The 139,356-nt window shown below is 53.9% G+C and overlaps 4 protein-coding genes across 6 annotated transcripts; 1 reads left to right on the top strand and 3 right to left on the bottom strand.

Moving 5' to 3' along the window:
• Positions 1-6,679: 6,679 nt before the first annotated feature.
• Positions 6,680-23,462, top strand: NID2 (nidogen 2). Its single transcript, XM_061997868.1, has 22 exons — positions 6,680-6,868; positions 7,531-7,839; positions 10,883-11,115; positions 11,381-11,733; positions 12,309-12,458; positions 12,536-12,781; positions 13,451-13,651; positions 13,820-14,038; positions 15,112-15,255; positions 15,603-15,731; positions 15,821-15,964; positions 16,040-16,159; positions 16,248-16,484; positions 17,069-17,305; positions 17,466-17,687; positions 17,849-18,018; positions 18,784-18,913; positions 19,455-19,626; positions 20,157-20,314; positions 21,691-21,814; positions 22,500-22,612; positions 22,703-23,462. The coding sequence occupies exons 1-22, from the start codon at positions 6,680-6,682 to the stop codon at positions 22,711-22,713; spliced, it is 4,011 nt and encodes a 1,336-aa protein (XP_061853852.1). The 3' UTR covers positions 22,714-23,462.
• Positions 23,463-23,649: 187 nt separating this feature from the next.
• On the bottom strand, positions 23,650-38,293 carry RTRAF (RNA transcription, translation and transport factor). Its single transcript, XM_061997869.1, has 8 exons — positions 38,125-38,293; positions 35,990-36,114; positions 34,422-34,521; positions 32,236-32,322; positions 31,105-31,193; positions 28,168-28,236; positions 24,634-24,682; positions 23,650-24,014 (listed from the first exon to the last, which is right to left on the bottom strand). Exons 1-8 carry the CDS (start codon positions 38,183-38,185, stop codon positions 23,860-23,862), a joined length of 735 nt encoding a protein of 244 aa, XP_061853853.1. The 5' UTR covers positions 38,186-38,293; the 3' UTR covers positions 23,650-23,859.
• Positions 38,294-45,635: 7,342 nt separating this feature from the next.
• Positions 45,636-69,433, bottom strand: GNG2 (G protein subunit gamma 2). Its single transcript, XM_061998146.1, has 4 exons — positions 69,237-69,433; positions 48,668-48,734; positions 47,540-47,652; positions 45,636-45,971 (listed from the first exon to the last, which is right to left on the bottom strand). The coding sequence occupies exons 3-4, from the start codon at positions 47,624-47,626 to the stop codon at positions 45,843-45,845; spliced, it is 216 nt and encodes a 71-aa protein (XP_061854130.1). The 5' UTR covers positions 47,627-47,652; positions 48,668-48,734; positions 69,237-69,433; the 3' UTR covers positions 45,636-45,842.
• Positions 69,434-75,678: 6,245 nt separating this feature from the next.
• On the bottom strand, positions 75,679-97,948 carry FRMD6 (FERM domain containing 6). Of its 3 annotated transcripts, none has more exons than XM_061998477.1 (14): positions 97,835-97,948; positions 88,875-89,050; positions 88,084-88,174; positions 87,348-87,490; positions 86,605-86,681; positions 85,869-86,055; positions 83,660-83,815; positions 82,330-82,395; positions 82,177-82,245; positions 81,305-81,479; positions 80,017-80,352; positions 79,771-79,896; positions 78,675-78,766; positions 75,679-78,556 (listed from the first exon to the last, which is right to left on the bottom strand). In XM_061998477.1, the coding sequence occupies exons 2-14, from the start codon at positions 88,971-88,973 to the stop codon at positions 78,272-78,274; spliced, it is 1,902 nt and encodes a 633-aa protein (XP_061854461.1). In that variant the 5' UTR covers positions 88,974-89,050; positions 97,835-97,948; the 3' UTR covers positions 75,679-78,271. The 3 variants fall into 3 exon arrangements, with proteins under 3 accessions (XP_061854461.1, XP_061854462.1, XP_061854463.1); XM_061998478.1 differs by having other exon boundaries at positions 87,375-87,490; XM_061998479.1 differs by having other exon boundaries at positions 87,411-87,490.
• Positions 97,949-139,356: the final 41,408 nt, after the last annotated feature.

Raw genomic sequence — 139,356 nt, 5'->3', positions numbered from 1 at the left:
CACAGACCTGCTCTGAGTCACCGGGTGACCCAGGCGAGAGAAGCCCCTGTGATGGTTTCCAGCTGTGTTACTGCAGCGTTGCTCGCTCCAGAAGAGCCCCAGCAGAGGGCAAACCTTCTGAGAGCTGCGGGCAGCGGCCGGGGGATGGGGCGGGCAGCGGCTTGGAGGGGAGCGGCCGCCGCCTCCTGCCGCGTTCCGGGGAGCTGTCGGCATCGCCGCACCCTGCCGGAGGGAGGAGAACGAGGGGCAGAAAGCGAGCAGCTGCGGGCTGGGAAGGCGTTGGGCAAGGAGGGTCGGTGGAGCAATGTTTCCCCAATTGCACAAGCGTCGGCAGCGCAGGGCAGGGTTTGCCCCGCCGGAGAGTGACCGGAACGAGCGAGGAAAGTGGTTTGAGGTGGATGGGTGGGTCACGGGGCCCCACGCAGCCCCGAGGCCGTGCCTCGGGCAGGGGGAGGGAGCTGGCGGCAGCATCGGTGAGAATTTGGGGAGGGGGTTATGGGAGAGGAGTCCTGGAACCAGAAGGGAGGGTGAAATGGGCTGAAGCGGGGAGAAGGGATGGGGTGTACTGGAGAAGGAAGGAACGAACAAACTAGTGGAGGGAATTACTGCAGGTGGGTGCTGAATGAGGCTGGGAGGGGGAGGGTCCTCTGTGGTACAAGCCCAGGTGTGACTTTGGGACCAGGACACCATTCCCCTGGGAGCTGTATCCACAGATCAGCTATTCTGCAGCTGCAGGTCCCTCTGTACAGCATCCCGTGGAGAGCTGTATGAGAGACATGGCTCCTCCATGTGTGTCTGAGCCTCATGTTCCAATTCAGCGTGGAGCCTCCAGGCCAGAGATAAGCCCCCCACCTGGGCTTCTCCATCAGAGCACCCCAGCAATGGGAAGGGACCCACATCCTGGGTAAAAAGGGTCCTATGCTGGGGAGAAAGCACCCAGCAAGCTCAAGCCATGTAAGAGAGCTCTGGGCAAGGTTAGACTCACTGCAGCCCACCCCTTCATATGGGGAAACACACTGGGAGGTTTTGAAGCTCACTTTAAGGGGAGATGGATTCTGAAATGAAAAGAGGAAATGAAAACAGAAGGGAAAAGTAAAATAAAGGACTCAAAGCAGTTTGCTTGCTGCTTTAGGCTGGTGATGCTTCCATGTGAGAGCTTACATCCCTCTGAAACCCAGTGTGTCTGCAGAGCTCTCCTGTGGATGTACAGCCTGTCCTGAGGAATGGGAGAAAGCGGCTCCCAAATGTGCTGCCCATGTGTCTCCCCCTTTCCCATTGAATTTCAGACCAGCCCAAGCACTCTGTCCCTATTTAGACAGATCATTTTGTCCTAAAATCCCTATTGAGCCTGAAACGCCTCTGGGTCTTCATCAGTCTTCAATTTAAATAACCAATCCCATTGCTTCCAGTTCAAGCTGGCCCATGTGCTGCCAGGGGCTGGGGTGACCTGGGACTGCTGGGCACTCAGTTTTGGTCACCAGTTTGATCACAGGAGATTGAAGAGACACATGTTGAGGGCAAATAACCTCTGCACCCAGCTAGGAGAGGCTCCAGGGACAAAGGCTGAGCCAGGAAAATGTCCCTGAACGCATATTTGTTCAGAGAGGCTGTCAGGGAGAGACAAAGGCAGGAAGGAGATAAATGCAGCAAACGAGGCTAATTGCTGGGATTAGTCACCCCAGAGCATTTGGGTGCTCCAGGGGTCAGGGCTGGAGGCCAGAGGAGGTCAGGCGAGGAGAGAGGAGCTGGAAAGAAGTTTTTGGGAGAGCCTTGAGTTTGTTAGAGCCATGGGAAGGGCTGTTTGGGTGAAGAGCAAGGAGTGAGCAGGGCTTGCACCCCATCTCTGACAGTGCTCCCAGGGCATTCCCTGCCCACCCCACTCCCCTGGGACTCCCTGCCCACCCTGCCTGGGGTGGGTAAATCCCAGGAGCATCTAATCCATGCAGCAAATAAAGCCTAAATTCTGCAGAGGAGTCTTGTGTATAAACACACAGGGAGGTGTCACAAAGCTGCATCAGCTCAGTCCAGTGTGTGTCAGGGGCCCTGGGATGGGGACCTGCTGAGGGAGGTGAAGGGGAGGGGGAAATCTGTGTCTGCTGTGTCTCATGCTGTGGGGAAAAACATGAGCCCCCCCCCCCCCCCCCCGAAACACAGGGCACAGGGCTGATTTTAGCTTTGCTGTGAGCACCCTCTCTCTCTTTCACTCCAGTGGATGCTCCCAGCATGTATGGAAGACAAACCCATCTGGGCTGCTCTCCCTGGCAGATGAAATCCCCTCTGCCAGGGAGTTTGCTGGAGCCCAGACCAAATAAGGAACTAGTGGTTAATCCTGGGGGAACGGTGCTGAGGCATCAGTCAGTGTCGGGCGGGGGGCTCGCAGGGCTCAGCACACTCATCCGGCAGCTGCACCACCAAAACCAGCTTGGCAGCAATATTTAAAGAGAGGAAGGAAGGAAGGAAGGAGAGCCCCAGAGGGGGGAAAAAAAAATCCATTTTATGCCTTAAAATGGATTCTAAAACCTGGAGCAATCCTTAGGGCATGGTTTCCAGATGCCTTAGGAAGCTTTCCCTTTCCATGTGGGACTGGTGGTTCCATCCTGTGAATCTCTGGGTCCATGCGGTGCTGGGACATCTGAGCTCTGCTACTTCTCCAGCTGGGAGGACTCAGCACTTGCTACCCTGCCTTTTAGTTTAGTGCCTTAATTTTTTTCTCTCCTCTCCTCTCCATGTATTGATTCAGCTCTGACTGACTCACCCAGAGCCAAGAAACCATCCTCTTTGCAAAACCCTTGGCTTTCCATATTTTGGATCCAGTTCTGATCCAGCACCACATCTTTCCACCTCTCCATAAGAACAACCTTTCTCCCAGAACACTGGTTCATGCCCTGAGCAGAAAGACCCATGCTGGATCACAGCTGGAGCATGTGGGATGTGGAGATCACCTGCAGAGTGGGTGGGCACCCCTCAGGTGCCGTGGCTAGGACACAAAGCTTGGGTGCAGGTGAGAGGCTTGGGATCACTGAGTGTCTGGTGGGTGCTCTTGCTGCTCGAGGCTGGTGACCTCCAGACTCACCTGAGCAAGATGTGCATCCTTGACAGTGAACCTGAGTAAGTTCTGCTATATCTCCTGGACTGGACTCACTGGGGAAGAGTGTCCCCTGTGCATGGGAACGAGGAGGGGGTGAGTCACGAGGCGAAGCTGGTTCAAAGAAGCAAGACCAAAAATCAACCAGAACCATTCCCAAAAATGGCAATGTGGAGAGCTGGGTGCTGAGCTGGTGGGAATCTACCCTTCTGCCACTGCTTCCCTCCTGTCAGCACCCAGCAGGATGCTCCTGGGAAGGGAAAGAGCCATGGGGGCGGGGAGAGGCGAGGGGGGCAGAGAAAGCAAACCCATGGACAGGGCGACCACCTCACCATGGCCTGAGGGGAAGCAGAGCTGCCCAACAGGATGGACATGGCAGCCCAGAGATTCCCCTTTTTGCCCCTGGCACAATGCAGAGGTTGTTCCTGTCACTGGCAAGCTGGGCTCACCTCAGCTGTGCACTCCTCATAGATTTTCAGGTGGCTGGTAAGTGTTGAGCTCAAATCCAAGGCTGTGCCCACCTTCTCAGGCAAGGGGGCAGCTAACAGGCTCTCTCTTCTATCTGGTTTTACAGACCCTGGGAGATGCTACTGTCAGATTTGGCTGAAATTATCCAGCAGATTGCAGTTATTAAGGAAGGGGAAACCCCATAAATACCTCTTTTTCTTAAGACACAATGCCAAGAAACTTGTACATGCTGACCTGGGGAGCTCGGGTGGGCACAATCCCTTCCCTGCCAGAGCCCTTTCCTCCCAGACCCTGAGGGATATTTAAGGCACCAGTTTGTTGCCCTCCCTGCCAAGTAGCTTGAACTCAAGCAGGATTGTTTTCTAATAAGCAGGAGGATAAATCCTCCAAGGACATTATGACAGTGACTCACTAACCCAGCTGGCACTGGGACACTGCTGACTGATGCCCCACAGCACCCTGCTCCTGCCTGCCACCCCACAGCATCCAATGGCCCCAGTGCAGCCTGCAAGCTCTTGCTTTTCTGCTGCAGCCTCCAGCCCTGCTCTGGTCACTGGGAATCAAGTTTCCTTTCCTGAGATGCACATTTCCTGCTACTTCCTTTTTCTCCATCGGCTGCCAGCCCCCAGGGAAGAGGCTGCCGGCATTTCCTGCCCAAAACTGTCCCCATGCCAGGGATTCTCCTGCCCTTCCCCACTGGGAGCCCAGGATGAAGGAAAGCCTTCAGCAGGGCAGGGAGTTGCCACCCCCATCTTTCAGGAGCAGGTAGGGGGGTTTCCTGGCAGATGGTGCTTTGTTCTGCTTTGCCTGGTCTATCAAGTGTCTATGGTGAAGGGGGCATCTGGGTATGGCAGGAGTCCGCCCCCAGCCCCATCCTGCAGAGAATTCTCCACCTCCTCCAAGCTTCAGCACATCTGTTTCTGCACAAAACGTCACCAAGCAAATGGTTATTGATTGTTTTTTATGCCCCAGCTATAGGAAGGGCTAACCTCCCAGCCACCAGCTCTGCTAAGGACACATGGAAACGATTACAGGAATCAATCCCCACAAGCAGCTCCTTTCCTGGCAAATGGTGTAGGCAAACATACCCTGTCCCTGTCCCCATCTCAATCCCCACCCATATCCTCAGCTCCATCTTCATCTTCACTTCCTCCCCTGTCCCCATACCTGTCCCCATGCCTGAGTCCATCCCCATCCTTGTGCCTGGTGAGGCTTGTAGCCCCTCCTGGAGCCTCAGGGATGCCCATGCCAGCAGGACTCTGCTCCCAAGGCCAGGCCAGCACTTCAGCTCTTCCCAGCTGCCACTTTTTTTTTTTTCACTGCCTGGTTCCAGTTTTGCTGAGGAGGTGGTAAAACACATATTTTAGCATCTTAAAGACTGTGTAAAAAGCCTGGCAACTGCCCTTTCCATGTGGCAGAGCCCACAGGGCCCCCTTTGCCCAGGCACAGGACAGCATTTCCTCATGGTGTGGGGAATTTGGGGGGGGTGTGTGGCAGCTCCTCCCTTGAAAATCCAAGTTTTTCTACTCCTTAAAAATATATATTGGAAGGTAAGTGTCTGTGAAACACTTTGTGAGAGCAGCCACAGCAGCTTGCTCATTGTCCCCACGAATTTCTCTCTCACAAGCAGCAGTTTTGTAACTAACATTTCCATCCCATTGGGGATGGCTAGATTTGTATTTTCAATAGCCTCCCCAACATCCCAGCACTCCTCCCCCCTTCCCTGCCCCCTCTGCCCATCACCCCCTCCCAGTTGCCACCAAATGGCACCTTTCCCCACGGGAGGGCCGTCCCAGCTGGGGGCAGAGGGGCTGATTTCCCCGGAGAGCCCTGGAGGTATTTCAGCTTCCACAAAAAGCCACTTTTCCTTCTTTTGGCATGGGGAACTCCTCGAAGGCTATAGTCCATGTCGAGTTGGCCTGAGCTGCACTCATAGCCCTCATGGTTTTCTGTGGCCAGGAGAGACTTGTCCCTCATGGTCTGGAGCTGGGCAGCTGCTCACAGCCTGTCTGGATGTAGCCCCTGCTCCCTGGGACAGCTGGGCTTCCAAACCAGCTTCTCCTCCTCCTCTGGGCCCAGCAAGGGTGGGAGCTGTTTTTTGGGATCCAGCAGCTTGCACACTGCCCAGGATGGAGGGGACAGGGGCCACGATGACAAATCATTGCCACGGGGATGGGCAGAGGGCGTCCAGCTGCTTCCCCCTGTGAGAATTCCTGTCAGGAATGCCACGAATGTGTCCCTGATTTATTTCTGTCCCCAGCCTTTGGGGTTTGACACTTCTCTCCTTGTTATCTGGGGCATGTGTATGTTTTGGGACAGATGGGATACTAACACCAGCCCGGAGCCAGGGAAGTGGGAAGCACTCCAGGAAAGAGCAGAGCTCTTGGCTGCTCCCAGCCTGGATGTCCAGGAGCACTCAGTGACTCTGGCTGCCTCGATCTGGGGGTGTCCTTCCATCCCAGCACTCCAAATCAAAGCCAGGGAACCCCCTTGGCTGCCCAAATTCGAAGCCTTAACCCCTTCAGACCTCTCTGGGCTGAGCTGATGGAAGATGGGTCTGAGAAAGGATTAACAGCGGTGACCCAGGCGTGCGAGCCCGCGCCTTGCTGACGACGTGCCAGCTGAGCTGCACGACACATTCTGGCCGGGTGGCTGTTCCAGTCCCCCCCACCCCCGCTCTCCCGATCCCCCGCGGATCAGGAATCCCGTTTCTGCCCTCCTCAAGGGAGCGGGATCTGAGGGAGCGAGCGTGGAGAGGCGGGGGCCCGGCTCCGGGGGCAGTGCAGCGGCGGGAGGACGCGATGCGGGACCCCCCCGGGATGCCACCGTGGTACCCAGCCCGGAGGGGGCGGGGGGAGGTGGAGGGGGGTTGGTGTTGGAGCCCGGGGCGGTTTTGGGGTAAGAGGCGATTGGTCGGGGCCGTGTTCGGGGGAATCCAATGGCGGTGCCGCCCCTGCTCTGTCCCCGCCTCCCCCCCGCCCCGCGTCCCGCCCCGCCGGCTCCGGTTCCCTCCGCCGGGTCCGTCCCGTCGGGTCCGCTCCGCCCGTTCGCACCGTCGGGTCCGTCCGGCGGCGTCCCGGGCAGAAGGGCGGCAGGGCCGGGGGTGTCCCGGGGGGGCGTCCCGGGATGCGGGCGGTGGCGGCGGTGCTGGCGGCCGTGCTGGCGGCGGGGGCTGCCCTGCCCCGCCCGGGACTGCTGCCGCACGGACCGGCCCGCGGCGATGCCCGGCTGCGACCCGGCGACGACGAGAGCTCGCCCGGGGTGCCGCTCCGCCGAGCCCTGCGCCTCTACGGCCGCGCCGCCCGCCGCCTCTACGTGAGTCCCGGCTGGCCCCGGGCCCCTCCCCGGCCCCCCGCCGCTCTGCCTCCCGGACCCGCTTCCTCCTCTCTATCATTCCCCCCGTCCCTCCGTCGGCCCCTCCGTCCCTCCTTCCATCCCTTCACCTTTCCTTCCGTCCCTGCTCCATCTTCCCACACTGCTCCTCTCCATCCCTCTGTCCCACCATACCTCCCTCCTATCTTTTGCCCCCTCCATCTTTCCGTCCTTCCTCCCGCTCACCCCCTTCCTCCCCAGCCGTTCCCCTTGACACCCACCTCCCTATACTCCTTCACCTCATTCCTGCCTCTCCAGACGTGTCTTTGCCACCTCCACCCCTGCACCACCGCACGTGTCTTTTCCCCATCCCTACCTTTTCCCCATCTACTGTCCCCCTCTGCCCCGTTCCTGCTGGCTCCTGCCCGTGCTCCCTGGCTGCAGAGGAACAAGAGGGCTTTCTCCATTGCAGCTGCAGCTGCAGCTGGGACGGCCCCTGAGCTGCAGCTCTCTGTGGGACAGAGTAGCCGAGGTCTTTGTTTTCTCCCTGGCCGGATGGGGCCACGCGGCCCCAGCCCAGCGTCCCACCCCGCTGTGAGCGGGGACACACGGGTGGCAGAGGCACCTCTGCAGCTCCTGAGCACCCCGCGCCACTCTCCCTGCAGGTGGGGACCAACGGGGTCATCTCCACCCAGGATTTCCCCAGGGAGACGCAGTACGTGGATGACGATTTCCCCACAGACTTCCCCGTCATCGCTCCCTTCCTGGCTGACCTCGACACCTCTGGAGACAGAGGGAACATCTACTACCGGCACGATGCCTCTCCGGATGTGCTGGCCCGGGCTGCGGGCTACATCCAGGCTGGGTTTCCCCACGCAGCCGGCTCCTTTGTGCCCACGGATGCGTTCCTTGCCACCTGGGAGGATGTGGGCGCCTACCAGGAGCTCTCACGGGACACTGAGCCCTCCAAGAAGGTGAGGCTGATGGGCCGAGGTTGGACACCCATCCTGTGTGTCATGGGAGGATGAGTCTTCCTCGTGTAGCACCCAAAATGCTCAGTCTCTTCTTTTTGGGCAGCTGGATGGTGGGTTGAGCCTTGGATGGGCGTTGGAGATGATGTGGAGCTGCTCTCGTGAGAGCTGTGGTGGTGGCTGGTCTGTTGGCTTTGCTTTTGGGCAGGAGCGATTTAGAGGTTGCCTTCTGTTAGAGCTGCTCAGGTTCTTCCCTGCTTTTCAGGCAGAGCTTTCCACTGCCAGTGACTCTGGATTTGCAGGGCAGAGTTGGTCTAGGGGAAGTGGGCTGGGGAAAGCCGTGGCCCAGGTCACCCCACTGGGCTCCAGACCTTCAGCTGGTGGCTTGGGCTGCTCCTTCCTTCTGCCCTCACGCTGATTAATGTTGCCGGTGAGTTTCCACCATGGGCTGATTTTGTGTCTGGAAAACAAGCTCGTAGGTGGTCCACTGGGTCAAGGAGGTGACCTGTGCTCTCCAGCCGCAGGCTGATAAAGCTCCTGCGTGGGTGGACTCACAGCACTGCCCTTCTCCAAAAGCACTGAGTGTGCTGCTGGGGCAGGAGCCATCACGTTGGGCTGCTGACGCGCTGAGGAGGTGACAGTGACGCTCAGCTGGCAGGACGGGCTTCTTGAGATGAAAGATGAAGAGCTGCAAGAGGAAAACTGCCAGGATGAATACCCAGAGCTGTGGGAGGGGTGGGATGGGCTGAACCCAAAGCCCCTCAGCAGCCACCGGGTCCCCGTGGCCATCAGGAACTGTCCTCCCGTGCCAGGGCCTTTGGGTAGCGGGTTGCTGAGAGCAGTGGCCAAGCAGGGGAACAAACCGAGGTTTGGAAGGAAGCAAGGCACATTTTTTCCTCTCATTTAAAACTTGGGGAAGGCAGCTGAAGAGATGCCATCAGGGGCCTCGCAGCGACCTCGCAGCTTCCTCTTGTCCTCTCTTCCCAGTTGTGGTTTTTTTATTCCTTCTAAGAGAAGTTGGATCGGGTTTTCAAATGAAACCAGTCTTGCTTGGAAAGGAGCAGCTCCAGGGAGAGCTTCATACAAGACACACTGAAATGCACTTTGTGCCTCTGCTTTGCTGAACTCCCCCTAAGCCAAAACTGCCAAAAAACTCCCCAAATACCACTTTTTTCCCCCTTTTTTCTGACCGAATAGGTCGTTTATTGCACCATCGCCCTCCTGCTGCTCAGACCGGGCTTGACCTCGAAGCCTCTACCCCCACCCCCACCTTGGAAAGTCACCGCTCATCCTGTTTGAGCCTCGGAAGCAGAAAGCTGTGTTGGGGCCGGGGGGAGAAGGGAGAGCCTCGCCCGTCCCTTGCCCGGCTGGGAGCTCTAGCAGCACTCTGTCCCTTCAGGCTCCTCGGGGACGCGCTCCCGGGTCCCTGCAGTGATGCTTTCCAGGGCTGTGGAGCTGGGAGAGGACTGATCCCGCTTCCGCCGGAGGAAAAAAAAAGCGCTCTTTGGGCTGGAATTTGCCCTTTGCAGCCGGGGCTGCCCCCTCCTCCCCCGCCTCGCCTCCCCAGTGCCAGCACGTCGGTGGCACCCACCGCATCCCCCCTCGCCGCCCACCGCAGGGCAAACGGGTCCTGCAGCTGCCACCGCGACTTGGCTGCGTGGGGGAGGAATCCAGCCCCGGGACAGGGGGAGGTTATGCTCCCCCCCGCCCCCCCTCAGCTTTTTGGCCGCCTTTGCACGGGGTCTCTGAATGCCCGAGTGTGCAACGCGGACAACAAGGCTCTTTATATGCCCGGGAACGCCTGCGATGCCCCGGGGGCCCTGCGCCCCGAAGCTGGGGCTGCTGCCGTGGGGTCCGGGAGGGCTGGGCAGGGGGGCAGCGGGGGGGAGCCCCCCACTCCCTGCCACGCTGCGGGCCGGCCGCTGCTCGTTCCCCAGCACGCAGCTGCTTGCTGGTTCTTTCTCCTTTATAGCTGGACCTATGTGCGGGGCGTGGGGGCTGCTGGCCCCAAATGCTACAAGCCTTGCGTTGGCCGCCTTTGGAGTGACCGCCGTGTGTGTGGAAGGAGGGGGATTCTCCAGTGGCTTGTAAGGGTTGTACGCGCTCTGCAGCCTCCCCCTCCCAGGCACAGCCTGGCTCGGGGCTGGCGTGGCCCCAAGGCTCGAGGGGCTGGCACGGCAGGCAGCCGGCGTGCCTATAGCGGGATGTATGGGTGTGGGGAAAGCGGGAGGGAGCACATGCATGTTTTTTCCTGAGGAAACTAAGCTAAAATTGTTCTCTAGGGGGGTGGAAAGCAGGAGCGGGGGGCGGGTTTTCCTCCCCTGCAGATGGGATGGAGCGGAGCTGCTGCTGTCAGGGGCAGGACGGGAAGAGGGGGATGGGAGCGAGGGGTTCCCAAGCTGCAGTATACCAACCCAGTGCATGGGTTACATGGCATGGGATGCTCCTGGACATGGCACAGGGCCATCTCCTCTCTGTGTGACTGCTCCAAGGGACACCCCTGCAGCGATGTGGCTAAGAGTGAGTGGCCTGGCCGTGTCATGGGCTCTCCAGTAATGGTCAGTCTCTTCTCCCCAGTAGTGAATGATAAGAGGAAATGGGCTCAAGTTGCCCGAGGGGAGGTTTAGATTGGAGCCGAGGAAGAACTTTTTCCCTGAGAGGGCTGTCAGCCCCTGTGCCAGGCTGCCCAGGGAGGTGGGGGAGTCCCCATCCCTGGAGCTATTGCAAAGCCGTGGAGCTGAGGTGCGGAGGGCCATGGGTTAGTGGTGGGCTGGGGAGGGCTTGGACTCCAGGAGCTTAAAGGGCTTTTCCAACTGAAATGGTTCTATGCAGAACCGCTTCATGTTGCACTGGGGGTTGACCATACCTGAGTAGCCGTTGCTCCTGCTCTTCCCCTGGAAGTGGCTGCAGGCAGATGAAAGGCTCTTTGGGCTGCTTGCGTGCACTGTGGTGTGTGTGGGGGTGTCTGTCATCTCCCTTTCCCCGTCTCACCCCTCCTCTGGAGTTCTGCCCCTTCATAACATCCATCCTGCTCTCCCTTTGGCAGCTCAACACCTTCCAGGTGGTCATAGCCTATGATGATGAGGACACCTACGCCATCTTCCTCTACCCTGAGGGTGGCCTCCAGTTCCTGGGGACACGGCCCAAGGAGTCCTACAATGTCCAGCTGGAGTTGCCGGCCAGGGTGGGCTTCAGCCAGGGGGATGGTGATGACCCGAAGAGGGATGGGCTTTTCCACAGCCTGGCCAGCAGTGAGCAGGCTCTGAGGCGCCTGGAGAGGTGTGTGGTGCTGGGGGGCTATGCAGGTGGGCCAGAAGAGCAGGGTCACCTTCACTGACCCTTCCCCACTTTCCCCCAGAGCCCTTTAAAGGCTGGAAGGAGGAGGGGAGCAAGCTGGGGGTGATGGACTGTGCCGGGGGGGCTCAGCCCAATGTGCACAGGAGCTGTTTGGTTTTTGTGGCTCTGTGTTCGGGCTGGTGTGGAGTGGGGTCGGTACCTTTGGGGTTGGCGGTGTTGGATGTGCGTTTGTGCTGCTGTCCTGCAGGGAGAGCAACGCGGGCGTACCCGGAGTGTGGGTCTTCCACGTGGGCAGCACATCCCCCCTAGAGCACGTGGAGCCAGGGGGCAGACCTGTCCCCAGCACACTGCAGAGCCCCCAACACCATGCTCGCGCCAATCCCGTGGCCATGGAGCATCTGGCCCGGCCCGGCTCGGAGGCTGTGGCACCACATCCCGAGCGTGGTCCCCGCGCCCCGGCGCTGCCCGTGGCCCCAGAGTTGGAGCGGGGGCACCCCGATGATGGCAGCACCCAGCAGAGCTACTCGGTCAACCCTTCTTCCTACAGCTCTGGGCATCACGGTGTGGGTGTGGAGGAGGACGTGCATTTTAACCCCGACGGTGAGTGGCTGCAGCCTCTCCGATGACTGGAATGAGATGTCTTGTGGCAGGTGGTTCCCTAAAAAAGGCCTCTTTGCTGCAAGCTCATCTCTCCCTGAGCTGCCGAGCTGGAGCTACTGTGGGCTGGCATTGCTCCTGCAGATCTGCTGCCCTTCCAGCTCCTTTGCTCCCAGCCAACTCCTGCTGCCAAAGGGCTACCAGAGCCCTCTGTCACTGCCTGCCCATGCCCACCGGGTTTGCCAAAGCTCTGCCTCGCGGCCACACAAGCGACAGGTTCTGGTGTGGGGACAGGGCTGGGCCTGCTGCCCCCACCGCTGCCAAACCAGGGAGAGGGAAAAAAGCCCCATCCCCTGCTGGCTGTCTCCCAAAAATATACAGCAACTTGATCTCTGGGCCTCTGTCAGATCTGCCTGAACTCAGGCAACAGATTTCCACCCCGCAGCCTCCCCTGCGCACCCCGGGCGGCTGCCTTGGGAACCTCTGCTGCCAGCTGGCCCGGCTCCCGGCAGTGGTTTTGGTGCCCACTTGCCATGAGGAGTGGCTTGGCCACCGTGTCCCCAACCCTTTTCCCTCAGTGTTCACCTACAGCGCAGCCAGCAAGGAGACCTGTGCCCGGCACCATGGGCACTGCTCCCAGCACGCCTTCTGCACCGACTACGCCACCGGCATCTGCTGTCACTGCCGGGCCACCTACTACGGCAACGGGCGGCAGTGCCTGCCCGAAGGTACGCGGGGCGGGCGGCAGGGACGGGCACGCCGCGCCTGGGCGGCCGCTGCCAGGGGTGCCCGTCTCGCTGCCCAGGGGCCGTGCATCGCCTCAACGGGAAGGTGAGCGGGAGCCTGACGGTGGGACGGACGCCCGTCCGCTTCCAGGACGTCGACCTGCACGCCTACATCGTGGGCAGCGACGGCCGAGCCTACACGGCCATCAGCGGGGTGCCGCAGCCCGCGGCACGCGCCCTGCTGCCCCTCCTGCCCATCGGTGGGCTCTTCGCTTGGCTCTTCGCCCTGGAGGAGCCTGGCTCAGAGAATGGCTTCAGCATCACTGGTGAGTTGCTCCCTAGGACACGGCTCCAGGTGGAGTGGCCCTGGGAGGTGTGGGTTGGGGTTAAGGGCAGCTCCAGGGCTCCTCTGATCAGCCCTCTGCATTCAGTGGCCATTGCCTCCCAGCTGCAAGCCCCCACAGGCATCCTGGAGGAGTGGGGAAGGATGCTTTGGGGATGTATTCTTATGAAGATAAGGAATTGTTTGAGGTATCTTACGAGGAAAGGCTGTGAGGCTTGGAGCTGTTCAGCCTGGCGAAGAGAAGGCTGAGGGGAGGCCTCATCAACACTCACAAGTACCTAAAGAGTGGGCGTCGGGAGGATGGGGGGGACACTTTTCTCTGTAGTGTCCAGGGACAGGACAAGGGGTGATGAACATAAGTTGGAACACAAAAAGTTCCACTGGAACAGGAGGAGAAACTCCTTTGTTGTTGATGTGAGGGAGCCCTGGCCCAGGCTGCCCAGGGAGGGTGTGGAGGCTCCTTCTCAGGAGGTTTCCAAACCCACCTGGACACGTTGCTGTGCCCCCTGATGGAGGGGAACCTGCTTTAGCAGGGGGTTGGGCTGGATGAGCCCTGCAGGGTCCTTCCCACCCACACTGTTTTGAGATTCTGGGATTCTATGATCCTTAAATATCCCGTATCCAAATGCCACCGGTTCCCTTTTCCTGCCAGGTGCCGAGTTCACCCAGAGCCTGGAGGTGACTTTCTACCCTGGGGACGAAACAGTCTACGTCACTCAGACAGCCGAGGGCCTGGGGCCAGACAATTACTTAAGCCTTAAGACCCACATCCAAGGACAGGTGCCGTTTCTCCCGGACAACGTCACTGTGCACATCGCTCCCTACAAGGAGCTCTACCACTACTCCAGCTCAGGTAGGAGCTGGTTGCTCAGCCCCAGCTTTGGTTTCTCACACACCATCCCTGCATGCACAGAGCAGCCCCAACCAACTCCATCCCTGCCACGGTTCCCAATATCCAAGAGACACCCATGCTGAAGCTGGTTCTCCCCCGTACTGGGGAATTTCTGTCACTGTCCGGCAGCCGTGATGTCCTCTGCTCACCGGGAGTACGTCCTGGCTGCGGGAACCGCCAACCAGACCCTGTCCTACCGCCTGCGCCAGAACATCAGCTTCGCGGGCTGCCCGCACACCCGCCTGCCCGCCCGGCAGCGCCTGAGCGTGGCACGAGCCTTCGCCCTCTACGACGGCCACGAGCACGTCCTGCGCTACGCCCTCGCCTCCCGCATCGGCCCAGCACCCGGTGAGCTCCAGCCCCACCACAGGGTGCCCACCATAGAATCACAGAATCACTGTGGTTGGAAAAGCCCTTTGAGCTCATGGAGCCCAACCCCTCCCCTCACCCTGCCCAGCCCACCACTAACCCATGGCCCTCAGCACCTCAGCTCCACGGCTGTGCAATAGCTCCAGGGATGGGGACTCCACCACAGGATGATCAGGGAAGGTGTGGAGTCTCCTTCTCAGGAGGTTTCCAAGCCCAACTGGATGTGTTCCTAAATGAGCTGGTCGAGGGAAACCTGCTTTAGCAGGGAGTTGGGCTGGAGGAGCTCTGCAAGGCCCTTCCAACACCCACCATGCTGGGATTCTGGGATTCTGTGAAAAGACTATTAAGATCACTGAGTTCAACCATTCCCATGGCTACCACTAAACCATGTTCCTCAGCCCCAGAGCTAGAGTTTTGGAATCCCTCCAGGGACGGGGACTCCCCCATCTCCATGGGCAGTCTAGGACAGGGCTGGACAGCCCTTTTGGGGGAAAAAAATGTACCCCATCTCCAATCTAAATGTCCCCTGGTGCAACTTGAGATCGTTTCCTCTTGTCACCTGTGACTTGGGAGCAGAGACTGACCCCCTGCCAGCCACAAACTCCTGTCAAGGAGTTCCAGAGAGTGCTCCTGTCTCCCCTCAGCCTCCTCTTCTCCAGGCTGAACACCCCCATTCCCTCAGCTGCTCCCCACCACACTTGTGCTCCAGCCCCTTCCCCAGCTCCGCTGCCCGGCTCTGGACACGCTGCAGCCCCTCAGTGTCCCTCTGGCAGTGAGGGGCCCAACCCTGAACACAGCACTCGAGCTGCAGCCTCTCCAGGGCCCAGCACAGGGGCACAATCCCTGCCCTGGTCCTGCTGCCACCCCGGTGCTGATGGAAGCCAGGATGCCCTTTTCCTTCTTGGCCACCTGGGCACACTGCTGGCTCATGTTCAGCTGCTGTCAATTAACACTCCCAGCTCCCTTTCCCCAGAAGTGGGAGGGGTCATTCCTTCCTTTCTGTCTCTCCCAGGCCTTTCCTCCCCCCTCTCTAACAGTGCTCTTGCCCGCAGACCATGCTGAGAACCCCACGGTGAACCCATGCCATGATGGCACACATGCATGTGGGGCACCAGCACGCTGTCAGCCCGGCCCGGGCAGGGACTACACGTGTGAGTGTGCAGCTGGCTACCGTGGGGATGGCCGGCGCTGCCAAGGTGAGTGGGGCTGTGAGTGCATGTGGGGAGGGCAGGAATGATGCACCCTGTGCCACACGCGGGACTTTGGTGGCCACAGCTGTTTAGGGGGCTGGGACATGCCACAGCATTGTAGCACCCGTGGTTTCGAGCTCCCAGGGCTGCACCAAGCATATGGGTGAATCATGGGAGGAAACCCCCGTGCTGGGGACACCTAGGGAAGCTGCTCCAGGAGCACTGTGGGGATGGAGGAAGCAGCAGATATGGGGCAGGATATCCACCCCGCCCCCAAGGTCAGGAGCAGCTAGACCCCAACAATGGGGGTGTCCCACCACTGCCCAGTTCCCAGTGTCTTCCCCTTCCTCTAGACGTGGACGAGTGCGTGGAGGCCCCGGGCCAGTGCGACCCCTTCGCTGTGTGCCTCAACGTGCCAGGCAGCTACTTGTGCGAGTGCCACGGCGGGTACCGGCTGGCGGAGGACGGGCGGACGTGTGTGCGTAAGTGCCAGCCCCGCGCTTCGGGGCCCCACCGCCCCTGAGCCCCACAGAGCTCGCCCCAGCCACCCCTCACTCCCCTGTCCCCACAGCTGTGGCACCGGCGACCGACCCGTGTGAGGACGGCAGCCACCCCTGTGCACCAGGGGACCGGGCCCGCTGCCTGCCCGGCGCTGGCGGCCGCCCCACCTGCGAGTGCCTCCCGGGCTACGCCGGCGACGGCATCCACTGCTCCGGTACGGGCCGCGGGAGGGACGGCGGGGTGCCCCCGGGTGTCCTGCCCCAATGACCCCCGTCCTCCCCATGCACAGACGTGGACGAGTGTGCCGAAAACCTGTGTCACCCGGCCGCTACCTGCTACAACACACCGGGCTCCTTCTCCTGCCAGTGCCAACCTGGCTACGAAGGCGACGGCTTCCAGTGCACGCACGGTAAGGTTGCCCAGCTCACTGCTGCGCCCGCTGTGCCTGAGGCCTTCCTCCATCCTCACCCTGTTGTTGCTTTGACTCTCCTGGGAAGGGAACACGCAGCGGCTGACGCCCTGCCAGCACGAGCGGCTGTACCCACGGGAGGTGCCGCCGGGACCCTCGCCCGTGGGCGATGGGCACGTGCCCCAGTGTGACGAGGAGGGCCGGTATCGGCCGCTGCAGTGCCACGGCAGCAGCGGGTACTGCTGGTGCGTGGATGCTGCGGGGCAGGAGATCGCTGGCAGCCGCACGGCGCCGGGCAGCACGCCGCCTCGCTGCGGGAGCCCAGGTCAGTGCCACCCCCACGGTGTTTGAGGGGCTGAGGGAAGGCGGCTCGGGTCCTTTGGCACCTCTTTGGCATCCAATGGGATCGGCAGGTAGCCAGGAGGTGCCTTGGCTGGCTGCATGGAGTGTGCTGGGTGGCAGAGGGGGTTGGAGACCTGCCTGTCTGTGCCCATCCTGCACAGCTGCAGCACCATGGCCCTGGGCGCCAGCAGAATGGGGGCAGTGGGGCTGCAGCAAGTGGAAGGGGACCCTCTGCCCAACCACCTGGCTGGGGACTTCCCTGCCGTGATGGCCTCACTGGATGGCTGCTGGTTGGCCAAATCATGGGGTTCCTGGGTTTTTGGGGTGCCCTGGCCTGTGGCAATGGCACCTCCTGTATCATCCTGCAATGTAGGGGACAGCCACGGGGTGCTGAGGGGGCTGGAGAGGGGCTGCCTGGCCCAAGAAGGGAGGGCAAGAGGTGCTGGCAGCGCATCACCCAGCACCCGCAGCAGTGGGCGTAGTGGGGCCAAAGATGGGTGCCAGGCAGGTCCAGGGGAACTTTGTGGCACCCCCTGAGCCCGAGGCGGGGGCCTTTGGTGCCTGCAGAGTCCATCCAGCAGCTGACCCCCTGCGAACACGAGCGGCTGTACCCACGGGAGGTGCCGCCGGGACCCTCGCCCGTGGGCGACAGGCACGTGCCCCAGTGTGACGAGGAGGGCCGGTACCGGCCGCTGCAGTGCCACGGCAGCAGCGGGTACTGCTGGTGCGTGGATGCCGCGGGCCAGGAGATCGCTGGCAGCCGCACGGCGCCGGGCAGCACGCCGCCTCGCTGCGGGAACACAGGTCAGTGCCCGGGGAGCATGGGGTGCCGGCCCTCCCTGCAGCACCTTCTGCATGGAGGGGCACCCAGCAAGCAGTGAGGGGACCCAGGGCTCCAGCAAAGCCTCGGGTTCCCCAAGCTGGCCCATGACAGAGGGGCTGACCATTCCCGTGTCCGTGGCAGAGCCGACAGAGCGGCCGCGCAGCATGTGCGAGCGCTGGCGGCAGAGCTTGCTGGAGCACTACGGGGGCAGCCCCCGTCCCGACCAGTACGTGCCACAGTGCGATGCCGGGGGGGACTTCACCCCGCTGCAGTGCCACGGGGACAGCGGGTACTGCTGGTGCGTGGACCAGAGCGGCAGGGAGATCCAGGGCACGCGCTCCGAGCCTGGCACCACCCCACCATGTAAGAGCTTGGCACTCTGAGTGCCCCCCAGCTTCATGCAGCACGTGCTCCTGGCGCTGCACCCTGCTCCTGCTTGGGTGCAGAGCTGTGGGGGTGATGCTCCCTGAGCCATCCCTCCCCTCATGGGCCCTCTGCCCCCCTGCACCCCATTTCTGTGCCAGGTCTCCCCAGTGTCGCACCGCCCAGCGTCCGGCCCTCGCCCCGGCCCGATGTGTCCCCACCGGCCACGGGGACCTTTCTGCTCTACGCCCAGGGCCAGCAGATCGGTTACCTGCCGCTCAACGGCACGCGGCTGCAGAAGGAGGAAGCCAAGACCCTGCTCTCTCTCCATGTACAGTACCTCTGGGGCTGTGGGACCACGGGAGCGGACTGGGGGCAGGCTGGGGCTGCAGCTCTGTGTTTTGCAGCTCCCTGGGCCGCTCTTGTCTGAGCCGGGATGGTTTGAGGGGTTAGATTTTGGTTTGTGGGGGGTGCTGGTTGGTGCTGGGGTGGAAGAGGAGCGCTATCACTGCTCTCTCCAGCTCTCAAGGACAGGTCATAGCCTGGGGTTGCCTGTAAAGAGAAGAATCAGGTGCTTGCTGAGCTTCCCTGGCCATTGGTCATGGCCCCTGTGGACTGCAAAACTTGCCTTTTCCCTCCCTCAGTCTCCTCTTGGAGCATGACCATGTGCATCTCCATCCAGGTCAGATCAAGGTAGAGGAGTACTAAAAGCTGGGCCACAACCCTCACTTGTGTCCCAGAGAACTGACATACCTTGCCAGGTATTCCTGTGCCCAATCCTGAAAGTCTGTCTTTGCTGTTGAAGCAATCTCTCCTGGAGCCAAGGGGTTTTCAGCCCATCTGGATGTGGCTGTGTGCCTGCAATGGCTGGCCAAAAAACCACTGCTGCAGGGTTCAGCCGAGGGGTGCGACGGGAGCCCACTGTTGTTGGGTTTTGCCAGGGAAGAAGCATTTGAGCCTCATTCCCCGTTGCTGCACCTTACAGAGTGCTCCAGACAGGTCTCAATGCCAGCTGGTGGGATAAGGATGCTCATTGAGCCTCTGGGCTGTGACCCTGGCAGGATTTCACTCTGTGTGCTTCCCCCAACGCTGTCAGGGCTCCATCGTGGTTGGGATTGACTATGACTGCCGGGAGAGGACAATCTATTGGACTGATGTGGCTGGCCGGACCATCAGCCGGGCGAGTCTGGAGGCAGGTGCTGAGCCAGAGACCGTGATCAACTCAGGTGTGTGCCCTTCTGCCCAAAAGTCTAACAAGGGGCTGAGGCTGAGGGAGCTGGGGTTGTTCAGCCTGGAGAAGACCAGGCTGAGGGGAGACATGAGCACTCCCTGCAAGTCCTTGACAGGAGGCTGTGGTGAGGTGGGGGTCGGTCTCTGCTCTCAAGCTACAGGTGACAGGACAAGAGGAAACAGCCTCGTCTTGCTCCAGGGGAGCTTTAGATTGGAGATTAGGGAAAACTTATTCCCCAAAAGTGTTGGAAAAGGCTGCCCAGGGCAATAGTGGATTCCCTAACAGCAGCTGTGTAGCTGTGGCGCTAAGGGATGTGGATTAGCGGTGGCCGTGATGGTGCTCAGGGAACAGTTGATGATCTTAAAGATCTTTTCCAACCTCAAAGATCCTGGGATGCTAAAACCACATCAGCCTGTGCCCATCACAGTGGCTCTAGGGCTGTCCTGCTTTGGCGTCCTCCATCCATGCTCACATCCCTTGGCTGTGGGGGAGGCGGGTCCTGGAGCAGGCACTGACCGCGTCCCTCCCCCTGGCAGGGCTCATCAGCCCCGAGGGGCTGGCAGTGGACCACCTGCGCAGAGCCATGTTCTGGACCGACAGTGGGCTGGATAAGATCGAGAGGGCCCGGCTGGACGGCTCCGAGCGACGGGTGCTCTTCGACACCGAGCTCGTCAACCCCCGCGCCATCGCGGTGGACCCCGTCCGAGGGTGAGCAGAACGCTTCCAGAGGGGTTTGCATTCAGGGCTGTGAGAGGTGCAGGAGCTTGAGGAGGGTGCTGAGGGCGCATGCTCACCCTGGGAGCAGCTGTCTGATGTTGCACACTCCGTAGGAGAGTTTGGCTCTGTTCCCGTCCTCCTCTTTTATCGAATAGCTCGGCGTTTGGCTAAAGCTGCAGGTTCAGTGTCAGGCTGGCCCTTGTTTCTGAAAGCTTTGAAACACGCCTGGCATTTGAAAACACAAGCTGTGCCTCTGAGGTGCTGTTGTGATACAAAAAGTGCTCCTCCTAAGGCTCGCCCTCATCTAGGAGCTGCAGTTTGGGTTGTAAATACGTTTGACTTCTCTCTGGTTTTCTTTCGGGGACTGGAAATCAAATAAGGACTTATTTCTGGCACGGTCAAAAGGAAAACCAGGCCTCTCTCCTGCCAAGAGCCAGGAATGAAGAGAAAGCCTATAAGCTCCTACCATTCCTGACCCTTTTGTGTGTCCTGCTTGTTCATTGTTGTAATTATTTCCCAAGCAACCTCTACTGGACGGACTGGAATCGTGAAGCACCCAAAATTGAAACTTCTACTGTCAATGGAGCCAACAGGAGGGTGCTGGTGAACAAGGACATCGGCCTGCCCAACGGCCTGACCTTCGACCCCTTCTCCAAACTGCTCTGTTGGGCAGATGCAGGTGACCTCCCTGAGGATTGCTCAGACTACCACACACTGAGCCTCGAGGACAAAAATCAGCTTTAGCTCTAGCTTATTGCTATACCTGTGGGCTCTCTGATCCCTTCCACTGTCCTGCCCCAAAGGACTTGTGATGGGGTTGAGGGACTTGCAGCATGAGTTGCCTCTACAGATGGCGAAAGCCAGTGGGATGAGGTTCAACAAGGCCAAGTGCCTGGTCCTGCCCTTGAGCCACACCAACCCCAGGCAACACTCCAGGCTGGGGCAGAGGGGCTGGAAAGCTGCCCGGAGGGAAAGGACGTGGGGGAGGTTGATGACAACAGCTGAACACGAGCCAGCAGCGTGCCCAGGTGGCCAAGGGCATCCTGGCTTGTGGCAGCACTGGTGTGGCAGCAGGAGCAGGGCAGGGATTGTGCCCCTGTGCTGGGCCCTGGTGAGGCTGCAGCTCGAGGGCTGTGTTCAGTGTTGGGCGCCTCACTGCCAGAGGGACACTGAGGGGCTGCAGCGTGTCCAGAGCCGGGCAGCGGAGCTGGGGAAGGGGCTGGAGCACAAGTGTGATGGGGAGCAGCTGAGGGAATGGGGGTGTTCAGCCTGGAGGAGGCTGAGAGGAGACATGAGCACTCTCTGCAACTACCTGCCAGGAGGTTGTGGCTGGGAGGGGTGGGTCAATCTCTGCTCCCAAGTACAAGTTATTAGACAAGAGCAAATGGTCTTAAGTTGCACCTGGGGAGGTTTATATTGAAGATTGGAAACAATTTCTTCTTCTTCAACAAAAGGGTTGTCCATCCTTGACAGAGGCTCCCCAAAGCAGTGGTGGAGTTCCCATCCCTGGAGGGATTCCAAAGCCATGTAGCTGTGGGGCCGAAGGACATGGGATTTGATGATCTTACGTTGTCTTTTCACAGAACCATAGAATCCTAGAATGGTGGGGATGGGAAGGGCCCTGCAGAGCTCATCCAGCCCAATCCCCTGCTAAAGCAGGTTCCCCTCCATCAGGGGGCACAGCAACGTGTCCAGGTGGGTTTGGAAACCTCCTGAGAAGGAGCCTCCACACCCTCCCTGGGCAACCTGGGCCAGGGCTCCCTCACCTCAACAACAAAGGAGTTTCTCCTCCTGTGCCAGTGGCACTTTCTGTGTTCCAGCTTGTGCCAATTACCCACTGGCCACCCCAGAAAAAACCCTGTCCCCATCCTCTCAACACCCACCTTTTTGTGTTGATGAGGTCCTCCCTCACTCTTCTCTTTTCCAACCTCAACAGTTCTGGGATTCTGTGATTCTACACCCTTAGGCTGAGCAGCTGTTTCAAAAGTTAGTGAATTCAACACATTTGGTGGGGTTTTTTTTTTGTGGCCCTGTAACTGTCTTATGTTTGAAAAGGAACAAAGCACCTGGAGTGCACATTCCCTGATGGCACAGGCCGGCACCTCATCCAGAACAACCTCAACTACCCCTTCAGCATCATCAGCTACGCCAACCACTTCTACCACACGGACTGGAGGCGGTAAGGAGGAAAACCTGCTCCCTCCCGTGGCTGGGAGAGCTGAGCTAACTCAGGGGGGCTTTGAGCCAGAGAGGGGAAAAACAAGTGCTGTCCCCAGGCAGCTCCCTGGTTCTCAGCCCTGGCTCTTGCCAGAGCCATCCCTTGGGGCTTTTGCAGTGCCATGGTCAGCAACATCCACTTGTAAATCTCAGCCCAGAAGAGTTGTTTATAAACAACCCCAGCTTCCTGGGAGGGGCTGAAATAGTGGTTGGGTTTTTTTTTTTTACACAGAACTTGACACAAGTTTCCAAATCTACATTGCCAAAGGAAAGATTCTGTCCCCTGTCAGTCCCTCTCCCCACCAGCCAAAGCCCTCGGTGTCAAGAGCTTGCCTCTGTTCTCTCTCCAGCGGGAAGCTCTCAAACCTTCAGTCATAGGAGATGACAACAAACACTGAAGTGCTTGCAGCACTTGGAGGAGGCTCTGAGGAGATAAACTCTCCTTGGAAGGCTGTCTCTGTGACTCTGCCTCACCAGAGACATGCACTTCAACTAGCTGGATGAAGATTTTATGAGGCAAATGTCTTTCCACTTGTTCTGTGGGTGTTCAATGCCTCTGTTCTTAAATGTAGCTAGATGGGGGAGAAAAAAAAAAGCCCTCCACATGTCATAGATGAGTAAAACACTTCTGCCTCTTTTCTCTCCAGGGATGGTGTGATAGCTGTTGATAAAGAGACAGGCTCCTTCACTGATGAGTACCTGCCTGAGCAGCGATCCCACCTCTATGGAATAACTGCAGTTTATCCCTACTGCCCCGGAGGTAAAACACAGCAAATCCCACTCCCCCTCTTTATGCTCTTACCACCAGTGACCTGCTTGAGGTGCTAAAGATCCCCATTTCTCTCTGCAGCAAGGAAATAGCAACTGCTCCTTAGAGAAACAACAATCTTTGTACCCAAAAAGAACTTCAGACCCAGAAAACTGTCACTGCATACAACTAAGGGGGAAAACCCTTCCTCAAGCCCCATGAAGCCACCTACTTCCCTGCAAAAGATTACCAAGTGTTTTTTGAAGTTATACCTCAAGTCTTTACTACTGTATTTTTTATTTTAAGGTGAAAAACAATGATCTGTTACCAAAAAAAACCAAAAAGCATGGTCCTGTGAACCCACAGCCCCTGTGCCAACTCCTGCCTATGCAAGCCAATGTAAAATGCAGCCTTCTCAGGCAAATGTTTTATTTTGTTGGAAGGAGAAGGGATTAGTTTTTAAATGGTTTTGACAACCTGACCAAAAAACACAACCCCAATACGAGTCTGTGCCTCTGGGGAGCTGTGGATGCAGTATCTTGCTGGGTCTAAATAATGTCCAGCCCTGGAGACAGAGCCCGTGTGCTCGCAGAACAGTGATGGGATAGGGCAAAGGCATTGGAAGTGCTTCCAGGAGACAACTCTCTGTTTTCACCACTGCCTCAATGCATGTCTTTTAGTATTTATATTAGAAGAATATGCTAGAATTGATCTGTTTGTGCTTGTTGGTTCTCCTAAGTGCCTTCAGAGACCTACCCCACTGTAGACCAATACATGTTCAGAAAAATGCCATTTACCTTGTAACGCTTCACTTTTGTCTAGGTTACTTCAATAACTGAATAAAACAGTTGGTTTAAGTTTTCCCCTTTGGATTCAGTTTGTAAATATTTCAGCTGTAAGAGGCAAGAGGGTAGAGAAGCAGCAAGGCAACTAGGAGTGAGAGGTCCAGAGCGAGAGGAGTCGGCAGAGCCTTTATGTAACGCTCCCAAAACACAACACAAAAAGCAACCTCGTGTTTGCCAAGGCAGAGCTCATCAGAACAATCTGTCTGTTTTCCCCAACTGCATTTATTTAAAGAAAAAAACAAACAAAAAACCAAACCCAAGACGATCATTCATTAGAAGTCAGAATTCAATTTCCTGGTTTTGCTTTCCCAACGGTAAAATAACACCATTGCAAACTGCATGCTGGAGTTGTAGGAGTTCCTAATTGTACTAACTACACCAGAGCCTAAAAGCTTTTTTTTTTTTTTCCTCTGCTCATCTCCCCACTTTCCCCAGTCTGTGGTCAGTCTTGGGATCAGCAATGATGGCCTGAACTGCTACAATGGCCTCGTTGATTTTTGTTTGCAGCTCCCGCAGCTCCTCTATGTGCAGCAGGCGGAGGATTTGGGCAGCTTCATTGAGAACAGCATCTGGGTGAGATGCAGAAAGACAATTCACATCAGACAGGAAAGTCTTAAGAGAAGCTTAAGCCAAGCTAACACTTCATTCCTGCTTACAGGTTTCACCTTTGAAACAGGAAACAACTTTCCCTGCTGTGAGAGAGGGGAAGGGCTGCTCTGCAAAACCTTCTGGGTCAGCAGCAAGCATTCCCAGCAGCGATTGTGGTGTATGTGAGGCAAAAGAAAAGCCAGAGCAGCGGTGTCCCAGGTCACCTGGCTGTTGCCGACCAAATCATCTAGCAGGGGCGTTAGATTTTAGGTAAAAGATGCAGCTCCCCCCGCAGGGAAACAGCACCGATGTCCTCTGCTGGTAGATGCAAGAGTTACAAGACAGCAAGGAGCCATTAAAAGCTGGTATTTTAAACATTAAGTCTGAAACAACAATATTCCAGAGCCAAGATTTATGCTTTTCTGTTCCAAACCAAAACACTCAGGAGCGCTCGTAAATAACAGGCTGGGAGGGAGCAATTCTTTCCACTACAGCCTTTTTCTACTGTAGGCACTAACTACATATTTGACAGTAATATGCTTTGTCAAAGGCAAACATCAGTGTTTCCAAGTAAGAAGAAGAAGAGAGAGGACTGCTTACCTCCTGTGTCAAAACCAAGAATGTGCTTTTCTAAAGCAACAGGCAAACCCTGCAGGGAAAAAGAAAAAAAGGCACATTGAAATATCATTAGAAATGTCATTTTGCACATGTGGGAAAATATAGTACTACAGCAGGTAACTCTGGAGGAGAGAACACTTGAGTTTTGCTTATACAGACAAGTGTGACAGCTCTGCAAAGTCACCAAGCTTGATGACACACGAGTGCCTTTGCATCCTCCAACAGCAAACCCAGAATATTAATAAAGAAAAATCTTCATGCTTAATAATCCTTCTACTTGTCAAGCACACACACTGCCCACATTCAATCCTTAAAAGGCCAACAACCAGCGCTGCCAGAACACCCAATCCAGCAGCATCGATTCCCCAGACAAGCAAAAAGCCTGCACCAACTCAGCTTTCCTCAAAACCATCGCCTTTAAACCCCTGCCAGTTTCTCAGAGCACTGGCTGGTTTGAGAGTGGGAACAATTCTCTGTAATCAAGTTTCTTAAGCACTCAACTTGCAAACCTCTATCCATTCCCAGAAGTGTTTCCTCGAGTGGTAAGGTTAGGAAGAAAGCTGAACGTTGGGTTTTCTAAACACTCCCTCGTTATTAGGGCAGGACATGGAAAAGTTTTATTAGTGGCCATTTATAAGCAGTGCTCTCTCCTTCACCCTCCCCAGCTGTGGAGGAGCAGTCATGCTAAACAACCACTCACCATCTTTCAAAATGCACATAAAATTAGATTTAAACCGTGCAAAGCTCAGGATTTGCTTTTGTGACCTCAGTAACCGTTCTCAAAGTGCGCCTTGTGCGATAAACATTCAAGTTCAATACCATCAGTTTCTACAACTGTGGAGCTGTAAACAGTGAGTGTTTCTTTTAGAGGCTTTTAGATAGGTGTAAAAAAAACCAACCCAACATTCTGATTTGATCAAAAGAATGCAAACTAAATCCAAACTGCTGTCTGAAACTGAACTCTGAGACCTCATTTTCAACCAGTGGCTCTTTGCCGTGGCCTTCAGGGTCAACTGGACGTTCAACTGCTGTCTTAAAAATGTATCTTTGTTGTTAAAATGTAACCAGCCCGTTAAGAATGCCACTTCAAACAATGCCAGACTTTGTAGAAACACTTTTTAACCAATCAGGTATATTCTTGAGGCTGCCAAGAGCATGTTGCCACGTTCCTGGAGCCGCAGATTCCACACAGATGACTTCCTGCCAATGCAGGGGCCAATGCAGCCACCTTCCAACCCCAGTGGCCACGGAGGCACCTTCAGAGGTGGTGTTTTGAGCCCTCCTGCTAGCACAGCATTCCCTACCCTACCTTCCCCCCACACCCCATACATTAAGCTCCTTTTTGGGTGGTGGAAGGCGTCTCTGCCAGCAACACCTGCCTCTGCCAGGCCCTGGGCTGCACAGGCACAGATCTACAGCTACAACAAAAGCACACGCTCTTTTGCACAGCAGCTTCAAAGAGGGAGAGAAATGAAGAGCACTTCAACTCTGTACCTACAGAGACTACTTATTTCACAGCCTCATTCCTCAAGAATTAACAGGTGTTGCACAAACCCCTTGTGATGGGCCTGACCATGGCAGAAGCATCAGCAGTAAAATCACATTTCCTTGGAGTGCGAGGAGAAAAAAAAAGAGTGTTTCCACATTTCAGAGGAGGGGAAAACATGCCCACTTTGTGATGCTCTCAGATATGCCCAAGGAGTATCCTTACAGTGATCCTGAAGGGCATTTGTGGTACCTGATCCTATCCAGGATGCACTCAACAGGCAAGGAAAACCCAGGGCAGCCTACGAGTCTGTCAGTGTAAATCTGACTCCTGTCTAGACACCGAGTACATTGAATTGCCAAAACACAACCTACAAAGAAGCGCCACGTCTTATCTTGAAAGCCACACCTTGACAACCCAAGGATAAATCTCATTTTATTTGGTACATCTAAACCACAAGTACACCAGCATAAGCTTGCTCAGCACAGTCCTCATCCAGATCCTTCACTCAGAGAACACTTCTGTATCTATTTTATCTTTTCCTCACTCTGTCTTGATGTGGCCATGAAGGCAGCTCACGACATTTCCTGTATTAAGTCATGTGCCATGCAGCAGTGGGCCATTTGCAATTTGCTTCCAGGGACAAAACCTGACATACAGAGTGTTACTGGCTAGTATTTTGCCCACTAACAAGCCAGACAAAAGTCATCAGCAGAGGCTTGTTTTTCCTCTCCTCCTATCCTGCAGCCCAGCTATCCTCTCTGCCTTTAAGGTATTTTCTTCATTCATCTGGTACATTAAGATGTTGAGGATCACTGCTGGCACACATAAAGCTGGTTTTCCTGCCTCTAACTCCCTTTTTTGCACCTCACTTGAAATTTAGCACTCCCAGTGACACATACCACATATATTTCAACCTAGGCAACGCTCTGAAGACCTAACAAACATGGATAATTCTTTGTCAGGAAATAAATTCATTGTTCCTCTAAGAAGTTAGTGCTGCCAAACAGACAGAAAATCCCATCCTGATCCCTGCATCTCAGCTGTGCAGCTACATAAAACCACCAACTAAAAGCAGCTTGATATGAATGTTAGTTACAGAACCCAAATTGAATCCAGCAGTCTCAGTTGCTTTCATCTTTTCCTGCTCTTTTAACGGTTTTATGGATACACAAGACCAAAATTTTGATTTACTGTTCCAACACTTCTGGTGATGGCTGTGCTGCTACTCAAGAGCACCTGCAGCTGCCAGTGTTGTGGCAATAAATAAAGCATTGTCTGTTCAGAGCAGCTGGCAGAAAAGATGAAGGGACTTGTGCTCTTTGAGCAGCTACAGTTGCTTTAGCACAGACACTTCCAAACAAACACCTGGAGGGTAAGAGAGGCTGCTGCCCAGGAGCCAGGGCCGGCAGCTGCTGCTGTGCCAAACACCAAAGAAAGGAGCTGGGATGTTTAAGAAATGACAGTGTGAAAAGCCAGTCACTCCCTGGAACATCTCATGAACAGACAGCTCATGGTTAGAAAAGAACTGTGCAAAATCTGAGGCTGAAGTGGAGAACTTTCCTTTGCCACCTCTTTTAGGGGAAGGGAAGAGTTGGATGTGCAACACCCCATTCCTCAAACACAGATGAGGTGTATGTACAAAGCAAAACACTCCACTCATGGAATGTTTCAACACTACCCATTCCAAGGCAGGGCCAGGCCATACATCTCTTCTCATAGCATGGGCTTCCTGAGCTGCACAAGGAGGGTAATCCTCTAGCAAATAACTCAGGGGAACAGCTGTTTATAGGATACATCATACAGGTGCACAGATTCGTTTCCAACAAAAAGAGCTTTGTATGCTCTCCATAATCCTCTGTGTCTTCCAGACTCAGGATGGGAAAGACGAATCAAGTTTCCACCAGCCTCCCGAGCGAAGTGTTTAAACAGATTTAAACCAATTTGCCTGAGGTGGCAGATATTCACACCTCACATTTCTACCTGACATGGAACAACTGCCACGAGGCTCGTGCAGGGCAAATACCAACCTCCTTGGACTGAGTGGCCTTGGCTATGGCGTCCTGCGTCAGTCGCTCTTGGACCAAGATGCGAATTGCCTAGGAAACAAAACACATTGAAAGGGAACAGCAATTCATTTTCAGCTATTCCAAGGGAAAAGGTTATAACCTCAAACCCAGAGTTCTGTGGAAGACCTTTTGGAAAGCTCCATCAGGCCTTAAACCTTTTCAGGTAGCATTACTCTTTGCAAGCAGTGCCTTATGCAGATGTAGGCTCTTTGGCTGCAGGAAGGCAGCTTAACCAGAAGAGATAAGAACATTACGCTACTGATTTCAGCCACTACTAGGCCAAAAATGGCAGAATTCTAGCTTGTGACTTTTAGCTTGGACAAAAAGAGGCTGAGGGGACACCTTTTGGTTCTCTGCAACTCCCTGACAGGAGGTTGTGACCGCCGACAGGGGGTGTCAGCCTCTGCTCCCAAGCTACAAGTGACAGGATGAGAGGAAACAGCCTCAAGTTGCACCAGAGGAGGTCTAGATTGGAGGTGAGGGAACATTTCTTCCCCAAAAGTGTTGTCAAGTCCTGGCCCAGGCTGCCCAGGGAGGTAGTGGAGTCCCTAGCCCTGGAGGGACTCCAAAGCCATGGAGCTGGGGGCTGAGGGTCATGGGTTAGCAGCGGGCTTGGCCATGCTGGGGGAATGGTTGGACTTCAATATCTTAAAAGGTCTTTCCCAATCTCCATGGCTCTGATTCCAGAACAAGCTGACTGCAACTCCAAAGCAGCAGCACCATTTTGTTTTTCTGAGATGGCACACCTTTAATGCTGCAGCAATACAGCTTCTCCAGGAAAGAAACCCTGCTGTCACCATCTTTTAGTAGGTGCTGAACCATCTTCCACATGCAGAGAAACCTGGAGCAAGGCTACCCACCCAGGTTTTAACAACATCAAGGGTAGAAAGGAATTATTTTTAGACACAGGAAGAACAGCCTTGATTTTAACAGTCCTGCTGTTCATCTGTTTTTACTGGCTCCAGTACATAGCATGAAATCTTATCAGAGCTATCAGTTACTGGTACCTGCAGCTGTAAATGCCTCCAAAAATAACTGCAGGAATATCAGGCAGGCAGACTTCCACCAGAACAAACTGGATCTGTCAAACACATTCCTCAGACATTCCCTGATGAGCAGCCAAACATGACAGCAGCAGTCTTACTGCTTCGTGCCTCTTCCCCAAGATTTCTGCTGGTTTGAGTCATGATTAAAGTTGAAGTGATACTAAAAAGTTGCCAGTGAATACTTCTAGAAATCTCTCTAACTGAAGGGAGAAGCCTGGACAAGAGAGATTTGATGACTTTAAATTCCATCAGTGGAACCAGACCTTGTATGAGAAAGCATTTGGAGTGCCTTTTGCATTAGAAAAAGGATACCCAGCTGTGTTACACAGATGCTTTCTCTGATCAACCTGCCAGATTTTAATTAATAAAGTGAGGCTCAAGATAGCTCTCTGCTCACTCTGGCCAAGGTCTGGCCAGATGTCTATGGCATGCCTGCACTCTCTGGCCTTCCCTCATTCTAATACCATCAAGCTCTGAAAAGTGTTCATGGAACATGAATTGCCATTGAATCTCTCCTCACTGTAGTTAAAAGCAAGAAAATTCAGGCTGGTAGCTTTGTGCACCCACTTCTGTCTGAAAAACAGTGAGACTAGAAACACAGAAACAGCGACAGCACTGTAAATGCATTTACACACCCTACTATCTCTCTGGCAGTGAACCCAGCTAGTTTCCCAGCCTCGAGACAACCCTGTAAGAGGACCTGAAGGAACTCTGTCTAATACAGGCTGAGCTCACATGGCAGATCTTCACCATCATCATCATTCACAGGGTCTGTTCTCTCTACCTGAAATCCCTTTTCACTGATTTTTATGGGATTTTGGGGTTGATGTATCAGTTCTCAATTGCTCTTTAAAGATTGATAGAGGGTTGAAAGGCTATTTTGGGAAGGCAAAGGGAGGATACACACTGGAGAGAATGAGAAAGTGGTTGATGGGATAACTGTAGGACCTCATATCATTAAGAAACCAGGCTAGCATGATGATACTGATCACCTACACCTGCTACAGACTTACACACACCATATAAACTTCAATGGCCATGGCACTTAATTTCGTATCACAACTACTGCAAAGAATGGACCTTACTGGTTTTCCAGTGAAATGAGTTTATTTTGGTGCCAAAAAACCCACCCCTGAGCTTATTTCCACACTATGACACAATCAAGTTGGAACTCAAGACTGCTGCCATCTCAATAAATGCAGTACTGCAAAAACACAGACCAGGTTCCACCCAAAGTTTACAGGTAACTAAGGAGGTTCCACCAGGAAGTCACAAATTTTCTCAGTGTCATTAGAAAAGATGCTTTCAAAAATTAATTAGCCTACTGACTGCATTGAGAAGCCATGATTAGATGTCAAGACTAAATTAAACTGCCTTCACTCATGCCAAGGACTAAATGGTTCACAAGACCAAAAGGAAGAGAAGGAAGCTTTTAACTGTGGCTCTTCCCTGAGATGTTAGTTGTTTAAAACAACTTTTGCCTCACTTAACCTCTGTGTTTTCAAGTTTCTCTGGATTTGTAGCACTGGAATACAATCTCCTCCTTTGAGTGCATTTCTTAACGTTTCTGAGGTTCACTGAAACCACAGAAAGCCAACCTAGAGCACTTCACATTCTGAACAACAGGTCTCAGTGCTGGAAATCCAAGAACTCAGCTACCATTGATAATTATCCCTGCATTAATTATATTTTGTGTTCTTAGTTGCTTGAAAAGGTCCATCCATTATGAGTTTTGCTTTCTATTTATGCCTAAAAAATCATGGCTATCAGTAACTCTGCAGCACAAGCGATTAAACACACACCAGCCACCAGGGAAAAGGAAGGAAGGAGGTCTGAAAACTCTGAAACTCACCTTAAGCATTACCAAGTAATCATCATGTCGCTGAATCTGAAGCAGATTTGCTAAAGCCATCACTCCAGCCTTGAAGTCAGGATTATTCACTGTAAAAATAATCAGTAAAAAAAGAATAGATGCTAGTTTAACTGGCTCCAAAAGACAGAATTGGCCTCCTGACTCCACAACATCAGATTGCTCTCAAGGATGGGCAAGGCCCTGAAAACAAGGTGGCAAGTGACCACTTTTGGCTACAGAGCAACCAAAGTATGTGCTGGGCTGTGTGACAAAACACTATCCAAGCACAAAACAGCATCATTTTAAATGCCCAGTGTCCTGCCACACAGGAAACCTGCATCAAGCCTTTGACAACAAAGCCAATGGTATGAAGGTGTTCTCTTTCACGTGTCCGTCGCTGCAGAGCAGAACTGTGCCTGCTGAGTGAGGGTAGGAGCAATTCCTTAGCTGCCTTTTTGTAGAAGGAGCAGTGGGAGGAGACTTGGGGCATTTAGGGCTAATTTTAGTAGTTATTTTCCACTACTTCCACAACTGTGACTGTGTATTGAATAAGAGGTACAGCTGGGGAAGACCAAGCCAACTGCAATATGTTACAGTATTGAAGTAAACAGTCTGTCATCGTGTTTCCTTCACCATTTTCTTTAACAAAAGACATGTTAGAGTCTCTAGTCAAAAGGTACTTTGCTATTTCACCCTAACCCCCAGTAAGGACTCATGTTTTAGAGAGCAATCTGCAAAGCTGGCAAGGTAAACACCCTCCATCTGTTTCCTTGTTGCCCTACAAGAGCCCTCTCAGCTCGTATCCAACCAAGGCTCCGGGCTGGGAAAGATTCTCCTGTCTGCCCTTCCCCTTTTTCCCCCCAACAGGAAAAGCTCTGCATCAGTGTGCATTCAGACACCTGGGATTCAAAAGTTCCTCTTCCCTTTAGCAGGAATGCAGCCAAGTGCAAAAAGACTGTTCACCCAGAGGCAGTCTAAGCCATCAGGAAAAGAACACACAAACTCTGCATTCCTAAAGCTTTAAAGGGGGCTTTAAAAAGGTACAAGTGTTACAGTGCTGTAACTTAACCCCCGAGGAACAGTACCCAGGCCACATGTGATGCAGCTGTGAGGAGGTTGCTGCACACTTACCATCCAAGTTAATCAGTGGTTCTGCATTCTTTGCCATGTTGTCAGTGTTTTTACCACCATCAGGGGTAGGATCCTTGTACTTATCAGCTGTTAAATTAAGAAGCAAACAGGAACACCATTAGAGCTAATGACAAAAGGTTCAGAGCCAAGCTGTAGCTTGCAACAGCTGTATTTTGGAGGTGTGGTGACTATCCCAAGAGCCTTGTAGGCTTATGCACTGATATTCTGGAGCCCAGGCTGCCATTCTAGTGAGCTCCCCTAACAGCTCCCATCTGCAGAGAGCTTATGTGCTATCACAAAACACTCCACACAAATGTAGGGCATCATGCTCTTAACTAAGGCTCTTCTTACAATCCTCATCCCAGAAGGCTGAACAAGCTGCACCTTGCAGTTCTATTACTTTTAAAATCCATAAGTTCATCCAGCCCTGGCCCTGTGCCTCAATCAGCCGCGTAGGGAAGGCTCCAGAATGACAGACTGACATTGGTTCTGAGCAGCAAGTGGAACACTTTCAGGGAGAGCTCTGCTTTACAGACTGCAGCGTTCATCCACAACCCACTTAGGGGTTCTTCAAGCCTTTTGAGGCTCCTCCATCTTCACATAACCCTCACTTCCTCCACCACGAGGGACCGAGCACCAGTTCTATAGATTGTGGGTATTTATATCCCACTCCAGTCTTGGGCAGAGCTCAGCCCTACAGGAATTAAAGGCAAAACAGTACTTTGGCCATTAGTATGTTTGCAACCAGTAATTACATTTCTTATCTGCACTCTCACCATAAAGAAACGAAATTCCTGCTGACTGTTGAGAACTAACTCAGCTTTTTCATAACCTTGCCCTAGTTCCCAAGGGCTCCAGACCTACTCCCTGGAAACTCAGGGTCCAAGAATAACTTATTCAAATAAATGTAGTACTGAAGAAAATGCATTTAATGCACTTCAGAGTAAGTTCTCATCAAGGCAGTCCCATGGGGGGAGAAGGATATAAATATATACAATGGGTTTTGCTATACCCAGAAATAACATAATAAATGCAAGTATGTTGCTGCACAATCCCAAGGGAGCTGAGGAGAAACAGCTCACATCTGAACCATCGGAGTGACAGCTCACATCTGGGGCCAGTCTTATTCAACTCTTCATCAACAACCTGGATGAGGGGACAGAGTGACTCTCAGCAAGTTCCCTGATGGCACCAAACTGGGAGGACTGGCTGATTCCCCAGAGGCTGTGCTGCCATTCAGCGGGATCTCGACCGGCTTCAGAGTTGGGCAGAGAGGAACCTCATGAGGTTCAACAAGGGCAAGTGCAGAGTCCTGCATCTGGAGAGGAACAACCCCATGCACCAGGAGAGGCTGGGGATTGACCTGCTGGAGAGTAGCTCTGCAGAGAGACTTGGGAGTGCTGGTTGATAATAAACTAACCATAAGCCAGCAATGTGCCCTCGTGGGCAAGAAGGGCAATGGCATCCTGGGGGGCATCAAGAAGAGTGTGGGCAGCAGGTTGAGGGAGGTTCTGCTCCCCCTCTACTCTGTCCTGGTGAGACCTCATCTGGAGTCCTCTGTCCAGTTCAAATGAGACAGGGAACTGCTGGATAGAGGCCAGCACAGGGCTACCAAGATGATCAGGGCACTGGAGCATCTCTGTGATGAGGAAAGGCTGCAGGACCTGGAGCTGTTCAGCCTGAAGAAGAGAAGGTTGAGGGAGGACCTCATCAACATAAGTATTTAAAGGGTGGATACCAAGAGGATGGGGCAGTACTTTTTTTCTGTGGTGGCCTGTGACAGGGCAAGGGGTAATTGGCATAAGCTGGAACACAGGAAGTGCCCCTGAAACACAAGGGGACACTTGTTGAGGTGAGGGAGCCCTGGCCAAGGCTGCCCAGGGAGGGTGTGGAGGCTCCTTCTCAGGTTTCCAAACCCACCTGGACACGTTCCTGTGCACCCTGATGGAGGGGAACCTGCTTTAGCAGGGGGTTGGGCTGGATTAGCTCTGCAGGGCCCTTCCAACCCCCACCATGCTGGGATGCTATGAGCTGCATGCAAAACCAAGCAGATGAAATTGTGGACTTATTTCTTTAAGAGAACAATATATACTTTTGACATTGTCCAAATGGGACAAGAGTCATGAAATCAAATCAAGAGCCACATTTCCCTGCCATGTGGAACCAGTAATTAAGTGCACTCATACCATTATCTCCATACTCCAGCCTGACTGCCAAGCCGAGAAGCCAGTCCACCGTTTCTTGTCGCTCTTGGATTTTGAAAGGACAGTTTACATCTTTCATGTACTGAGGAACAGAAAGAGAAGAAAACAAATAGATGTAACTGACCTGTATGAGTTTGCTAGGAGCATTAAACTGTTCTGTAAGCAGGAACTTTCTCACAGATCTGACAGTGGTTAAACACAGTAATTAAAGAGAAGCATCACTTTGAAACGCTCTGCTGTGGTGTCTGGTCCATCTGAGGCACTTCAGAGAGCTTCAATCCACCACTAACTTGGATCTGCCATTTAGCAATGGCAACTGCTTTTTAGTCAATGTTATTAATGTTATTTTACTAATGGACTGCAACCAGAGAACCCAAAATACCCCTTTCTTTATTCTCTGATCATTTTATACAGTGAGTGAAGGCAAGGGAAAGGGGGAGCATGGAGGAAAAATTACAGCAAAAACTTCCCACCCAAAGCAGACTTTCACTGATATCAGAGGATTCTGAGGGGCAGCAGCAGTGAATGTTCCCTTTCTTTGGGACTGTGTACAACACAAGAGGACAAAATGTGACTGGGACACTGTCTCTGCTCTTCTGTAGCCAAAATGCAAGACTGAGCCCAATCTGCTGCCAAGACTCTCAAAGCCCAGGACATAGTGACATTCTGCTGTGCCACTTTGCTGGAGGGAAATAAGTGCCACAGCCTCTGCTCAGCAGCAGCAGCGTGGAGGGAAGGTGCACTAGAGGCAGCCTGGCCAAGCCAAGAAATACACCACTGACACCACAAGAGAACCAGCAGCCACTCATTCTACAGCATATACAATTAAATGTTGGATATTAGAATGTTTTAGGCTCCCTCCTGCAACTCAAAGCCTCCTGGGCAGCGAGGAAGGCAAAGGGCTCCAAAGGCAGAGAGAAAAAGTGATATGAATGAGCACTGAGCATCACAGAGCACTTTCAGCTCCTTGCAGGGCTGTGTGGAAAAGAAAGGAAATGAGAACCAAGAGGGAAAGCTCAACAGCCCTATGGTGACTCAAACAGCTCATGAGATCCCTCACAAGCAATGGCTGCTTGCCATGCTTTACACTTGCAGTGGAAAATCATCTCTCTGGAATAACAGGAGGTAGAGAGAAGAGCTGCACTGGCTTTCACCCACACACCTGCAAAGCCTAGGAGTACATTAGCCCAATCCATTTTCCTTTTTGTGCAAAAGAATCATTAATGCAGAAAGAAAAGCTGTTATCTGTGGTCAAGATTTTTTCTACTTCAAGAGCTGAATGAAATCAGACAAAAAACCCCCCCAGATTAGGGTGGATATCTGACCTATTGCAAAACACAGCTGAGTGAAAATGAGGTACAAAAAGTTTTATCAGCTTAATGAATCCTGCAGTTTGACTTCAATAATATACTTACATGCCCAGAAATGTCAAAGTTCAGAGAGAGGACAAACGGTCAGAGGGACTCCATTTACAGTCAACAGCCAGAGCAGCTGCTGATCGTCATTTGCATCACCATTTGCATCAATTTGTGTTTGAAACAATGAAATACCTTTTCAAAGGATTTGGGCCAGTCATCACTGTGTATGTTTCTTAAATTCCCCCGGTCTTCAATCTTGTAGTGTCTGATTTTCTGGTCTTCCAGCCAGACAATAAAATTCCTGAACTCCGTTTCATCTGTTGGGAGCAGTAAACAAAACAAGAATGAACTGATACCCTGAGAGCAAAAACAAGCCCTTGAAGCTTTGATCCAACTCATACAAACATTGATGCCTCTGAGTGCTTTCATATTTTACCATCTTTAAAAAGCAGAAGAGATATCTGACACTGAAATCATTAATTCCAGGAGAAGCTCCAACCAAAACTCGAGGCTGAGTGCTTTTCATTTTTCAAGTCACTTTGAATTGGCCAAGGATGATTGACCATGGCCTTTTGGAACCAACCAACCAACCATTGTTGTTATTGGGCACAGAGTTATGAAGCAAACAAGGAAAAGTGATACAGACATTCAGTTCTTAACCCTGTTGTCTGGACAAACACATTACATGTAGCAGCAACCCCACGTCTCTTCCAACAAAGAGCACACACATCTCATGACTGGGCAAAGACATTGTCCTCCTCTCAACATCTCATTACTTGTTGTCTCAACATCTCATTACTTGGGAGCTGCAATTCCACCATACAAACACTATGGTCCCAGCAAACATATTCATAGTGGCCAAAGCAATGAGACTGCAGGTGCTCTTCAGGCACAGAACTCACTTCTGGACACAGCAGATCACAGCTCTGGGGGAACACCGGCCCCTCAAAAACCACCTGTAGTATTCAGGCCTTGCATGAGATACAATAACTCAAGTTAATTAATTTAATCTCCTCCTTATCTCAGAGTGAGGGTAAGCACGTCATTTTTGCCCATCAGGGACAAAAATCCCAGAATGGTTTAGGTTGGAAAACACCTTTAAAATCATGGAATCCAACCATTCTCCAGCACTGCCACAGCCACCACTACCCCACATCCCTCAGCCCCACAGGGACATAGCTTTGGAATCCCTCCAGGGATGAGGACTCTACCACCTCTCAGGGCCTGACAACTCTTTGAGAGAAGAAATTTTCTCCTAATCTCCAATCTAAACCTCCTCTGGTGCAACTTGAGGCTGTATATTTGGTTCTCAAAAGTGTCCTCTAAGCAGAGTAAGTGCCCTACTTCCAGCAAGTGTGTTATAAGAAAAAGCTACTTGGTCACAGCACACGCAAAGGAAAGCTTGCAGGAAGACCTTTTAAAGCTTCTACACTGACAAAACAAACCTTTAAGCAAAAAGAGAGTGTTACCTATAAGGAACCTAAAAACCACAACAGAAGAAGATGCCAAGAGACAACATCCCTGCAAAGAGAAGCAAGTCTACCAGAAGTAACCTACTAAAAGCCTGACCTGAAGCTTATAGTTGGCCACACTGGATACCTGTATTTGTTACAAGGCTCTTTCAAGGAAGAAAAAAAGATAAGCATTGCAAAAAATCACCCATCAAAGTACTGCTATGGACAGGTGAAAGAGAAAACAGGCTGTGACCAACCACATCACTAGACTGCTGTGGACAGCACAGGGCCTCAGCCTTGCTTTGTGTGCAGGACACAGCAAGTGCCAGGGCCAAAGGTAGGTTAATGCAATGGCTGAGGGAGGCTTCGGTACCATACCATGACCCCATCCCTCGCACTGCCCGAACCAAGTCCCTTCGTGGGATGAGGCCGGGAACAGCAGGGACACTGTTCCACTCCCGGACGGCACTTCTGCTGTTCCCAGACAACGCTCCGGGAGCCGCCGAAAGCCAGCGAGCCGCGCACACCCACCGCAGTGCCTGGGGCAGAGGGGGGGCCGCTTTTCCCATCCTGAACTTGGAGCTTTCCCTAAATCCCGTGCCGCAGCTGAACTTCGGAGCCCGCGGCTACGCTACGGCCCAGCGCCCACGCAACGCTTCGGGCCTCCAACACCCCGGGAGACGCGGCGACACCGCGGGGATGAGGGCGGCCGGGGGGAGGGTGTCTCTGAAGCACCGAGGCTTAGAGAATGGCAAGGGGACGCGCGAGCGGCCGCCGGCAGGGGCGCGTTCGGGGAGCAGGGGGCAGGCCGCGGGGGGGAAGGCGCAGACATGCCGGTGCGGCGGGCGCGGGAAGCCCCGCGCGGCCCCTCACCCCTGCAGTTGAAGCCGGCCGGGTTGTGGTAGTCGAGCGCCGAGAGTTTGCGGCGGAACATGGCTGCAGTGCGGGTGCGGGGCTGCCTGAGCGCCGGGACGGGACGGGCCGGGCCCAGCCGCGCCGCTCGCCGCGCTCAGGCCGAGCCACCGGGCCGGCCGGGAAGGAACGCCCCCGGCCCCGCGCGCCGCACGCCCATTGGCCGGCGAGCGGAGAGGGGCAGCCCCCGCCGCCAATCAGAGCGCGCGAGGGGCTGCCGGGAGGGGAAGCGACGCGACGCGCAGCGTCAGTGACACGGCGGCGGGGATCGGAGAGCTCGGCGCTGGGCAGCGCTGAGGGGGGCCGCGGGAGCGGGCGGCGCTGAGGGGGGCAGCGCTGAGGGGGGCAGCGCTGAGGGGGGCAGCGCTGAGGGGAGCTGCGGGAGCGGGCGGCGCTGAGGGGGGCCGCGGGAGCGGGCAGCGCTGAGGGGGGCCGCGGGAGCGGGCGGCGCTGAGGGGGGCAGCGCTGAGGGGGGCCGCGGGAGCGGGCGGCGCTGAGGGGGGCAGCGCTGAGGGGGGCAGCGCTGAGGGGAGCTGCGGGAGCGGGCGGCGCTGAGGAGGGCTGCGGGAGCGGGCGGCGCTGAGGGGGGCTGCGGGAGCGGGCGGCGCTGGGTTCTGCTCCTACGTCAACCTCGGGTTTTCCTGTGAAGTTTGGCGAGATACGCAAAGTAGCTTCAACCATCCTAATTAGCTGTTCCGCTGTTGTCTCATGATCTCAGAGCGTCCGTGGGCAGCGGGTACCGACCGCGGCATTTGGGCATCGTCCCCCAGATCACGTGTGTCCCAGCAGCTTTCCGAGCTCACTCCCACCGGGACCGTGACGCTCCTTCCCTTCGCGCCGGTCTCGATCCCGAATCTGCCGCCACCTTCGTTCAGGCCCAGCCCCCGCCTGGTGCTGCCCGCGGCTGCCACAGTCCCCTCCTCTCGCCCCCGGTGCCCGCGGGCACTGCCCGGGCGGGCGGCTTCAGTCAGGTCCGCACTCCGCTGCTCCCCGGCCGCTACCGCCGCCGTGGTTCCCAATCAGGGCCGCTAGCCCCCGCCGCTCTGCGTTGTGTCCCCCCCGCCGTTACGTCTTTTGCCCCGCTCCCGTTACCCCCTGAACCCCGCGGGGTACGTCCAGCCCTCCCCCGGGAGCTTTGTGTGTGTGTCCGCCGCCCTTGCCCCAAAAGCCGGGTCGTTCCCCGGGCTGCATCTCGCCAATAATCGCACTATCGGCGGCGACATTCATTATTTACGTCGAGTTTGTGCAGTCCCGGGGGCTCAGCGTGAAGCTCCACACATAGACCAGGGACGACCCGGTTCTACACTCCCTTTGACAAGGATTGGGCAGAAGTTCTTCGCCGGCATGTCAGTCAGCACGCATGCGCACGTCGCCGGTTGGGTCTGGGCTGTGTCTGGAGTCGCTGGTGGTCGCCAATCCCCCCCGACAACGCACCCACACGTTCCAAAAAGCCCCTTAGGTGCAGCTGCCGGACGCCCAGGTCCTCCCTCCACAGTGGCGGAGGGGGTCTGGGGGCTGTGGGGAGGGGCTGAGTGACCACCAGAGCCCGGACGTGGTGGCAGTGCCCGCACCATTAGGGGAGAGACTGGAACTAGTTGAAGCCAAGAGCGGATACTGGGAGCAGTGTGAGGGTAGGAACCGGTGCCAGCACCCCTCGGATTCCGGACACGAAGCCACCGCAGGGACACAGCCCAGAGCAGGGCGGGGAGAGGTGCAGGGCGAGCGGACCTGATTGGGACCCACAGCGCAGTCGTGTCCGGGGAGCAGCGGGAGGTCGGACCTGATTGAAGCCCACAGTGCCTCCCCAAACGACTATGTGCGGGACATGTCGGACCTGGTTGAAAGCCGCCGCGGTTCAGGCTGAGAATGGGCACTGGGAATGGGGATGCGTCACGTTCTGTGGGGGTGTGTGGGGGGATGTGGGGACATGGCGGGAAACGGGAGGACACGGAGGGACACGGGAGGAAATAGGGGAAAACTGGAGACCAGGCAGTGGGGTCTTCGGAGCTGATTGAATCCCGCAGGTGAGGGTGGGAGGGGGGTCAGATGTCAGGGGTTCACGGGGAAACAGCACGGAGCGGGGCTGGGTGAGCGGACCTGATTGAGACCCGCACCAAGGCTCGAGGCAGGGGCGCAGAGGGATCGGGACCTGATTGCAGCCCACGGCGCTTCCCACAGCCAGGGCGTGCGGGGCGGGGGCTGCCACCTCCCCCCGGACGGGGCTCAGCGGTGTCCGACAAGCCGAGTCGTTCCCCGGGCTGCACCTCGGCAAGAATCGCACGTGGGGAGTGACATTGATTGTTTGCAGTCCCAGGGACTCGGGGGGCAGCTCCACAAATCAAACACCTCCAACATGAACATCCACGCTGTAATTATACACAGATGTTACACAATTCTGCGCTCCCTTTAACGATGGATTTCATTCAGAATTTCTTCACCCAGCATGTCAGTCAGCACCCAATTAGGATCAGCCACTCCGAGCTGGGGTAGGGGGGAGAACGATGACTGGAGGAGGCTTCTGCGTCCCTTCCCCTTTAGGACCATTTCTCTCCTGGTCACTGCATCTCGTTCCTGGGGTGGGTTTACTGAGGGCAGGAGCTGATGGCTTTGCCTCCTTCAGCTTCCAGAGCCAGAGCCCATGAGTGCTTCAGTGTGTCACCAACACATGCCCCAGCCGTGACATGCAAGTGAGCAGTAAAAGCACCAAGACCCTAGTGTATTTACAAGGAGCTGGTGACTGTCCCAGGGGTGTGTGGACAGCATGTGAGGGCACATACTGTCAGCTACATGAATGTCACATGTTGTCCACCCCAGCGAGGGTGACCAGTGACAGGGGCAGTGAAGCCTCTGTGTAACGATAGGGGAACAAATACAAAACCTGTGGCCAGCATGGTTCCATGCCAGCAGTAGGATGAGGCTCTACACCCTTCCTCCAACTGTCCTGCCTTCATCAGTCTCAGGTGTGCTCTTGTCCTTCCTAATCCCATTCTGTTTTACCCTGGGTTTGGGGATCTTCCCCTTCCCCGGTGGGTCTGACCCCTCTTGCAGCATGCTGCAGGTCCCCCAGGGCACAGCCATCCCCAGGAGCCTTCTCTTCCCTCTGTGTGCTGCAAATCCAGCAGACTTGCATCTGACAAATGTAATTAGTGCAAATGGATTGTTCTCATCACTGAGCCATAAAGGGCTGGTGTGGGGCTGTGTGGGGTGAGCAGCAGTGCAGCATGCAGGGAGCAACATCTCGCCTTTGCTTTTGCCAGGAGCTCCACACCTCCCCAAGCTAAGCAGATGCTGCTGGCTCGGTGGTGCCGCTGCAGAGCCGAAGCCTGGGAAGGAAGGGGAGGATGAAACAGAGCAAAGCCTTGGAGATGGAGGAGAGCCAGTGAAGTATGGCATCAGCTGAGCGTTGCACCTGGCTTGGCACAGCGAGCAGGCGAGGTGTCGCAGGAGTGGCAGTTGGCTCGCTCCTCTGCAGTGACACTGATGGGTTTTCTTTTTAGCTGGCCCAGTGGCCACAGGAAAGGATGGGGAGCTGAGAGTTGAGCCTGCCAGTATGGAAAAGTCAGGACACGCTTCCTGGGGATTTGCTGTTTGTCAAGGTGCTCTTAATCTGTGTGGCAAACTGAAATACCTCCATAGTGTCTGTGTTGGGCTCGGTGGTGATGGGACCCATGCTGCCACTTCGCTCCTGGCCCCTGAGATGATCTGAAGATAACCATAGATTCACAGAATCATTTTGGCTAAGAGAAGACCTTTAAGCTCATGGAGTCCAAGCCCTCCCCTCACTCTGCCCAGCCCACCACTAACCCCATGGCCCTCAGCACCTCAGCTCCACGGCTGTGCAATAGCTCCAGGGATGGGGACTCCCCCAGCTCCCTGGGCAGCCTGGCACAGGGGCTGACAACCATCTCAGGGAAAAAGCTCTTCCTCAGCTCCAATCTAAACCTCCCTGGGGCAACTTGAGGCTGTTTCCTCTTGTCCTGTCATTCATTACTTGGGACAAGAGACCGACCCCTATCTCACTGCAACGTTCTGTCAGGGTGTTGCAGAAAGTGCTCATGTCTCCTCTCAGCCTCCTCTTCTCCAGGCTGAACACCCCCATTCCCTCAGCTGCTCCCCATCACACTTGTGCTCCAGCCCCTTCCCCAGCTCTGGTGCCCATCTTTGAACATGCTCCAGCCCCTAAATGTCTTTCTTGGAGTGAAGAGGCCAAAACTGAACATGATATTCAAGGTGTGGCCTCACTAGCGCTGAGTACAGAGAGACAAATCCATCCTCACACCACAGCCAGCTGCTTCACTGGGAAATCATTTACCCATGAGGGCCCTTTGAAACCAGAGTGAAAATTCAGGATGTTGGAAATGTAGTAGGAGCAGAGCACTTCTGGAAAGCACAGGGGAAGAGAGGTGGGTAGCAAGAGTGGGACGTGAGAGATGCTTTGCTTTGCTGCAACCCAGGCACAAGCTTAATATGGGGCTGGGCTGCTGTCTTGCTCTCCATCACCCCTTCCCCAGCCTCCCACTGTAGCAAGGATAGGGCTTTGACCCTCATTGTCCCCAGCACAGCCCCAAATGAGGCCATTCCTGCTCTGGGCTACAGGCTGATCCCCAGGCCAGATCCTGTGCTGGGTGTACTGGTGATTGCACTGTGTAGAGCACACTCACTGCCAGGGATGGGAGAAGGCAAGAAGGGATGGACATCAAAACTGGAGCTTTCGTCTGCTTCCCAATTTCTGAGCGATAGTGATTTTGAGCAGCCAGCAATGTCCCACCCTGAACAAGCCTGATCATCCTCGAGGTGGGCTCAAACCCTGGGAGGCTTTACTTTCCCTCAGTGATGGGCACCACAGCTCCTGCCAAACCCCACATCCCAGCAGGAAAACTCTCTAAACCCACTAGAAGGGATCCAGCGGCATCCAGGATAGGACCCCACTTTCCCAGAGGCCAGCACATACAAACACACACACACGCACACACACACACAGAGCATCATCTCCAAAGGCTTGAAACAAATCCAAAGTTTTATTTCCAATGAGTACACAGACCACGTAGGATGGGGATGCGCTTACACATCACAACGCTCCTCTCCCTCCCCACGCTGGCTGTCGGCTCCAACCGCCCCCTCCCCACAAGCCTGGCACTGGCAGGTTGGCACCCGTTGGCACCGGAGGGACGGACTCACCCCCACCAGCAGCAACCCTGGCAGAACAAAACCCAAGAGAAAGTCTTTTTCCAGTACTCCAGATATTTTTCTTGAACAGCTCGGGGGTAGAGTTGAATGTCATTTGATACCACGCTGGAAATACAGCATCAGGATGGAGAGATGACTGGTATTTTTGTTGGGGGGGGGTGTGGGGGGGGTGGAAATGATCTTGGCAGGCAATCTCTACTTGGCTAACAAAGGCCTATCTGTGTAAATATAAATACTGGGGTGAAATACCTGGCAGCACACCAATGTCAACACCACTACCAACATAAAATAAAGACCAGCAACGTAAAACACCTTCAATGAGTAGTTTAGGTTAATTCAAAATCCATCCCCCCACCCCCCTGTCCCTACTCTTCATGCAGCTTTATTTCATCATTTACTTATTAAGAATTCGAGTTGTAAAATACACAAGTCGTTAAAAAAATTGTTACAAACCACTTTGTGACAGCATTTGAAAAGGGTTGGGGCATGAGCCCCGGGTCAGCCCGGCTGCACTTCACTCTCTGTGACGGTAAATCCGCATTAAAAAGAAAAGACAAACCCAGGACGGGGTATTTACACCTCTGCCTTGTACCACCAAGGGTGAAACCAGCTTCATCCATCCTTCACCCTAACGCTACGTGAGCTGTAGTAAAAAGATAGGGAGAGGGAGGTTAGGGGAGGCTGAAAGCCACTGCAGGAGGGCTGGGGCCACCCCGGATACTCGTGTCGTATAAACGTTCCCAGATGCCAAAAGTTTTGAGTCCAGTGTAAGAACAACTGGTCTTCTCTGTAGAAGACTAGAAAAAAGAGTATGAAAAGGTAGAAAAACCAAAATGCACTTGTTACGGGCTAGAAAGATTTGCTGGAAGGTACCCAAAGGTACCCAAAGAAAAGGTACCCAAAGACTTGTCCTCTTGAAGCCACAGGGATTTTGAAGCTGGTACCTGATTGAGAACTACAGTTTAGCAGAGTCACTCCCAAAAGCCCTATGTGACACCCACCTATTTTTGTACACAGACCCCCAAGTTATGATTCCCAAAGTCTCCCAGGAGTGTAGGTGAGTGGGGAAAGCCAGGAGGCGTTTGGCAGCAGAGAGGGAAGCCCTGGCTGCAAAAGCTTTAACTCGAGGCAGAGACAGAAAAGGTGCCTGTGTGTCCCCTGAAACGCTGAGGGTGGATGAACCAGACCTGGGAACGATTCCCTAGCCTGAAATGGAACTCAGGCTGCATGTAAACAAGGTATTGGGCACCTCCGTGAAGGGCTGGCCCCACGGCTTCTTCCCCCATGGCTCTCCTGCCCCTGCCTATTGTGGTGGGCGACAGTGGGAACAGGAGAGCTGGTGGGGGTGAGAAGGGGCAGGAGCATCCCGCCACCGAGCAGCATCCATGGTGGGGCAACACCCCAGCCCAGCCCCAAGGGGAGAAGATGCTTCCGGGAAGCTGAAAGAGCAGGACATGGACCAAGCGAGGAGGGCAGAGGCACAGAGGTGTGGGAGAAGAGGAAAGACCCAGAAAGAAGTGGCCGACTTTGATGGTTTGTTTTTGAGCTACCCCGCACTGCCCGGGGACCGGCACCTACCCTGAGGCAGCAGGCGTTTCAGGCACGTCTAAGGCATCACCGGAGTCATCTTCACTGTCAGAATCACCTGGGTTTCCTCGCTACAGCTTCTCCCAGCAGCACGTGGCATCAAAGGAGAGAAAAGAAAAGCCTGGAGCAGATGAACAGAGCGCTAACTCTCATGCACTACCACCAAACGCCGTCACAGGAGTGGGAAGCACCAACCACGACACGTGACTCACTTTTACTCGCAGAGCCGAAGCGAATCATATACCAAATGTGAGAGAGTAAAGTGGGGCTCACTTGGAAAGAGCTGCCAGCACGTGGGGTGCAGGCAGGAGCTGCCAGAGCCCTCCCTAACCCACCGCTCCAGCCCCGTGCTCTGCTGCTGCCGCTGCCCGAAATGGAAAAGCACAAGACCAGACACTGAGTAACAGCACAACAAAAGGTGAACCTGCATGGAACCTGCAGCTATGGACCTCGACGACTTCAATTAAAAAAACAAATCATCATATATTTTGGAAAGAAACCAACAACATCATTCCAAGAAGGTTATACACATCCTTAGCAAGTTACTTTGCTCAGCACAGCTCTGGTGCTATAAATATGGAACAACCAAACGATTTTGTGTGAGCAGAAAAGTGACACCAATTTATTCTTTACTTTTTTTTTTTTTCCTCTTTTTTTTTCCCTTTTTTTTTTCTTTTTCTTTCTAGGCAACTCTACAGACTTCAGATCTTTTGCCTTGCAATGCAGATCATCTTATCCCCCCAAAAGTGGCCAGGTTCTTTAAACATGCACATCTCTGTAGCTTCCAGGCCGTATATTTTACTGATTTTTGATTAAATTCTGTGGACTAGCAGGTCGTCCCCGTTCCTAAAAACTCTACACCAGTGTTCAGGGTGGCCTGAGGGCTGGTCAGGCTCCTCGAGGGTTTACAGGATCACACAGAAGAACTTCTTCTCTCTAAAAGGGTTTTCTGAGGCTGGGACGGGGGTCAATAGGGGGTCCTCCTTGGCGTGGGCTTCACAGTATGCCATCAGGTCTGCTGCTGCTTTTGATACCTGGAGTAGAAGGAGCCACACATTAGGGACAAACTGTGCTGGGAACATCCCACCCTGAGAGATCCCACTGGTGGGATCCCCAACCCAGGGTCTGCAACATTATCCCCTGGGCAATGACCTGAGGGACAAACTGAGAGCATGTCCTAGCAGTGCTGAGCTTTCCCCTCTGGGCTCTTGCCTTGCCAGTGTGTGCTCCTGTGAGCAGCCTGCACATCCTTCAACCATTTGCCACCTTCACCCAGCTTGATGGTAGTGAGGACTGATTTCAGCTGGCTCTGTCTCCCTGCCAGCTCTCCCCCCAGGCCCTCGGCAGGGATGTCCACAGCTGCTATAGCAACGTTTGCTGCCTGCAGCAACCCACTGGGGCTATTTATTCAGGAGACAGAAACAGCTTCCAAGCGGCTGGAGCTCACTCTGGCCCTGAGAGATGAGGTTTTGCTTTGCAAGCACCCAGATGTGTCTGCAGACAGCAGTCAGCCCTGGAGCATCTCCCTGCCTGTGATCATCTGCTATCCACCTAAGTGGAGAAGACAAACCCTCTGGGATCTCAGGCTTCAAGCTGATGAGCTGTTGACTGCCCAGAAGCAGCAACTCCACCAGGGTGACAGAAATGGGCAGAATAGAGGAAACATGATTGGGTTTTCCATAGGAAAGAGGCTTTAGGACAGTAGTACTTTCAGAGTTCAATCATAGGATCACTGAATGGTGAGAGTTGGAAGGGACCTCTAGAACTCATCCAGATCAATCCCCTGCTAAAGCAGCTTCCCCTCCCTCAGGGGGCACAGGAACGTGGCCAGGCGGGTTTGGAAACCTCCCGAGAAGGAGCCTCCACACCCTCCCTGGGCAGCCTGGGCCAGGGGCTGACAGCCATTTCAAAGAAAAAGTTCTTCCTCAGCTCCAATCTAAACCTCCTCTGGGGCAACTGGAGCCCATTTCCTCTTGTCATTACTGGGGAGAAGAGACCAACCTCCACCTCACCACAGCCTCCTGTCAGGGAGTTGCAGAGAGTGCTCCTGTCTCCCCTCAGCCTCCTCTTCTCCAGGCTGAACACCCCCATTTCCTCAGCTGCTCCCCATCACACTTGTGCTCCAGCCCCTTCCCCAGCTCCGCTGCCCGGCTCTGGACACGCTGCAGCCCCTCAGTGTCCCTCTGGCAGTGAGGGGCCCAACACTCAGCACAGCACTCGAGGTGCAGCCTCACCAGGGCCCAGCACAGTGGGACAGTCACTGCCCTGGGCCTGCTGCCACACCGGTGCTGACACAAGCCAGGATGCCCTTGGCTTGCTTGGCCCCTTGGGCACACTGCTGGCTCATGTTCAGCCACTGTCACTAACCCCCCACAGGCCCTTTCCCTCTATCAGCTTTCCAGCCCCTCTGCCCAGCCTGTGGCGATGCCTGGGGTTGGTGTGACCCGAGTACAGGACCCGGCCATGGGCCTTGTTAAACCCCATCCCATTGCTCTCAGCCCATCACTCCAGCCTGGCCAGGGCACTCTGAAGAGCTTTCCTGCCCTCAGGCAGGTCCATGCACACACTCAGCTTGGTGTTATCAGTGAACAAGCCACGTTACCTTTATCCTGTCGATGTTGGCCTCCATCTTCAGCTGCTCCACCAGCTTGCGTGCTTGTGCGATGCTAGCAGTGTTGTTGCTAGCCATGGGTGGGCCAGGCACGCTCCAGGGGGCTGCAGGCACACACACATCTGGGTGAACAACTCGACTGGGCAGAGAGCCGCTGCCAGCCCTGACACCCCCCAGATGGTAGGCTAGGGCTGTGTGTGTGGAGCTGAGCTGTGTGAACGGGTGTGTGAGGATGCTCCTGTGCTGTCCCAGAGTGGGATGTGCCCTATGAGCCACTCCCTGGGGACACTGGGACTCTCTAGAGCACAGCCTGCAGCAGCAGGACCCCAGCTGAGCTGCACTTTGCCTTTTGCTGTTATGGCAAATGCTGTGGTGGTAACAAGGCCAAAGGAAATCAGGAGGGGCTCCCCCCAAGCAGCCCAACGCTGCCTGGAGCTGCCGTGCCAAGCTCGTTCCCCTGCCCTGAGCCTGGCACATCATCCAGCCCTTCCAAGCCTCCGGTGTCTCTTGGCCTCCCTTGCTTTGGCCCCGCTGCCAACTTGAACACTGAGATGCTAAACAGGATGCTGGAGTTTCCTGTTTCTGGAGGTTTCTACCCCAGGCAGGAGGGGGATGCTCACTAAGTCCATGCCACCACCACCTCGATCACGGATGTTTTCCTGTTGCCTTCTAACAGCCCTGAGCTCCAGCAGCTGCTGCTTTCACAAGCAGCAAGTATTTCACAGGAGAGGCACAGCCCTGCTGTGCTGGTCCTTGCTTGGTATGGGCTCCCTGCGAGCTCAAATGGGAGATTTTTGGCAATGTTCTGCAATAGCAGGATGCAGCAAGCCCCCTGCCAGTCCCTCAGGTGATGGCATAAGGATGGCAGAGCCCTACAATGAAGGAGGACACCGAAAAGCTGGGGACACATTCACCTCAAGCCCATCTCAGGGGATATAATGATGCTTGGAAAAAAGCTCATCCTGCAACCTACAGGAAAAAACCAGCATTGAGCAAGATGCCCGTGCTTGGAGGTGACTGGAGAGCAAGTCATGCTGGGGCCAGACATGGTTTCAGGATGAGACCCCCTCCCCCGCCACTCCCTGCCCGTTGGGGAACACAAGGAGGAGTTATTTTTACCAGAAGCAGGTCACTCTGGAGAGCTGTGTCTCTAGGGGAAGATCTGCTCCTCTTGGCCGTGGGCGACCTGTAAATAAGGAGAACATAAAAAAAAAGAAGAGGGGCCAGGTTAGGTTGCTGTGATGCCAGCCAAGGCAACAAGGACATTACTTATGGCACCATGAAGCCCAGAGCCCTTGCAGACGCCGAGTCCTGCACCCCACGGGGAAGGCAGAAAGGCTGTGGGTTTCCTTCCGTATCCCCCTCCCTCCCTCCCGTGCACAGCCCCAGTGACATTATTTGTTTGAATTCAGTGAGGTTTTTGGCACAGGAAGAGGTTCCAACTCAGCGGGCAACTATCCGAGGGCTGTTGGCAGCTGGGCTGCTCCGTAGCCTCCAGCACATGGGAGCACGTTGTAGGAGGCAATTTAACTGTCTGGTGCACTGAGCACATAGCAGGGCGGAAAGAACATCTCCTGGGGAAGGCTGCCAAAATCTTACCCTCTTTGCTGCAGCCCAGCTCCCACAGAGCATATTTGTCAACACTTATCAATATCTAAAGGGGGGCTGTTGAGATGATGGGGCCAGGGTGTGGAGGCTCCTTCTCGGGAGGTTTCCAAACCCGCCTGGCCACGTTCCTGTGCCCCCTGATGGAGGGGAACCTGCTTTAGCAGGGGGTTGGGCTGGATGAGCTCTGCAGGGCCCTTCCAACCCCCACCATGCTGGGATTCTGTTATACATCCCTGATGGCCCAAACTCCTGCCTGGGTCTGCTCTCACCAGGCAAAGCTCTGCACCACGGTTTATGGTTTAGCTCAAGCACGTGCACTGTTTCCGTGCTGTTTTTTCTCAGCTCTCCCCCATATTTTTCTGCTGGAGAGGCATCTGAGCAGCAGCTTACCAGGGTGCCTCTCCCCTGCTTTTGCTTTCAGTTCCCCCTGCAAAGCCACAGAGTGGATGGCGGTGGCAATGCCACAACATGTCTGGCACCACGGCTGGTGGCCACCGAGGCGTACATCAACCCTGGCTTCGTTGCATGGTTTGGATGCCTCAGAGACTTTTCTAATGCAGCAAATGTTATTCTCGTGGATGTTGTGCCATTTCACAGACAGAACCGTGGTCTGCCGCTGCTCCAGGAGCAGGGAGTCGCTTAGGGACACAACTTCAATGTCATGGCAGCAGGCACAGGAGTGGGGAGGACTGCTGGGAGCTCCTGAAGGGCTGTTACAGCCCCAATCTGTTAAAACAAAACACATATATCCAACCCTGCCAACCACCCTCATGCATGGAAAGCCTCCCATCCAGCCCTAGAGGAAGTACAGTTGAAAAGGCAGCCCAGAAAAACAAGATCAGAGAAGACAAAGAGGCTGGTGAGACAGAGGAGGGGACAGCTGTGTGAGCAGCCTGCTGTGTGAGGGGCGGCTGGGAGGGTGCTTGCAGGACCTATCCCTCCACTCCAGCCTTGCACAGCCCCTTGTCAGACACTTGATGCAGGAGCTTAAACCACTTTGAGAGCAGTGATGGCTTTTACAGCCTTTCTAATTGATCCTTCACCCATACTGGTCTCTGGTGAGGCCACACCTCAAACACTGTGTTCAGTGTTGGGCCCCTCACTGCCAGAGGGACACTGAGGGGCTGCAGCGTGTCCAGAGCCGGGCAGCGGAGCTGGGGAAGGGGCTGGAGCACAAGTGTGATGGGGAGCAGCTGAGGGAATGGAGGTGTTCAGCCTGGAGAAGAGGAGGCTGAGGGGAGACATGAGCACTCTGCAACTCCCTGACAGGAGGCTGTGGTGAGCAGGGATTGGTCTCCTCAGTAATGAATGACAGGACAAGAGGAAATGGGCTCAAGTTGCCCCAGAGGAGGTTTAGATTGGAGCTGAGGAAGAGCTTTTTCCCTGAGAGGGTTGTCAGCCCCTGTGCCAGGCTGCCCAGGCAGGTGGGGGAGTCCCCATCCCTGGAGCTATTGCACAGCCGTGGAGCTGAGGTGCTGAGGGCCATGGGTTAGTGGTGGGCTGGGCAGTGTTAGGGGAGGGCTTGGACTCACTGAGCTTAAAGGGCTTTTCCAACCCCAATGATTCTATGGTTCCAGGCTGTGGGCAACTGGGTGTGCTTCCTTCAACACAAATAACGAAAATAGCAGGTGACACTTTGAAGTGAGCTCATGAATATCCATCACTGAAAAACAACCCCTGCAACAGCCCAGGCACTGCTCAGGCAGAGCAAAGCTGTTCAGACAGGGCAGCCACAAAAGCAGCTTTTTAAACCCCAAGGTGAGGACATTCCACTGTACCCCTGGGAGGGTGTGGGGCCACCAGGAGTAAACTCAAAGCCTCCATGCCTTTTCAGCTGGATGTGATTTAAGCCAAGCCAAGCTCTTTACTAATTGCAGTCAACCTAACTACACCATGGCAGGTGCCAGTGCCCCACACCACAGCAACATCTGTATTTCAGACGAGAAGACATTTTTCACGAGGGTGGTGAGGCCCTGGCACAGGCTGCTCACAGAGGTGATTGATGCCCCATCCCCAGAGACATCCAAGGTCAAGTGGAATGAGGCTCTGTGCAACCTCATATTGTTGAAGATGTCTCTGCCTGTTGTAGGCCTGTAAGGGTCCCTTCAAACCCAAACCATTCCCTGAGTTATTTCTCTTCCCCAAGACCCAGTCAGATGCAGGGTTCCCTGCCACCAGCCCCATGCTGAACTAGAAAATAGTTTTTAGTGGGTAGATGCTGAGAGCACTAGACTTCAGGCAAATTAAAACCACCTCTGAAAGTGTAGAAACCCTTAAATCAGATGCCAAAATATTTGAGGATGGCTGGTAAAAGACAATTGTCTTTTTTCCAGATCCACCTGGCCACGTTCCTGTGCCCCCTGATGGAGGGGAACCTGCTTTAGCAGGGGGTTGGGCTGGATGAGCTCTGCAGGTCCCTTCCCACCCCCATCATGCTGGGGTCCTGTGATATCTCACAGATCCCCTCTGACTGTCAGAGCTCAACTTCTGACCCTAGCCATCAAAATCCCAACCATAAACCTAAAAATTACCCAATATTTCCTGCTCCCTGGGTTGTCACAAGGCTGTTCTCACACCCGACTCTGTTGAGATGAACTTTGCCTGCAAAGGAAAGTGTTTAATAGCAATCACAGGGGAGTACAGACAGCATCTTATTTCCCTCCTTAATGGCTCCCGTGCCTGGATAATGAGATTCCTGCCTTGGAGGCCATGGGTCAATGACTAGGGATGCTATTTTATTCTAATGCTAATGATGTTTAGCATGTACAGTACATGGATATCCCCACTTTTGGGCTCTGCACTGTAATTACAACTGAGGATCTCACCAGGTTGATACTGTTCTGTTGTGCAGGGGGATCAGGGGTTATTTTGTGCACGTGGCAATAGGCTGAACTCATTTAAGAGGACACAAAAAGTCCTGCAAGAAATACCTGGACTCACAAATTTTGCTGCTGATTTTGTGCTAGCTGGTACCTCTAAAAAAACCCCCACCTAATTTATTATTGTCTCTGTTTAATGAAGAACCATTAATAGACTTGAATGACATTTACATCTTTTACCAGCAGCTCCCAGCCAAAACACGCACCAGAAACTGGGGTTTAGTTGAGCAAACAGTGAGAGGCTCCCCTGCCATCAGGGCACTGATCTAGTGTTTAGGCCATGTCTGCTCTTGGTCTGCTCATTCTGGCTTTGCCCAAATCTTCAGCTCTCACTGTTGACATGGAGCAACAAACCCCAGCCATGAGTTGCCCACTGTCCCTGTCTCAACAAGATGACACTGGGGTTTAAGTTGCTCTTTGTTAAAAGTCATCATTGCTTTGGGCCAAAGGCCAACCAGCCCTCTTCCATCCCAGTAAGTTAATCAATCTACCTTGCTTTGTCAATGCAATTTGCCCTCCCAGAACATTTATGGATCCTGAACCATTGCCCTTATCCAGGAGAGACTATTAGCACTGCACCACACTCTTCTTGATGCCCCCGAGGATGCCATTGGCCTTCTTGCCCATGAGGGCACATTGCTGGCTCATGCTCGGTTTGCCATCCACAAATTTAAATCACCATAAATTATTTCACCAAGTTGCCTGCTGCTCCCCATCCATCCCCAGCCCAGTGAGCTGCCAGCACTGACACCTGGCACAGCGTGGCACAAATTGCTTTGCCACAATCTTGACTGAAGTGAAATGCCACATACAACCCAAAAACATCTCTCTGAAAGGAGCACTGCTTCATAGCAAGCCCTCCTTGCTATGCTGCCATCCTCCTCCTCTCTCCCAAACTGTGCTCCTCTGGGGCTCTGGCATCTTGCAGCTGCCAGTTCTGCTTGCAAGAGTAATTAGCCTTCGTTTGCCAGCTCCTTGTCAGCACAAGCTGCTGTCTGCTCAGCACAGAGCTGCAGAACAAGGTCCCCAGCCTCCAGACAGCTCAAATCCCACAAAATCAGAGCCCAAGCTTCTTCCTCCCTCTTTAACCCTCATTTTTACGTGGGTTGTATGTAAGTGGAGACAGGAATTCTCTTAACAGCTGAATAAAAGAGTAATTTTAAAGGTGATTATTCAGTCCAATTACCTTAAATTAGGCATCTGTCATTACAGAAAGGGTACCTGGAAGCACACTTTGAGTGGATTGGGTCCATCACTGTTCCAAGTAATAAGATATAAAAAGTTGCCCCAGGGGAGGTTTAGATTGGAGCTGAGGAAGAGCTTTTTCCCTGTGAGGGCTGTCAGCCCCTGTGCCAGGCTGCCCAGGGTGGTGGGGGAGTCCCCATCCCTGGAGCTATTGCACAGCCGTGGAGCTGAGGTGCTGAGGCCATGGGTTAGTGGTGGGCTGGGCAGGGTGAGGGGAGGGCTTGCACTCAAGGAGCTTAAAGGGCTCTTCCAACCAAAATGACTAGATGATTCTATGAAAGGCAGCTGGTTGGGACACTGGCACCTTGCAAAGCCTTTTATTACATTCTTGAAGGTGTAAATAAGCATCAAATGAGATTTTACAGGTGGCACAAGACACCTCCTGCATCTCCAGGGTTCTGCAGCCTTTGTCCCTCCAGCTGCTTTCCTCTGTGGTTCCAAACCTGTCGATCACATCTTCTCCTTCCCCCAATTTTTCCACCTCCCAGTGTTTTTATCTCTGCTTTGCAGAAAACCATTCTCCCTCCACCACCCTGCTGAACCAAAAGGAAAAGCTCTGTGGGAAAGAAACCGAAAGTGCCGACATCTGTCAGGGCAGAAACCTCACGTAACTCCACTGTAGAGACCAAAAGCAGCTCCCCAGAGCTGCATCCCCCACCACCAGCTCATTCTCAGAGTGAAAGCAGGACCCTCCCTGCTTCTCAGTTTCAATGAAAACCTCATGTTTTCCACCACAGAAGCACTGGCTGTTTTCCACTCTGCAGAAAAGCAGGCAAACCCCAGTGGGGCAGACAGGATTTTGGGGAGCATAAGGCTCAGGCTTGTTTCTACCAGGCAGACATCACCCAGGGTTTTTTTTTTGGTCCAGGAAAGGTGCTATGGTGGGTATTGTAATGGAGGGATTTGTTCCAGCTCTCACTCATGCAGGGCTTACTCCTGCCCCTTGCACATCCCAGAGGCAGCATCAACCAACACGGTCCCTACCGAGGCGAGTGGGATCTCCTGAAAAAAAATGCCTCTTCTTCCCCAAAAACTAAGATACGGCCTCCAGAACAGATAACCAAGCGTATGGCCACGCTGCCTTCCCCCACACAGCCCTTGCAAGCCATCCTGTTGCTTCTGCTAAAAGCCATTGCTAAAAATAGGTGGCTCAGCTGAAAAATAATTACTAAATATATCCAGAAAAAGATAAAAATACGACAGACAAAATGAAAACAGCTGAGCCACGTTTGCAGGGGGCGGGAGCTGCTGTAGCCACGTTGATCTCGACAGCAGTTGCAGACCTGGCTGGGAAAGGAGCCTTTATACACCCAAATGACATGTGTTAATGAAATACTCATTTCCTTAAGCAAAGGAAATGTTAGGGGCCAGATTTGTGCCCATGGGCTCACCAACTTGTTGGGGCAAAGGACCATCATCCTCAGTGCTGGTGACAGCCCCCACCCAGCCTCCATCCATGGGGACTTTATTGCCTTCTCCCATGTCCATTTTTTTCCACCTGATGTCTAAGACGGTGTTTAAATCCTAGAAAAGCAGCTCACAGGTCAGAGACACATCAGCAAGGAAAGAAATAAATAAATTAAAAGGCACCCAAGTGGAAAAATGGGCCTGTTGCCATGGAAACAGTTTCATTAGCACACCAGCATCCAATCCCTACTGCCAAATAGGGGCGAGGTGGGACGGGTGCCCGCTTTAGCCTTGGTGCTGGTGTTTCACCGTGTTTGGTGGGTTTCTGATCTGGGGGTGTTAACTGACAGCTGCTGAACATGAGCCAGCAGTGTGCCCAGGTGCCCAAGAAGGCCAAGGGTATCCTGGCTTGTGTCAGCACTGGGGTGGCAGCAGAAGCAGGTCAGGATTGTCCCCCTGTGCTGGGCCCTGGTGAGGCTGCAGCTCGAGTGCTGTGTTCAGTGTTGGGTCCCTCACTGCCAGAGGGACACTGAGGGGCTGCAGCATGTCCAGAGCTGGGGAAGGGGCTGGAGCACAAGTGTGATGGGGAACAGCTGAGGGAATGGGGGTGTTCAGCCTGGAGGAGGCTGAGGGGAGACATGAGCACTCTCTGCAACACCCCAAAAGGAGGTTGTTTGTGGGGTGTTGGCCTCTTCTCCCCAGTTAGAAGCGACAGGACAAGAGGAAACAGCCTCAGCTTTCCCCAGAGGAGGTTTAGGTCGGAGCTGAGGACGAACTTTTTCCCTGAGAGGGTTGTCAGCCCCTGTACCAGGCTGCCCAGGGAGGTGGGGGGAGTCCCATCCCTGGAGCTATTGCACAGCCGTGGAGCTGAGGTGCTGAGGCCATGGGTTAGTGATAGGCTGGGCAGGGTGAGGGGAGAGGTTGGACTCAAGGAGCTTAAAGGGCTTTTCCAAGCAAAACAATCCTATGATTCTATGATATGGTGTCTTCCTCTGGCCAGGTATCATGAGGAAGGAGCACTGACCTGCCCTAGGGTCAGCACAAGGCCCTGTCACTGCATGGATGTCATTGGGGTTGACAATCCCTGTGCTGAAAGTCAGAGGTTTAACAACAGCATCGCTTCACCACTTGATGAAGCTGCAGATTTCCAGCAAGCCAAAAAACTGTGTGACCCTCCCAACCCTCGTCTACAGCCTTTGGGGATGTACCTGTGAAGAAAAAAAGCTGCTATTTGGGGGAAAACCCTGGGGAAAAAAAGAGTGTTTTGTGTTTAATGCACAAGAGACAAACCCATCAGTGTGCACTGGTCAGGCACTGGGAGGATCAATGGCCTGGGAGCTTGGCCAGACACTGAGGAATAAGGATGCACAAGGTGTAGCAGTTCCAACCAAGCCAAGCTGCAGTGAGTGTCACCTTCCCCTGGCCTGTGTTTTCATTCTGATTGAAACATCCATCACTCTGGTACTCCCTTTGAGCCTCAGGTCTGCCCCTGTCCTCGTACTCCCCATGCCCATGGCAATGCTTCCCAGGGGCAAGGCCTGCTGGGGGGCAGTTGGGCTCCTTGCTATCTGCTTCTGCTGTGGCACAAAAAGAAAAGGGCCTCAGCTGTCACACTTCGGTGTGACACATGAGAAGGGACAGATATGGGCATACATCCTGTCCTGCCATCCCCAGCACCATCTTCTGGGCTCTCCTGCAGCAAGGGGTCCCCAATACCACTGCTGCACTCCACCAAAATGACTGGAACGTGTCCAGGCGGGTTTGGAAACCTCCTGAGGAGGAGCCTCCACACCCTCCCTGGGCAGCCTGGGCCAGGGCTCCCTCACCTCAACAACAAAGGAGTCTCTCCCTGTGTTTAAGTGGAACCTTTTGTGTTCCAGTTTGTGCCCATTACCCCTTTCAGAAGTGCTCCAGTCCCCTCAGCATCTCGGAAGCCCTGTGCTGGCCTCTCTCCAGCACTTCCTCTCTTGAGCTGGGGAGCCCAGAACTGGACACCCCAGAACTGGACACAGTACTCCAGATGTGGCCTTACCAGAGCAGGACAGAGGGGCAGGATAACCTCAGCTGGCCTTCACCCTCCCCAGACTTAAGGAAAACACCAACGCTCTTAGCTCCTTACATTTTGTTTTTATGAAACTTGCCTGACAGGAGAACATGCAACTTCAGACATTCCTTAAAGCCACTGGTGCTCCCCACAAAAAACAGGGTTTCTCAGAAATGCCTCCTGCAAAGCAGTATCTGTGTGCCTCAGGCATCTCCAGCCTCCTCATCGGGCTGGAAGATGAAGGCATCTCCACAGTCTTTGAAGTTCCCCTGATAGACCAAAGCGTCTCCAGCACACAGATAGCCCAGTAAACATGGAAAAGGGAAGGAGGAGAGGACTGGGCAGAGAAGAGAAGTGCTGGGGAAGGGCAAAATGTACAGACATATCACATTTTGCCCCAGGGTCCTACAGCTGTTTTTGGTGGAGGGGCTTACGGGATCCCATCTGATGGATGCAGACGTCCCCTCCCAATGTGCCTACTGTCCCCATGGCAGAGCTCTCCTTTCCCCCACCAACTTGTGGGGCTCCCCTGTGGTCCCACACCCTCCCATGAGTTGGACACCCAGCTTTCTCCCTGTCAGGTCCATGAAACCCTTGGCAAAGCAGCTGCAGCCACTACGGCTCAGGGCATCACAAACACACAGGTTTCTCCCATGCCACAGGGTCCCTGCCCTGCATGGGGCTCAGCCCAGGCTGGTGGTGAATGGCAGTAGCTGCAGCCCCAGCCAATGCATGGCTTAAAATATTACACAGATACCCCTGAAAATACTTGAGTCTATTACTTTGCATTTCTACTGCAGCAACAGCCAAGTAAAGACCAGCTCCTCTCTGATAATGCACTGCACCCATGCACTCAGCAAACCTTTTCTTTAGGGTTATCATCAGCCTGGCACAGTATTTACCAAGGCCATGACCCTTCCCAGGCTGGAGTGATCCTGATTTAACTGTGTCAGCGACAACTGGTGGTAATCCAGCACTGCCAACATCCACACACCCATGGAGCAGCAGCTATATGGTCAAAGCACTGATAAAGATCAAATAAAGAATTCCCATGGAAACCCTGCTCGCCTCTTGAGCACCAAAATCCACCCCATGAAAGCTGCTTCCTACTGATGAAGTGACAGCTGGGTAGTCCCTTACTTCACAGAGCAGAAGTTTCTGCTGTATAGGGAAAAGGCAGCATCTTCCAGCTGGCCAGAAAAGAGGAGAAACCCTCCAAAAAAGCTCTTTTTTTTTCCCCCATGGAGAGACCTCTGGGAAACCAAAACCATCTTTCAATTAGAAGCATCATCACACCTGTAATTTCTTGATTACCTCCCCGAAACAACAAAAACTGACCCTGAAATAAATTATTTGTACCCACCTTGCAAAATAATAGTAATTTAAAAATCACCACAGTTCCCTGACTTTGTCCCAGGAAAAAGAGAGATGGCTAAAGTTGCTGAGGAAGGAATGAGTACAGGGAAAAGGAGCTCAACATCTGTTCATACAACTCTGAACTCCTGACCCTTAATTAAGGGAAGCAGCTGAGAGCTATTATTTCATGTTAATTAACCAATGCAATCTTAGGTTTCAGTTTTTAACACCCTTCTTGCCAGGGTCACGGTAAAGACCTTTAGGGGAAGGTGTGAGATGAGGTTTGAAAACAAAGGGAAGGAGGAGGGAGAGCCATAAGGCAGAGGTGCTTCACCCAGAGCCACATTTGCAAAGGATTTGAGTAGCTGGCTGACTCAACACCACTCCTGAGGGGAAAAAAACCCCCCACCCCGAGCCTCACACAAAGTCACCCAGAATTTGAGGCCACAGTGATGTACCAACCACCCACCCACCAGCACAGGGGCACAACCTCCCAAAGGAACTGGGGCAAGCTACTAGGTTGCCCTGGTTTGGCTAAAATGTCACATATTTAGGGAGCAACCTCCCCGTGAGACCCAGAAATGAGGAGGGAGCCTGTGGATTTGGCAGTAGCTCCTGCCATGGTGCCAAGTTGCTGGGCTCATCTTTCTGCAAAGCATTTTTTTCACCTAACATTCAAAAAACACCCCACCCCAAACCTCCTCCTTTTGCTTCCCAGAGCCTCATCCTCTCCCCCAAATAACTCCTGCAGCACATAAAACCCTCAGCTGCAGAAATCACTGCAGTGAGAAACCACTCTCCAATGATTTCACCCCAACCCAACCTTTATCAGCATTTTATTTTAAGTAACACTCACATAAAGCCCAAAAACCCTCTGCAGCCGCTGGGAATCACCCAACAAGTTACATCAGCAACGAAACAACCCCGTTAACCATCCCATTAGCTTAAGCCCCCCCCCGAGGAATTACCTTAGACTGCTTTAATTAGGTATCCACAGTACAAAAGAATTAATTAATTAGTGATAAGCACCTGAACCACATTACTCATAAGGCTCTATTTCAAGCTTCAAATACAGCAAACAGGTCAAAGCCTATCCGTTACAGCAGAGCAAAGCCCCAGCGCTGCTGTCTGGTGTTTCTCTTCCCATTCTTGCCATCAAAGCATTAAGCCTTGGGAGGGTGGTTTTTCCCCTTCTTTTTCTCCTTTTCACAGCATTCAGAGCTGATGCCTTCAGAGCCACTACTCAAATAGTGAGTGTACAACGTGGAAATGGGAGAGCTTTGTAGTTATTTTGCAGGTTTTGGGTGGTTTAGGCCTGGGTTAGGGGGTAAAACCCCCTAATCTTGCAGCTACAGGTACCCTGGAAAGCTTTTACTACAAAGCTGTTGTGCTGCAGCATCACTAAGAGACTCACCAAATGAGTAAAGCATTTGCTGAATACCAGACCCCAAGCTGCAGGTGAAGGATCACCACTAACTGTAGGTGATTTTAGCAGGTTTCTGGGTGGGGGTGTCTCTTTAGAGAGACAAAAACCCACGTCCCTGTGCTATTCTGCACATTCACAATCAATAACTTTGAATAGACCCTGACTGTGGCTTGTGCTTACCCTGCCATTCCGTGGCCTGTGACTTCCCTGCTGGCAAACTTGGGGCTACCATGGGGCTTTCTCTGAGGTGGCAGTCTGTGACAGGGATACAGGCAGGGCAGCAGAGTCCTGGCAGTGCTATGGGCAGGGATACAGGCAGGGCTGCAAACCGGGTTAGCTGGGGATGGCTGGGGAGAAGTAGGTTGCTCCTCCGCCCTCGGTCGGTGAGCTGACCCATATTATCTCAATTAAATTTCACTTCTGTGGCCTGTTGCTGCCTCTTTACTTCTTTTTTTTTTGGCTGTAACCTAATGCATTTGGGTCTAAAGCAGGACCTGGTTACAGAGGCAGCAGGTAGGCTTGGGCCCTTCCCAATGGGAGGAGGAGAGGAGGGCAAAGCCATGGCGCAGAATGGGGACAGGGATGTGGAGGGAGATGGTGAGGTGGCAGCACCGTGGCTGTGGGCTTGGCAGCTTCCCCCAGCTCGGCCCTGAGACACCTACATTTCTCCTGACCACGATGCTGCTGCAAAACAGCCACATTCTCTCCCGTGCTGTGTCCTCAGAGCCTTTCCCATGCTATTCCCCCTACTTGTCAAGCCCATCTCCATCATCCTCACCGCTTACCAACCTCCACATACAACATCTCGGTTTTCCCACAGAGTCCCTGAACTAGCCCCTTTTACCCTTAAAATGCAGGCAAAGCATCTCTGCCACACTTCCTGCTGAGTCAACGGCCCTGCTTTGTACCACCACACGTTACTCTGGCTACACTGTGAAATGACACATGCACAGCAAACACTGCTGTTACACAGGTGGGAGGAGAAAGTTCCCCCAGACACCCCCCCCCTCCCCAGCTGCTAGCCTGGGTGGTGTTTTTACACTTGCAACATCAAAAATGATGGGGGAAAAAAAAGTAGTGAAAGCCAAAGAAGCCATGCAAACCCTGGATTAAAGCAGCACAAGATGCTATTGCCCGTGTCAACCACCTAACAAGAGGTTGTAGTGAGGTGAGGGTTGGTCTCTTCTCCCAAGTAACAAGCGATAGTATAAGAGGACACAGCCTCAGGTTGTCCCAGGAGAGGTTTAGATTGGAGCTGAGGAAGAGCTTTTTCCCTGAGAGGGTTGTCAGCCCCTGTGCCAGGCTGCCCAGGGAGATGGGGGAGTCCCATCCCTGCAGCTATTGCACAGCCGTGGAGCTGAGGTGCTGAGGGCCGTGGGTTAGTGGTGGGCTGGGCAGGGTGAGGGGAGGGCTTGGACTCCAGGAGCTTAAAGGGCTTTTCCAACCAAAACAATTCTCTGATTCTATACACAAAGTGATGGACTGCACCAGACCTGTTCAATGTTGAACACCTTCCCATCCCAGTTGCCTGACCTGGGCTTGGGCGCTTGCCAGCGTGAGCAGAGCTGCTCCAGCAGCAGACACAGCCCTCAAGACTAATCAGAAGAGGTTTTGTTACAGGTTGTGGATGGCTGATAACCCTCCCAAAGCACTGCAGATACAGCAAGGGATTGAAAGTCCCCAAAAAGGCACATAAAGGTGTAGAGAAGACCCGACCACATTTCTGTGTGTCATGCTGGGGGCACCTGGATCCACAGGGATTCATGATGTCCGTGAGGACAGCACTGATCTGCCCATGGCGTTGGCCCCATCTTGAGTAGGGATTTGGGCCAGAGGCCTCCTCCTGCCTTCAAGAGTCAGTGACCATGCTGGTTCAGTACTGAAATCCCTGTTTGCTCACTGGGAAACATCTGAGAGACCCAGGAAGCAAAAGCAAAGGGGAGGTAGTGCAAATGCTCAGGCAGCCCTCCCCATGGCCACCAGTTCTCAGGACTAACACATACCCAAGCTGGAGAAAGCCAAAACCACAGCCAGAGACTTCTTCCATAACACACCTTGACAGCAAAGGCAACTGTTATCTACCTTCGGCCTGAACTCAATCTGGAAAACCAGCCAGCCTCTTCCTTTACCCCCACTCAGGCTGTCATGGAGAGGTAATCATCTTCCCACACTCTTCATCCCACTCCTGCCAAAATGGGTCAAATTCAAGAACAGAAGAAGCCCTTGGAGCCACCACCAGTGAGATAAGACTGCATTACGTGCCAATGGAACATCCTCCAGAGCAGAGAAGGAAGCCAAAACCCAACCTCCTTGTACATGGACTGAGGAAGCTCCTACCATGCAAATGTGATGGTCAGATGCTTCCTGCACCCTCGCTGGGACCTTGGGAAGGACACGTCCTACAGCAGATCTGCTGAGCTGCAGCAGCTCATGGCTCACCAGAGCTGTGCTGGGGGGTGGAGGGGAAGTGTCAGCCTGAGACACCTCCCACGAGCGGCTGCGGTCAGCACAGCAAACAGCACAGCTCTGCTTAAGAGAAACTCTGTGGAGATCACAAGAGCTCTGGTTTTGTCAGATAAGAAGAAAGAGGAGGAAATGTCACGAGGTTTACAACCAAGCAGCTAAAGATTGAGTCTGTTCACTTTCAGGGTGACTACTGAGCTTTGTGCAGCTCCTGGTACATTCAAGGCCACACTTCAGAGCTTCTCTAGGCTGCAGAGAGGGGACATTCCTGATAGACTCTCTCCTAACAGCTACCAGCACTAGAGCTGCCTGTGACCCCTATAATGTCTTAGAAAAATGGGCACTGAGAATTTCTCCCAGTGCTTTGGTTCTCATGAGACTCTGATTAAGGTCTTGGTGTTCCTCCATCTGAGATGACCCTTTAAAGAAGCAGAAGGCAGCGAGGATCTGGCAGGAGAGTTTGGGAGCAGCGACTCAGCAAGATGGTACCCCTGGGCTCCATGAATGCAAAGGGATCTTCAGGGACATTTAAACCTTCCCCCAAAGCCATAAACCTCAACAAGCTGAATGTGGCCCGTCCCTAACGAGCCACTAGCACCTTCTTGACCTGAGAAGACATCTGCAGACACTTGGGGACATACTACTCCCCATCAGAATCTGTGATCTGAGAATGGTGTCTGCAGAAGCAAAATCAAAAGAAGGTGCATGGGACAAGAGGGTTCCCTCAACTCATCCCCCCCACATCTCCTGTGTGCACAACTCAGGGCCCAACCTCAAGCAGATGACTTGTTCTCTACCACCCCTGACACCTCCCTGTTCCTCCCAAGGTCTGCTTGTGGAAGAACATGTTGAAATGGAGAACAAACTCTTGCAAGGAGATTTATACCTTGAAGAGACTCATATGTTGCCTTCATCCTGCTGACAGCAGCAGGGAGAGCAAGCTGGAGCCCCGTTCCCCCACCCTGACTTAGCTGGCAACCACTGTCCGGTTCTTCTCAACTCCCATGGGTGATGGGTAACTCACCACAGAGGGTCTGAGGCAACCCAACTCAGGCTAAGTTGTACTGCAGCTCTTTGGTTTGACTTCAGCCCTCTGGAAAACTCAAACCCACCTGATGCTGTCAAGGAAGGGGAGGGACAAGCCCAGTACCCAAAGTTCATCTCGTGGATGCTCACCTTGGGTCCATCCCAAACTGGGCATCACAGCTACAAACATAACAAAGCCCTAATGCCTGCTACACACAGAGACATGCTGGCACTGTCCTGGCATCCCCTGGTGACAGCAGGATCGTGAGGACGTTTCTGGCATCCTGGTGCATTTGAGATTCATTCCCTGACGCCCAACACCACCCTTATTCTGCTCCTTCCCTTCACTGCCCCCACTCCAAAGCCAAACCAGAGACACTGGGATCGAAAAGGAATGCAACCAATACTGCGCATCTCACATCTGCTGGTGGATGACACTTTCTTATCCCAAAATGGCCCAAAAAGGCACAGTTCCTCCAAACCCACAGTTTGCACAACACAATCTGCAGGAATTCATGGCCATGGGGAGGGTTTTAAGATGACCAAAGGCCACAGCATCCCTTCAGCACTCTCTTAAGGGGACCACAGCCCAGGTTGGTGACTCTGGATGCCTCCCCACGCCATCCCTGGGGGATGCTGCAACAAGTTAAATGCTCCTGTGCTTCATCTAGCTTCAGCTCCAGGTCTCTCCCCTGGGAGACAGCTCAGAAGGGAGCAGGCAAGAGAAATAACACATCACCTCTGCGTCCCTGCAGACGCTGGTGTGTGCACAGGGACACTGCCTGTCTCCAGGTCCCCAGGCTAGGTCCCATTATGATCTCTGCTTTTCTCAGGCTGCAAGGATTCAACGCCACATTTTCTTATCAGCAAACCAGACAAGAAAACAAATCACATCAAAAGAGAATTGTCAAACACAGGTGTCAGTGTCGGCACAAATCCTGCCCTCCACAGCAACGCCGCGTTCACCACGCCTTGGCACAAACCCCAAGCTGCTGGTGAACCCCTCCCCAGCTCCACAGTGGTTTCAGAGCCCCAGGGAGGTGTGGGGCAGGGCCAGCCCTCACCCACAGTGCTGGGGATGCCATGGGGACTGAGGCGGCCACAGGATCCATTCCCGGCTATGCTGAGCGCAGCTTTCCCTGCACCGCAGGGCTGACACAGAGCAGTGACAGCACTGCAACCACCCGACTGGAATCAGCACACAAACCCACCCCAGCACTGTCACTATTTTCCCCAAAGTGTCAGTCAGGAGGAGGAAGGAGGTTTCTCAACACTGACTTACTCTGAGCACCTTCCATAATTAGGTCTGTGTCTCTGAGCAGAGGCATCGGTGGTGGCACAGGGCAGCGACATCCTCACGGTCCCCACTGCAGCTGCTGGCTCTGCCCATGAGCATGGGCACTGGCAGCTCAGGCCACAGCCAGCCTTTGGGGCTGGGGTCCAGCAGCCCTAGTCTAGAGGATGCTGTAGGCGGTGGGAGGAGTGATGAGGAGCAGCACAGTAAAAGCAGCAACACAGCAGAGTCTGCAGTGGCAATAGCCTGCTGGAATGGGGTTTTTTCCCCTTGGAGGGATCACACAGATGCCCAGCATCCCCAATGAGCTCCAAGGTTTGGGCAAGAGAGACAGGGAACTGCTGGAGAGAGGCCAGCACAGGGCTACCAAGATGATCGGGGGACTGGAGCATCTTCCTTATGAGAAAAGGCTGCAGGACTTGGAGGTATCCAGTCTGGAGAAAGCTGAGGGGGGATCTCAACAACACAAGTACCTAAAAGGGAGTGTCAGGAGGATGGAGTGACACTGTTTTCTGTAGTGCCCAGTTACAGGACAAGGGGTAACAGGCACAAGCTGGAACACAAAAAGCTCCACTTAAACACAAGGAAAGGCTTCTTTGGTGCTGAGGTGAGGGAGCCCTGGCCCAGGCTGCCCAGGGAGGGTGTGGAGGCTCCTTCTCAGGAGGTTTCCAAACCCACCTGGACACGTTCCTGTGCCCCCTGATGGAGGGGAAGCTGCTTTAGCAGGGGGTTGGGCTGGATGAGCTCTGCAGGGCCCTTCCCACTCCCACCATTCTGAGATTTTAGATTCCTACCCAAGTTGCTCCCTCTTACAAACTCAGCTGCCTAGGCAGGACTTTTCCAGCCAGGAAGGCCACTCACAGGGATCATCATGGGAGGGACAGAGCCAACGTTCCTTCCCAAAGCCCCTGAGTGAGCAAGTGAGTGCAGGATGATAAACCTGTTAAACCAAGACACCGACTCAGCTACAGGAGATGACCCACCATGGCAGCACCTCTGTCCTGAGTCAGGGACAGAACTTTGGGGTTCCCAGAAGCACCCCTGAGAATAACCAACCCTTCCTTGCATCTCAGCTGGCTTTTGGATGCTAGACAAAGGCATCACCCACCACCAGAGACGTCCCCACAATGCCAGTACCATCCACACCTGCACCTCCCTTTGCATAAACTAATTAGCTTGAGTTATGACAGTGATGACAGACAACCGAAAGAAAATTGCTGTGTGAAAGCAAAGGAAGGACAAGATAAGGTGAAAACTAATTGTGTTTGGAAGGATAAGCAGGTCCTGGTGCAGCTGCAGCCCAGGAACTGTCGAGGTTTTTGCAGCAGCATGCAAGGGGCAAGGGGGTGATTTTTCTTAAGGTTTGGTATGATGCTGTTTCAGGGTTTGTTTTTTCTTCACTGAGCCCGTGAAAATTTGGTTTGGCATTTGAAGTCCACTGTACCTATATGGAATGCAGGAGATGCACAAGTTTAGACTCAGCATGGCTGCATCCTGGCCCCAGACTAGGGCTGTTGCATCCATCTCCCACTGCCTCCCAGCCCACAATGTGCCTGATTCACTTACACAGCTCTTATCAGAGCCATCACTAATTCATCACTGGTCTGACCCAAAGCCCTTCATCCCAGTGCCTTGAGCTGGGGTCTGGAGCAAGCCCTACTTCTCCACGAAGCCAAATCTGCACCCACCCAGCAGCTGGAGTCCATCTTCCTCCACAGCTCAGATCTGCCTCTGAACAGTGCAAGTCCCAAACAGGTTGTGCCAGGAGTGTGTGGGGAGCCAGGAGAGACAGCCTGCATTCTCCCACAGCCATCACGCTCCTCCTGGGCAGCAGAAACAGGCTCCCCTCCCCTTTCACTTCTCCCCATGTGTTTGCTGGGGGCAAGGCTGCTCCTGCTATTAAAGGGCCCAGTTTTAGGGATGTTTGCACCATGCATGTTGCAAGCAGAAGAAAAAAGATACGTGTGAGACAAGGGCTGAAGCCCCACTGGAAGAGAGCCTGCAAAGAAATAGTGCAAGAACCTGTGCATGAACCCTGCTGCACAGAGGAGCATCTCCCTCTGCCTTGCCTTCCATCCTTCCTGCCAGCATCTCCCTCTGCCTCCCATCCCAACATCTCCCTCTGCTTTCCAGCCTATCCCTCCTCCCAGCATCTCCCTCTGCCTTCCATCCCGTCCCATCCCATCCCATCCCATCCCATCCCGTCCCATCCCGTCCCATCCCGTCCCATCCCATCCCTCCTCCCAGCATCTCCCTCTGCCTTCCATCCCATCACATCCCATCCCATCCCATCCCATCCCATCCCTCCTCCCAACATCTCCCTCTGCCTTCCATTCCATCTGAACTCCATCCCTTCTCACAGCATCTCCCTCTACCTTCCATCTCATCTCATCTCATCCCATCCCTTCTCCCAATGTCTCCTTCTGCCTTCCATCCCATCCCTCCTTCCAACAGCCACCGTGACCCCACAAGAGTCTGAAGAGAGAGGGAGAAGCTGCAAGAAAAGGAGTCTGAAAAGCAAAGACAACTGCAACTCCACCCAATGGCTTCAGTCCTTCCTCTGGCTGCATCCCAGCATAAGGATGAAGCCCTCAGAGGAGCCACGCTGAGAACCGATGCAACTCGTGCCAAAAATAGTGGGTTTTTCCCATGGCAAACCCCTTATTTCCACCCCCAAACCAGGGGGAGGGAGTGGGCAGTGGAGTCTTGTGGTCCCCGGCAGCAGCATACGAATGTGGCGGCCTCAGGCATCCTGGCACCCAGGCGCTGGATGGGAAGGCACAGCCACCCCCAGGCACTGCTTTGTAGGGGCACAGGGTCTGTGGGACTCCGGCGCCAGCTCACCAGCCCTAATTACTATGGTAACAGCCTGCGCCGGCGCCTGGCCCTCCTCCTTCAGTGACTCACTGGGCTTTAAGGAAGACGTGGTGCCTCAGGCGGGCATATCTGCGTCTGCAGAGCCCCGCTGGGAAGGCATTGCCCACCCGTGCAAAGTTAGGCTTTTTGTGACATGCTCTGTTTGCAGAGACCCCGGTGCAGGGTGACAAAGCAAGGGATTAAAAAGAATACTCATAACTGGGCTTCATCACCATCTCATAGCCATTTACCTGTGGGAATCCCATCGGGCGTCCCGCTGCCATCGCCTGCTCCTGGTGTTGATAACCCCCCTGATAACTGGGACAAAATATCACCAGTGGGAAACAATAATCCCAGGAACACCAGGCCCTGAAGCACACTGGTTATGATCCCCACTGGGCCAGCTATGCCACAGTACCACTGCTCATCCAAGCCCATGGGGCCACCATCAGCTCGTTGCTGCAAGGAGAGATGCAACAAGCATCCTGAATGTGCACGGCTGGCAGCAGAGCTGGCAGCTCACGGGGAAGCTGGGAGGGAGGATGCTAGTTATGAGGGCTCCTGCAGAGCCCCCCCAAGCTGGGGATACCCCGTTTCAGAGGTAAGGTTGACTCCAGTAACCATCCAGGCAATGCTGAGGCTGCCAAACTCATGTCACAGGCGAGCAGCCGGCAGCACGCGGTGCCAGTGGCAGCAAACAGCAGCCCCTGCTTCCTCCTGCAAGCAAATGCAAGGCTGGAAAAGCCACAAGAAGCACCAAAACTGGTGCCAACAGGCCAATATGAGAGCTGGGGCAAGATGAGACTGAGCCACGTGCCCCCATAACCCACATCTCAGGGTGAGAAAAGCCTCATTCTAACCCCAGGAGCGCCTCGAAACATTCTCCTAGAGAAAGGCTTCACCCCGGGGCTTTCCTGGCAATAATTAATTGAGTCATATTTCAATCCAGCCAGCGGCCATATGGTAGAAAAGAGGATTAAAATTGCATGCTCCAGCTGCATTCAGGGAAATCCAGTTATAAGGTAAAAATCCTCCAAGCCTGGCCCCAGCCCGATGCCAGGGGACGTGCTGCTGCACCCTGCACGGCCACGGCCCCTTTCGCTCCAGGAGCATGGACTAGCTGGTGGGGCAACGGTTAGTCAGGAATTTGGGGACCCAGAGGGGAAATAAATAACACACCCAACCCACAGGCAGCAGGTACAGTGATGGCAGAGAATACGTGCTCAGAGACACTACTCTTTGGGGCAAAAGGCTTTAAGTTCATTAGTAACTCAATAGTAATGGAGTGGGGGGGGATCACTGTGCTTCGGGATTTTCCTTAAATATAAAATCCATTTTCCACCGAGGAGGAAAGAAGGCAAAAGTTTTTTGCTGGCTCCTCCTCGGGCTGAGGCACATGAGCCCTGGACCGGGTTTCTCCCCTCCTCTGCCCCCCAACACATCTTCCCAGTGAGTTGCCCAGGGTTACTCTTCCCACAAAGCACCGCCGGGGAAAAAGGGTGGATTTCGATGGGAATGATGTGGAGAGGGCCGCTGGGCACGGCGGGTGGCGATGGCAGGGTGCCCTTCTGCCTGCATGCCCACCACTGCCAACCCGCCCTGTGCCCCGAGCCCCCGTCGCTGCGGGCACATCCATCCGTTCCCGCGGGGATCTGGCGCTGGGAAAGTCTCACCCTGCCTTCCCAAGGAGATAAAAAGCACAGAGAGACAGGGAGAGCAAGAACACTACGGCTCATTCATCTGCAGGAAAAGCCGCCCCTGCGACGGCAAAGCCTCCGATTAAGCGGGGATCAACCCCTCTAAATCCGATCTTTGCTGGGCAGACTGAACTCTCGGTGCGAGGCACCTCTCCCCAGCCTCACAGCCCGGGTGGGACGGGGAGCCACCGCCACCCGAGGCCGGCGGGTCCCCGTGGGGTGGGGACGGGCACCCGGCGGCGATCTCCAGCTGGCTTGGGAGCGCTTCGGGGGCCCACGGAGGGCGGCGGGGGCTAGGGGCAGCTCTGCCCAGCGTGCTGCCAGCCTCAGCCTTTCCAGAGCCCGCAGTGCTCCCAGTGCCCCCCAGCCCCTGCTCCCCGGCCGTACCTGCAGGCGGGCGGTGCTGCCCCGAGACCCCCGCGGGGCAGGCGGCGGGACGGACGGACCGGCGGGCGGACGGACGGACGGACGGATGGATGGATGGATGGATGGAGAGGCGGAGGGAGGGATGGGGCCGGAGGCAGGAGGAGGGTGGTCAGCAGCAGCCCCGAGCGCCGAGTCCCCACCCAGCTTTGTCTGCGCTCATCCCTCTGCCTACAGGAAGCGGCTCGGCCCCGACTTCCTCCTCCTCCTCCTCCTCCTCCTGCTCCTGCTGCTGCTGCTGCTTGCTGCTGCTCTCCTTTCCTCTCTCCGGTCCTCCCCGATCCCTCAGGTTTTGCAGATCGCTTCTCTGCGGACGCCGCTGCCTCCCGCCTCTCACGCTGCCTCCATCCCTGTCCCTGGCTCTGCCCCGCTGTCTGTCCCCATCCCTGCCCCTTTCTGCTTCTGTCCCTCCACCCTGACCCCGCACCCCACACACGCTACACGTCAGCCCCACGAGCCCCACATCCATCCATGCACCCTACAACCCCTATACCCATCACACACCCTGCAGCCCCTACACCCATCCTGCAGCCATCCCTGCCCACTGTCACCCCTCACACCCCACACCCCTATGCCTGGATCCCCTTTTCTACCCCCTGAGGCCCTCAAGCCCTTCAGCTCTCACACCTCTGCCCTGGCATGGCGCTCCCTGGCCAACACAGCCCCCCCACCCCCAGCTCCCCATACCCCTCAAGCCCTTTCCAGCTCATAAGCTCCTGCCTAAGCCTGTCCTGCCCCTCCAGCACACAGCTCAGGCAGTCACCCAGCACCCAGGGTATTCTCTTTTCAGTCCATGTGAGCCCACTTGCCCAGTTGTTAGGATTTCAGGCGGAAGATTTCGGAGTCACGGGAGAGCTGCTGAGGGCTGGAGGGGGGAGGTTTATAAGGCAGCCCTTTTCCTCTCCTCCATCTGCACCCTGAAACTATGTGCTCATGTCAATCCTGCTCACTGGAGAGCTTGCCAGCCCCATGGTACATATATATATACATTATTGTGTGCTGTGCTGGGGGCACAGCAAAGCTGGGGGGCAGTGTGGACCCCCAAAACACAGTGCTGCAAGCCAGGTCTGTGCACACAGCATCACTGTGGGATGCAGCTCCCCATGGGCAGTGGGCACAGGCAGCCCCCTGGGGTGGGCAGGGGGGGCTGTATGTCACCCAAGCTCTGCAGGGCTCCTGGCAGAAGGACTCTGGCTGCTGTAAACCGGGTTTCCCCTCCTGTTTCCGCAGCAACACTCAATGACTGATTTCCTTGCAGATGCTCAGCCCTGGCAGGACACCCACGGCTTCCCCCTGGGGCCTAGGCACTTCCCTGGGGCAGCACCCAGCATGGGGCTGGGGCTTGCAGGTTCCCCCCATCCCACACACATGGAGCCACCATCCCCAAACACAACCTGTCATGCTGATTAAAGTGCTGCAGCCAACAATAACTCCAGGGTGGGGAAAGTCCTCAGCCTAAAGAGACACCATCACACAGGGTAGGTTTGGAATTACCACCAAGCAGTTGCTGGTGCCTGATTGGTGTGTTGGCAAAGAGGAACATTCATGGAGGTGCCTGAGGACTGGAGAAAGGCCAATGTCACTCCAGTCTTCAAATAGGGCAGGAAGGATGGCCCAGGAAACTACAGGCCAGTCAGTCTCACCTCCAGCCCTGGAAAGGTGATGGAACAACTCATCCTGAATGTTAATAAACATATGAAAGAAAAGAGGGTTATCAGGGGGAGTCAACATGGATTCACCAGGGGGAAATCCTGTTTGACCAACCTGATGCCTTCTATGAGTGCATAACCAGCTGGCTAGATGAGGGGAGAGCACTGTGTGTCATCTACCTTGACTTCAGCAAGGCTTTTGACACTGTCTCCTACAACATCCTCATCAGAAAGCTCAGGCAGTGTGGCTTGGATGAGTGGACAGTGAGGTGGATTGAGAGCTGGCTGAATGACAGAGCCCAGAGGGTGGTGATCAATGGCACAGAATCGAGTTGGAGGCCTGTGGCCAGTGGAGTTCCACAGGGATTGGTTCTGGGGCCAGTCTTGTTCAACATCTTCATCAGCAACCTGGATGAGGGGACAGAGTGTACCCTCAGCAAGTTCCCTGATGGCACCAAACTGGGAGGACTGGCTGATTCCCCAGAGGCTGTGCTGCCATTCAGCGGGATCTCGACTGGCTTGAGAGTTGGGCAGAGAGGAACCTCATGAGGTTCAACAAGGGCAAGTGCAGAGTCCTGCATCTGGGAAGGAACAACTCCATGCACCAGTACAAGCTGGGACTGACCTGCTGGGGAGCAGCTCCAGGAGAGAGACCTGGGAGTGCTGGTGGGCAGCAAATAAACATGAGCCAGCAATGTGCCCTCATGGCCAAGGCGGCCAATGGCATCCTGGGGGGCATCAAGGAGAGTGTGGGCAGCAGGTCAAGGGAGGTTCTGCTCCCCCTCTACTCTGCCCTGGTGAGGCCTCATCTGGAGTCCTGTGTCCTGTGCTGGGCTCCCCAGCTCTAGAGGACAAGGAACTGCTGGAGAGAGGCCAGCACAGGGCTACCAAGATGCTGAGGATACTGGAGCACCTCTCCAGTATGAGGAAAGGCTGCAGGAACTGCGACTGTTCAGCCTGGAGAAAATGAGACTGAGAGGGGAATCTCATTAATATTTACAAATATCGAAATGGTGGGTGTCAGGAGGTTGGGACATCACTTTTTTCTGTTGCATCCAGTGATAGGACAAGGAGTAATGGGATGAAGCTGAAACACAAAAAGTTCCATTTAAACATAAGAAAGACCGATTCTGCTGTTGAGGTGAGGGAGCCCTGGCCCAGGCTGCCCAGGGAGGGTGTGGAGGCTCCTTCTTGGGAAGTTTTCAAAGTCTGCCTGGACACATTCCTGTGTGACCTGATCTAGGTGGACCTGCTTTGGCAGGGAATTGGACTGGATGATCTCTAAAGATCCCTTCCAACCCTACCATTCTATGACTTTATGATTCTGTGTGCAGCAATGCTGGGTTTGGAAGGGCTGGTGAGTGGAGGATGCTCCACAAGGCACCTGTCTGGGGACAGGAGAAAGCATGGCCCGCCTTGATTGAGAAGAATAAGGGTCCTACTGCAACATTTCACTTTTGTTTTTAAGTGCATTTTACGGTTGGCTGGGTCAAAGTGGCTTTTGGTGTGTTGTGACCCTTCAAACCCCAAACCTTTCACTTCTTAGGCTGGTACAGGCTGGTGACAGGAGATGCAAAATCTTTGAGTGGAGCAACGGGAGAGGAAATGGGCCAAATGTGGCCTTTTGTGTGTGTGAGAGAGCTGAAATGTGTGAAATGGTAACTGAGAACAGCAGAAGGACTGCCAGGAGTGGGGAGCATCCCAGGGAAAAGGCCAGCATGGGTGCAAGGCTGCATGGGGACACGCTGGGGGGGTAAACTGCAGGACATTTCCTTCTCTGGAGACCTCTTCCATGGTGAGAGGAAGGAGGCCAAGTCCTCAGATGCCTTCAAAGGGAGGGGTGTTCATCCAGAAGCATACCTGGGGATATCAGTCTTTGGTAAGCACAGCATATAGGGAGGGGAGAGCCTCCCTCACCCCCCAGGGCATCAACATTGGCATATATGCAGGCTCATGCGAGAAAACCATCTGGTTTTAGGAAAATGTAGTGATTTTATAGGACAAGGGTGAAATCTATAGGCTATAGTTAGTAGCAGACAATGCAGCCCCCCTCCCAGAAGTCCTTTGTTCCCTCCTGCTCCTCCCTCCTTCGTGAGGCAATTAGCTGCCCCATTAGCCATGATCAGGCACCAGGAGGCCCAGGGCTAATTTTAGAGGACAAAGAGAAATTGCTGGTAACATGCAATTATTGATAGAGCTGGTAGAAAAGGCACAGGGTGCTCCCTGGCACCACTGCACTGCTGAGCATCAAAGGTGCCGGGGAGAGGGGCAATGGGGATACACCGTGGCAGAGGTGGGCAGCCCCATGTTTCCATCCCCATCCCTCTGCCAGGGTGTTTGGAGGAGGGATGGATGGCAAAGGCTAGCAGGCTTGGCTGTAGGCCCCAGGGATGTCCAGGCTCTGGTAGCCCCAGTGGTCCTGGCATTTGGTCCCAACAAGACCCACAGGATGGTGGCATTTGGTCCCAACAAGACCCACAGGATGGTGGCATGTGCTGGGAGAAACTACTCATGCTCCTTCTTCATGGGGTAACAGGGGCTTCATCTTCATCATCTTCACATCTTCATATCTTCACCTTCTTTGTCCCCCTGTGCTGGGCCCTGGTGAGGCTGCAGCTCGAGTGCTGTGTTCAGTGTTGGGCCCCTCACTGCCAGAGGGACACTGAGGGGCTGCAGCGTGTCCAGAGCCGGGCAGCGGAGCTGGGGAAGGGGCTGGAGCACAAGTGTGCTGGGGAGCAGCTGAGGGAATGGGGGTGTTCAGCCTGGAGAAGGGGAGGCTGAGGGGAGACATGAGCACTCTCTGCAACTCCCTGACAGGAGGTTGTGGTGAGATAGGACTTGATCTCCCAAGTAATGAATAACAGGACAAGAGGAAACAGCCTCAAGTTATACCAGAGTGGGTTTAGATTGGAGCTGAGGAAGAACTTTTTCCCTGAGAGGGTTGTCAGCCCCTGTGCCAGGCTGCCCAGGGAGGTGGGGGAGTGCCCATCCCTGGAGCTATTGCAAAGTTGTGGAGCTGAGGTGCTGAGGCCATGGGTTAGTGGTGGGCTGGGCAGGGTGAGGGGAGGGCTTGGACTTGAGGATCTCAAAAGTCTTTTCCAAGCAAAGAGTTTTTATGATTCTATGATGGAAATCAGGGTTTTGCTGCTAATAACAGTGAATTCATCACACCAGCCTGAGCAGACAGCCCTTCTCCTCCTCCTGTGCCATTTGTGGTTCAGCAATTAGGAGCAAGAGGATAAATATGCTGTGGATCAAGGGGTGGGAAGGGGAACACAGAAAGGCCATGGCTGGTAGTGTTTCACATAATAGCTTCCCTTGGCTGGAGGAAGCAGGTGCCAGGATCAACAAACCTGGCAAAATCACGAAGAGCTGGCTAATTATGTTCTGAGGAGTTTAATTAGCATTATTGGCATGGGAGATGGGAGGGCGGCCCTGGGTGTTGGAGAGGGGTTAGGCTGCAGCACAAACCCTCTATCAGACACTGGAGAATCTGCATGCCTCACCAAAAACCATCGAATCAGGAAGGAGAAAATGAAGAGTCTCCTCTGCCCAGGGGGAGCAAGGCCTCAGGAAACACCCCCCAGGCACTGGGAGAAGAGGCAGCAGCTCTGGGCTCAGGCTATGCCTTCCAGCCCCAGCACTCCCTGCACCACAGGGCCTCACAGTCATCATCACCTTCCCAGGCTACAGGGTGATGCCCATGCTGGGCTTCTCTGCTCTGGAAATGGGGGAGCTTTTTTTAGGGGAGGGGTAGGGGCCTTGCTTAGCAGCCTGGCCAGGCCTAGTGTGGCGCCACAGTGAGCTTTTAAACTAAACATGAGAAACAATGTGCCCTCATGGCCAAGGCCAATGGCAGCCTGGGGGGCATCAAGAGGAGTGTGGGCAGCAAGTTAAAGGAGGTTTTCCTCACACCCTACTCTGCCCTGGTGAGGCCTCATCTGGAGTCCTGTGACCAGTTCTGGGCTCCCCAGCTCAAGAGAGACAGGGAACTGCTGGAGAGAGGCCAGCGCAGGGCCACCAAGATGATCAGGGGACTGGAACATCTTCCTTATGAGGAAAGGCTGCGGGATGTGGGGCTGTTTAGTCTGGAGGAGACTGAGGGGGATCTCTTTAATACTTAAGAGTACCTAAAAGGCATGTGTTGGAGGATGGGGCCAGTCTTTGTTCTGTGGTGTCCAGTGACAGGACAAGGGGTAATGGGCACAAGCTGGAACACAAAAAGTGCCACTGGCACAGGAGGAGAAACTCCTTTGGTGCTGAGATAAGGGAGCCCTGGCTCAGTCTGCCCACAGAGGGTGTGGAGGCTCCTTCTCAGGAGGTTTCCAATCCCCCTGGACACGTTCTTGTGCCCCCTGATCGAGGGGAACCTGTTTTAGCAAGGGCTTGGTCCGGATGAGCTCTGCAGGGCCTTTCCAATACCCACCATGCTGGGATGCTGTGAATGGCCCGTGGGGATGCTGGTGCCCCTCTGTTAGCCCCATGCAGTGTTGACCCCCACCCTTCCCACTGGGACCACAGCTGCTCAGGAGGCTGAGCAGAACCCCAGGACCTCCCTAGGTCCTACAGGTCGGAGAAAACTCCAACCACCCCACTTTGCACTCTTCGCTGTGCATGGCCACCTGCAACCCTTACTGTGGCCACCTCCCTGGTCCTACTTCTTTCAGGAGCTTAATCCCAGTGACAGATCCTTAAATTCACCCGTGTTTCATCACTCACTCAAGCCTGGGAGCATTTAGAATCACCAGGAGTCCCAGTAATGCAAACAACTGTCACTTTATTGTCATTTCCAGCCGTACCGCAAAAGGCACACAACGAACTTCATTGGTACAAAAGATTTTTGCTGTGGGTTGGTTGGGGTTGTTTTTTTCGTATAGTTTTCCTTGTGGGGTTTGATTGTTTGTTTGTTTGTTTGTTTAGGGGTGGGTTTTTTTTGCAACACAGTCACTGGCTCTCCCATCGCCCTGACGGGAAGATCCTTTCACAGAAAGGACTATTTCGTTCCTGCAGACAGATAGCTCATTATCGCAGGGGGAGAGGCACGAAGGGCACGGCCACCCAGCCCCCACGTGGCCACCTGCACAATAAATGGCACCTCTGTGTGCCCCCCCCCCCCACTCCCCAGCACGGCCCTGCCAGCTCAGCTCACACATCACCACTCCTGCTTGCCCAGGGGGAAGCTGCATCACAGCCCCTGGCATTGCTCCAGCCCTGGCTGTGACACTTCAGCCTGGGATAATGGGGTAGGGGTGGGCAAGAGAGGGAAAGACCCTGGTCTTGCTGCCTGTCCTGATTCTTTCTGAACAGTGTCGAGAGTTTCTGTACACAATTTACTCCCTTGCTCCCTCCAGCTGTGTGTTTCTGCAGCGTACTGGGTGAGGGTGCTGGGGAAGGCACCCAGAGGGATGCCAGCAGGATCACCCCCCCACCTCATAGGGCTGGTACAACGGGGAGAAAAGAGGCTGGGGATGAATTTAGGGGGTTTTTCTGCCCGTACCAGCCCTTCCTGGCACACACACACACACACAAATCCCCTGGCACAGCATAAACCAGGCCGGGGATGGGGGGCTGCAGCTGGCAAACTCTGGCAAACTCTGGCATCCCATCCTTGTGCCCACAAGAGCGATTTTTGGGGTGTTTGCTGAGGTCCTCCCAAAACCTGTGACCAGGGCACACAGCCCCAAGGCCCCAGGCAGCATCTCTCAGCTGCCCTGGGCAGCTTTAGGAGGGATAAAGAGAGGCTTCAGGGGTCACCAGCCTCCTGTGGTTGGCCACCACTTGGCTACGCACATTATTTTCCCCTAATATCCAAGATGAAGTGCTGGGATAAGTGCTGTGGGGATGGCAGTGCCTGATGCTCCCTCCCCTCACAGCTCCCACATCCCCATCACACTGAGGTTTCTTTGCACTATGCTCCTTTTCTTTTGGTACTAGCTCCCCCTTCTCAGCTCCCTCCCCCAATATTTCTTATAAAAATAAGATTGTGCTTCTTTATAAAATAATAATAGTTTGTTTGTTTGATAAGAAAAGTTTCCAGTTTAAAAAACAGGTGGCCTATCAAAATATGGCAAAACTTTGTCTGTCAATCCCTAAACTCTAATTAAAAACACAGACTAACAAGGCATTGTGCTGTGAATATTGGCTGCTGTAATGCTTGACCCCCCTGAGTACCACTGGCAAATACCACACCTGGGCAGGCTGCTTTCCCTCAGGCACGCTCAGAAGCCACCCTTGGGGTTTTCTAGCACATCACCATCATCCTTTTGCAGAAATATTCCAACTGTAAAAAGACTTGAAGATGCATGAAAAAGCCTCGGTGAGAACCACAGGAGCCCGTGCCAGGAAGAGCCACACTCACAAGGCAGTTGCATAAAGATACTTCTCCAGAGGAAAGTCTTATTTTCTCACCTTGGTGCTTAGAAAGAAAACCCACAATATGATTGTTCCCATGGTTCATTACAGAAGAGAAGCAGGTCTTTTCTATCAAAAGGTATTTTTAGAGTAGAAGTAAAATGCAAATGGGTCTATAAGATCCAGACATATATAAACATACATACCTTGATATATTTATATATGTAATCTCTACCTATTCCAAGTTTGGGATGCATTATTGCAATATCCTTCCAGGTGACTTACTCTTTTCCATCCTCCTTTGCTTTTGGTTTCCTTGGGCGGGGTTGGTGCAGGGTTATTTTTTGGGAGGGTTTTGTTGCTCTTTTTTTATCTCTTTGTTTCTCAAAAAGAATGAAATCCAAGCTGCAGATGTCTCTGCGAGCTCCCAGCTGCCACGGCCTCGCTGGGACCAACCGCTCTGGCCTCACCTCCGGCACGTGTTTTTGGAAGAACCGGGTTTGCCGCTCTGCCGCAGCAGCTGCTGGCTGGGCCGTCCATCCCCCCTGCCCCAGCTGCTTATTGCTGAATTCTCTCTCCCCATACTGGCCTGTAGGGTATTTATTTACATTTCTTTGGCTTGACTGGAACACAACAGTCTGGCACTTTCTGTCTCAGGTGTCGGTTGCCACCAAGGTGTCATGGATGGGGGGGGCGAGGAGGAGAAGAGGCCGCTTTGCCATGAGGCAACAAGAAGCCACGGGTCAGCTTCTGTGAGCCCAAACGAGTTGTGCTTCTCCCAGTGGGAATAAACCAACTTGTGTTTGGCACAAACTCATCTGGGAGAAGCAGGGGAGCGCCGGCAGCACTCACCGTGCCTGGGGCTCTCCATCCCGCCCGCCGTCGGGGCCGTCCCGAGGGCAGCGGTTGCCACAGCCTCAGCTTGCAGGGGGTGGGGGGATGGTGCCGTTGATGGCCCCCCGAGGCAGGCCAGGGAGCCCCAGCCAACCTCCTTGGTGCTCAGACGACGAACTCGGGGACTTCGTCGTGGGTGAGATCCAAGGAGAAGTATTTGCTGGTTCTTTTGACGGGGAAGGTCTCCTGGATGTTGATGCACTGCTGGGCCAAGCAGCCGTTGCAGTAGAGCCCTTCCTCCTCCAGCCCGTGGGGGCAGCCAAAGGTGTAGCTCTGGGCTGTATCCTGGCAGAGGTTGGCCAGCTGCAAGAAGTCCTTCTGGTAGAGCCGAATGTCGTCCAGGCTCAGGCTGTGCCGGTCCGTCGACGTCTTCGGTTTCCTGCACGTTGTCTGGGCAAAGCAGAGAGGGGCCTCAGGACGAGGCAGGGAGGCAGGGGCAGGGGGGAACCCAAACCCACAGTGCCCACAGGGCTCTGGCTTTCCCCAAAGCTCCGCCAGCACCACTTACCTGTGGTAAGGAGTCAGTGCTCTGCCCTCGGAGCTTCACCACCGTCTCCGAGGAGCTGGAGGTGGAGGAGCTGATCTCTTTCACAATAAGCCCTGTGTGGAGGAGAGAGGAAGGTGTGAAGACCTTGGAGGTCTTCAAGACCCACCTGGACGTGTTCCTATGCGACCTCATCTAGGTGACCCTGCTTCTGCAGGGGGGTTGGACTAGATGATCTCTAAAGGTCCCTTCCAACCCCTACCATTCTATGACTCTCTTAGGAGAGAGTCCACGTGTAGTGCCCCTAGTGGCTTGCCCTTGCTTGGCACCTTGACTTGATGAGGTGTCTTCACTCCAATGGCTCCAATTGCAACCAGAGTTGCCTACAAAGTATCCCAAACTTCCACCAAAACAGCATCTGAAGCCGTCCCCAGGGAGCCTGGCATCCCAGAGACCTCCCAGTAGCTCCCAGCAGAGAGCTGGAAATGCGGATGACACTGTGGCCACAGGCACAGCTCTGGAGAAGCCAGGCTCGTGTGTGTGGTAACAGTACCCGTCCACACAAGAACAAGCAAGGGGTTGTCATGACAGCGGGGTCTAGCAATTGAGAACATTGCTGAAATGATGTCCATCACCCACAGGGAGCTCCTGCCACCATCCCCTGGTATCTACACAACCAGGCATGCCTGGGCACACCCCCTCTGCCATGAGGAGGCTGCATGGAGCACCAGCCCTGCTCAGAGTAAAACCTGTGCCTTTGCCAGGCAGCCCCTTTCTTCTGTAGCTTCACCAAATTTGTCCTATCTCTCCTTCAACACACTGGGTAAATGGTGTCCCAAATGGGTGCCTTGGGCTGGTTTTGTGCTGCCTGCTGAGGTGAGGGAGCCCTGGCCAAGGCTGTCCAGGGAGGGTGTGGAGGCTCCTTCTCAGGAGGTTTCCAAACCTGCCTGGACACGTTGCTGTGCACCCTGATGGTGGGGAACCTGCTTTAGCAGGGGGTTGGGCTGGATGAGCTCTGCAGGGCCCTTCCCACTCCCACCGTGCTGGATTCCATGATTCTGTGAAGGCCAAAGGTGTGACTGGTGCTGGGGAACTGGGACTGAAAGCGGCGGCCCCTTACCTGAGTGCCCGTTGAACTTGCGTGACAGCAGCATGTCCTCCGTGATGTAGACGCACATGTCAGGGCTCACCTCCATCTCTCCAGCCTGCTCCAGCTCCCGGGGGTCATCCACCAGCATCTCGATTTCTGCGGGCGAGGAGGAGGAGGAGGTGGGACAAGTCACTGCCGGGCACCTCCAGAGCACCCTCCCACCCCAGTCACCCGCAAGAGCTGTGTCAGGAGCCCTGTGCCGGGCTGGTCCCTCACCATCATCCTGGGAGTCCTCCTCCAGCCGGTCCTTGCCCCCGCTCTCCACCCCAGAGGTGTGGGAGCTGCCGTGGCTCGTCATGGAGCTGCACGTCTTCAGCTTGCGGTGGGCGCCGGCACCCGAGAAGGCATCCTCGGGCCCCATCTCCCTGGGTTTGGGGTCGGCCTCGATGCCCGAGGTGTGGGAGCTGCCGTGGCTGGCGGTGGAGTGCCGGGAGAGCCGCTTGTGCCGCGCGCTGCCGGCGCTGCTGCCGCTGGCCCGCGACCGCTTCTCCAGCTGCTCCATGTCCAGGTCCAGCGTGTCGCTGATGTAGGACTCGCGGTACTGCTTCTTCTCTGCGAGGAGCACCGCACACCGTGGGCATGGAGTGAGCTGTGGCCCTGCCCCTCAGGCTGCCCTGGCCACCCCCCAGCACCCAGGGGCAGCTCGGGGGCTCTGGCACCTGCACCCAGTGTGGTGGCACACCGGGACCCAGCCCTGGCCTGGGAGCACTTGGGCACAGTGGTGTGGGCAGCTTCAGACTTTGGGTTCTGTGCTCCAAAGGAGGATGAGGAGGGAGAGGAAGGAGAGAAAAAGGAAAAGGAAGAGAAAGAAGATGCAGACAACAAAGAGGAGGAAGAAGAGGAAGAGAAGAAGAAAAGGAGGAAGAAGAGGAGGAGAAAGAATAGGAGGAGAAGGAAAAAGGAGAATGAGAAAGGAGATAAGAAGGAAGGAGGGAGAAGATAAGGACAATGAGGAGGATGAAGACGAGGAGGAAGAAAATGAGGAGAAGGCAAAAAAAGAGGAATAGGGAAAAGAAGAAGAAGAGGAAGGAGGAAGAAGAAGAGCAAGAAAAAGAGGAGGAAGAAGAGGGGAAGGACAAGGAGGAGAGACAAGGAAGGATGAAGAGGAATAGGAAAAAGAGGAGAAAGAAGAAGAGGAAGAGAAAGAGGGAGATGAGAAGAAGGAGGAGAGGAAAATAGATGAGGGAGGAAAGAGGAAGATGAGGGGGAAGATCTTACACTTGCACAAGAGCTTTCTGAGGTTGGAGATGGGATGTGGGGCACTGAGAGGTGCTGCACTGGGACACTGGGAGGAACTGGGTCATCAGGGAGCATAGCAGGGCTTGTGCCCACCCCGAAGCAGCCGAGGGGGCCTACGGGCATCCAGCCTGATCAGGGGAGAGGGGCCGAGGGACCAGGGGGACAGATCCTCCTGCCATGCATCCTCCCACGGGGCTGGTACCAGCAGGAAAGCCCAGTGGAGGCCTGGCACTGGCAGGATTTGTTCCCGGGGCGGGTCACTTACCCTCGTTCTCCTCCAGCCTGCGGACCTGGCGCAGGACAGGCTGCAGGTTCATGTAGAGCCGGTGGCTGCTGCTGAGCAGCTGCAGGAGGTGGCGGGAGCGCAGCGGGCAGCCCGTGTAGTAGATGAGCTTCCGGGCCGAGGGCAGCCCATCTGGCAGGATCTCAAACTTCTTACCCTACATGGCAGAGGGGAGACATCAGCTCCAGACCAAAAAATACCCAAATTTCTTGTCCAGTCTCAAGATGCAGCCCATTTATCACCCCCCAGCCTGCAATCACCCTCACTGAATCATAGAATTGTTTGGCTTGGAAAAGCCCTTTAAGCTCATGGAGTCCAAGCCCTCCCCTCACCCTGCCCAGCCCACCACTAACCCATGGCCCTCAGCACCTCAGCTCCACGGCTTTGCAGTAGCTCCAGGGATGGGCACTCCCCCACCTCCCTGGGCAGCCTGGCACAGGGGCTGACAACCCTCTTAGGGAAAAAGCTCTTCCTCAGCTCCAATCTAAACCTCCCCTGGGGCAAGTTGAGGCCGTTTCTTCTCATTCTGTCTTTCATTACTGAGGGAAAGAGACAGATCCCCACCTTACTCCAGCTCCTTTTCAGAGAGCTGCAGAATCATCATGTCTCCCCTCAGCCTCCTCTTCTCCAGACTGAACACCCCCAGCTCCCTCAGCTGCTCCCCATCACACTTGTGCTCCAGCCCCTTCCCCAGCTCCGCTGCCTGGCTCTGGACACACTCCAGCCCCTCAGTGTCCCTCTGGCAGTGAGGGGCCCGACACTGACTGAGGTCTGTGCCACACTGCACTGTGCCTGAATCAGAGCTCAGGAGGGACACAGGCAGACCTACTCAGGCTGGGGCCAGTGGCACTCACCACAAACACCAGTTTCCCCACGTTTGTCCAGGGGAAGTCATAGAGCAGCTGTTTCTCTTCATCCAAATTCTGCAAAGAGAGAAGGGACGGGCCAGGCTGAGAATGTAAGCAGTGGGCAGGGAGCCGAGCCATCACCCTCTTTCAGCTGCCTACCTGGAAGATCTGGATGCCCCGTGTTGTCAGCCCCAGTGTCAGGGAGGCTTCCACCTCCCTCTTGTCCTAAGGGAAAAAAAAAAATAGGTGGTTTTAAATATAGGATTTGCAGTATGAAGTGGATAAATTTGTCCCCCCAGCTCAGGTATTGTCCTGTAGTCACCCCATCTCTTGTGCAACAGCTGCACGCCGTAGCTGCCAAATTGATCATAGCATCATTTAAGTTGGAAAAGGCCCTTAAGATCATCCAAGTCAAACTGTTTAATTAATGGTGCACACACATTTGCTGGCCACATCTTCTAACATCTACCCCAGTCTCACTCCCAAGCATCTGCCACCCCGTCACCATCAAAAAACAGACCAGCTGAAGAGAGCTGGAAAAGCACTCAAATCGCAGAATCCCAGACTGGTGGGGGTTGGAAGAGCCCTGCAGAGCTCATCCAGCCCAAGCCCCTGCCAAAGCAAGATCCCCTCCATCAGGGGGCACAGGAACGTGTCCAGTGGGTTTGGAAACCTCCTGAGAAGGAGCCTCCACACCCTCCCTGGGTAGCCTGGGCCAGGGCTCCCTCACCTCAACATCAAAGGAGTTTCTCCTCATGAAAACCTCATAAAACTTGGGAAGGGCCTTCAGAAACAGAGATGGGCCACTTTTACAGTTGAGCCCAACCTGCTCCTACACTGGCATCCTGTGCTGTCCCAAAGGCTTCTCCTCTTTAACTTAAAGATACTAGAAAACAGTTTGCAGAGCACCAGCTCCCAGAAATCAAATCTCTTTGTCACCAGAACAAAAACCTAGCATCTATTTCTTTATGAAGTGATACTAAAAAATAGAATCCCAGAAGACCTGGAGAAGGCTGGAGAAGAGGAGGCTGAGGGGAGACAGGAGCACTCTTTGCAACTCCCTGACAGGAGGTTGTGGTGAGGTGAGGGTCCAGCTCTTCTCTCCAGTAATGAATGATAAGACAAGAAATGGGCTCAAGTTGCCCCAGGGGAGGTTTAGACTGGAGTTGAGGAAGAACTTTTTCCCTGAGAAGGCTGTCAGCCCCTGTGCCAGGCTGCCCAGGGAGGTGGGGGAGTCCCCATCCCTGGAGCTATTGCAAAGCCGTGGAGCTGAGGTGCTGAGGGCCATGGGTTAGTGGTGGGCTGGGCAGGGTGAGGGGAGGGCTTGGATCTGATCTTAAAAGTCTTTTCCAACCAAAATGACTCTATAGATTCATTAATTCTATGAAAGCTCAGGGCTGTCTCCTTGCACCCCAGGAAACCTCTTACCTCTCTGAACTTTCAGTAAAAAAGCAGCAACCTTGAATCCATAGCCCAGGCCAGGCCTTACCTTGTACAGCCTGTAGTAGTGCACAGCCACGTCATCCAGCCGAACAGCCTCCTTGATGTACTTCAGGTGGGCCTCAGAGGCTGTCAGGGCAAACTGATCCTTGTGCATGTTTGGGACATGCTTCAGGATGTAGTCTTTGCCCCTCTTTGCAACCACCTGTTTAGAGAAGAAGAGAAGCTCGTCCAGGAGAGCTGCTCCGTGCTCTCACAGGCAGCAGATTTCCAGGGAAAAGGAAAATTGGAGTGATGGGCTCTGTTTAAGAGACCTGTGAGCAGAAGAGATACAGCAGCCAACAACTTCTCATTGCCAAAAGTATTTCCCACTTTTTCCATGTGCCCTTCCTGTGGAGCTCACATACCCCCGTGCCAGAGCAGGGACAGCCACACAGAGGGTTCTGTGTGGTTGGGGTCACGGCTCCCGGGACATTTCTCCTCAGTGACACGTGCAAAAAAAAAGAGAAGCTTTGCAGCTTTGGGGAAAACCCAGAAAGTGCCTGAAGAAACTATTCTTAGTGTTCCCCTTCCTGGCATCTGCTGGCAGCCCCAGCTGTGGGTGCCACAGGGAACAAACAGACTTAGTTTTGGGTACCCCCCAGGTGCTGGTGCTCAGCCCTTGCTGTGGGGAGCTGGGTCCCTGCCGAAGGGGGATCCAGCTGGGAGCTGCCTGTGCCATAAGGAACAGCTCCTTCCTCCACTCCTGTGCAAAGGCATCACTACACCATCAACCCAGCTCTGCCTGACGGTCAGAGGTGACAGATGTCACCCTGTCCCCTGTCTCAGGTTCCCTCTAGGACCATCCCAGCAGCTGCCTACCCCTAAGGCTGCCATCAACAGAGTGGACACATCTTTCTTATTGGAACAGTTTTCTTATGAGGAAAGGCTGTGGGACATGGGTCTGTTCAGCCTGCAGAAGAGAAGTCTGAGGGGGAACCTCATCAACACAAATACCTAAAGGCTGGGTGTCAGGAGGATGGGGTGACATTTTTTTCTGTAGTGCCCAATGACAAGACAAAGGGTAACGGGCACAAGCTGGAACAGAGGAAGTTCCACTGGAACACAAGGGGAAACTCCTTTAGTGTTGAGGTGAGGGAGCCCTGGCCCAGGCTGCCCAGGGAGGGTGTGGAGGATCCTTCTCAGGAGGTTTCCAAACCCAGTGGACACATTCCTGTGCCACTTGATCGAGGGGAACCTGATTTAGCAGGGGATTGGGCTGGATGAGCTCTACAGGGCCCTTCCAACCCCCATTATTCAATGTTTCTATGATTCTACAACACCAGCTTACAAAGGGCTGAGAAGCCCGATAATGGGGATGTGATGATGGTGGGGCAATAATGTGATGGTACACGGGGAAGCCCCAGCAATGGCATGGGCTGCCCCAGAACCATACTGATCCAAACCCTCTCTCCTAGCAGCTATTTACAGCCTCATAGTTATCAATATTTCATAGAATCCCAGAATGGTGGGGGTGGGAACGGCCCTGCAGAGCTCATCCAGCCCAACCCCCTGCTGAAGCAGGTTCTCCTCGATCAGGGAGCACAGGAACGTGTCCATTGTGTTTGGAAACCTCCTGAGAAGGAGCCTCCACACCCTCCCTGGGCAGCCTGGGCCAGGGCTCCCTCACCTCAACACCAAAGAAGCTTTTCCTTGTGTTTAAGTGGAACTTTTTGTGTTCCAGCTTGTGCCCGTTACCCACTGGACACTACAAAAAAAGAAGTGTCACCCCATCCTCCTGACACTCACCTTTTAGGTACTTGTAAGTGTTGATGAGATCTCCCCTCAGCCTTCTCTTCTCCAGGCTGAATAGCCACAAGTCCCACAGCCTTTTCCCCTCACAGAGATGCTCCAGTCCCCTCAGCATCTTGGTGGCCCTGTGCTGGCCTCTCTCCAGCAGTAACTTGTCTCTCTTGAGCTGGAGAGCCCAGAACTGGACACAGAACTCCAGATGAGGCCTCACCAGGGCAGAGTAAAGGGGGAGGAGAATTTCCCTCAACCTGCTGCCCACATTCTTCTTGAAGCCCTCAGGATGCCATTGGCCTTTTTGACCTCAAGGGCACATTACTGGCTCAAGTTATTAACAACCCAGACTGAGCCGGAGATGAGGAAGCAGCAGCAACGCCGGCGGGGCAAGAAGGCTCCGATCAGCCCATCCTCAGCAGCCTGACGGGGGTTCAGCTGAGCCTTGAGCAGAGATCCCATCACAACACACTTACCCAGGCAGGGAAATAGGCTTCGGGCTCAAAGTACTTCCCGTAGTGCTTGTTGCGTTTGAAGTCGCCCAGGTCGGCCTGGAGGGCGAAGGCGGTGAGCAGGAAGTAGGCCTCCTCGCGCAGCGCGCACTGCGAGTGCAGCACTTGCTTCCGCAGGTGCCAGTAGTAGTAGTAACGTGCCGTGCGGTCACTGCAGGGAGCAGAGGAGAGAGGGGAGGAGAGGGGAGTCAGAGGGACAGACACTCACGATCGAGACCAATGGTGGGAGACGACCCAGCACAAAGCTTCCTCCGGGTGGGAAACTCTTACAGAGGGAGCAGGGAGGTGTTTGCTGCCTTTCCCCCCGTTTGTTAAAGCCAGGGTTCCCTTTAGATGGTGAAAAACTGCAGCTGCTTCACCCTGCTGAAACTTCCAGGCCTCCCACAGGCAGAACAGACCCCGCAGAACTTGCAGATGCCACCGTGTCCCCACATGCCCAACACCCTGGGAATCATTTATTCCCTGTAAGGGCACTTGAAGCTCCCACCGGGCCAAAGGCACACACGGGAATTAAAATCACACCATGCCACGGGTTAAACTGTGAAGAAACCCTCTAAACACAATGTCCCCAGCCCCCTAAAAGGCTCTGTCATCACGCAGGTGTCCCCTGTGCACAAACAGGCGCAGCTTTTGTGATGCCAGCAGCACCCTGGGCTGCTCCCCCGCCAGCCCCTCGCCCGCCGCAGCGCCCGCACCCTACCTGATCAGCCTGCCGTTCTCCACATAGTACTGCACACGGAAGTGGATGATCATGGGAGGGCCAAACTGGTCGATCCCCTGGAACAGAGGAGATTTTGAGGGCTCCTGCAGAGACCAGGGCACCACCCCTCATCCCCTCGCCTCAGCTCACCCAGGACAGGCGTGTCTCAGCCACTCCTTGCCTCCCCATGGGGTGAAAGACACAGGGAAGAGTTCTCTCACCAACTACAACCACATTTTCCCCTGCATTAAGAGTTCAACATCTATTGTTCCTCCCCCCCAATATGGTGAGACATGAAGGGGATTTGGATGTAAAGAAGCAGGCCCCCAGGGGTCCGCAGCCCCCACTGCCACTGTCCCTCCCTACGCCATCTCCCACCAGTCCCCATCTCAGTGCTACACCAACCCCCTTGGCACGTTGCATTCAAATAATTAAAAGGTGCTCTGTAGTGGGAGAAAAAAACCCTCAACACTTGATTTTAGAAACTAGAAAAAAGGGACACCTTAAAAATTCTGCTAAGTATAAGGAGATAGAGGAAGAAAATGAAACCCCAGCTCCAGAGAGGGGAGCACAGAGGATGCCTACCCAGCTGGGGCCCATGGTGACACATGGGATGACAGCCAACAAGCATCATCTGGGTTTCACTGATTTTGCACAACCCCCTCCCTGCTCCCTGCACTGGCCAACAGCCATGTGCCCCCCACCGCCACCCCTCAGCTGCCTTCCCGTGTCCTGGAAGTGACCTGCAACGGGGACAGAGGTGGCCTTACTGCCGTCAGCTCTCCATGCAAGACCTCACCGCTGACCTTGCTGGCCTCCTTCTTCCACTCCTTGGGGCAGTACTTGTAGAGTTTCTGGGCCAGGTCCATGTACACGTGCTCATTGTCTGGGTGGGACAGAGGTGGCATCAGATTTCCCCATGTGTCCCCTACATACCAAGAAGCCCAGCCCTGCCATGCCAGGTGGACGATGGTGGGGTCTGTAACCTCCTCATCACCTAACAAGAGGCCTCCAAAGGGCTGGGTAAATTTACACCCACTTTTGGGTGACCACACACTCCCTATCCAGTGCATCCCACTTTGCTGAGCCCTGATGGCACAGCCTGGATCAGCCATCGGCACCAAACCCACAGACTAAGCCCCTCACTTAGAATCACAGAATCATTTAGGTTGGAAAAGACCTTTAAGTTCATGGAGTCTAAGTCCTCCCCTCACCCTGCCCAGCCCACCACTAACCCATGGCCCTCAGCATCTCAGCTCCATGGCTTTGCAATAGCTCCAGGGATGGGGACTCCCCCACCTCCCTGGGCAGCCTGGCACAGGGGCTGACAGCCCTCTCAGGGAAAAAGTTCTTCCTCAGCTCCAATCTAAGCCTCCCCTGGGGCAACTTGTGACCATTTCCTCTTGTCCTATCATTCATTACTGGAGAGAAGAGATCAACTCACACCTCACTACAACCTCCTGTCTGGGAGTTACTTACTCTGTATGACGCTGAGCCCAAAGAGGTGACAGTCCTTCAGCCTCAGGAGGTCACACACCTGCACCAATAACTCATGGCACAAAATCTTCACCTGCAAAAATAAAACCCCACACAGGGTCACCACAGCACCGAACCCCCACTGGGTCCCCGAGCAGGCCTGGGAGGTGACAGCCTGGGCTGTGGGGCTCAGTGTTTCCATGAGGCAAACATGGAAGAACCCAAAAGCGTAGTCCCTCCTGGGGCGGGACACAGAAGGGACCTCAGGGCAGCATCAGAGCAGTGAGAGGTGATGGAGACCTCACTGCAACTAGCTTGGCACTAGGGAGATGGTTTTGGAGGAAACAGAATATTGGATGGTGATGAATTAAAAGATATTAAACATGAAGGAATTTCCCTTTCAGTATTACAGCCAAATCAGAGCCAAACTCTCTCCTCTTATTTGCTGAGGTACACGAGGCTGATGGATGTGTGGGGTGAGGCCTGAAGGAGGAAGGGCTGCTCGCTCCTCCTCGTGCTACCCCGTGGGATATCATGCAGCAGGTGACCCACTGAAAACCACAGCCAGCGAGGCAAGAAGAGGCAGGAGAGCATAAAACCCATCCATAGCCTTCAGGGGGAAATAACTCCTGTGCATTCCTCTAGCAGGGCGAGAGCGGGCAGGCCCAAAACTCAACCCAGAAGCCAAACCAGAGCTCACAAACACGCCTGGGTGCAAGCCCCTGGGTGTGATGAAAATGTCAGCGCTCGGGGGGATCTCCTGTCCCCATCCCCCCGCCCCGGTGCTGCCGTACGTTGATGATGATGTTGAGGGAGTCGTCGTTGGGGAGGAAGATGCAAACGCTGCGGCGGTCCTGCATGACTCTGTTGTTGTGGAAGGGCAGTTTGTTCATCGTGGTCCAGGCTCGGGGCGGGCGACGGGCACCTCACCGGTGGGCCAGGGCGGCCTCGGTCCCCGTGGGCGCCATCCCTGCGGGCGAGAGGAGAGCTGAGCCCTGAGCATGGCACCTCCCCAAGCTGCCATCCTTCCCCCTCATCGTCACAGCCCCCTGAAACCTCCCACAGCCACCACACACCCCAACCCCAGCACTGCTGTTAGGGCAGCAGGGGATCTCAGCTGTGCCCCAAAACTCTGACCCAGCAGTTTTATTCCCCCAGCTTGGTCTTTCCAGAAAATCCTCTGGAAAGGCTTTCCTGGCAGAATTAGAAAACCCTAAAAGTCTGTCTGCTGGGAAGCAGCCTGCTTGTGTGGGAGAAGAGTGGTGTGGTGGCAGCAGAGAGGTGAGGGGCTGGTGTGGGGTCACACAGCAGGACCCTTCCAGCATCATCCCCTGCAGCTCCAGGTCTTTGTGGGGTTAAATCAAACAGCCCAAGCACTAGCAGTGATTTAGAGATGGGAATCCTCTCTCTTGCCATTTCCCAGCCTTCAGCTAAATCCATACCAGGCCCACTAACCTCAGGCAATTCCTCTTTTCAAGAGCAAATATGCCTTTCTACCCCATAATCATCCCCAGGGACACTAATGTGTCACCATGAGCAAGGATCTTTAAATTAGTTCACCTTTTTCCCTAACCCACAGAATCATGCTGGCACTGAGGCCACTCTAGTGGTTCCCTCTTCACCAAATATTTGCTTTGGTCTACAGGAAAATGCTGCTGGCTTCCAAAAGTGTTGAACTTGCAGGTTTGTGCAGCATGAAAAACAGTGCCCGGAGGTGACTCTGTGTAAGGGAGCAACTAGAGGTTTGCAGCAGTGGGGAAATTCAGGGGTGATGCCTTTGGGTTTGGATCACTGAGGCCTCCTGCAGCTGTGCAGTGTGGCCATGCACTGCATCTGTGCATCATGGCTGCACCTCCTGCCCAGGCATTGCATCCATGCACCATAGAATCATAGAATCATTTGGAAAAGACCTTTAAGATCATGGAGCTGATCCTCCCCTCACCCTGACAAGCCCACCACTAACCCGTGGCCCTCAGCAGCTCCATGGCTTTGCAACAGCTCCAGGGATGGGGACTCCCCCACCTCCCTGGGCAGCCTGGGACAGGGGCTGACAGCCCTCTCAGGGAAGAAGTATTGATACACTTTTTTTCTGATGCCCTTGGCCTTCTTGGCCACCTGGGCACACTGCTGGCTCACGTTCAGCTGCTGTTGACCAACCCTTCCAGGGCCTTTCCCTCCAGGCAGCTTTCCAGCCCCTCTGCCCCAGCCTGGAGTACTGTGTGGGGTTGGTGTGGCCCAAGTGCAGGACAAGTGCCCTTGGCCTTGTTAGACCTCATTCCATTGCCCTCAGCCCATCGCTCCAGCCTTGCCAGGGTGCTTTGAACACCCTTCCTGCCCTCAATCAAATCTACACACCCACCCAGCTTGGTGTTATCTGCAAACTGACTGAGGGTGCACTCAATCCCCTCATCCAGATCATTGATAAAGATGTTAAACAGAACAGGCCCCAACACCAATCACTGATGGCTCTCCACCAACCGGACCCAACCCCATTCAGAGTGGAGCACTGTGGCCATGCATTGCTGCTGTGCATGGCATTTGTACATCCCAGCCACGCATTGCCTTTGTATGCTGTGCCTGCATGTCACAGCCATGCCAGCCATGGCTGGCCCTAGCAGAGAGTGCCCAGCAAAGGCAATGGACTGCTTTAAAGGTTCATTCAAAATCTCAGCAGAGAATAAACCAGGGTTGCAGGCATTTGGCAAACATGCTTGCCATGGCCAGATGCCTGGCAGCTCTCCAGCACCGACATGGGGTTGGGCATGAAGCGACCTGCATGGGTCAGGAGAGCAGCCATGTCCTGGGGCATCCCCAGAACCTTTTCCACCCGTCTCCCATCCAAAACTGTCCTGCAGCCTAACAGCTGCACCAGAGCATCTTCCCACCACAGCCCCATGGGCTACAGCTGCTCAGAACTACCAGCCACCGGCACAAACCACCCCAGGCTTGAGAGCTGGACAGAGAAGAATCTCATCACCAAGGCCAAGTGCAGTCCTGCACCTCGGGAGGAATAACCCCATGCATCAGGGCAGGCTGGGGATTTACCTGCTGGAGAGCAGCTCCAGGAGAGGGACCTGGGAGTTCTGGTTGATAACAAACTAAACACGAGCCAGCAATGTGCCCTCATGGGCAGGAATGCCTATGGCAGCCTTGGGGACATCAGGAAGAGTGTAGCCAGCAGGTCTAGGGAGGTTCTACTCCCCGATACTCCACCCTGGTGAGGTCTCATCTGGAGTTCTGTGTCCAGTTCTGGGCTCCCCAGATCAAGAGAGACAGTGAACTGCTGGAGAGAGGCCAGCACAGGGCTACCAAGATGCTGAGGGGACTGGAGCATCTCTGTGAGGAGAAAAGGCTGTGGGACTTGTGGCTGTTCAGCCTGGAGAAGAGAAGGCTGAGGGGAGATCTCATCAACACTTACAAGTACCTAAAAGGTGAGTGTCAGGAGGATGGGGTGACACTTCTTTTTTTGTAGTGTCCAGTGGGTAACGGGCACAAGCTGGAACACAAAAAGTTCCACTTAAACACAAGGAAAAGCTTCTTTGGTGTTGAGGTGAGGGAGCCTTGGCTCAGGCTGCCCAGGGAGGGTGTGGAGGCTCCTTCTCAGGAGGTTTCCAAACTCGTCTGGACACATTCCTGTGCCCCCTGATCGAGGGGAACCTGCTTTAGCAGGGGCTTGGGCTGGATGAGGTCTTCAAGGCCCTTCCAACCCCCACCATTCTGGGATTCTATGATTTCTTGGGAAATCCATCACCAGGAGGTTATTCTCTGCTGTCAGCACCACAGCATCTGCCCTGCACACCCAGGGCCTTGCAGAATCCCTGACATGGAAATGAGGCAGCCGATGTGGAGCGAATCTCTCCTCCACCACAGCCTCTGCACCAAGCCCAGGATCCCTGAGGAAAACACCTTCTTAAAGCACTTGGTAATGAAATTAAGTCTTCAGGGCACTGGCAAAAACTCTGGTGTCACAGCCCATCACCTCAATGCCTTTAAAACCAGGCAAAGGATGGGTATCAGGCCCCACCATGCAGCTTGTGTGGCCCCAGGAAAGCTTCCCCATGGCATCATGCTGCTCTCGTCATTCCAAGGTTGCTTATCCCCATGCCAGTCAATGTATTTCCTCCTCTCCTTGCAGCCTGAATTGGTCCCTGGGCATCGGGGATTAAAACACACAAGCTGGCATCAGCTGAGCACAGGCATCATGGGGACAGCACGACTGGAGCCAAAAGAAACATCTCCCCCATCAGCAGCTCTGCAGGACCCCACCTCTGAGAGCAAGCAAAACACCAGAAGAAAAAGAAAAACCCCACATATTCCAGTATTTGTACAGAAAATACTTCAGTTCCTGCTGCTGAATGGCAACACCCCATCAGATGACCACACAGGGCACCATAGGAGTGGCTGGTGGCTTTGTGAGACATACCCCCTCAGCTCCAGGAGCTTCCCAAAGGGCAATGGCAGCCCTCTGTGAGCTGGAGCCACGGCAGATTTAGCGAGCAGGCACAAAAAGCCCTTTCCAGGGTGATGTGCCTCCAGCAGCCTGGGCCAGATGCCGGCAAATTCTTTCCAAGCATCTGCTGCTCATTCCTACAATGTCAGCTTTGATTCCCCGGGACCCCACGCTGCTGCCCTCCACATCTCACTTCTGCTCCGGCACAAACGCCGACATGAGGCATGAACATGTCGGGCTCTGAGCTGGAAAGAGCCTGGATTGCAGGGAAAGCCTCCCTAGAACGCCATGTCAAGGGGGGACACAGGTCCCCCGAATGGGAATCACCACCCTGGGCAGTTTTGCAAGGGGTTTTCCATCTGGAGAGCAAAGCCAGCTGGAAAAAGCCACTGGGAACAAGAACTCAGGCACAGATCAACCTCCACAGCACTGGGAGATTCAGCTGTGTTTTCCCTGCTCCAGGGAGAGCAGCTGAAGTCCACAGCAAGGCACTGCAAACACCTTGTAACTCGGGGGCTATGCAGAGAAAACCCCTCCACAATACCACCTCCCTCCCTCACACCAACACCATGGGACAAACCCTGTTACAAAGCTCTGCTGTAAAGAAAACATCATGCAATCAAGCTGCGGGCCAGCCCAGCTTTGGGGAAGCAGCTCCGGCTGTGGCTGCTGACTCGGCGGGGGATTTGTTCAGCACAGGGCCTGAGAGCAGGCAGAGGTTGGGCCCCGTTCAGATAGAGGTGCTGCAGCAGAGTTCCAGGCTCTCATAGGAAAGACAAATCTGGACGCAATTCCAGGCTTGGGGATTTAACAGTGCTTGAACTTGCTGGCTGAGGTGGGTTTTGCTTCCAAAGATGCAAGAGAGCAGCTTCTGTGCCTGCAAAGTGAGGCTGGTTTGCGTGTTCAGGGCTTCTCCCCCCCTCCACGTGTTTAATGACATTTAAAAGAAGCGGCTGAGTCTCCCTGCCCATGTTTTGGGGCCAGGTTTGTACTCTCATGGCCCCCACTGGACCATCATGGTGTCAACCACTCAACCCAACCACGACCCCCAGCCCCGCAGACAGGTCCAGCCCCCTCGTTCATCACCCAAATTCATCTCTCTCTTGCCAAAATATCATTCCTCTTTTAAAAATTCTGCCTTATCAGACATCTAACCCACCATCAGGCCTTTGTCCCAGCCCTCAACAGGGGCGAGGGCAGGGCTTCAGCACAGGCCTCACACAGGCACAGGCTGTCCCGCAGCACGAGGCTGCCCAAGGTGCAGGGTGAGATGGGAAGATGAATTCACAGGGCAGGAATTTCTTGTTTTGAAGAGTTTAGAGTGGGTTTTACCCCACATCACAGGGCGCAGGTATGCGTGAGCTGTTATTACAAGTTTTCAGGCCGTCACTTCATGCAGCTTCTACTAACCCAAAAGCCAGATTAATTCCTGCTTGCGGTTGCCCCGTAATTAAAATCGTCTCCAATTCTTCATGAACTCAACAGTTTCCTCCTAATGAAGGGAGGCAGATGAAAGAGACCTTCACTGGGAAAAAGGACTCGGTTATAAATATTACATTACTTCATCCACCACAAAAGCTATTTAGATGCTGGAAACTCAGCCTGGGCAGCCAGGGGCCAGCCCCACCAGCTACCCCCAAGCGCTGGAGGTGTCCAAAAAAGCCTCTGCAAGGAAGGTTCTCCCCAGGAGCTCACCCGTCTCCACCTCTGCAACACCCCTCTTCCTCCTCCTCTTCCTCCCTTTGGCTGCAATGGCAACGGGACAACAGACACGGGCAGAGCGGGTGCTGGGGACACGTGAGGCCGAGCCAAGCGCAGCAGCCCAAAAATGGGATAATGGCCCCTCTGTCCCCCTCCTATTCACATTGCAGCTGCGATTGAGCCCTGAGGGATGTCACATCAGGGCACTGCGAGACACATCAGCTGAGCCACGGCCTCTCAGGAAACCGCTCCCCCTGCACATCCTTCTGCCACGCTCCGGCCTGGGAGCACGGATCTCCCATCCGCCCGCATCTCACAGCTACCCCACGCCTCTTCATTCCCTGGCTCTGGCACACTACAATGTAAATAAAGTGGCCTGGCCTCCGCTGAGGATGCACACGGGAATGGATTTTGCCTGGCAAAGGCTCCAGCGAGGGAGGGCCAGCGCCTGCTCTTCCTCTTCTGCTGCTGAACCAGCCCTTCCATTTTATTTCCTTCCGGAAAACTTTGCCCCGAGCCTTTGGGATCAGAGTAGTATCACAGCAATATCAGAGCATCTAGTTGCATCAAGACTGGGTTGGACAGAGGGCAAACGTGTTTAGGACACTCCAGCTCCCTCATCCAGCTCTGGCTCCTGTCCCTGCTGCGTCCCTGAAGGCTTTATGAACCAACCAAGCAACGAGCCCCAACCTCCCAGCACTCAGGTGCCGCTGCTGGGACCGCAGGCATCGCTCCGGCGGACGCAGGCAGAGGTGAAGCATCACCTTTGCTCCCCTCTCCGTGGGCAGGCTGCAGCCCACCCTGGCAGCAGCAGCATTCCTTGGAATGTAGCCCTGGGCCTTGGCTGTGCGATCCCTGGACCACAAAGCAGCCATAAGGGCTGTGGTTGCCATCCCACATCCCCGTGCCACAGGCAGCACAGCCCAGAACTTCCAACCCATGGACTTCTCTAATAAAACCCCTCCAAGATGCTCTGGCCCTGGGCAAACCCTTCCTTCCATGGGGGAACATGCTTTTGGGGAGCCCCATCTCCAGCATCCTGCTCCCAGGCACAGTCCTGTACATGGGATCAGTGCCCAAACCCATCCCCGCTCTGGGTGCTCGTGGGAAGGAAAAATTAAGCAGCTCCATTTTCTGCCAAAACGCCCATAACCATGGTTTGAACACTCAGAACTCCCTCTGCCCCCTCTGCAGCCCAGAGCATCCTCACCTCCAGCGCCAGATCTGGCAAAACAAACCCAACCCAAATGCTGGTTTTTATAATCCCAGAGTGAGCAGAGGGGGATTTCTCTTCCCCCGGCGGCACCGCTCCCTGCTTCTCTGTCTGGGATTGTTGCTCAGCCATGCCAGAGCTTCCACAAACCTCCCTGGCCCAGCAGCAATGGGGAAAAGCTCTTTCTGCTTGGGTTTTGTTTTTAAAAAAACATCCTCAGCCCACTTTTCAGACAAGGGGGAAAAAAAAAGAACCCGGCATAAAACTCAATTAAGAAGCAGGCAGATATTTTAACCACCGCCATCATTTGTGTACTCCATCTGGAGTCCAAAGGCTGCTTTTTTCGGTTTTTTTCAGCAGGAGGGAGCTGACATCATCTTAATTTGAAATTCACATTTATTTTTACATCTGGTCTGAATTAATCTTTTTCAGCGTACTGACTTTCATGTAATGGAATAATTGCTTACAGACTCGGGGTTTAAAGAGCCTGAATAAACTCAGTTTAAAAAAAGAAACCCCTTTACAAAACGATAGTAAAAAGCCAGTACCTATAACCAAACCCCACTACGCCTTCAGGACTGGGAGTTTGAAACGAAACAACATCGCTTTCAAGCAAGAGAAGCTCAGATTAATCGTCAAGAATGGAAGAGGGCGAGCAAAGCCCGTGGAAAAACACCGAGCCAAACCAGGCCGGGAATCAGGCAGAGCAGCAAAGCTCGGCGTGCCCAGCAAAGCTCGGCGTGCCCAGCTCCATCAGCACCCCACCAAAGCAGCTCTGGAAAAGCAGAGTTTGGCTGAGAGGGAAAAACATCCTATGAGCAGAAACACATTGGCCATGAGCAGGAAAAATGCTGCTTGAGGACGGATGGTGAGATGACAGCAAATGTGGTGGGAGGCTGGGGGCACGGCGAGGACGGGCACTGCCTTACTCCCACGGGTAAGCCAAAGGCCATGGGAGCACCCAGCATGATCCTGGGCAACCTCAGCTCTGTCCTGGCAAACCTCAACCCCGATTTCCTCGCTGTCCCCAGGGCAGGAGCTGAGCTAAAGCCCAATTTAAGAGCTGTGTGGGCTTATCCTCCCCACTTCCAGAACCTGGTGAGGCTTTGTATCCCTAGTGCAAGATCGTCAGTGGCACTATGAGGTACCAGCTTGCACCCTGAGCCATGGCACCCCCATGTCTGGCCCATGGGTGAGGGGGACTCATCGACAACAGGGTCTCACAGGTGATTGTGACCCCCTCAAAACCAAGACAGTCCATGGCTGAGGGGATCCTTGAGTGAGGAGCCCCATGGATGAATGCAACCCACGGAAAAGAGGTCTCACAGACAAAACAAACCCACGGGTGAGGGGGTCCGGGGGTCAGTGTGACCCATGAACAAGGGGTCCCATCGGTGGGAGGATGTGCAGGCGAGTGTGATCCAGGGGTGAGGGATCCTGCAGGCAAGAGGACCCATGGGCGAGCATGACCCAAAGGCAAGGGGATGCGTGGGCAAGCGTGACACAAGAGCAAGAGGTCCCACGGGCAAGGAGACTCACAGGTAAGTGTGACCCAGAGCCCAGGGGGACCCATGAGCAAGTGTGACACATAAGCAAGGGGTCTCACAAGAACAGAGACCTGTGGGCAAGCGTGACTTATGGCCAAGAGGATCTGTGGGTGAGCGTGACCCATGGGTGAGAGGCCCGTGGGTGAGTGGGGCCCATGGGCAAAGGGGTCTGTGGGCGAGTGTGACCCAGGGGGATGAGGATCTGTGGGCGAGCGTGACCCAGAGGGACAAGGATCTGTGGGCGAGTGTGACCCAGGGGGACGAGGATCTGTGGGCGAGTGTGACCCAGGGGAGAGGGGATCTGTGGGAGAGTCTGACCCAGGAGAAAGGGGACCCGTGGGCAAGTGTGACCCACGACCAAAGGCACGGGTCCAACAGGCAAAGGCTCCCGTTGATGAGTGCGACCCGGCGGCGAGGGGTCCTGCAGCCGAAGGGACCCGTGGGCGAGTGTGACCCCGGGCGCAGCCCGCCGGCGGGCGAGGCCGTGGCCGTGGCCGTGGCGGGGGGAGCGGCGGGGCCGCGGCGGGGGCGGGCGGCGGTCCGGCGGAGCAGCCCGGCCGCTGCTGGGCTTCAGCTCCCGGCGGGCGGGCAGAGGAAATGACTCGCATTCCTGCAGCCGGAGCCTCTCGCACTTCTCCGGCACCACAACTCATCCCCCAAGCGCAACAAGCAGCCGCGCCGGCCCCACGCCACCCCGCAGCGGGCCCACCCGCGGCAGCGCCGCGGGGCTCCGTCGAACCGGGCCGAGCCGAACCGGGCCGAGCCGAGGCCGGGGGCCGAGCCGAGGCGAGCGGAACCGAACGGAGCCGAGAGCGCGGTGCGGGGCGCCGGGCGCGCACCTACCTGCGGCTCCGGGGACCGCGGCGCCTGCCCAAGCTTGCCGAACCGAACCGAGCCGAGCGGTGCCGAGCCGAGCCGTGCCGAGCCGAGCCGTGCCGTGCCCAACCCAGCCCAGCCCAGCCCGCCGCCCCCGCCCCTTCTCGGGCCGCAACGCCCCGAGCGGCACCGGCACCGCCTCCCGCCTGAGCGCGGGACGGGGAGGGAGGAGAGAGAGGACCGGGCGGCCCCGGGGAGGGGTCCCGAGCATTGGCCCCGGACGGGGTGCGGGACGCTGGGTATGCCCCCGACCTTGGGGGGTGCCATGGTCCCGCGGGGAACCGTCCGCGGCGTTCTTGAGCTGTTCCCGAGAGGGGATCGCAAACTTCCTCGGGGAACGTACCCACCCGAACGTACCCAGGGAGAGGGGCCGCACATCCTCCCGGGGGCCCGGGCATCTCCCGGAGAAGGGGCTCACGCGTCCCCCGTAGGGGACACGGCACCCCAAGCACCCCCTGCAGCCGGTGTCCCCAGCCCCGGCTGTGTCGCTGGCAGTACTTATTAGTCAAGTTGAGGCGGGAGCAGAATTAGGGCCGAGTTAAAGCTCCCACTGCTGTCCTCACAGCTGGATCAGAGGTGAGCTGGATGAGCCGCCGCTCAGCGCACGGAGCAGAGCTACCGCACGCACGGCTCGCTCTCCATAGGTGACCCAGCATGGGATTAGCAGCAAGCACCACCATAAATTAGCAGCAAAGCATCTCCGAGCCTCTCCTTCTCCAGAAATGCCATCTGGCGAGGCTGTTTTCGGAGCAGTTATTTATTCCTCACTTTTAAGCGTCTATAGGCATTTTTCGGGATGACCTGCGAGGCCGGCTCTGCCCCCGCAGTCTCTACGAGGCTCCAGGAGAGAACAGCCGCTTGTTCCCAGACCTAAATAAAGAGCAGCTCTGCTGTGAATACCCTGACACTCATTTCTGAAATCTGTTTGCAGCTCAACAGATCGTGCTGGCTAATTACATTGTGCGAGTGCGTGGTACCGGCACTGGGAATCCAACGCACTGCTCTCCTCATGGGAAAAAAAAACAGGGCTGGAAAACCTTTGGCTTAGGGCTTGTTCTCACATTCTTAGCCATGCCACGGGATATTCAGAGAGCATTTCCACCCAGCAGCTCGCTCCTGCTCGAGTTGTACTCCGTCCCTGCTAAGCCATCTGTGCCGAATGCCATGGGCATCATCGCAGCTGAGCAGGGACCACCACTCTAGACAGAAAGGTATTTCTTAATCCCCGCCCAAAACCACTCCTCCTGTAGAGAAAACAAGGGGGATAGCCAGGTAGATAGATGCCAAGCGTGTGGCAGAGCAGCCGCTTGTTTCCTTTAAATCCAATTCATAAACCATTTTAGCGCCGTGGCCCTGTCACTTTGTGTGTTGCTGAGGAGGATGAGTCAGTCCTGCTGAGCGTGTCCTGCACGGCCCCGGCCCCAGCCCCTGCACCTCCCAACCCCCCCGGCCCGGCCTCGTGTCACACACAGAAATACAGTCACACAGCGCCTGCCTTGCCGCAGAGGCTAAATAAAGCAGCAGGAAGAGTTCTGGAATACCAGCAAGGCGATGTATAAACATGTACGTGGATGGCATGTATGCTAATGCTGTTATACAGCCGGGGCTCATATCCACAGGAGATGCTCTCAGGGCCTGGAGGAGACTCGCTGGGAAAAGAGCTCGGAAAGATGGACTTTAGCCAGTGTCCTGTCTGCCTCTCCTCTGTGTGAAAGGAAAAGCCCAAAGATTCCGGTGACATTTCTCTGTAACAATCCTGGAATGAATCTTAAAGTCCCAAGAAGCGGAAACACAGATGGAAAATGTCAGGAATGGAACTCGGTTGGGTTGGGGTTTTCTTGGACAAGGTTTCACTGAGCTAATTGCATTGCTAGGCGTATCTCAAAACAACACCACAAAAAGGTGTTGTGGTTATGACTGAAAATATCATTCCCATAAACTATACAGATCTCTCTTTTTTTCTCACACTAGATGTATTTATATGAAGAGGATGGGAAATAGCAGCTGTTCACTGCATTGTCACCACTCGCTTCCACCCCAGCATTTCAATAACAGCATTGTTACCGGCAGGGATGGCCCCACGGACGTGTTGAGCTCTCTTATCTCACACATAGTTTCCCTGTGATTTTGCTAATGGCAGAAAAAATGAAAGCAAAGCAACAGAGTAACAACTCAATCCATCCGGGGCTCAGCATCTCCTTTCCCTTTCCCAAGGACTGTCACTCCTGTGGGGATCATTTGCAAATCCCCCAGGGTTGTGCTAACCCATAGCCTGCTGCTGTCCTAGCAGGACATCCTAAAATCACCTGGGTAGGTGCTGAGCACGATCTTTAGGGTGTCTCGCTATGAAAACTCACTCTGGGCCAGAAGCACAGGGAGCTCAGCACCTGCCCACAATGTGTGGGTTTTGAGAGGGTGGCCAGCAAGCCCTGTGGGTGACATTTGGGGACAGGGGTGTCACTGCTGTCCGGTGATGCCTGGCATCAGGATTAGAAGTTCTCTCCTGGAGCAGACACAAATCCCAGCTGCTGTAAATGGGCTGTGCTCAGGCTGAAGATGGTTTCTCAGCCCATAAGAGGAAGAAAATAAATAAAGCAAGCCCGGTGCAGAGCCACAGCAGCCAGCACATCACTATCAACTCCAGCAAGGAGAAGGACCTTGCTCTGTTTCTGGCATTTCATGGGGCATTTACAAGGAAGCTCTTCCTCCCTTGCTCCCCATCCAGGCTGGAGCAGATGCATCCATCACCCTCCCCAGCACAGGAGTGACTGGGATGGAGGGAGCCGACCTGTGTGCCAGGGAGCAGATTCTTCCTGTGGCATTTTCTGGGCTCCTCAGTAGAATGCCAGCTGACTTTGGGCCAGAAACATCCACTTCAGAGACATAATCAATCCTTCACTTTGAGTTTATGATTAAATGCCTGGGCACACATTGGGATCCCTCCTCAGGGTTTTTGCCTCCATTCTGACCCACTTTCCAACTTGCCTGGGTGACACAGTGACCTGCTGACAGCCCCAGCTCCATCCATCCATCCATCCATCCATCCATCCCAGTTGAACAGCCAACAAGCTGGCAAAGCCAGTACTCAGTATGGAGGAGACAGCCTTGGATGATGCTAAACATCTCCAGATGGCCCCAGGGAAACAAGGAGCTTCCTGGGTGAGTGGTCTTGGGACACCTCACTCAGTATCTAGCTGGTGGCCCTTCGAGCATGCAGCGTGGCCAACAGTGGCACATGGCTATTGGTGCCAGAGCGGGAATGCCAACCATGCAGAACCACTTCCATCCATTCACCAGGGAGCCAGGGATGTTCACAGAGGGGGTGGTGTTGTCAGGTTTTGGCTAGGGGGTGTGTGTGTTACTGTATTTAACTGGAATCTCCAATCTCCCTCTCTTATTTACCCTGCTATCTTCTCTCTTTCCCTCAGAAGTCAGCAAGGATGAAAGGTGCTGGAGCGTGTCCAGAGCTGGTCAGCAGAGCTAGGGAAGGGGCTGGAGCACAAGTCTGAGGAGGAGCAGCTGAAGAAGCTGGAGGTGTTCAGCCTGGAGAAGGGGAGGCTGAGGGGAGACATGAGCACTCTCTGCTACTCCCTAACAGGAGGTTGTGGTGAGTTAAGGGTTGGTCTCTTCTCCCAAGTAGTTAATGACAGGACAAGAGGAAATGGGCTCAAGTTGCCCCAGGGCAGGTTTAGATTGGAGCTGAGGAAGAACTTCTTCCCTGAGAGGGTTGTCAGCCCCTGTGCCAGGCTACCCAGGGAGGTGGGGGAGTCCCCATCCCTGGAGCTATTGCACAGCCATGGAGCTGAGGTGCTGAGGGCCATGGGTTAGTGGTGGGCTGGGCAGGGTGAGGGGAGGGCTTGGACTCCATGAGCTTAAAAGTCTTTTCCAACTGAAACAATTCTACAATCCTACTAAAATAAAAAGGGCATTTGTGAAATTTGTGAGGGCTAAGCCAAACAAGGCCAGAAAGAGAGAAAATCCAGCCTGAATACACAAGTATTGGAAGCATCAGGAAAATGTAAGTGTGCATTCTGCCTGGGAGGCAGTCCCTGCTCGCTGCTCCACTGGGACTGCTGATATGGGACATTCTGCTCATCTACCCCGCAGTATTTCTAGCTGCCTACAACTCAAGACCCTCTTTAACATCAAGTTGCAGCAACCTGATGTGATTAGAGTCTGTGCGATACCTGGGGGTGGGTGGATGGATGGACAGGTGGATGGATGGATGGATGGATGGAATGATGGGAAGCTGGGATCACATGCACCAGCTAGACCCAGCTCCTCACCCAACCCAGGACCCTGAGCTGGATTTTATTACCAAGTGATTGGTAAACCTGGGGTGAGAGGGGCAGGGACTTTCTGCAGGGCAGGTCTGGCTTTTCTGCAGCCCCCTCGGCCCATGGCACAGCAAAACACAGGTCACACTCACCATTTCTGCAACCCCCACATAGAAAAAGCTGTGCCTTCTCTCCCATCCCCACTTCCCCATCCATCCTCTCTTTTGGGGCCCTAAAGGGATTTTTTGAGACTCTGGGCCTAGGGGTCATTCCCAGGGGTTGCTTTCATCCTGCCAGAGCTGCTGAAATGTGTTGTGAAGCAGGAAAGGCATCAGCCAGAGGGGAGGGGCAGACGGAGAGGAAAGAGCACCGAAGCAGGGGAATATTTTTAGCCTGCCTGTATGCCTTCCCTCAATGAGCTTCAGAGCCACTCAGCTGACTTCAATCACATCTGAGGGATGGGCAGACATCTCAGGGCAGTTCCAGTCCCCCAAAACGGCAGAAAAACCCCAGTGAGGGCCCCCTGGGGGGGACAGCAGCAGTCGCAATGCTATGAGCCATCAGAGAATCCACACGAGTGTGGTGGGGCAGGAGGAACGCTGCTCTGTGGCTTTGTCTGCTGAAAAAATAATTGTAATTTATGCAATTTAGGTGCAGAAAGTCTGCAGGGACCCAGGCCACCCATCAGGATCCTGCAGAGGAGGGAGGCACAGGGAGTGCATCCTAGTCCTGGCAGTCTGGTGGTCCAGTTCCCTGCTCGTCACTCACTGGCACACAAGTGCTTTCCATCCCAGCCCTTGGCCGGTGGCTTTTGATGGTGAGCTTGCAGAAGCCAGCCAATGTCTCTTTCTGCAAGGCAAACTCTGGCAATGGAGTTACAAAGCTGCTCTGGGAGCAGAGGGGAGGGGAAAGCATTGCTCTGGGATAAAGTTGGGATAAGGGGTCAGCGCTGAGTGGGGTGGTGGAGTGGGGAGCTTGTGCTCTGTCCCTGTGTACACTGCAGCTACATCAGGAATGATTTGTGCAGAGGGGTCACAGACTCGCAGTCATGCCTCCCATTTGCAACTGGGGGAACTGGAGATTATCTAATGCATTTCCTCTGCTGGAGTGTCTGCAGCTGCACCCTTGTGCCCTATGCTGATGGCTGGATCGGGCTCTTGCCATAAATCCATTTAAACCAGACACAACTCAGAATCACTTTGGTTGGAAAAGCCCTTTAAGCTCATGGAGTCCAACACCTACCCTCATACTGCCAAGCCCACCAGTAACCCATGGCTCTCACGGACCTCAGCTCCACAGCTTTGCAATAGTTCCAGGGATGGAAACTCATCACGGAATCACAGAATCACAGAATCGTAGGGTTAGAAGAGACCTTTAGAAATCATCTAGTCCAACCTCCCTGACAAAGCAGGTCCACCTAGATGAGGTCACATAGGAACGTGTCCAGCCAGGTTTTGAAGACCTCCCAAGGTGGAGCCTCCACACCCTCCCTGGGCAGCCTGGGCCAGGGCTCCCTCACCTCAACAGCAGAATCAGTCTTTCTTTTGTTTAAATGGAACTTTTTGTGTTCCAGCTTCATCCCATTACCCCTTGTCCTGTCACTAGATACAATATAAAAAAGGGATGTCCCAACCTCCTGACACCCACCATTTATGTATTATAAATATTAACGAGATCCCCCCTCAGCCTTCTCTTCTCCAGGCTGAACAGCCCCAGTTCCTGCAGCCTTTCCTCATAAGGAAGACGTTCCAGTTCTCTCAGCATCTTGATGGCCCTGTGCTGGCCTCTCTCCAGCAGTTCTCTGTCCCTCTTGAGCTGGGGAGCCCAGCACTGGACACAGTACTCCAGATGAGGCCTCACCAGGGCAGAGTAGAGAGGGAGCAGAACCTCCCTTGACCTGCTGCCCACACTCTTCTTGATGACTCTCCCAATATCCCTGGGCAAGGAGGACACTCCAGTGCAGGAGGACACGACAGGTCGTGTTGCATGGGGCAGTGTGAACTCATCATCACCTCCATCCCCAGAGCCATGCCTTGGGCTGCCCTGAAGATGCTTTTCTTTGCACAGCATGCTTTAAACCATCCTACCTGTTGCCAGCACAGGTTCTAGGCGTTCTTTGCAAGGTGGATGATGCTGTTTGTATCCCCAGGGAGGGTGGGCAGCCAGAGGTGCAGCTGGGCACCTTTTTGCCAGGGAAGCAGGACTCTGGCCTCTTCCTTTGTAAATACACAGGATTGCAGCAGTGAAAAGCCAGCCCAGGCCACCCATCCCCTTTCCCCTTTCTCAGCCCCAGGGACAAAGCACCTTGTGGAGCCTGAGGCAGCCAGGAGCTTGGCTGTGGCCCGATGTATCTGTCACGCATCTATCAATGATTTACTGCCACTGTGAAGTGCTGTTTGTGCTGCCGGGGTTTTCCAGCAGCCCCAGCCAAGGTCAGAGCTCCACTGGGAGGGGGGACACACAAACACTGAGGGGGAGAGGGGCTGGAAGCCTGCACAGTGTTGATGGGCATGAGGCAGGGGCAAAGCAGAGCCCCTTCATACCCCAGCAGCACAATGGACTCATCCTGAGCATCCTTCCTCCTGCTATGCTCGAGGGCTCTGGGGCAGCTGGGGACATCCACCTAATGCCAAGGAAGGTTTAGATTGGAGCTGAGGAAGAACTTTTTCCCTGAGAGGGTTGTCAGCCCCTGTGCCAGGCTGCCCAGGGAGGTGGGGGAGTCCCCATCCCTGGAGCTATTGCACAGCCGTGGAGCTGAGGTGCTGAGGGCCATGGGTTAGTGGTGGGCTGAGCAGGGTGAGGGTAGAGCTTGGACTTCATGAGCTTAAAGGGCTCTTCCAACCAAAATGATTCTGTGATTCTATGATTCTAACCCTGCTGTTACAGCCCAAGAGTTTACGGGGTCAGCACAACTAGGCCTGGCAGGGGCTCTGTGTCACGGGAGGGGGTAAATCTCCCCCTTTAGAGATACTGTCTGTCAGAGCCAGGGCTGGGAACTGCTCCCTAACAGGGTCACTGACACAGCGGCCACCACAGCCTCAACCCCCGCTGTGAGTGCACTGAGGGGCTGGGGCTGGACCCTACCAGGGCAGGGTTTGTGCAGTCTCTCTGCTCTTTGAAACAGCCGTGGCATCCTTTAAATGCCTGACCAAATGTAAATTGATTTTTGAGAAATGGACTGAGCCAGCCCCGTGAGGATCCATAGCTTGGCTAATATTTATCGAATGGGCTCCCACAAAGAGCCTGTTAACCCTTTTGTATTTAACTCGTGGCACACAGGACCCAGCCTGCTGCAGCCAAGCTCCCTGGGCAACCTCACTGGGGTCTCCACAGCCCTGTGTCACTTTCCTCTCAGGAGCACCACCTTTTTTCTGCCCCCTGTACTTAGTGCCTCTCCTCCCTTCTGCCTCATTCCATCCCACCCTGACCTGCACACCAAAGAGCCCCTCCCTCTGCTTCATCACCCTCTGGGGGTAGAAAGGCCATTTTGGGGGCTGGATGGTGAACCAGAGCAGGGCACCAGCTCAGAAACACCCACTGGCTTTGGCTGAGCTGCATCCTGGCACGGTTGCCTGGGATATCTCACCAGAGAAATGTCACCCCAAATACACCAGAATCTCATGGGGAAGGCTAGAGGAGGGCACCGTGTCTGGTCCCCTTGCCTGGGAAAGACTTAAAACCCCATGGCTGTAGGCACCCATTGCAAATATCTCACCACTGCTGCAGCAAATTCTTTATGTATCTGTGTATTTACTTGTTTAGCTGTGAGTTTGTGTTGGAGGCTCAGGAGTGTCCTTGTGCAAAGGGAGCAAAGGCAGGGGAGGGGTTGCACAACCACAGTGCATTATTTCAGTGTATTTATGTGCTGAGGCAGTGCTTTGGGTTTCTCCTTTTGCAGGGAATGCAGGTGTACGTATGCATATAGATTTGTATATACATATGGGTATATGGTCGAGGGAGGTTCTCCTTCCTCTCTACTCTGCCCTGGTGAGCCCTGTGTCCAGTTCTGGGCTCCCCAGCTCAAGGGAGACAAGGAACTGCTGGAGACAGGCCAGCACAGGGCTACCAGGGGACTGGAACATCTCTGTGAGGAGGAAATGCTGTGAGACCTGGGGCTGTTCAGCCTGGAGAAGAGAACGCTGAGGGAGGAACTCATTGACACAAGTACATAAAGGTGTCAGGAAGATGAGGCAACACTCCTTCCTGTTGTGTTCAGCAACAGGACAAGGGATAGTGGGATGAAGCTGGAACACAAAAAGTTCCATTTAAACATAAGAAAGAACTATTTTACTGTTGAGGTGAGGGAGCCCTGGCCCAGGCTGCCCAGGGAGGGTGTGGAGGCTTCTTTCTGGAGGTTTCCAAACCCACCTGGCCACGTCGCTATGCCCCCCGATGGAGGGGAACCTGCTTTGGCAGGGGATTGGGCTGGATGAGCTCTGCAGGGCCCTTCCCAGCCCCACCATTCTGGGATTCCATGGTTCTATGACATACGTATGCACACGTATATGGGTATATATAAAAAAAGCACAGGGAATTCAGTTTTACCCCAGTGCCTGCAGCTGCCCTCTGCCCTGCCCACGCCATGCCTGTGCTGCTCTATTTTGCAGGCAGCTGATGCCAACGTACTGGAACTCCTGTCCTCACTAGCTGAGCTCTCCCAGTCCATGGGCTCCCCAAGCCCCACCTTTGGGCTACCTCCCTCCAGCACAAAGGGAGTGCAATGCAGAGGCTCTCTACCCCATCAGAGGTGAGTGGAGTGGCTAGAGGACAGTGGCCTCATTTTTCCAGTTACCAGCTGCCAAATCTCTCAGTGTGACGCTGCTGCCAGACCATTGACCAGCATGAAAGCAGAGGGTGCCTGAAATCATAGCAGCCTTTCCAGCACCCACCACCCTCCCTCCCTTCTCCATCGCAGAGAAATGCCGGGTTGTTTTGGTTTTAAGGGCAATTTTCAGTGCAAACCTTTCCCAGACGTCCATTTCCCGGGGAAGCAGCAGCTGTGCAGGCTCGCTGGGCCACATTTCCCCCTGCTTCACCAGCTCACACATGCTGGCTCCCAATTAATCACACAAAGGAAAGAACGTGTTTAAACGGTGAGTCAGGCGCAGACACAGCCCTGCGTCAAAGTGAGCAATCCCAGCAATCCACCCAGGGTGGTTACTCTGCCCTGAAGAGCGTGTACTGCTTGGGAAGCCTGTGAGACCCCCGCTGCAGTAAGGCATGGGGAAGCAGGAGAGGCAGGGCAGGAAGGCAGGGCTGCCTCTCAGGCACCAACCAATTTAAACTTGCTGGAACGTACAGCTCTGAAAGGACATCATCTCCCCTTCCACTGGGGATGTGCAGGGTACCAGGATGAGTTGGGGGGACATTGAGGCCAGGCTGGGCTCAGGGATTTGCCGAGGACCAGCCTGATAAGGAAGATGGGGTGGTTTCATCCTGGATTTCTCCAGCTCTGGCTGATGTGGATGAGAGGCCCCAGTGTGAATGCAGTGCCCAAGCCATCCTCCATTGGGTGCTGTGGGTGCCCTGGCATCTTGCAGATCATAGAATCATAGAGTGGTGGGGGTGGGAAGGGCCCTGCAGAGCTCATCCAGCCCAACCCCCTGCTAAAGCAGCTTCCCCTCCATCAGGGGGCACAGGAACGTGTCCAGGCGGGTTTGGAAACCTCCCAAGAAGGAGCCTCCACACCCTCCCTGGGCAGCCTGGGCCAGGGCTCCCTCACCTCAACAACAAAGAAGCTTTTTCTTGAGTTTAAGTGAAACTTTCTGTTCCAGCTTGTGTCTGTTACCGTTTGTCCTGTCACTCGACACTGCAGAAAGAAGGGTCATTCCATTCTCTCTACATCTACCCTTTAGGTACTTATCAGTGTTCATAAGGTTCCCCCTCAGACTGATCTTCTCCACACTAAACAACCCCAGGTCTCACAGCCTTTCCTCCTTGTAGAGATGCTCCAGTCCCCTGATCACCTTGGTAGCCCTGTGCTGGCCTCTCTGCGGCAGTTCCCTGTCTCTCTTGAGCTGAGGAGCCCAGAACCGGACACAGGACTCCAGATGAGGCCTCACCAGGAGTAGACCCAATGCCGACCCCAGCCCAAGGGAGGGTGTCATTGGTGCAAGCCCTCATCAGCAAAACCCTGTCTTGCATGCTTAGATTTTCATGACACCCTAAACAATTCCCCAGGGGGTTTTAGGGGTGCTGCACACGCTGGGTTCCTGCTGCAAACACCACATGGCAGCGGCAGGAGCGTCACCGTGTGCTCTCCACTTCCCAAACCCAAGCTGTTTATGAGCTATATGAGCACAATAAAGCAAAAGCAGCTGTGGCTACTACCTCCTTTATGTGATTTTATTTTTTTTATTAAACTTCCCCCCTCACTCTGACTTTTTATGATCCAGCTACAAAGCCCTGGGAAATAAAGGTTTGGAGAAAAACACTGCCACCCGCTAAGGCAGGGGCATGGAACGCAATGCCCTGACTGTCATCCATCCAGGAGCTGGAGGCAGGGACTGGGATGATGGGGGTTTGCACAATCAGCTGTTTTTCTTTAAGAAAATGCTAAAAATAAAGTGCCTGGAAGCAGGCAATGGGCAGCGGGGGAGAAATCCCAGGTGTTTCTTGTTTGGCCCTGCCATGGTTGGTGTTTGCACAGTGCTGCCTGGGACAGCATTTCTTTGCCCAAGATTTTACCCAAACAAAGGCAAAAGGAGTGAAGGATTCTGTGGGCATCCCAGGAAAGGAAATGGTACTGTCACCCCCCCGAAACTCTGCTTTCAGCACCGTTGCAGGCTCTGATTGCTTTGTCAGCACTTGCTGTATTTAGGATTAGTGTATTTTAGCTCTTTTAGGCTTTTGAAGAAGTCACATTCAGCTTCAGAGTTTTGAGCAGGAGGGGAAAGCAGAGAGTTAATATTAGAACATCACCACATCCCTGAGATCAGGGGAACCCTCAGGGAGTGACCAAGGGACAGGGTTTGATCTCACCAAGCACCCAGGGAGCCAGGCCAAGGGCTGTGGCCTGGCAGGGGAAAGCATGCTGGAATAGAAATCTATTTTATCAAAGTGTGACAGAAAACACAGGACTAAGCTGATTTCTCTCCTGTCCTTCACATCCCAGGCTTGGGCAAAGCTGCTGCTTGCATCCCCAGCACTGCCTGACTGCAGGTCTGGGCTGGCTGCAAGTGGTACTGAGGGGACCCAGGCACCCTGGCTGGGACATTAACTCTGCCCCAGCACCTTCACTCTTGCTCCTATGAAATACTGGAGCTTTTCTAAGTCACCTGAGCAGGCTCCTAAAATGTGCTGGGACTCTGCCCAGGTTGTGGGTGCTCACCCTCCATGATCTCAGTGCTATCCCCTCAATACAGGGCAGAGGAATTAGGGTCTTACTGCATTATCCCACTCAATAAACCCCATCTCACTGACCCACACACCTCATCCTGCTCCAAAACCCAGAGCAGGTGGCACAGATACCTCCTCCATCTCCAGCCACACTCACCTCCAGCGCAGAGCACCTGCTTTGCACCCTTTTCCACCCTCCCTTAGAGCCCTCACACTGATGGCGCTCTGTGCTTTGGGTGCTTTACAGAAGGAAGGGTGCCATCAGTTAACTGAGCCTCCCTACTCAGCTTTCCCTGACTGACCTCGTCCTGCATTTGTATTTGGTGAGGCAGCGTATCCCCCTACCCTGATTTACACAGACCCTTCAGCACACACTTGCAGCTGGTGGAGCAGCTCTTTTGACACCACTGGTGACTAGAGAGATGCAGCAATACCCCATAGCCTAATTAATGATGGAAGCTCTGTGCTGACCTGACCCTTTGCATCCACAGAGGCAGACTGTCTGCCAGCCCTGGGGCCAGTGGCTTTGCATTCCCATGGCCAGGGCGTCCTGGATTCCCACTAGTATCAGGCAGCCGTGCTGGCTGGAGCAAGTTGGGAGCCTGGATGCATCCACAGGCACAGCCACATTATGTGAGAAAGCACCTCCTTTGGTCTGTGCTTTAGGATGGCTCTTGCTAGCTTAATTGGAGAGACAGTGGTTCCCCCAACAGGATTCACGGAATCCCAGCATGGTGGGGGTGGGAAGGGCCCTGCAGAGCTCATCCAGCCCAACCCCCTGCTAAAGCAGGTTCCCCTCCATCAGGGGACACAGGAACATGTCCAGGTGGGTTTGGAAATCTCCTGAGAAGGAGCCTCCACACCCTCCCTGGGCAGCCTGGGCCAGGGCTCCCTCACCTCAACAACAAAGGAGTTTCATCTTGTGTTTAAGTGGAACTTCCCCTATTTCAGCTTGTGGCTATTACCCCCTGTCCTGTCACTGGGAACCACAGAGCAAAGACTGGATGCTGTGCCATACACAGTGGATCTCTGCAGCTCTGCCTTCCCTGCCACCTTTTCCCATGGTTAACCTTGAAAAATTAAGGAATTTGGCCTGAGACACTGGGGCATGATGGCTCAAACAAGCACTGCAGTTCTCTGTCAAGCCTGGAAGTCCCCAGGGCTACCCAGCTGCCAGCTGCTCTGGCTCATCACCCAGAAACCAAAAACCTCCCCAAAACTGAAACTAAGAAAATCAGAGAGCCCCAAATGATATGCTCTGTATGTAAACAAAGAGCAGCAGCATCATTCCCTGGGGCAGCCAGGACCCCCGTGCCTGGCACAGACTCACCTTTGGAGATGCACCAGCCCGGCCAGTGACCCCCATAGGTGATGAGATAAACAAGGCAGAGAAAATAGTGCTTACAGTATATATTGTTCCCAGAAGAAACCCCTATTTTTTAGGTATATTCAGGTTAGTTTCCAAGGCAGAAAAGGTTTTCCATTTCTGTATCAACAAGCTTAGCAAACAACCCTACCTGTGGAGCAGGATGGGATGCTTTATCACATTCTCCTCTTTGTGTTTATGACAGGGCTGGATCTCAAGCTGTTGCATGAAAAATACCAGGTCTGCCCTCCTCTGCATTGGGCTTCACACCCAGCCTAAGCTGACACCACACCTCCTCCTGCCCCTCTCCATCAGACACCTCAATTACCCTTCACAGTGATTGCTCAAAGCTCTCCTACCAGCACCCATGCTGCTCCTTCCCAACCCACACCACCTCACTGTCCACAAGTGATGGAGAGAGGTGCATTCATTCTCAGCCATCCCCATGACACCAGGAGGGGACAGTCAGTCGCTGGGACCATCAGCATCCCAGTGTAGGGCCTCCCCATCCCAGCAGCATGGGAAGCTTCCTGCAGCAATGCACAGACCGGCCAGGTGGGGTGAGCATGGAGGAGACATTTAATTACACAGCACTGGGTGTTTTTCCAGTTGCAGAGGGCTGGCTGCATTCACTCTGCCTGCACCACGTGCCATTAGTCCTGTTTGACAACTAATTGGCAATTAATAATAGCTTTGAACCATGTAAATGGATTATGAAAGTTCTGCAGATTGATTTTTTAATGCCTTTGCATTTACTTCTAAGTGCAGTGGTGTCTGGGGGTTTGGATTATGATATTTTTTATTTGCCACGAGGTAGAAAAGTGGGTGTTTGGGGATGCAAAAGCAGGTAATCCTTCCCACAGCACCTCATAGGAGCAGCCAGCCCAGGGGATGGCTGGCACATGCGTTTCACAGCTGGCCCAGTGCTGGGGGATGGCTGCAGGGCAGGGCCAAGCCTGTGGCCACTGCCTGGCTGATGAAAGGCAGCCCAGCCAGTGCTGGGTTGGCCTCCTCACTGCTGGTAATGCTTGAGGTGACATAGTAGAGAAGGAAGCATTAAAAATAGCCTCAAATACTGATAGAAGCAGCAGCTTAGTGCAAGCAAAAAAGGGTTTGCAGGCAGCATCCAGCCAGCTTAGCTTTGCTTATGGTAATCAGGGAGAAGACACTGCAAACAGCTCGAGGGGAGAAGATGGGGCTGTGAGGAGCAAGCTGGGAGTTTCCCCAGGCAGGCAGCCAGCCCCATCCCTTTTATCTGCAGTTGGGAGCGTCTGGCTCCTGGGGAACTGGCTGCCCCTTGCCTGGCGGGTGCTGTGCCCTGGGGCTGAGGTTAGCAGAGGGGTTCAGCTTCCTCTGGTAGCTGGGGACAAGGTGGGCAACCAGCACACAGTCAACCCAATGTCCTCCAGCAGCTTTGAGGGGAAGGATGGAAAGCACAACATTAGGACAAGGGGTAATGGGCCCAAGTTGGAGCACAAGGAGTTCCACTGGAACAGGAGGAGAAACTCTTTTGTTGTTGAGGTGAGGGAGCCCTGGCCCAGGCTGCCCAGGGAGGGTGTGGAGGCTCCTTCTCTGGAGGTTTCCAAAAGCACCTGGACACGTTCCTGTGCCCCTGATGGAGGGGAACCTGCTTTAGCAGGAGATTGGGCTGGATGAGCTCTGCAGGGCCCTTCCAGCCTCTACCATTCTATGATTGATATATTTTGTTTTCTGTTTCCAGGAGCTTTAATGGGGAAGATGGTGCAGAGCAGACCTTTCCCCTCCATCTCCATAGCCCCAAGCCAGCAGGACCATCTGTGGCACTGAGGACCTCTGGGCTGGCAGTAGATAAAAGCCATGATGGTAGTGACCCCTGCTCAGCAATGCTCAGCCATTTAGCTGCTTTAAATTCAGTGGGACACTAAGCTGAGATGCTCTTTCGTAGCACAGGCTACTTCTTTATTCTCCAAATTGAGCTCCTGCATTGCCATTCCTTTTATTTGGGGGGAGCTGATCTCATAGGCCCTGCCAGCAGTGCTGGCTGCCCAGCAAGTCTTGCTCAGGCCTTAAAGAGGTATCTTTAGGAAAGACAGGCAAGATAAAGACATTAATCTACCCCTCCCCAGAAAAAGAAGAGGCACACTGAGTGCAGTATGGACACCTGCACTTTCATCTCCCTGGCTCTGGCACTGGTTTTGCAGATCTCCTGGCATGTGAACTTAGGCAAAGAACATGGAAAACCAGCAAAGGCTCAATTTTAACTCAGTCTGGGCAATTCCTAGCAATAGGCTTGCAGGAAAATTTAAGTCACTTGTAAAAGTGGTTGCATGGTGCTGTCAAGTGCTCAGGGAGATCTTTCATGAAGGAAGGGGAAGCTATTTGGGACAAAAAGCAAAGGTACTTTTTCCCCTGCCTCTGGCCAAACACTTTGCTGTACACTGAGCAGACCCTCCTCAGAGGAACATTTTTACTTCCCAGGCTACGCATGAACTTCTTAAAGCAAAAAACCCCTGTGTTCCTTTGAGAAATCATTTGCCTCCAAGGTAACTGAAAGTTAATCAGCAAAGCCAAAGAAAATGAGATTTGTTTTTTCCAGTAGAGATGAGACAGAGATGGACCCAATTACCTACCAGACCTCACTTGCCCCATTAAAACTGCCCAACTCCTTGCAGGTCTCTCCTTCCCTCTTACAGTGTGAAACAAGACAAGGAAGAATAAAAGGTGGGGGAAACAGCAACAACATTTATATTTTCCAAGTGAAATGACATTGCTCAGTTCCTGGAGATAAAAGTTACCTACTTCTTCCCCTTTTTCTTTCTTATGCCTCACTTGCAAAGCCTCGGTGCTGGAAAACCCTCCCCACCCAGGCTGAGACCCAGGTAACCTGCTTATTATCTGAGCTGGATGAGGCAGTGAGCAGGCAGGACTGCAGACAGTCTGGGCACCGTGTGCAGGAGGCTGCTTCCTTTCCCCATCCCCCTCTTCTTCACCTTTGATCCTCATCCCCATCTCCATGCCCATCTCTATTCTATTCCATTCCCACTCCCCTTCCCCATCCCCACCTGCATCCCCTTCCCTGTGGGGTTCAGACTCCCTTGATTGCATTTTTAATAGCCACCTTTGTGGTTTATCTGGTTGTAGCTAAAGCCCAAGGTTTTGCAGGGAGGACAAGGCTGGCTCATATGCAGGGCTCAGCCAGAGACCTGCCCTGTCAGTGGGACCCAGCACGTGGGTGACAGCCCCACTCAGCCACTTCCCTGGGGATAAAACCTCTCAAAAGCAGAGGAGAGCAGGAAAGGAGTGAAACCAGCCCTGGGGGCAAGCTGTTTACAAAGCCACTGAGCATTCCTCCTCTTCCCTGCAATCCTTAACACATGGCTGTCTCTGCTAATAACTCGTTGGGATGCCAAAATACCAGTCTGCACCCTTCCCACATCACGGGGCATGCTGGATGCTCAGGCAGCACCCTTGTGCTGGAAAATGGGTGTGCTGAGAAAGGCCAGGAAATAATGCCCAGAAATACAAGCTAGAACCTGACATTCTTAGAATCATAGAATTGTTTTGATTGGAAAAGACCACTACACTCATGGAGTCCAAGCCCTCCCCTCACCCTGCCCAGCCCACCACTAACCCATGGCCCTCAGCACCTCAGCTCCACGGCTCTGCAATAGCCCCAGGGATGGGGACTCCCCCACCTCCCTGGGCAGCCTGGCACAGGGGCTGACAACCCTCTCAGGGAAAAGGTTCTTCCTCAGCTCTAACCTAAATGTCCCGTGGTGCAACTTGATGCCATTCTTGGGGTCTTTGAAGGGCTAAAAGTGTGTCTCAAGGAGCAGAAAGGCTGTCAGAGCTCCCAGGCTCTCTGCTGGAGAGCAGCATGGATCTCTCCTGCTTCCTACCATGTGGACTGAGGACCAAGAGCTGCTTCTCTTGGGCAAGCCAAGCTCAGGGGTTCTGTGGGTGCTTGTAGGGTGGAGGTACCCAGAGCACAGGGGTTTGCCTTGCCTCTTTGCTTTGAGAGAGGGGCAGGCGAGGTGGAGGAGAGGGCTCACAGCATAGGAAGGAAAGAGAGGAGGAGGAAATGAAAACTAATTAACTAATAAATGTGCTGGATTGGCTGGGGGGCAGTGGGAGAGCGATCCAGAGGGCTGACTCACTCTGACTCAGTCAGGAGTGGGTTGAAGCCTGGCACGAGCACATCTGCTGCCCCGGCCATACGGGCACCGAACCCTGACCCGCCGGGGCCTGAGTGTCACTGTGGGAACTTGTTTCCAGCTGCACCGCTTCCTTTGCAGGAAAGAAACCTTTTCCTTGAGGGAAACAAAGGCAGATTCACAAGCAGCCAGACTTGGATGCAACTCCATCTCCCTATTTTCATCTTAAAACTGGTCAAGTATGGGGAGGGAGGGAAATCCCCCTCTGCGCAGCCAAGGCCACCTTCACGGTGGGAGAAGGTGATGTTAACACCAGCCCATGGATGCCAGACACTAAGCCCAAAGCTGAAAAGCATGTGCAGAGCCAGAGGAATGGCCAAAGGGCTGGCTGTGCAGGGCTGGGTGCCGCCAGCCGCGCTGCCTGGCGTGTCGGCGCACGTCGGCAGGGGGGTGTGGGCCTTCGCCCGCTCCTGCGCGCCCCGGCTTCGCCTCGTTCCTCCCCAGTGACTGGCTGCGATTGCTTCACCCCACAGGCCCCGGCCACGGGGAGAAGGTGCCTCTTGCCACCCATTCCCTGCTCCCCAGGGTGCTGCTTGGCAGGGGCATGTGCTATCGGAGTGTGTGGCAAGCAGATGGGCACTGCTTTAGGGCATTGCCCAAGGCTGGGCGCCATCCCCTCTCCACACTCATTTCCAAGGGGCTGTGCCTGAGCTTTGGCAAGAGACAGATTCCTCCTTGGAGGACACAGCTTCCACCTTCCACTTCTTACCTGCCAGGCGTCTAGCTCTGGGCTCCTCAGTTCAAGGGAACTGCTGGAGAGAGGCCAGCACAGGGCTATCAAGATGATCAGGGGACTGGAGCATCTCTGTGAAAAGCAAAGGCTGTGGGACGTGGGGCTGTTCAGCCTGGAGAAGGCTGAGGGGGGAATTCAGCAACATGTATAAATACCTAAAGGGTGGGTGTCAGAAGTATGCAGACAGTCTTTGTTCTGTGGTTCCCAGTGCCAGGACAAGGGGTAATAGCCACAAGCTGGAACACAAATGTTCCACTGGCACAGGAGGAGAAATTCCTTTGTTGTTGAGGTGAGGGAGCCCTGGCCCAGGCTGCCCAGGGAGGGTGTGGAGGCTCCTTCTCAGGAGGTTTCCAAACCCGCTTGGACACGTTCCTGTGCCCCCTGATGGAGGGGAACCTGCTTTAGCAGGGGATTGGGCTGGATGAGCTCTGCAGGGCCCTTCCAACCCCCACGGTGCTGGGATTCTGTGGGGACCAAGAGTAGCTCACAGTGCTGGTTGAGGTGTCTGAGGTAGGGGACAGGATTCCTGCCCTTTGCATGGGCTCAAAGAAAAAGAGAAAAAGAAGTTCTACAGTGAAGCTGGTTTTTTTCCCACCCCAGAAGGCTTCAGCACAGACTCTTTTTTTTTTTTTAATTAGTTCTGGCCCTCTTTTTTAAAAAAAAATTCAAATATTTTCAACCAATGCTTTGCTCAAACCTCTTGCCTCCTGACAAAAGCTCGGCTGCCTGCCAGCACATACTTCTGATAGTTCATCCACTATTAAATGAAAGATAGGAGGGTTTTTTCTTTAAAAAAAAGGCCATGGGAGCCTGTTTGCATCCAAGAGAGGCTGTTTACAGCTAGGCTGGGAGTTTCTTTAACTGCAAAAGGATCTCCCCCAGGAAAACCCACCCAAAGTGCTTCCTCTGCTTCTCAAACTGCAAATATCTTTCAGGTGGCCATGCCAAAATGTGGGGACCCTACAGTGTTCCCCCGCCTGGATGAAGGTGATTCCCTCCTTGCCGTGCACTGGGCTGACAGACTGGGGTGGATGCTTCTCCCTGCAAGTGGTCTCCCCGGGGAGAGCCTGCAACCCATGGCCAGAGACAGCCTGACTGGATCAGCCGGTCCTCTCCAAACCAAAGAGAGAAGAAGATCTGATGGAGAGGGAGGGGCACAGCAATTGCAGCCTTTTCACTTTAATAACCCTCGCTGCTTCCCCGAGTCCGTATTTACATCCTTCTCAGCACACAAGTAGTAATTAAAGTCTCTCCTCTCAGGTCTAAACAACAGCAGACCCTCCTGTTATTAAAGAGAGTCAAAGGTGAAAATAAACCTGTATTTTTGTGGCCAGGGAGCCTCGAGCCCCTCTCTGTAAGGTGGCTAATCGAGGAGGACAGCAGGATTTGGGGCCATACTTCCATGCTGTGCAAGTGCATCGATTCGCTGCATTTATCACCATGGGATGCTGGGGATGAAAAGCCACAAGGAAAGCAGCTCTGTGGTGCCACTGCACTCTTCTCATGGAATTTTTTAGCCATTGCTAAATCTCCACCCACAAGGGAGCAAATAGGTGTCAGGGTCTGCAGGCACTGGCTAACGGGCAGAGCCGCGGTGGCAGCTTGTGCCTCACCGGAGCAGCTTGAGCCCTCCTCTCACTTCAAAGAGGCTATCAAAAAATAGGAGAAAATTAATTATTCACCAAGACTACTAATTAAGCTGATTTCCTCTGCAAAGGCATGGAAGGTAATGAGCTGCAGAAGCTCTTAATTGTTTAAAAAGAATCATCCTACAGGCAATCCTCTCAAGCTGAGAGCGCCCGGCCCCGTCTTTCACCAGGTCAGGAGGAGTTTGCTGGTGTCAGTTCCCACCTCACCCCTTGCAGATGCTTTCGAAGAAGTAAAGGTCAGCAGCAAGCCATGAAGTGCTCCTAAATCCTTGTCCCCAAACAGGGTGACCCAGCGTGCACAGCAGCACGCTGCTGCCTCCTCCCCAGCGAGTGAATGGGGTCTGCAAGTCACTCTGTGAAGACCCTGGGTGAAACCAGTCCTGAAGAAATCACATTTCTCTCATGTAGGCTTTTTCTAGATGGCCCAAGTGTTCCAGGGAGACCTCATCCTGCCCCAGGTTCAGTGCATTATGGCAATGGCTCTTGGGCAGCCACACACACAGAGTGGTCAGGTCCGTACTGTGAGCATCTCTTGTTGCTACCTCTGGATCACTTTGGGATGCCCCATCCTTTGCCCTGGCCCCAGCACCATCTCCAGGCGAGCCCCCTGCACAGGTTAGCAGGATCTCCATGGGGCAGCTGGGAGGATCCTCCATTGCCACCAGGCCTTCAAGGAGAGATCACAACAGCATGGTCAGCAAGGCATCCAGTCTGCTGATGCCCATGGCCAGAAGGAAACTCAAGTATCAGCTCTCCATGTCATGATGGTTTGGGCAGTCCAGAGGGGATGCCTGCCAAAAACACTTAAGGCACAGATGGCATATATATAAAAAACCCAAAGCTACAGGCAGCTTAATAGCTCAGCAATCACAGAATTATAAAAATCATAGAATCATGTAACAGTTTGGGTTGGAAGAGACCTTAAACTCATCTCATTCCAACCCTCTGCCATGGGCAGAGACACCTTCCATCAGACCAAGCTGCTCCAAGCCCCATCCAACCTGCCCTTAAACAATTCCAGGGATGGGGCATCCACAAACTCTCTGGGCAGCCTGTGCCAGGGCCTCACCACCCTCACAGGGAAGAACTTCTTCCTCACATCTCATCTCAATCTCTCCTCTTTCAGTTTAAAGCCATTACTCCTCATCTTGTCACTCCAGGTCCTTGTAAAAAGTCCCTCCCCACCTTTCTTGTCGGCCCCTTTAGGGACTTGAATGTTACTACAAGGTCTCTCTGGAGCCTTGTCCAGGCTGAACACCCCCAACTCTCTCAGCCTGTCTCCACAGGAGAGGTGCTCCAGCCCTGTGATCATCTCCATGCTGGAGGTCACAGAGCTGAACACAAACTTCAGCCCCAGAATGTTTCTCAGGTCATCCTACCTGCATGAGCTATTTGCAGGAACCAGCGCCAGGGATTTGCCATCACTCCCACCTTGACCCTAAGGCAGAGCACTGCACTGACTCCCCAAAGCACCCTTGGGGGGGCGGTTGAGGGCTGGATGGGGAAGAGTGAGCCCTCAGTGCCCTGCACCAAGGGAACTGTCTTCATCTCAGCTGCCAGGGTGCAGTGGGTGAGCGCAGAGGTGCCCAGGGTCAGCACTCTCCGGAGGTGCCTGGGGATGGCACTCCTCCGGTGGCCCCCAGGCCCTCCTCCCAGCCTCCCACAGCAAGGAGTGGTCCCATAGCCCAGCCTTGCCCTTCCACTCCTACCACCATTTCATTTCCATCCCCCTTTACTGGGAGCTTCCTTTCTTTTTCCTGTAGGAGTTGATGGAGAAAAACACTTCTGGATCTCAACGTGGTGGAGAACAAAAGGGGTTATTTGAAACTCAGCGGGTTAATCTCCAAAGCACCTTGCTGAGAACAAGGCAATGCTGTGCCAGCCTTGCTTCTCCCATAGAACTCAGTCTTGGTGAGCTTGTGGCTGAGGAGCACAAGCTCTCCACCCCAGCCCTTCTCCCTCCAGCAGCTGCCAGGGTAGGGAAAAACATGGGGCTTGGTGAAGGCAACTGCTGGAAATCACGCAAACAGAACCGAGCAGATCCAGCCCACTGGCATCACACCAGGAGCTCAGGGTTTCCCCAGGACAGCACCATCCTCCACAAGCCTTCCCGGGGACCTGCGCCGTTCCTGGCACAGTTCCTGTGCCAAAATGCCATGATAAAGAAGACTCGTCCCCGAGGAGAGCAGCTGCCAACACTTGGCCAACCATGTCCTCACCAGGAGGACGAAGCTTGAGAGTACCACAGTTGTCCTAAGGTCCTCTGCTGTGTTTCCAGCAGCTGGAAAGCATTTACAACCATTGAGAAGCCACAGGTAACTCAGGCACTTCTCAGTCACCACCGCAGCCTCACGTCTCATCTGGGAGTCGGCTAAGATGGCTCCTCCAGCACCACCTTCCCCTTCCCTTCCACAGCCCAACGCCATTACAAACAGGCCCTCATTTTCCTACCTGGTGCTGGGAACATCTACGAGTCGGGTTCCTCCAGCAGCTCCATGGTGAGCTCAGGGTTATCTCAGCAGAGCTGGAACATAAAGTAGCCAAGAGAAAAGGTCAGTGTCCCTGCAGAGGTGGAACGCTTCAAGGCAGGTTCCTCCTGCGGGGCCAGTGGAAGCCCATCCCATGGGAGCCGGTGGGACCACGGGCTCTTCACGTCCTCCCAGGCTGGTGAGGCACCAGGATCCCTGGGAACTGTGCTCTGTTTGGAGAGACCTACCCTTTTTGACTGGTGCCCAACCCCAAAGCGCATGTTCTTACCTGCTCAGTGGAAGATGGGGGAAGGCCGGAGCACCCTTCTGAGAAACACATGGGTCTCAACAGGATATGGATCTCGCTCTGCTCCTCCTGCTCTTCAGCCAAACGATGGTGAAGAGAAAGGGGGACACAAAGCTGCAGCAAGCAGGAGAAAAGGGGCCGGTGGTGCGAACGCTCCCCACAGCCGGCGTCTACTCAGCTCTGCTGGTTGGTTAACAGTGAAGCTCTGATCAACAGGTATATTGGTGTCAAGCTGGGACTTGTCTCCTCGGAGAGGAGAGGGAACAGCAGAGATTACTAAGCAATGCAGGAATGTGGTTTGTTTAATATGAGCCATCAACACAGGAGAGTAAAATAATGACAGATGTGTAATCACATTTCCTGAGTCTAAAACCATGAGATAGAGAATTTAAACACCACTTTTCCCAAGATCAAGAAGAGGAGCCGTTTGGCTAAGAACTCATTTGGTTACTAATTTCCTCGGCATTAAATCAGCTGTTTCCCAAATCTCTTGACATACTTTGCTGAAGCGCTCCGAGGACGGGGCTGCTCCCCGGCTTGCTTTGATGTGAGAGTAAGCAGAGCAAGAAGGTGCTTTGGAAACATGGGTATGCTGGCTGACTGAGCTGGCCCAGATCAGAGGTTCCTGAGCGTTGCTTAATTGGTTTATTTTAATGAAAGATGATGAGATAAGTTTCACGTGGCTCTTCATCCAGGAAGCGGTGAGTGGTGGGAGACAAATCAGGATCTGGGTTAAGCCAACCCTTCGAGGGCAAAAAATTGAGCCCTTTCTTCAGGAAAAGCCTGGCAGTCATGGGAAGCCAAAGTATGCTTTGTTTTGGTCTCTCCTGCAAGGCTGGTGTGCAGAGGGCATGTGGCTGAAGGACATCAGACCTGAAGCCCACCGAGGCTGGGGGCAGAGAGGGCTGCTGAGCCTGTCTTCACCTCCTTTCCCGGAGGTCGGGAGTGAAGGACTTGCAGGGGAGTGATGACTTGCCCTCATCACGCTTCAGATGGCTGATGGGGAAGGGCTGGGAGGGAACTGTGTCATTTGCTTGTTGGGTGTTTTGTCTCTTAAGATCAAAAGTGGGAAATGCACTGAGCAAGTGAGGAGCACAGGAGCCTGCTGTAGAAGGGCTCCAGTTTGCCTCGGTTCTGGATTTAGGAAGCATGTTGTTTGTCACTGGATAAATTCTCAGCCCCTCCTCTGTTTCCACTCCCTGGCTTTGCAGGACCTGAGGTCCCACATCACTCCTGAGCATCCATGGAATTTCTCAGGTGGCCTCGGATAGCTGCAGAAGCAGTGCTGGAGTGGAAGAGCCCCCAGTGTATCCAGTACTCCTACCCCAGCACTACAGCAAAGAGCAGGAAAGCAAGGCTCTGCAGACCTGCATCCTGGCATGGTGGTGGCCATGGAGGTCACTACACCATCCTGAGGTGCTGGGGAGGACATCATCAACGTTAGACCTAGGTCAGGTGTCTTTTTCACATACAAGAACAAGCCTGAGGGTGTCGGTGTACAGTGAGACAGGGCAGAGCACCAAGGATCTTCTACATCTTGGCCTTGGACCCTCCAAATTGAGCTTGTCTTCTGAAAACGCAGATCTTCCCAGGGATCCTGTCTCCAGGACTCCCAGCCTGGTATCAGTGAGGTTAGCAACTGGCTCCTCACACCACAGTCTGCAAGAAGCTCTCAGACACTTATCCGAAGATCCTGGAGAACATCAAAAGAGGAGATGAGCCTTGGCAGCTCTGTGCCCTTTGCAAGCCTCTTTCTGCTCAGCCAGGAGTTATTGGGGTGGGGTGTCCAATCCTGCCGGTTAGTCGTTGCAGGGGAGCAGGACGCAGATGGGAAGAGACATTGTGGCTGCCAGACACTGGCAGAGACACCCAAAACCAGGGGTTTAGGCAGCTGGGAAAGACAAAAAGGAGGTACCTAGGATTGCAGGACCACTGTCCCAGGTCACAGGAGACCTTGCAAAGATGGAGTGTGCTGGGGCCACTCCAGCACACCCAGAAAATCATGTCCTAACAGAGAGCTTGGGCAGGCCAGAGATTATTCATCCATTTTGTGTTTGCCATCATATCCCTGTGCTGGACAGCCTTGACTGTGCTGGCAGGGCTCTTCCCTGCTTGCTGCCAGAGGAGCTCCACTGACCATACAGCTGATGTCCTCACAGAACAGAGATACCATCAGCTCACATCTCCGTGGTATGGTCCTTTATTTCCAGTTGATTGAACAAACAATGGTTCCTCCCCAAAGGCACCTAATGAACGGTGTCCCCTTACCCATGATCAGATCCGTGCCTTCCTCCCTGACTTTATCTGGGAGGGAGAAGGAGCTGCTGCCTCCTGCCATGGGAAAGGCAGTTCCTTCCCCTAAATGGACTTTAATTACTCTGACTGCCTGCCAACAGCTGTTCTGGTGACACCCATGCTCCAATTAGATCTTGTTTTCACCCCAAACTGTGCAGAACCCAGGCACAGCTGGTACAGAGAAACATCCAAGGTGGTGCTGGCAGAACTCAAAGGCCACGATCAGCCCGGAGAACTGGGGACAAACACCCCTTTGGCCACCACTTGGCCAATGTCACTGATGGCTGCACATGATTCAGAGGGATAATTTTGGATGTAGGACAACTTGGGAGCCGGTGGATGCACCCATGGAGTGGGAGCAGGCACTGGAGGCGGCAGAGCAACCTGCCAGCCCTGCCTGCACCGAGCAGCTCGCCCCATGCCCAGGGCACAGACGGGTTCCGTGGCTTCCGTTCAGGGCTGCAATTTCCCTGCCACTTATTAACAGTCACCTTGGGTGGGATGGAGATGTTGGCTGTGAGCCGAGCTGAATCACACCCTCCCAGCTGGTCCTCTCTGCACGGGGAGTCTAGACGGCTGGCTGAGCTGGAGACATCTCCTCTGCGAGATACCTGCATGAGGTCCAGGCCTCCCCACATCAAAGGGCCCCTGAGCTACTAAAGTGAGGTTATAATTAAGCCACCCCCATGGGCAAGAGGGAGAGAGTTTCTCCCAGGGCCGGCTGATCTCCTTCCATGGCTCCATCTCTGGAGTGGTGTCCTCTGATGCCATTCTGGGAGGCTTCAGGGGCTGTGGCAGGGGCTCCTGTCTCACAGCTCATGAGGACTGTGCCTGCTTCATGCTGACCCTGAGAACAAAACCTTCCTTTGCAATCCCCGTCACTCTCCACTGTCAGCTTCTGCCCTTCCTTGCACACAAGGAAAAGGGCCCAGTGCAAGTACAGGGACATAGATGTGTCAGGAGCTCCTTATACCCATGGTAGAGCCAAGTTGCCCAGAAAGCCGAGGGACAGCTGGACACCCACAGAGTCTGGGAAGGGCTGTCCTGAAGGGCAGAAGGATGCTGAAGCTGTGGAAATGCTTGCAAACCCCACCACAGCCTGGCAGTGACTCGTGCTGTCGGTGACTGAGCACAGCAACAGGGCAGGGTGCAATTTTCACTTCAGAGAAAGCCCAGGAAAGCCCTTATTTCACAAACCAGAGAAACCTGCTTTGTGTCACTTCTTGCTGTAAAGTACATTACAGTCTCATCTTTAGCTATGCAAAAGCTTTATCCTCCCCTTCTACTCTGCCCTGGTGAGGCCTCATCTGGAGTCCTGTGTCCAGTTCTGGGCTCCTCAGCTCAAGAGGGACGAGGAACTGCTGGAGAGAGGCCAGCACAGGGCTACCAAGATGCTGAGGGGACTCAAACATCTCTGAGAGGAGGATTAGCTGTGAGACCATTATGGGATTTTGTGATTCTGATTTTAACAAGTATTCTGACAAATAGGATAAATGGACTGAAAAGAGTCTGAGAAACTCAATGCCTGGGTAGGACCCACAGTCTTGCAGGTGAGAGGAGATGGCTAATGGTTTTTCCTTCCAGTGAGGTTTTGTTCAGCTGAATCATTTCACAGAGCCAGACAGTGACCAGAAAAAAAGAGAAGATCAGCATGAGCAAGAAGCACATAGACTCTGGTGGGCAGGGAAAGAGCATCAGTAAAGCCCACATGGATTTTAATAAAATAGTGCATTAAAGGAGGGAATCACTCCTCCAGCCAGCCAGCTGCTCAGATGAATAACCCCAAAAAGGGGGTTCATTGGTAGGGTGACATTCTGCCCCATAAGCAAGGTCAACTGTCTGAGGCTTTAGCCTCATGTCCAGCATCACCTCATGGGAGCCTCAATGCTCAAACCTCATGGTCCCAGCACTTCCCAGTTTGTCCTCCCAGCACATCCATCCTGTCTCAGGCATAACAACCTGTCCCAATGCCCATTCCAAAATGCAGGGTTGGCTGCTCAGGCTGTAATTAATCTCCACTCAGGGAAATACCCCTGTTATTGACTGTCCCTCCCCACACAGACATGCTGAGATGCACCAGGCAGACGGCGCAGAGCAATTGAAGCCATCCTGTTGTCCCTGTGCAGCCCTGGTGGTTTCAGGGCCATCTTCTCTCCCCACCCTGTCATTCATTCTTGAGGTTGCCTTGGAACTGACTTTGCATTTTCCAAGAGAACACTTTTTACTCCTTTGGTTATTTTTTCTCTTGGCTGTTGAATCCAAAGTCTGCTGTGAGCACCATTTGGGTGTACGCTGTCAGCTGCACTGCAGCCTACTTTCCCAATAAACTGCAGAAGGTTTACCTGGTAAGCGTGCTGGGGTGAAAAAAGAACACCCCTTTTAAATGCAGAAACCTTACTTAAAGGTGAATAAGGATTTAGGGTTAGTGATATGCAAGGAGCAAGCCAATGCAAAGTGGCTTTTATGATTCACTCTGCGTCCAACCTGGTCTAGAAGTCATCACAGACTTTGACTCAGATGATCAGTGACAGTGAAATAAGATGGATGGTATAGAGGCAGATATAATAGAAGGTGCAGTGACATGATTTGATGGGTTAATTTATACTAGCCCTTGCCCAGACAGAGCTCACCCATGATTTGCTGTGTTTGCTCCATGAGATAGACTTGTGCCGAAGGGGAAGAGGCTGGTCATCAAGTGCCCTTGTCCAAGAACACGGGGGGCTGAGGAGCAGGAGAATCTCTGGCATGACACTACCCACAGAGCCATTCCCCTTCCTCCTGTGGCTTTTGCAGATTTGCTCCTCGTTGAATTTGAGGCAAGAGAAATTACCCAGCCTCACTGCCCTGAGCAGTTCCAGGGCAGTGGGTAAATGCATGAACTTGTCAGTGCTGCAGTTGATTTGCAGATTATTAATTTGCTTATTAGATCACATTTGTCTAATAGTTTCTGTGATGCTCCATAATAACGAGCTAATAAATCTTCCCTGGAGACCCACCAGCAGCTTACTCAATGGCCAGCTTGAAGGCATCCCTAATTAAACCGGTTTTGCCTTCCTAATAGAGCCCTAGAAGTCAGCTAGTGGAGCAGGAGGCGTTGGCCTGCCACCCTTTGATGACAGGAGTGGAAGTGAGGAGGAGAAGGAAGAGGAGGAGGAGAAGGAGGCTGGCCTGCCCAATGCCGTGCCATGCCTCTTGTCCCAGCCCTGACTGGCTGAGATCTCCGGGTCAGTGTGGGAGTGTTTGCTGTGTGACTGCAATCATGGGCCCTTCAACGGCTGCTTCCCCAGCTGCCTCTTCATGCAGGGGATGAGGCAGCTGGGGCAGGTGAAAGGGGTCTCAGGGCAAGCAGGGGATGGAGGGAGCCTTACACACAGGATGCTGGGGGGAAGTGTTTGCTCTTTTCAACAAGAGGGTTGTCAGCCCCTGTGCCAGGCTGCCCAGGGAGGTGGGGGAGTCCCCATCGCTGGAGCTATTGCACAGCCGTGGAGCTGAGGTGCTGAGGGCCGTGGGTTAGTGGTGGGCTGGGCAGGGTGAGGGGAGGGCTTGGACTCCAGGAGCTGAAAGGGCTTTTCCAACTGAAATGATTCTGTGATTCTGTGAGACTCTAGCCTCTGTCTCTGAGCCATTGTACCAAGAGAGCTCCCATCAACATGGCTGCCCAGCAAAGCCTGCCCATGTCCCATGCATTGGAGACCGTCTTCCCATCCCAGCTTCTCCCCACTTACAGCCCCAGATGGGTTACAGATGGGTTCTTCTCACTTACAGGTGTGTTCTTCTCCAGGAACCCATCTTCCTTCCCAAACCCCGTCGTGCCCCACCGAGGCACTCACCCTGCTGGCATGAGGAATGCCTCTTCCTGACACAGCTCAAGCATTGCAAGAATGTGTCCCAGCTGGCTGGGGCTGAGCCAGCAGCACACTGCAGGCAGCTCACCCCGAATCCACCTTGTCCCCAGCCTGGGCTGACAGCCCTGTGCTGTAAACCCTCGCCCTTCCTTGCCTGCCTTTTCCTCGCTCCTCTCCCCTGCCTGCAAAACAACAAGTCTTTGTCTGCTCTCCCCGTTCGGAAGAGCACAAACAGCTTGAACTTTCCCTGAGTGAGTTTTTCCCCTCCAGCACGACTGCAGCTGTGCTGATGCCAGGTATTAACTAAGAGGATGACTCAACAAACCAGTTCAGACCCAGCAAGAGCAACACTTCACTTTTCTTCCAAGACTCTGGCTCAGCCCAAGCACAGGCTGTTCTGGAGCATCAGAAGAGGTTAGTTAACTTGAAATATGACTTTTTAAACAGCTTATTACATCTCTCCTCCTTTGGTTTGCAGCTGGTATGGGAGGATGATGGAAAATTAAATCAAGAATATAATTCCAAGGTAATTTTTCCCTATTTTACTGTCTCAATTTGAGCTTTCCCTGTGAGATCTTGGCATATATTTCACAGAAGAGATGTAGTACATGACATGCTACAAGAAATGTCACGTGGCACGGGATGGAGGGCTTCAAGAAGGATGAGCTCCTCAGTTTGTGTTTGTCAAAGTGATCACAGAATCAGAATGATGGGGGTCTGAGGGGACTTCCAGAGCTTGTCCAGCCCAACCTCCTTCTAAAGCAGGTTCCCCTCCATCAGGGGGCACAGGAACATGTCCAGGTGAGTTTGGAAATCTCCTGAAAAGGAGCCTCCACACCCTCCCTGGGCAGCCTGGGCCAGGGCTCTCTCACCTCAACAGTAAAGAAGCTTTTCCTCGTGTTTAAGTGGAACTTTTTGTGTTCCAGCTTATGTCCATTACCCCTTGTCCTGTCACTAGACACTACAACAAAATAATGTTGTCCTGTCCTCCTGACACCCACCCTTTAGGTATTTGTCAGTATTGATGAGGTTCCCTCTCAGCATTCTCTTCTCCAGACTGAACAGCCCAGGTCCTGCAGCCTTTCCTCATAAGAGAGATGCTCCAGTCTCCTCAGCATCTTTGGAACTGAAGATGCCACCACCATGGAAAACATCATTAACAGTATGTTTTTCTCTGCTGCTCCAGACCTCTGGTGCTTCCAGGAGCCCACTGGTAACAACCTGCGCTGTTTGGGATGGTTCCCACAGCTCTGGATGATGGGGCATTGCAGGAGGTGCAGCAGCAGCTCTGATTTTTGTGTCATGACCTCTCTTGTGGCTGGTGGTGAGCTCAAAGCTGCCACTGTGCTCGATCCCAGGGACACTGCCCTGCACATCCTGACCCAGCCTTAGCTGTGAGCTGCTCTGCAATGTCCAAGTTGCTGCAGGGTGACAAGTTTCACTTTGCTTTCTTGTGGATGACAATGAACATGGAGAAGGAGACAAGGCTGGAGCAGTGCCCAAGGGTGGGGAAGAAAAGCCTCCTTGGGTTTGGGAGCATCAAGAAATGCACTGATTTGCACACATGGAAACACTGTTCCAGGCTGCCCAGGGAGGTGGGGGAGTCCCCATCCCTGGAGCTATTGCAAAGCCGTGGAGCTGAGGTGCTGAGGCCATGGGTTAGTGGTGGGCTGGGCAGGGTGAGGGGAGGGATTGGACTCCAGAAGTTTAAAGGGCTTTTCTAACCAAAATGATTCTGGGATTCTCTGAACACACAGCATCTCTGTGACAGGAGGCACACCGTGGCTGTGCTCATCCCTGAAGTCCCTGAGTTTGGGCAGGACCAACACTCAGCAAGAGGGATGCACAGCAGGAAGGTGCCTTGTGCCTCAAACAGAGCAGGGGACAGGGATGAGTATGGGTTTGCAAAGGGAGGGTGCCAGGGAGCAGCTGAGCTGCTCCATGCTGAGAACCAAGCGAGGCCAGGGTGGGAGGGAAGGTTTCCCAGTGTTGAAACATCTCATTTGGATGTTTTTCTGCATGAAGCTTCCTGCTCCCAAACAACCAGAGCTTTCTATGCAGTGTCTGACCTCGCTGGGAAGAAAAATTGCTGCACAAAAGGGACAGCGAGGCTGACGCCAGAAGCAGAAACTCAGCACTGCTCCCACGAGCAGTTCTGGGTGGGTCCAGACATGGCATTTTTCAGAGCTTTTGTTAAAAACAGTGAAATAAAAAGCCCTCAAAAATCAGATTGTTTTGAGAACTCTAAACCACAGTTGATTTGTCCCCGACCCCCTCCACGCCAGCACCCTCCAAGCTTTCTGGCTTGGCTCCTGCACCAAAAGAATCTCTATCTTCCCTGTTACTTCATCCACTCTGAGATCCCTTTGCTCATTCATGTTAATAGGAAAACATCCTCCCAATTACCAAACCCCTCAAGAGCCACTGAAACGCTGAGTGCCTCATCAGCCCTCAGAGCACTAGGCTGGTTTTATTCCACCTTCTGCATGATAGTCTCCTCTGCTTGGCTCTGGAGATTGGTGCAATTTATATCCATGTTTTTATGAACTGCAAGAGAGCACATTTACCTGCTCTGCACAAAGCAGTGGCTGTTTGGACCTGCTTTTGCAGGGGGCTTGGACTAGATGATCTCTAAAGGTTCCTTCCAACCCTACCACTCTATGATTCTATGATTCTATTCTAAGTCTCCTAGACTCCTTTTCTTTGGGAGGTCACCTGAAGGACCCCAACGGAGCTTAGCCACACTAAAAATAAATGTGCTGCCCAAGGCAGCAACATCATTTTGGTAACTAGCTGCTGATGGACCTTCCCAAGAAGACCTTCTCCAGAAGGAGGAGAAGTTTCCCAGAAGATGCTTCACTCTTTTGACCCATGAGCAGTCAATTTGGGGTGAATTATCTTGCCACATTTTGTTCTCCAGAGAAGGCCCCCCCCACCCCGAGCACACTGGTGGTGGGAGAGACTCAGGATGTGGTGATGGCAAGCAGTGTTGCAATGGATAACAAAAGTGAGCCCTGTTTTGGCAAACTGCACACTCAAAATGTCTCAGAGTTTTGGGCCAGCTAAAATCTCCTATTTCTGCATGTTATAAAGAAAAAAAATGTCTGGATTTGTGGTTTTTTTTCAAGAGGGGGCAATTATTTCACTCTTAACACTTCATTCATTTTAAAATATGCTTAAGGAGAGAAAGAAGATGAAACCTGCACCCACATTTTCCATGGTGTTGGGCCTGTGCCAAAATACATTTGAGCTAAAACACCAATGAGATTTGCCTCCCAAACCCAGGCTAAGAGTTTTGAGGGACACACAGGCAAGGAAATCCAGCCTGTGGAGACCACTGGGATTCAAGGGATGGCTATAGGATTGGCCCATTGGGTCATCTGGAGGCTTTTGCTTGTGGGTTTAACAGCTGGTTTGGAGGCTCAGCTGCTGTATCTATCATTTTGGATGCTCCAGTGAGCATCTCTCACTGAGGCCTGGTGCTTGGCATGGCTAGGGTTTCTGACACCCTTCCAAGAACTTCCCTGGAGCCCCAAAATTGGTATCTAATAGTGTCATGGCTCACACTGGAATCTGTCTGAAGGTCCAGACGTGGTAGACAGGGATGCATTTGTGAGATTTCCAAGAGAATGCCAATTAGTTGGTTTTCTGCCTTCTGGTTGATTCAGGACCCCAACTTGAAGTGTGTGTTGCTGCAGCCAGGTCTGGGCATTGCTGAGTGGGCATCATCTAACTCTGCTCTGTTATGACCCCACTTCACTGCTTGATGTCGTGATGTGTTGCATGACCTTGTGAAGATATAAATCCCTGTATCTCCTGCTAGTTATCCATGCCATTGCTTCAAGGAGTTAAGAAGCCCTGGAGTTGTCTCTAAATCTCTTGAATGATGAGAAATAAAGGAAAGCCTCAGCAAGACTGGGTGCTCTTCTGCACTGATGAACCAGTGTATTGCTCCAGCAAGAAATGATCTCTCTCTGGTTCTCCCTAATGATCTGTCTCCCAGGAGAGCTGAGCTGCCTCAGAGCCTGATGGTAAAATATAGGATGTGTTGTTCAGCCAAAATTCACAGGAAAAATGGTTGGTGTTCCTCTAACACCAAGAGGCAGTCGACCCCAGGCAGTGTGAGGGGGAGAAGGTGAAGCCTCTTCACACTCCTGGGGTGCCCCAAGAAGCCACCACTGCCTCCTGCAGCTGGGAGCAGGGTGACAGGCATCCACATCTGGGTGCTCTCTGAGCCTGGCTGTTTCCTCAATCCCAGCAGCATCCTGTGGCAATGAGCTTCATGCTCCAATGGTGCAGTGAGTATGAAAATACTCCCTTTGGCACAATTTGAGTTGCAAGCTGCTGTCTTTGGTTCTGCCATGTTCTCCCCAGTGGGGATGTTAAAGGATGTTCCTGCCTTGAGGATCATAGTGGGGCTGAAGCAGTCATGCCAGATGGCAATGGCACCTATTGCTAATTAATGGACTTTATTTCTGACCCCAGCCATTAAAAAACTTCCATCCCAGTCTGAGGGAGCAGGAAGAGAGATGGATGTCTGCAGGCAGCAGCATCAAGGCTGGCTCATAAAGCATCAGCTGGACCATGTGCTTGTGTAAATCCCAGATGGGTCTTCAAATCTGTGTTTGGGTCCCCCACATCCACCCAGTCCCTTCAGTCACCTGCCTCCCTGAAATCCAGGCTCAGGACCCCAACCAACCACAGGCTTCTCAACCCCTGCCTTCCCTGGGCTTATTTGTAGAGCTGAGGAACCAGCACCAGCTTTTTGTCTGGAAGAAAACTCTGGGAGAGGAAAAGAAAGAAGGAAAATTGTTGCTTGGAAGAGAGGATTTGCTTGGGTTGGCCTCTAATAGGAACCCATTTATAGAATTATAGAATCATTTCAGCTGGAGGAGACCTTTAAGATAATGGAGTTCAGCCTTTGTCCCAGCCCTATCAACCACTAGACCATCTCATGAAGTACAACATCCACCCATCTCTTAAACACCTCCAGGGATGATGACTCCAGCACCTCCCTGGGCAGCCCCTTCCAATGCCTGATAACCCTTTCAGTAAAGAAATTCCTCCTCATATCCAGCCTGGACCTTCCCTGGTGAATTAGCTCAGCATCCCTTGCAGGAAGGAACTGTTGGGGCGGAGGGGTTTTCTCCATCCCTTGATGCTCTGCCACGGGGTGTTTGGCGCTCCCAGGATCACTAGGAGTTGTGCTCCATGTTTGCAAACTTCTTTCGAAAACATTCTGAAATTTCTCAGGAAACAGATTTCCAAAGAGGAACTGGGCATTGGGATGGATCTGGATCTTTTATTTCAGCTCTGACAAAAGGAAGCTAACCCATCTTGTCACAGAGAGGAAAGTTTGTCTCTCCAGAGTAAAGAAGAAAAGTCAAAACATGTCCTAGTGAGAAGTGTCAGCCACATTCCTGCAAGACACCTCAGTCTTGATAAAACCATCATTTTCTGGCAGGAAAATATAACAAAATACCAGCCCATGGGAGGAAAAAATGTGGCAGAAATCATCCATCCCAACCATGCCAAGGAGGAGCTGCTGCAGTGAGCTAACCACTTGGTACCAGCACCTCTCTGGTCCCAAGGCGTGCTGGCAGATTACCCTAACTCCCCAAAGTTTACCTTGGCTCCAGAAGACCCTTCCAGACCATTCATGTGTTTCTGAGCTGACATTTAAAATGTTGGGAGGTTCTCACTGGCTACAGAATCCTTCTCTAATTATATTCCAGTGCATTGCTTGTCATGATCTCGTTGCTAGCCTGATCTAGCGTGGGCAGATTGCAGGAGTCATACTTTGTCCATGAACGTTTGTGTTTTGGACCTTCTCCTTGACAGACACTTACCCCAGGAGGCATTTGAACAAGAAGATGTTTTTCCAGCATCCAAGCCTTGCAATGACTTCATCATATTTTCTAACTGCAGATGAGAAGTTTAAAGGAACAACAACAACCACAAAAAGCATTCCTCCAAAGACTAGGTTTGCAGGAAATGTGGAAAAGCAGAGATCTGGGGAAAAGAAAAACAAGGTATAAGAAGACAGAAGAATATCAGCTCAATATCAAAAGCCTAAGAAAACCCCAAACCACAAAGAAAAAAACCCAAAACAACACAGAAAAGATGAAGAATTCCCACTGCTGTTCACAGGAAGTTTGTTTGTTGTTTTTTAAATCCTTCTTCTTTTTTAAGACTAATATTTTTATTTAAAAACATCTGTCTTGAGAATAAGTCAGCCAGCTCCATGCCCAAGGGCAACCAGCCAGGCATTGGATGGGCTCCCTCTGAATGAAACAGTGGCCAGGTTCTAGGAGGTGCCAAACAAGCTCCCTTGGCTCTGGTGGGCTCCCCCCATCCATAGGTGAAAGGCAGGAGAGGAGCTGCAACCCTGTAGGTTGTATCTGTGACAGGGTGAGATGCATCCAGGTGGTGATTTGGGCTGGATTTGCAGAGTTTGCAAAGTTTCCAGCCCTACTCACCAGCTCATGGGGCTTTCATCCCCAGGAAAGTGGGGTTTAACAGTTTGGTTGCTTCTACTCAGACTGGAGACTACACAAATGTCCTCAGAAAGCTAGCAGAAGCCAGCAGGGGCTGTGTGAGGTTAGGCTCAGCCCACAAAGGAGTTGCTTTGCTGCTCCCTCTTAATTATGACACTCCTGAATGACAGCAGTGTAGGAGCAAGAGCTGCTTTTCTCTCCCCAGTCATCTCTGTACCATCTATCTCCCAACAGTTCGTTTTAATTACGCAATTACAGTGTGTACAAAGCTTTCTGTGAGCTTTAGTGGATAATTAAAACAGATGGTGAGCTTAATGGGACCAACTCCTTTTTCTTCTTTTAATTAAAGTGTTAACATTTTATGGGCCAGCCTGTGGGAATCTCTTATCAGCAGCTCTGAGGGTGGTCTACAAGCCCTGCCACATGCACAGGTACACACCATGGTGATGCTGTCCTGAGCATGGTGGTGGACTCAAATAGGAATCCCCACACCTCATGTGTCACCTCCACAGTGTCATGTCCCTCACTGGTAAGACACGAGAACCCTTGAGGTGATGCTGGATGGATGCAGGTCTTCCAGGCATGCACCAGGGACCAGGACATTCAACTATCTCTGAAGATGTCAATCTCAAACCTCTGCTGGAAGCAGTGGGGGATGAAGAGGAGGACGCAGGTGTGGGCTGGGCACAAAGATGAGTCCCAGAGCACAGTCCCCTCTACCACCAACCTGTGCGTAGAAATGGGGATGCAAAACATTCCTGGGGCTAAGATGTGGGGAGCAAAGGGTCTCAGCAAACCAGTGCCATGGGGCAGTCCCCCGAGGTGGAAAAGGAGGCAAGGATGAGGCAAAGTAGGTTTTGCCAGAGCCTGAAAGAACACACCAGCATCCTAATATGGCTTCATGACATATGGACAGCAGCAGTGACCCAAAGTGACTCCAGACATGGTGCAAGTCTTCTGAGGCCAAGTGAAGCTAAAGATCTCATGGTTCCTGGAGGAGCTAACCCACTGGTGAGAGGTGGGTGTTGGGATGGGCATGGAGCAGGGTGGGAGCAGATGGGACTCCAAAGCTCAGGGGCAGGCAGGGCAGGGTGGCACAGAGTGGGGAGGATGAGGATGGCAGGGCAAGGATGGACATTTCCATTTTCTCAAGGCTCCAAGGTAAGGCAACAGTGAGCTGTGAAATCTGTGTGGCCTCAGGAAGGAGGGGCTGTGCCCAGTCTCTGTCAATGCAGGATCAGGCAGGATCAAACAGTGCCAATGGGACCCCTGTTCACAGCATCCAGCAGAAAGTGAGTCCCCAAAAAGCACATACTTAACTCCCCAAGCTCCCCACTACAGATGCCAATGGTTACATGGATTCAAGAAGATACTGGAGGAGTTCATGGGGTGGAAACCCACTGAGTTGCTAAATTCACAGAAGCTCCATCAGGAAGCCCTTGAGCTGGACATGGAAGATGAAGTACCTGTTGCTGAGAGGCTCTCCCAGGACACGATGGGCTGTGAGGATTAACTCCAGCAGGACAGTGCACTGTTCTGCAGTCAGAAATGCAAAGAGAAGCTTTTGGAGAGCTGCTTCCAAGCCTGTGGGTTGCTGGCAGGCCTGTTCCAGAAGTGGCTAGTCTGATGAACTGTTTTTTGGAGTTATTTTGTCAACTGGCCCTAGCTATGGTAACAAACAAAGCATAACTGTAGCTAGCCCACCATTGGGCTGGGGATAAAGCATGGCCAAAGCACTGGCTCCGCCTTGGGCCCAGCTGAGCCATGGGATTGACCTCTTGAAAGAACAGTGGTTTTGTGGGAGTGATCCCCGAGCAACAAGGGCCACGTGATGCCACTTAACACCACTCTATAGAGGTTTGCTTTGCCCAAGCCCTGATGCTCTTCCAGGTGTTGGAGTGCTGAGGTCTCCTCCCCACTGTGGGGAAGGGGCTGTCTCACCCCACAGGCAGCACAAGAAGCTCTCACTGCTGAAAGCCCAGCTGGAGGATGAGCCTGGCTGGTGCGAGCAAGCTGGCAAGCTGGAACGATAATTCCCCAGTCAAAGGGGGAAAACAATGTGTGTTATTTCTGAGAGCACTGAGGTTTTGCCTGGTTTTGAACTTGCGCTTTTTATTGCAGCCTGGACTGCAAAGAGGCTCTGCAGCCCCACGGGGTTGCAGAGGTGCAAGGTGCTGTGCAAAACTGGGGATGAGCCCCATTTAAGGATAAGTCCCCTGTGCACAGAGGGCAGATGAGGACAGAAGGGATGGGCCCACACACTGATGCTGCAGGCTGGTGTGAGCTTCTCCACACATCTGCAGCCCAGCTGCTGGGCTACAGCTCGGCTTTGCTCAGCTTTTCCAGCCCTTGCTTTCAAGTGACACTGAAAAATATTAATGGCAGGGAGAGGGATAGCTCAGTGAGGAAAAGCAAGGCTCAGCAGCCACATCCCAGCCCCGGGAGCAGCTCTGTGTGGCACTGGAGGCATTTGGAGGTTGAGTGAATGGACTTGGAGGAAACCATCCAACCCATCCAGGCCAGACCACAGGGATGTACTCACCCAGGCCAAGCATCCTGGCCCCAGCAAGGGTCATTGCAGTTGGGCCAGTACTAATCACCTTGTGATGAGCCCTGTGCCCTGGGCCAGGTTGCCCCAGGTCTCCCCGTGCCCCTCTCCAGCTGCAGCTCAGTGGAGGACCACGTGCTTCCCAGCCCTTCCATTGCATAAGGAGCTCGTTGCTACAACAGAAATTGCAAAAACCATGGAAACTGCTTGTCTCAGCCAAACCCAAACTTAACTGTATACACAGCATAAAATTTAGATACTTTAAACTTGCATTTTTTGGCTCAAGTCTCCCGGCCACATCCTGAGCCTGAATGGATTGAATTACTGAGCACAAAATAAATTCCATCTGAATGGGCTGCAGCCCTTGTCTCCCTGAACAAAGGCTGAGGTGTTTGGTTTGCCTTTGGGGTTTTTTTTCTTCAGTCTTCTGGAAGAAAATGAGCTAATTTCATCCATGTGAAGGAAAAAAGGCTGGGGGGCTGGGGAGAACCGTGTTAGCCATGATTCCCTGACATCAGCCACCTTCCCTGCAGCTTCTTGCCAGGGATCAAAGGCAAGCAGAGCCAGAACAGAGCACACAATGCCATAAGCCTCTGGATCAGCCCTGAGGGCCACGATACTACTGCCTCCAGCATCCTCCTGACAGATGTCACCTGATGGAGCAGTGCCACCTCCCTTTGCCCCACAATCCCCTCACTCCCCTTGGAGCACGGACCATGCGCTGGGTGCTGCACAAAGGTAGAGGGATGGAGGACCCTTTAGGAAGGACGGGAGCATGGGACAGAGCTACTTGTGGGCTCTCTTTTATCCTTAAATTGATAGTGAGTGAAGAGGAAGGAGGAGGGAGAGGGAGGAAGGGAAAGGAGGTTGTAGCAAGGTGAAGATCAGTCTCTTCTCCCAAGTAATGAATGATAGGACAAGAGGCAACGGCCTCAAGTTGCCCCAGGAGCTGAGGAAGAGCTTCTTCCCTGAGAGGGCTGTCAGCCCCTGTGCCAGGCTGCCCAGGGAGGTGGGGGAGTCCCCATCCCTGCAGCTATTGCAGAGCTGAGGAGCTGAGGGCCATGGGTTAGTGGTGGGCTGGGCAGGGTGAGGGGAGGGCTTGGACTCCATGAGCTTAAAAGGCTTTTCCAACCAAAATGATTCTGGGATTCTCAGAGGGGAGCAGAATGTGGTGGCAGAGTAGCTGGAAGGGAGTTGCAAACAGCATCATCTGCCAGCCTGGGGGTATCTCTGAGGCCCCCCCACAGCCATAGCAGGGAGGGAAATGCCTCCAGCAGCCTCAGCACTGCTCAAGCCCAGATTTGGAGGTGGGTCCAGGTCAGTTTGCCTCAGGCAGGCAGCACATCTGGGGTCCGGAGGGAGACCACGGAACGGGCAAACTGGGGAGAACTGTCTGTGCAAAGAAAGCGTCACGCACCCCATCTGCACCCACTGACCCTCAGACTCCCTCAGACCGAGGGGGGCTTCAGCAGACCAGGCCAGCATACCTCACTCTCAGCAGCAGGGGGTGAAGCCCGGAGGAAGAAGCCGCAGGGGAGGCACAGGCCCCTCAGCGCTGCCTGCAGGCCGCGGCACAGGCCGCTCTCCGCGTGGGAAGCGGCTCCGCCGGCTCGGCCTGTCCCAGCGGCCGCTCCACCCAGCGCCGGCGCCCCGGGGGCCTGCGGTCCTGCACACGCCCGCAGACCCACTCCGTGGACACGGGCTTTCATCCCAAGGAGCCATGAAGAGCCTCTGGTCTATGCCTGAATAAACCCACCTTTGAGGGCTGGCCTCAAAACCATCCTTAATGAGAGAGCCCCCCAGAACGTGCTTTAGATATCCCCCAGCCCCGCAGCTCCACACCAAGCAGCCCTGCAGAAGTGCTGGGGAAAAGAGGTGCTTGAAAAGTTTCCTGAGTGAATGCTCAGAATAACCAAAATGCATCGTAATTTGCCCAGTTAATTCTCTGCTGGTGGCTTGTGCACTCTCAGAGAGTTAGGTCAAGGTGAAGGCTGCAGTCGGGAGGGAAAGCTGGAGCCTGTGACCCACTACAGCCTCTGTGACAGTTCTTCAAGGATATTTTGGCCTATTTATTGACTTTACCATTGCAGCCCTTTTTGGAGAAAACCAAAGAGCAGGGCAGGGTTACCACAAAACACCCTCACTCTGAGGTTTGTGCATTGCAGAACCCACCTAAGTGCTGGGGCCATGGTGGCCACAGTTTGCTGTCACTCTACAGCTGCCACCAGTGTCACCTCTGCCAGCGCCTTGTCACAGCCTCCCCAGTGAGCTGGAAATAATGGGACATGGAGATAGTCTTCTGTGATTCATCACATCCTCTTTTGCACACCAGGAGGGCAAGCATCTCTCCAAAGATAGTCTTACACAGAAGTCCTGGCACAGAAACAGCCCTTCTCTTTGTGATGCCCCTCTCCGGGTGGGCTGGGCCATCCAGAATCTTGCACATCAAGGTGTAACATTAGTGCTGGGGCTGAAACACTTGGAGGGAATTCTTCCTTATGCTTTATCAGGCTTCACAGTTAATAATAACTTCATAATCATTTAATAATCACTTGCATACACTCTGTGAAGCTGTGGAACAACAACTGCCCAATTCCGTTATCAAAATGCACATCTGGCAGGGAAAGTTTGGCGTGGCCGTGGCTTTGATCTCAGTTCCCTGCAACTCCTGTGCACCAGCACTTGCTGCATTGCATATACTGGGGCCAGGTCATGCCTACCCTCCTGCCATGAAGTTGCTGTGATCAGCTGTCGCTGACTTATCATCTTTACACCATGTTGCACCACAAAATCATGGAATCATTTCAATTGGAAAAAACCTTTCAGCTCAATGAGTCCAACCCCTCCCCTCACCCTGGCCAGCCCACCACTAACCCACGGCCCTCAGCACCTCAGCTCCACGGCTTTGCAATAGCTCCAGGGATGGGGACTCCCCCACCTCCCTGGGCAGCCTGGCACAGGGGCTGACAACCCTCTCAGGGAAAAAGTTCTTCCTAATGTCCAATCTAAACCTCCCCTGGGGATAACTTGAGGCTGTTTCCTCTCATTCTGTCACTCAATCCCCACCTCACTGCAGCCTCCTGTCAGGGAGTTGCAGAGTGCTCGTCTCCCCTCAGCCTTTTCCAGGCTGAACACCCCCATTCCCTCAGCTGCTCCCCAGCACACTTGTGCTCCAGCCCCTTCCCCAGCTCCGCTGCCCGGCTCTGGACACGCTGCAGCCCCTCAGTGTCCCTCTGGCAGTGAGGGGCCCAACACTGACCACAGCATTCGAGCTGCAGCCTCACCAGGCCCCAGCACAGGGGCACAATCCCTGCCCTGGTCCTGCTGCCACCCCAGTGCTGGTACAGGCCAGGATGTCATTGACCTCTTGACCATCTGGGCACACTGCTCGCTCATGTTCAGCCGCTATCACCAACGTCCCCAAGGTCCTTTTCCTCCAGGAGCTTTCCAGTCCCTCTGCTCCAGCCTGGAGCCTTCCCTGGGATTGCTTTGGCCCAAGTGCAGGACCCATCCTTGGCCTTGTTAAACGTCATCCCATTGCCCTTAGCCCATCGCTCTAGCCTGGCCAGGGCCTTCTGAACACCCTTCCTGCCCCTAAGCAGATACTCACATCTGCCCAGCTTCATGTCATCAAATGATGGTGCTGCCCTGATCTGCTCCAGCCCCTCTGCCATGAGCAGATATGGCTGAAGGAGGTCTATACATTACATGAGGTTCTCTTCCTCCTGAACCACTGAGTTCTTGAGATAAGCAGTTGCTCAGAAAGTGGAAACCTGTCTTTCAAACTTCAGCAGAGCAGTAACTACAGCAAATTAGTTTTTAAACAGGGATGAGAAAAATAAAGCCAAGCCTCAGCCTTCTAGTTGGTAATGGAAGGAAGGAAAACAATTACTGTGGCCCGTGGTCACCATCCAAGGCCACTCTTGAGCCCATATCCAGCTCTACTGGGGTGCAGTGTTACCAGTAACTCCAG

Source organism: Colius striatus, chromosome 6 (genome assembly GCF_028858725.1).
Source record: "Colius striatus isolate bColStr4 chromosome 6, bColStr4.1.hap1, whole genome shotgun sequence".
Lineage (NCBI taxonomy): Eukaryota > Metazoa > Chordata > Aves > Coliiformes > Coliidae > Colius > Colius striatus.
The sequence above is the reverse complement of the archived record's forward strand: the minus strand, read 5'-3'. Positions and strand labels throughout refer to the sequence as shown.

Bases quoted from the DNA above. Each gene is read 5' to 3' on its own strand.
- NID2 (XM_061997868.1), top strand. From the start codon at position 6,680: ATGCGGGCGGTGGCGGCGGTGCTGGCGGCCGTGCTGGCGGCGGGGGCT. The intron at 7,840-10,882 runs GTGAGGCTGATG...TCCCTTTGGCAG, and splicing joins ACACTGAGCCCTCCAAGAAG to CTCAACACCTTCCAGGTGGT. The intron at 11,116-11,380 runs GTGTGTGGTGCT...GCTGTCCTGCAG, and splicing joins GCTCTGAGGCGCCTGGAGAG to GGAGAGCAACGCGGGCGTAC.
- RTRAF (XM_061997869.1), bottom strand. From the start codon at position 38,185: ATGTTCCGCCGCAAACTCTCGGCGCTCGACTACCACAACCCGGCCGGC. The intron at 36,115-38,124 runs GTGAGGGGCCGC...TGCTCCCAACAG, and splicing joins GGCCGGCTTCAACTGCAGGG to ATGAAACGGAGTTCAGGAAT. The intron at 31,194-32,235 runs GTAAGTGTGCAG...TTATTTTTACAG, and splicing joins ACCACTGATTAACTTGGATG to TGAATAATCCTGACTTCAAG.
- GNG2 (XM_061998146.1), bottom strand. From the start codon at position 47,626: ATGGCTAGCAACAACACTGCTAGCATCGCACAAGCACGCAAGCTGGTG. The intron at 45,972-47,539 runs GTAACGTGGCTT...CTTCTACTCCAG, and splicing joins CCAACATCGACAGGATAAAG to GTATCAAAAGCAGCAGCAGA.
- FRMD6 (XM_061998477.1), bottom strand. From the start codon at position 88,973: ATGAACAAACTGCCCTTCCACAACAACAGAGTCATGCAGGACCGCCGC. The intron at 82,246-82,329 runs GTAGGCAGCTGA...CTCTCTTTGCAG, and splicing joins GGGGCATCCAGATCTTCCAG to AATTTGGATGAAGAGAAACA. The intron at 81,480-82,176 runs GTGAGTGCCACT...TCTGCCATGTAG, and splicing joins TGGGGAAACTGGTGTTTGTG to GGTAAGAAGTTTGAGATCCT.